Source organism: Heteronotia binoei, chromosome 2, assembly GCF_032191835.1.
Source record: "Heteronotia binoei isolate CCM8104 ecotype False Entrance Well chromosome 2, APGP_CSIRO_Hbin_v1, whole genome shotgun sequence".
Lineage (NCBI taxonomy): Eukaryota > Metazoa > Chordata > Lepidosauria > Squamata > Gekkonidae > Heteronotia > Heteronotia binoei.
Genome location: NC_083224.1, coordinates 152,021,730 through 152,130,264, shown reverse-complemented (window position 1 = coordinate 152,130,264; position 108,535 = coordinate 152,021,730). Strand labels below are relative to the sequence as shown.

Here is a 108,535-nt window from a genome sequence, read left to right as displayed (position 1 = left end):
CCCTAATCCTGGGCACCCCTCATAGATTTTTTTTATCTGCACAAAAGGGGGGTCTATTTGGCTGTTAGATTTAGGATGGCAAATTATAAATAATACTAAACAGGAAACCGAGGAAGTAGCTGTTTGTGAGAGTGGAGGGAGAAGAGGAGGGAGAAGAGGAGGGAGTGCGTTAACAATCTGTGATTCGTTCCTGGATCTCCAAACAATGATTCAGAGGATTGTTTGAATTGAGCCATATTTTTAAAAATTAAGACACATTGGAATAAGTGTAGAAGGAGTACTTACTTCTCTCCTACCTCTATATTTGTAAGAAAAAGAGCCCTGTAAAAAATGGTAATCACATTCATTTTCAAGAACATTGTTCCCATCAGTGTTGTTATCTCCTTTCTGCAGTGTTTCAATGACCGAGACACCACAGGGTAAATAAAATAACATACAACTATCCTAACCAAGAAATGGAGGTTGCACCCACAGAGGATGTTGTAGATTATGCTAATAAAATGATTAATGCAATTGCTTTCTTCTGCAGTGCTTTATTCCACTCTGCAATAAAGAGCCATGTAGAACTGGGTCTTGTGCAAGTCTGTATCAGGCGTTGAACTCCCAAGCTACTGCAAAGACCAAGTCTGATGTTCAGTAAGTTCCTTCTGCATAGTGGTTTGGATTCCAAATATATATTTTCCTTTTACTCAAAAAAAAAAATCACAACGTATCAGGGAAAACTGAGCTCTGTTACATATGGCAAGAAAGCATAGATCAGGGATGTATTAAATGACAAACAATAAATGCTGTGTGTTTAGAGAAGAATATCAGTTACCTGGGCACCAGGGCAAACACATTCTCCCTGTAGAAATATAGAACATTTAGTTGTGCCTTTGTTGTAACAAGTCTCATGAAATGGAACATTTTCCTATGACATTATATATGTAGAGAAATTTGCTTGCCCTCCTGCCAAAGATCTACAGAAAGAAACTTGAATTCCTATTCCCTTCTAGACAGCAGAGATAAGTTAACCACCACTGCACTATGTCTTAAATTTAACACCAACCACCTATTTCTTTTCATTTGTATTGCTGACATGCTAATTATATTAAATTATTTGAGTTGAAGACCAGACTTTTTCTCTTTAGTCTCTTTTAAAGTTATAAACAAAATGATTAGCAAAAAACAATTTAAAAAAATGTAATGTTGATTTCCATTTCAACACGTAGTGTTATTAAAAACAATGTTGTCAACCTTTTTGGAGGACATAGTTTTTGCACCTGTAACAATTGTATGATATAGAAAAGTGCCTTTAGAACTGGTTTATGCCATAATTCAGCTCAACATGAGAAATTCAGTAGATGAAGGTATTCCTGGCATGGAAAACCATGGAAAACTATTTGCATGTAGAAATTCTGCAGGCCATACAGCTCAATAGTAGTACCAGAAGACAGGGACCAATTTCGCACTCACCTTACCCCAATCTCACATTTGTCTTCTCAGTGTGGCTTCCTTCTGATTTCACACTATCTTCCCCGGGGCCTACAGCAACTAGTTTCTGTTTGCTGCACAAAAACGCCAACACTTGCTGCAGCCCCGGGGCAGATAGTGTGAAATCGGAAGGAAGACGTGCTGAGAAGACGAACGTGAGAGCGGCATAAGGTGAGTGCGAAATCAGTCAAAGTATAGCACAGTATACAGGATTTCTGCTATGAGTGCCATTATGTCATTGGTCTTCACAGCAATCATGTGTGGTAAAATTACTATTATTTCCACAATAAAAATGCCTGGGAATCTTCTACGGTAATAAGAAGTAATTACCACAAATGAACATTAATCGTATTAACAGCTGCTCCAAAGTGAAGAATGAGTAGAGAATCAGCACTGGTTAGCTGTATAGTTATAAGCACGTTTCCCCCCAGAATGGTTTACAGAAAGCTTGAAAATTGATTCCCATGTGTGAAATCTTAACCCATACCTGAACACATTACCCTTTCTGCTTTTGAGTTTACACATTCCACTTCTGTCACTTCAAAAACCTGCTTCCATATTCACTTGCACACTCAACTCACTCTCCCATCAGATTTTTTAATTCCTTCCACATCCTTTCCCCAGCATTCTGCTGTCACTCCGTAGTTTCCAAGAGTAGTTTTTCAGAGGAATATTTCCCCCTCCTCCTCTTAATTTGCTTCCAAGCCTTTAAAAGCAGAAATATTTCCTTTGACTTTTCCCCTCCCCTCCCCTGGCAGGCTAACTGGTCTGTTCTTATTGGTCAATTTCACACTATGCATGTCTTTTGAAATAGGAGATTAGGAAAGTAATTTGCAGGAACATCATTTGCTGATTCATTTGCAGGAACATCAAGTTAGCTTGGTTGGTTAAAATGCATGCAAGGTTTTGGAGTTCAATTCCTCTTTCAGGCAATTTTGTATTTGAAAAAAAAAGTTTCCTTTTGAACTAAGTCTGACCACAAACATTTCAAATGTGAGAATAATGCTGCAGAACCTACTTTGTGACAGCAGCAGCCTGTTTATTTTTTAAAGTCTGGTCCACCTCAACATCTAGTCTTCCCCTTTTGTCATCTCATTTCTAAATAACAATGGGGAGGGGGACTCAGGCTGCAAAGTACTGATGTCTCCCCCTCCCCCTCATGAACTGCTTCCACTCCAGCCAAGTTGTCAGCATTGACTTTCACTAAATTTTTTAAGCAATGCCTGCCAGTGTTTTTTTTCTCCAGCAAACTCTTTGGCTACTGATAAAAGAGGGGGGGACTTTAATGGCGACCCCACAGTAAATTCAACTGAAAGAATCTCCTATTTCAAAAGGCACGCCCAGTGTGAAACTAACCAATCAGAAGAAACCAACCCCACTATCCAGGTTTTCTCATTGGTATGCAGAATATATACACTACAATTCTCAATAGAAATCGGAGAGAGAGAGAAAGATGCATAATGCAAGCATAGCATTCGAAGTAAACCCCAACCAACTCGACTTCAGTGAAAATCAGAAGTAAGTTGTGTATGCAGAATGGACCAGTATCAACAGCATCATGCTGTATCTGACCTCTTTGAAATGAAAGAGAAAGGAAGTTATGTTATCAGTGTGTCAGAAAGATATTGGTTATTACTTTTAGCTCCCCAAAGAGACAAGTCAAGATGAATGAGAATTACCAAAATGGACTGCAAAAAGGATATAAAAGGGCAAGAGAGAATTCTCATGGGCAGCTAGATGCGGGAGCATGAGCTTCTGACAGGAACAGAAAATGAAGGGTTTCTGCATCCACTTTAATGCTCAGTTAACAGTAACATCAAAGGGACAATTTGCCTACCCGTCTATAGGCAGATATAAATGATCCATCCTGTAAAGAACACAGAAAGTTGAAATCAGTATCTCAGTATATAATTTATCAAAACAAATAAATGAAATGTTCATTCATTCATTCAGGCCAAGACTTCCAGTTTAAGTACCAGTGCTTGAGGAGTTTGCTAATTCTTTTTTTAATCTATGCTACTAAACTATAGGCCAGTATGTATAATACTGCTCCACAAGGAGACCGTCAGAACATAGAACTGGTAACAGTATTAAAAAGTATCGTACTATTTAAGATAATCCTTACCTCGCCATTGTTATCGCTTTGTGAAGCAGACGTTTCATTCTATAACAAAGCCAGAATGCTAGTTATATCCTTGCATGAAAAAACAGGTTAAATCAATGATACTACATAAAAGAGGAAAATCTTATTAACTGGCCTCCAAAACAGTAAAACAAACCAGCTATTTAAGAGAGACTACTGCAATTTTAGCGATAAAATGCCACAAATTTAAGCAATAGGCATGGGTCTTTCAGATGGATACTCGAGGTAAGAAGGCCTGGCTTGCACTGTGGGTGATGAAGCCCTGTCTGAAACAAGGCCCACAGCATGCCCCTTGTCAGCTGTATCGCAGGACCACATCTAGGTCAGCATTCATGCGCAACAGAAACACCACACTCATTTTAGCACAGGTTAATACAGTATCAGTGCAATATTAGCAAACTATACCTTGTAAACCCACTGAGTTCAACGGTTTTAGGAAGCTATAATTCTATTTAGAATGGCACCGTTTATAGCACAAATAATCAGGTTGTCAGATAGATAGCAAAGGTCATAATGGAGGAAAAAATTTCAGGCAGTGCTTACTTTTTCACTCCGAACTTTTCTGATTAGAGTACGGATCTGAAGAAAAACAAAGAAAGAAAATTTAATTTGCTGGTTTTGTTTAAATCCTTCATGATAGATAATATCAAGGGACTCTGGCCAGTTTGTGTAGTGCTACAATATGGGACACTAGCTCCTTAAAAACCCAACTGCACAGGTGTAATAATGAATAATAAGCTGAATGAGCTTTCCCTGGTATGAAATGTCTAATCACACATTCTCGTATGGGCATTGTAGAAGGACATGGCTGATTGGGGGTTCCAACACACATGCCAGCATAAATGTTTATTCTAGTGCTGCAAGATGGGATGGGGGGCAGGCAGAGATGGGGGGGACAGGATTCTGTCCATACAATCCAGCCACTTGTTATACAGAACTTCATGCAGGAAACTGAGAGAAGAGGGACTTATTGGAGCAAGTTCTGCAACCTACAAAAACAAAAGGAATGGGCAGATCCCACTGTGGAAGTAGTACAGCAAGACCTGCCTCAGCCAGCTCAGACATTTGGATGGATTACATAAAATCTTTGTATCTCCAGTGAAAAATGGAATGGAAGGAGAGCCAGAACTGCACATATCATAGGGTTGCCAAGTCCAACCTCAGAAATATCTGGGGACTTTGGGGGTGGAGCCAGGAGACACTGGGGTGGAGCTAGGGGGGAGGGGGTAAATGGCGCCGGGGAGCATGGCGAGCCACCCCGCAGCTGCCGCCTTTTCTCCGCTCGCCGCGGCTGCTCCTCCGAGATGGGCTCAGCCTGAGCCCATCTCGGAGGAGCAGCCACGGCGAGCAGAGAAGAGGTGGCAGCGGTGCGGCGGCCTCGCCCGCTCCGCCTCTGGGGTGGAAGCGGAGGGGGGTGGTGGAGGTGGGCCGGGGGTGTGGCGAGCCGCAAGTCCGGGTCCTAGAAGGGCCCGGATTCGCGGCTCGCCATGCTCCTGGCCTGCCTCGCCCTCCCCTGCGCTGCTGCCGCCTCTTGGCTGCTCCTCCGAGATGGACTCAGCCTGGGCCCATCTCGGAGGAGCAGCTGCGGTGGGCGGGGAAGGGGCGGCAGCAGCACGGTGGCCTCGCCCACTCCCGGATGGGGCAGCTCGCCATGCTCCCCGGCACCGTTTCCCCCCTCCCCCCGCTTCCTTTTTTGGGGAAGCAGGGGAAGAGGGTGGAAATCCTGGGGTCCCCCGCCAGGGCGGGAAGGTTGGGAAGCCTAACATATCATCATGGTGAAAAAAACTGCAAATGTATTTAAGATTAACCACTACCAAATAGTCTGGCAATTACAGAGAAGGGATTCCAGTGTAAAAGTCATGGTGAGGTGAATTCCAACTGAACTTCCAGCTGGAAAATAATGGGGAAGAATGCATCTGACATAGGCAGATACAAACAACTTCAGAGGTGGTGAAAGTGATTTATAAAAACCCATCAGTATAAGAACCAGCTAAGACACACACTCTTCCCCTTCAGTCTTTTCAAGGTGCCTCCTTTGAGAAAATCACAGGTGCTCCTTTCCTTGTAAATTTTCTAAGTTCAATTCCCTGTGTTATGTAATCCTGCCCCTGGTTAGTCCTGTGTTTGGATGGCCATGCCACCCAGCTACAGAGATGCCAGGGGATATATTTATTATAAGGAAAAGACAAAACATAAGTGCTACTGCTCAATACACAATGAGGAAATTGCTGCAATACCAAGCAGGATCTCCATTTTCACTTATGATAGCGTTAGATAATCCACTCACTATGACCAAAACAGCTACCAAGTCCACAGAAAGAAGATGGCCATCACAAGCAAAGAACTGTGTGCTCTGACTCTTTGCAATAAACTGTTGTCATAACGTTGGGTGCTTTTCTTTCAAGAAAGGTTAAAAAGAACATTGTGGGGCTCAAAATGTCAGCAATGTCACAGCCACTCAGTATCAAAAGCCAAGGAAACATGCATCAGTAGTGCTTACTTTTTCACTTTGTGCCTTTCGTACTAGGGCACGAGATGCAGCCTGTGAAAAAGTAAAGTATACCAAGTATTAATTGTACACACGCTAAGTACTAACACCTTTATGCTTGCTCTCTAGAGCAATACTTATCACAACAAGTAACAGTATCAAGGAGCGGGGACAGAGCTGTGAGCATTTTGTAGGGGAAAAGATTCAGGAGCTAAGTAGCATATCTTATTTGCATATGCCCCAGGATCTGAGTGTAGCAGGAAGACAACTCCCCACTCTATGCAGACGCTGGCTGGAGGTTCAGGAGCTGTGATCCTGTGAGCTCCTGCTGAATTCAAGCCCTGGCTGTTAGTATAACCCAGTTTTGTTAAAATTAATAGCAATTTGATCTTCAATGGGAACTGGGGTGTGTTTCATTTCTGATAGGTAAGTGTCATTCAAATAGGAGCAATTCAGAACCAATAACTATAGCATTTAGGCGATGCTTACTTTTTCACTACGAGTCTTTCGTATTAGAGCACGAGATGCAGCCTGTGAAAAAAGTAAAGGATGCTAAGTACTAATTATAGTAATTAGAAGAGGAGGAAGAAAAGATTGGCTTTATACGCTGCCCTTCACTCAGAGTCTCAGAGTGGTTTACAATCTCCTGTTCTCTCCCCACAACAGTCACCCTGTGAGGTAGGTGGGGCTGGGAGAGCTCTTTTCAGAACAGCTCTTGAGAGAACAGCTCTGAGAGAACTGTGACTGACCCAAGGTTACTCAGCAGGTACATGTGGAGGAGTGGGGAATCAAACCCAGTTCTCCCAGATTAGTGTCTGTGAACTTAACCATTACACTAAACTGGATAAGTAACCTTGATCTATTATTCTTTAAGTCAAGTTAAGTTAACCTTTATTGCCATAAAATATATAGATGTATATATCAGAGCAAATTGGTTTAAAAAAAAGATAAAATAGAACGATTGCATACATATACATCAGGAAAAGCATAAACATAAACTATTTCTATGAGATCCTCTGGTGTGCCTTTATTCTTTAAATAAGACTGTTTATGAGTGTTGCTTGCATGAAATATTCCTTTCTTTTTTTTAGTGCTGGAAAACAATCACTTAACTTTAGCTGACCAGTTGGGTTAGAACTGATAAAAGGAAGTACTTCTTCATCCAAAGGGTGATTAACTCATGGAATTCACCTCCACAGGAAGTAGTGGTGGCTACAAGCATAGACAGCTTCAAGAGGGGATTGGATAAGCATATGGAGCAGAGGTCCATCAGTGGCTATTAGCCACAGCGTATTGTTGGAACTCTGTCTGGGGCAGTGATGCTCTGTATTCTTGGTGCTTGAGGGGGCACAGTGATAGGGCTTTTAGTGTCCTGGCCTCACTGATGGACCTCCTGATGGCACCTGGGGTTTTTTGGCCACTGTGTGACACAGAGTGTTGGACTGGATGGGCCACTGGTTCATTATCCATTATCTACTATTTTGTAAACAAAAAGCCCAGTGCTGCCCTGATCTGGCAGTGATTATCTGATGTACAAATGCTCTCATTTTACTTTATTCCAGATAAGCTTTTATTGATGGTGTCCCAGGTGTCCTTTTGAATGTAGGGTTCTAATAGGAAACTTGAGCTTGGAACTGCAGCAAAACACAAAGATGAGTGTGTGTCTATGTGCTTGAGCTTGTATGAATCTTTGTTTCTGTCTGAAAATCTCCTTCTAGCTTTTGGTGTGTATCTAGCAAAAAAGTTCAGTATCCTGGTGATGCCTAAACACTTCACATCTACATTTTAAAGAGCATGAAAACAGATGCTACCACCAAAAACACTGGTAATATCACTGTCACTCAAGATCACAACTGAGAATATAGTGGGATACAGCTGGAGGTATCTCTTACTTCTTGAAGCTTTGTGATGAAGTCTTTAGATGCAGCCTGTAAAAAGAAAAAAGCATAAACCAAGATTAACTGATATTAAACCATGTTCTTTTTGGTATAAAAATGCTCTTAGAAGCATAACTGGGATTAATCCTAGAGAGAGTACTTACCTGAGCATCTACAGCCCTTCTGCCTCTACAGTTTGTTGAGCTCTGTTAAAATAAGTGGAAAGATGTAAATGAAATGAAAACAGATTTTTTTTTCCTTCTAAATTTTGGATGGGGCATTCATAGCTAGGGCTGCCCTAGTTGCCTGACACTGCTCTGAGAGGAAGCAGGAGAATTTAAACAAACAAACAAGGCAACATAAGTTGTATGGCTATGTCACTTCTAGAAAAAAACCCAGAAATGACATATGATAGCTCCAGGAATCACCAGAAACTTTGTAGTTTTATCCAGAGGTAGCAAATGTCATGCAAATGTCCTTGTCCCTAACCCTCCAATAGCTTGTCAGACTCTGCCTGGCAACCCTATTTATAACTTGTGCCCCAGCAAGCCAGACCCAGCCCAATAGCTGGGTGCTTGACAATACTTCATTTTGCAGTCCCAGGTAGGGATGTGCATTCGGTTCGGCCGAACCGTATTTACAGCTGAATCAGCACTGATTCGGCTGTATGCGGAATAGGCTGCAGCCGATCCCCATAGGCGCCCATTATACGGCAGCCTAATACGGCTCGCTGTATACTTACGAATAGCTATTCGTAAGTATACGGCTGTCAATTCAAAAGGCAGCAAAGTAGCTTCTGCAGCTTCAAAGGAGCTGCTTGCCTACTTCCGCGCCTTTAGTGGCCTCTTCCCGCCTCTCCCTGGGATCAGGGAGGAGGGGGAGGGGGAAGAGGAGCCCCAGCAGCCAATCCAAAGCATGCATTTGCAAAATGCATTGCAAATGCATGCTTTGAAGGGCTTTTTAAGGAGTCTTCCTTCCTGGCTGGACTGACTCCTCCATTGCTGCTGTGTGTGAGAGATTGTGCAAAGGGCTTGGCTTAAGCTGCTATCTGCAGCTCTCTCACTTACCAGACTTCCCCCTGGACTAGAAAAGACAAGGTAAGACACTCTTGGGGTTCTTGTTTTTATTTATTGTTGGTAAAAGGACTTTTTTTTAAGACTTAGAGTCCCTTTGCTTATCCAGATTTGGGTGGTGGTGGGGTAGCTTATTTGGGGGTTTCTGCTTGGGGAGGGGGCCTGGGGTGGGGGGGCATTTTGCCAATTTGCCCATATCTTAATTTAGTGAGAGGACTTTTAAAAGTGCAGTGTCCTTTTACTTCTCCTGATTTGGGTGGCTTGGATTTCTTGGGGTTAGGGTGAAGGGTTTTTGGGGGGGAGGGGTTGGCAAAGTTCCTGTATTGTTAAAAGTTAATTTTTTACTGTTCTAAAAGTATTCAGTGTTTGATTTGTTGCTGCTGTGTTGTGCTGCTGATGTTACTATTTTCTTTGGGTTCTTGGGGGGGGGGTGCTGTTTGGCCTAATTTCCATTGTTTAAAAGGCCACTTTTGTCCCCCTTGTCCTGGTTTTGGTTTTAGGGGGGGGGGGGTGTTGTTGACTTATTTGGCCTGAGCTTTCTTGTTGGTGAAAAGGCCACTTTTTTAACACTTAGCCTTTTGTGATTCTGCTGGTTTTGTTTTGGTTTTTTTAAATTCCCTCTGGTTGGTGTGGGGGTTGGTGAGGGTGTGTGTGGGCTGGGTCACTTTCTTGTTTTTATAGAGTAGATTGTGTGTTCTGTGGCAGGGAAGCTGGCACCTGGGTGAGAGACCCAGAACCAGCAGGTTTGTTGTGGTTGGCCAGTTCTCCCCGTGTTGTTTGGGGCAGGGCTGGAGAGCTGGCATCTGTAGATTGTGTGTTCTGTGGCAGGGAAGCTGGCACCTGGGTGAGAGACCCAGAACCAGCAGGTTTGTTGTGGTTGGCCAGCTCTCCCCGTGTTGTTTGGGGCAGGGCTGGAGAGCTGGCATCTGGGTTTGCTGCAGCCAGGTCTGCAGAGCAGACCTTGAGCAGATTGTGTTTTGTGTGGCAGTGACGTTGGCAACTGGGTTTTATATTGCTTCCAGACCTGCCCTGCAGGGTTCATAGAGTAGATAGAGGGATGTAGTGCATTTGGGTCCTATAGAGATTCTCTGATGTGGTTAGGTTTTGGCCTTGTGGGTTTTGTGTGGGACAGTGCCCTGAAGCTGCACAGCAGTTTGGGGGGCTCTCCTCAAAACCCCCTGCTCCCCAAAGACACTTTTCCCACGACAATTACAGTGAGGAAGTGGCTAATTGGGCTTTCCCCATCATTGTTAGCAATGGGCCTTTTGGGGAGCCCAAAGACAGGGACCCCCTGGCCCAATCTTTTTGGGACTTGGGGGGGTTGGAGGGGAGAGTCCCCTGCAGGTCCCCTGCAAATTTGGGGGCTCTCCCTCAAACCCCCTGCCCCCCAGTAGCCTCTAATTATGCCCTATGTTGCCATTGATTTCAATGGCCCATAGGGTATAATGATGGAATAGGGGCACCCTCTTTGGGTGCCCCTGGAATGGGATCCCCTGGCCCAATCTTTTTGGGACTTGGGGGGGTTGGAGGGGAGAGTCCCCTGCAAATTTGGAGGCTCTATCTCAAACCCCCTCCCCTCCATGCGGCTTCAAATATACCCTATTTGCCATTGATTTCAATGGCCCATAGGGTATAATAGGGCCGTATATTCGGTAATAGCCGTGCATCTACCGTATATGCGGCTATTCCGAATGCAGTATTCAGGAGTATACGGGGATTCCGAATTCCCCCCCCCCCCCGTATACTTCCGAATCCGTGTCAATCCGAATTTTTTTTTTTTTGCGCATCCCTAGTCCCAGGTGGGCAACAAAGACAGCTTTATCAAGTCCCTAGTAGGCCATTGTGCAGGCTGGCTGTAGATCTATGAAATTTTAAGTAACTACTCCACAATATTCTACTTCAGTAGTGTTGTTTACAGACCCATAAAGGAATTTCTGGGTTCTATGAAAGATGACAGCACAACAGTCTTCAAAACAACCCAAGTCTATTAGGGTATGAATTACTGCATTCGTCAGCTACCCCATATGCATTAGCCAAGTCAACATAAATGATGAATACAATTTTCAAATCTGGGAAACAGACACTGTCGTCTGACTAACTGGGTCTACAATATGTGCAATTTCAAACAAGCTACTTTAAAAATGTTATTTACCAGAGCTTTTTCACCATAACTTTTGGCATCACCCTAGGGAAAACAAACAAACAAGCTGAGCTTTTGGAGGTTTGTTGTTTTGTATAACAATACCAAAAAAGATCCAGGTGGGCAGCTGTGTTGGTCTGAAGCAACAGAACAAGGTTGGAGTCCAGTGGCAGCTTTAAGACCAATAAAGTTTTATTCAATGTGAGATTTCATGTGCATGCACACTTCCTCAGACAGGAAGTGAGGAAGTGTGTGTGCACACAAAAGCTCGCACTTTTAATAAAACTTTGTTGGTCTTAAAAGTGCCACTGGACTGCAACTTAGCACCATGCCTATTTATGGTATATAGGAAATGACTTGAATCCCCAAGCTTGATGTTAACTGAGCAATATATTGACCAACACTCTAGTCACTGTACCACACTGGCTCCCACATCACTCCAGAAGCACACGACCATTAGAGAAATCAGGGGTTAGATCCAATGATGTATAAACAAAAAGGAAAATGTATTTAGTGTGGTTCCACTTGCACAAACAATAGCACAAGGGCTGCAGCAACACATAGCATGGAATGTGCAATAGATGGTTCACATAATTTTGTTTACTTTGCTTTAGAAATTATATCCAAAGAAATACATTTTACTTTGCTGCACACACACAGAAAAGAAAGCAGGGACAGAATCACTTTCACTGAGAGCAAGCAGACAGAGCTTGCAGACAGTAGCAATCTCAGCAAATCAAGGTCTACTTTATTGCTCACATGGAAATTTTCTGTAATAACCAACCCGTATCTCAGAAATAAATGGAAGGTTAATATCTGGTGAGGACTAGTACATGACATCAGGGGTTGTTTTGTAGAAAAATAGGTGGTGGAGCTCATTGTTATGAGGTGGGGATTGTTATGCATCTGCACATATTATTCAATGGACGAGGAGGTGGAACTCTCAGAAAGGTTCAGGAGCTGTGCTCCTGTAAACTCCCGCTGAATCTGAGGCCTGCATGACATACTGAGGACAATGTAAAAAACGGGCTACAAAAAGATCACTTACAACATAGCAGTCGTTACTGCTGTAGCCTCCTCCATAAGTCTGGGAACCCTGCTGAGAGTAAAAAAATATAATCCAGTTATTTTGACAAGAAGAGCTGTTGGAATACAATGGATGGAGAGTAGAACCAGGAAAGGAGGAAAGGTCCCATGTGCAAGCACCAGTCGTTTCTGACTCTAGGGTGACGTTGTTTTCACAATGTTTTCACAGCAGACTTTTTACAGGGTGGTTTGCCATTGCCTTCCCCAGTCATCTACACTTTCCCCCCAGCAAGCTGGGTACTCATTTTACCGATCTTGGAAGGATGGACGGCTGAGTCAACCTTGGGCCAGCTACCTGAATCCAGCTTCTGCCAGAATCGAACTCAGGTCATGAGCAGAGAGCTCAGACCACAGTACTGCAGTACTGCTGTTTTACCACTCTGCACCACGGAGCTGCTATTGAGTAGAACCAACTGTCGCACAAAAAGAAAACTAAGACAATTTCAGAAAAGTGAGGTCTTATTCCGGGGAGATGGGGATGATTATTTCACAGAGCTAAATGTCTTATGTTAAAGCTGTTTGTATTCATGTTCATCTCTTCACACAAATGTGTGTGTACTGACACTCATTTCTTGTGACCCTCCATCATCTCTTGTCAAAACAGCAGAACACCTGAACATGTATATTGTATATATTGTGGATATATAGATTATGTGCCTGTAGCGTATATACATTTACCAGGGATCTTGGAGAGGCTTGTTGTTGGGGGGTTTTGCCATCTTCTGGCTTGGAGCAGGGGTCATGGGATGCATATGTAGAGGGGAAGTATTTGTGAGTTTCCTGGATGACCATGGAGGTGCCTTTCAACTCTATGATCCTATTCTGTGATCCTGATGTCTGTCATACCAGCTTCAACTACCTTTTAAAAAGATCATCTGTCTCCAGTCCACCCTCAAAAGCTTAATGCACTATGGCACTTGGTGTGATGCTAAGAGATATGTATCTATCTTTGACCTTTGATCTGGTGATGGTTCATTCAGTTACTCACTTGTCCCTGTACTTAATGTCCCTGGAGGTGCCTTCCAACTCTGTGTTTCTATTCTGTGACCCTGATGTCTGTCATACCAGCTTCAACTGTCTTTAAAAAAAGATCATCTGTCTCCAGCTCAGCCTCAGAAACTTAATGCACCATGGCACTTGGTGTGATGCTAAGAGATATGAATCTATCTTTGGCCTTTGATCTGGTGATGGTTCATTCAGTTACTTGCTTGTTCTTGTACTTATCACATGATGACTGTATGAAGGTTTCTTTCAGACCAGTTTTCATTCTTAAAACCTTCCTAATTGGAATGTATCTTCTTCAGAAAGCACACAGCGGAGGGCAGTACTGGCTAAGATTTCGGAGCACTCAGAAAGAGCAGTTCATGGGCTAAAAGTAATCATGCTTGCCTTGAAATGTTTATGTGGTCTACTATAAAACTGAAAACTTAGAAATGTCAAGAGTGCCTCTTGCCATGATTTCAGCCACAGTATTGTAAATGACTCCATGTAACCTCTCAGGGTCCTGCTTAGCTTCTTATCAGCCTGCTCTGCCTGTTGTCTCTGTACCTTACTAAGTAATTGTTTCAACCCTGGGAAAAGGAACATAATGGAACCTTTGACTCCTAGAGAATGTATACTTTTGTTTCTCTCAAGCTAAGAGACTTGGAATATTGGGGGTGGGGGTGGAGGGGGATGTAATTGGTAGATTTTGGTGCTTTGTATTTGAATGTATAATGGATGGACCCAAACTTATATCTAAGGGGACTGAGGTCTGACGTTGCAGTGTATATATTCTACATACCGATGAGAAAAGCCGGGTAGTGTTCTGGGATTGGTTTCTCCTGATTGGTTAGTTTCACACTGGGTATGTCTTTTGAAATAGGAGACTCTTCCAGCTGACTTTAGTGTGGGGTTGCTATTAGTGTTCCCCCCCCCCCCTTATCAGTAGTCAAGGAGTTTGCTGGAAGGGAAAAAAACAACACTGGTAGGCACTGCTTTAAAAATTTAGTGAGAGTCAATGCTGACCATTTGGCTAGAGAGAAGGCAGAGATGTCAGTGCTTTGCAGCCTGGGTTCTCCCCACTGTTATTTAGAAATGAGATGACAAAAGGAGATGTTGAGATGGATCAGACTTTTTAAAAAGGTGGCGGCTGCCACAAAGTAGGCTCCGCAGCCTACTTTGAAATGTTTGTGGTCAGAGTCAATTTAAAAGGAAAACTCCCCCCCTCAAAATGCAAAATAGCCCAGTATCTTAACCAAGCAAGTTAACTTGCTGTTCCTGCAAATGAGTCAGACAAAGGCAATTACTTTCCTAATTTCCTATTTCAAAAGACATGCATAGTGTGAAACTGACCAATAAGAACAGACCAATTAACCTGTCAGGGGAGGGGAGGAGGAAAGTCCAAGGAAATGTTTCTACTTTTAAAGGCTTGGAAGCGAATTAAGAGGAGGAGGGGGAAATGCTTCTCTGAAAAAACATTCTTGGAAACTACTGAGATAGTGGAGTGACAGCAGAATGCTGGGAAAAAAGATGTGGACAGAATTGAAAAATCTGATGGGAGAGTGAGGTGAGTGCGCATGTGAATATAGAAGCAGGTTTTTAAAGTGATGGAGGTGAGAGGTGAGAGCCATAGTAACCACAAAAGCAGAAAGAGCCTTAGAAGAACCATGTTTTTCCTAAATCTCTACAGAAAGTTTATGCTGATTCACTCCCTCTCAAAAATTATAGAAGTCAAGTACTTAATTGTTGGGAATGGGAACTAAATGTTGGCCAGCATAATTTATCATACTGGAAACAATGTTTTGCATGAGGGAACCATTAATTCAGTTGCTAAAATACCTGCTTGTAGGGGTCTTTATATTCATTCTAAGCATTTCTCTTTTATTATCCTATGGATTCCTATGATACCTTCTCTGACGTGAATTGACAACATTTTTGCTTCAGATTTTAAAAAGGGAAACAGAAAGCCATGGTTCCAAATGAGAAAAGAGTTAAGTTACATACCTTGTTACCATAGCTTTGTGATGATGAATAACCACCCTTAAAAAGAATAAACCACACATTTCTCAGTTGGAATTTGAAGTAACAGTGCATTCAAGTTCTACACAGATCTCTATTTCCTCAGGAGCATGGTTGTGCACAGCCTACAGACAGGGATTTTAAACTGGGAATGGTTTAGAATCTCAGTTTATGGTGAGGAATAGGGTGGCCATAATGTCTGAAGGCCAGCCAGGGACACCTTTTTTTGGGGGGGAAGGTAGGGGTGTGCACGCGTGAAGCGTGCGCGTCGCCAGAAACAGGAAGTGACGTCACTTCCGGTGATGTCACTTCCGGTGGTGGCACGCCACCGCCGGAAACAGGAAGTGAGGTCACTTCCGGCGACGTCACTTCCGGTGATGTCATGCCACCGCCGGAAACAGGAAGTGACATCACTTCCTGTGACATCATTTCCCCCCGCGCCACCTGCCGGAAACAGGAACTGCCGGCAGAGAGGCCGGGGAGGTGGCGGAGAGGCCGGGGAGGCGGCGGAGAGACCGGCGCTGGTCGCTGGAGGGCCTCCAGCGACCAGCGCCGGCCTCTCCGACGCCCTCCCCGGCCTCCGCCTGCACTGGAGGCCCGCGCGCGGGGCCCTGTGGCAGTGGCAGAGGCCGGGGAAGCGTCGGAGAGGCTGGCGCTGGTTGCTGGAGGCCCTCCAGCGACCAGCGCCGGCCTCTCCAACGCCCTCCCCGGCCTCCGCCTGCACTGGAGGCCCGCGCGCGGGGCCCGGCGGCGGTGGCGGAGGCCGGGGAAGCGGCGGAGAGGCCGGCGCTGGTCGCTGGAGGCCCTCCAGCGACCAGCGCCGGCCTCTCCGCCGCTTCCTTGGCCTCTGCCACCGCCACCGGGCCCCGCGTGCGTGCGGGGAAGGCGGCGAGTGAGGGAGGGAGCATCCCCGCGCATGCGCAGAGCCCGCCACGATCGCCCTGCGCACGTACAGGGACGCTCCCTCCCTCACTTGCCGCCTTCCCCGCCCGCACGCGCAGCCCCCGGCTCTCTGGCTGGCTAAACCGGGACCTCTAATGGTCCCGGTATAGCCAGCCCGGGAGCCGGGAATTGGGGGCCAGAACCGGGACTTTCCCGGGAGACCGGGACCGTCTGGCCACCCTAGTGAGGAAACACTCCAATTTGCTGAGCTACCTATATTTGAGCATCACAGCAGATTAGAGTTTGACCAGGAAACTCTTAATCACTATGTGTGTGTGTGTGTGTGTGCGCGTGCAAAAGGGAGAAGACGGGTGGGAGGGGGGGGAGAAGCAAAAACAAGCTGTGTTTATGTCCATTGTGGACTCATAGAAAGTTGCTGTGATATCTGAATGTGACCACTTTTTATAAAGCGTTGAAGACAACTCTTGATACTGGTAAAAGGATATTTCCAGACTATGTGCAAGGGCACATTGATCAGTTACAAGAGTACTTCCACAATAAATAAATTATTTTAAAAACCCCGAAAACTCTTTTGCAGGTCCAGAGCTCTCATCCTCAAGAGTATGCTGCCTGCTGCATGGATCTGAATCATTCTAGCAGACCCACTGCAGAGACATAGCACAATTACCTGTTCTCAGAGGAGGCATGCCCAGTATTGGAACACAGGGGCTGGGCTCTTCAGAGAGCAGGTAGCATTAACTTTTGCATGCACTAAAAGTAACAATTTTGTGTGTAAAAGTAAAGTGTCCCTAAAATTGAATTAAGAGGAAGAAGAATTCTTCAGATTTCAGAAGTTTAGAAAACACAGGGCTAACCAGCAGCTATAACCTTGGGAAATCATGATTAATGTATATGTTCTCTGCACACACAAATTTATCACTGGACTTACTTGTGCAAATATAAGACGACCCCCCCCCCCCAGTTCTTTTATGGCATATTAAGTGGGGGCAGGGGTCACTTCATAGAAAAAGAGGTGCCAGAGCTCATTAGCACAACTTATTTGCATATGCCACACACCCCTGACATCACCAGAACGTGTACTAAATTATACCAGCTCAGCACCTACCTTAAAATGCTTCTTGAATTATAATTGCCATAATCAAACCTTACTCCAATCGTACTTTTCAAATTACTTTCTCCTATGTGGCCACAGTGGCATGATGAAGATTTCCATCTGTCTGCTTTATATTATTTGGTCATTTCCCCATTTTTTTGTTGGGGAAAAATATTAGAAAGTTTGTCAAATCTTAGAATCCAGCAAAATTCTCACAGGGGGTTTGAACAATGGAGCCCAGAAAGAAGTATTTGAGGTGGGGATAAGAAAGAAAGAGCACAATAAAATGTAGAGGTTCTGGAGCTCCTGTCCAAAATGAGGCCTGAGTGGGGGCGGGGGGGGGGGGGAGAAGCAGGTCTTGCATTAAAATAAATGCTGGGCCTTACCTGGTTGCTGCCAAACTTTTGCTGGGAAGATCCACCCTGCAAGAGGAACAATCAGAAAATCAACAACTAATTATGTAAACAGAGTTGGAGCACCTGTAGTACAGCACAGTATATCACTGGAGGTTTCTGGCACTCCGTATCAGCACTGAGAAGTAAGGGAACAGAAAAGACGAAATTTTACCTGTGGGCAGTTGCTGCTGCTATACGCTGTACCAGAATAACTGCTCTGGAAGGGAAAACACATTTTTTTTTCTTTAAATAAATATATTATAAATATACATCTCTTTGAATATAACTTCTGGAGGAGTATAAGGAGTGACTTTGGATGCAAATTTAGTTTTATGACTATAGTTTCATGAATATAGTTTCAGGTGGGTAGCCATGTTGGTCTGAAGCAACAGAACAAAGTTTGAGTCCAGAGACCAACAAAGTTAAATTCTGGTTACAAACTTTCATGTGCATGCACACTTCTTCAGATACATTAAAACAGACTTCATCAACCATTACATATAGATGGGAGGGGTAGTTTCCAGGAAGGGCTAATTGGTATCCAGATGTATAAGTAGCTGAGTGATAAGTATAGCTAGGATTGGATTAAAGCAGTTGGTAAAACCTAGTGAATAGCAGCAAATTAGCATACATAAAAGAGTTAAACAGATGCAAAACAGCAATTTAGCATGTGTAGTAAGATAACCCAATATCTCTGTTAAGCCCGGGGGGGGGGGTTCCATTGTCCTGAGTATTGTAATAACTTGTAATTCAGCAACCTCCCATTCTAGTCTGTTTTTAAAATTGCCTTTGCAATAAACAGCTACTTTGAGGTCCCCCATTGATTGTCCTGGGAAGCTGAAAGGTTATCTGATAGGTTTCCTCAATTTTATGATTCTTGATGTCAGATTCTTTCCACATATCACATACCAACCATGTTTAAAAACCAGTCCTATGGGGAACACTGAGAGAAGTGAAGCTAAATTCATTCCTATGAGCAAAATCTACATGAATCTCTACCATTAGATGAATGTTACACGTCATGTGGAAAGAGTGTTTGAATGGATCCAACTTTATACTAGCTTCAGATAACCCACTGATTACCCTCCATTCACTTATGTCTTGTGCATGTACGAAAGCTCCCACCATCAGGCTATTTTTATCCAAATGTCTCAAATCATGTGAAAGAGACGTACCCCATCACAAGGATTGCGGTTTCCTTGAGAACTGGAACTGCCCTGTGAGAAATCAGGAAACAAAATATTCATTATAGTCTCTTCATTTTAAGGAATTTTTTTAATCAAGATAAATTCAATCTGGCAAGGAACCATGTATGTACAAGTGAGTTCTTTGTGTTGGACTATTGGTCACACAGTCCTTCCTGTCTGCACACCACCCTCTTGCCCTATGTGGGGCATGAGTACACCAGAAGACACCGATTGGTCAACAACCATGCCGATAATAAAATGCAGTATGACCTTTTGAAGCTGCAGTAGGGCAGGGAAAATAGGATCTCTTCTCAATGAAGCATGGCATCCCTCTCCCACTGTGCCTTTTCTGTTATAGCAAAACTGAAGACAAACCTCTCTAACTATCCTAATTTAGCTAGGAGAGCAACAGTTTTTAGAGCTCTGTTATGAACCACACACTCGCATTGTCTTGATTTTAAATTTTTTCTTTGTTTGTTTTGTGTTTGTTTTTGTTTTTTTTAAAAATCACTATATTTTTTGGCAAATGCAGACCTCCAGGAAGCAGACTGGATAAAAGAGCTGCCTACAAAAATGGCATTGCTGCACTACATGACCTTACAATGATGCAACAACCCACTCCCCACTGTCAGTATTTGAGTCTGCCTTTACACAGTCTGACAGCTCTATTGTGACAGCAGCTGATCTAGCTGGCAAGCTAGGTCACAGTGACCTTATCTACAAGCCGGTTCTAGCCGGTAGAGGTCAGGTGGAAAGGACCTGCTGAGTCAGCATGACTGTGGACTGCCAGGATTGGCTGAAGGAACTATATATGGACTGTGCTAGCAATGCACAGGTCTCTCTTCGAGGAGTCACATACTGGCGGAGCACTTTGGTCCTATAGTTGATGTATCTTTCTGCACTAGTGAGCACATTGTATATATATTGTAAATACACTGTTTTAGCACTAGCTGCAGGTGTCTGGCTCACTTCTGTACTGGGGCTCACCGTTGCACACATCACACCGCTCACTCTGCAAACACCCGCACCGACACCCACAACATAGTGTTTCTGATCACATAGAAATGGGCCCTTTCTCCTTTTCATAGCACCCCTTTGCACCCCTGCAAGATCTGCCAGGGACCACAGGACCCCTGCCCTGGACAAAAAGCAACAGGGTGAGATTTAGAAAGGTGTCTTCACCTGGCTGCTTCCATAGCCTTGCTGCCATGATGATCCACCCTAGAAAACAAACCAATGAAAATATTTATTTATAAGTCGCATTTGCCCCTCCTTTCTGCCTCAAGGGCAGCCAGAATGGCTACCAAAATTTAATGCAGCTTAACATTAAAAAGGTAAAAGTAGTCCCCTGTGCAAGCACCAGTTGTTTCCAACGCTAGGGTGACGTTGCATCACAACGTTTTCACGGCAGACTTTTTATGGGGTGGTTTGTCATTGCCTTCCCCAGTACTCCCAGCAAAATGGGTACTCATTTTACCAACCTCGGAAGGATGGAAGGCTGAGTCAACCTTGAGCTGGCTACCTGAACCTAGCTTCTGCCGGGCTTGAATTCCGGTCGTGAACAGAGCTTGGACTGCGACATGGCAGCTTACCACTCTGCGCCAGGAGGCTTAACATACAAAAGCAACAAAATTACAAAAAACAGCCTGAATAGTTATCATAGATAACTAGAGGTGTAAAAAGCAGCTAAAATAAGTTAGCGACACAATACTATTAACTATAAAAGCTAATATTTAAAAAAATACAAAAGCTGATGGCAATCAACTGCTCAGCTATAAAATTGCTTCCATAATATAAAGCAGTGAAATGAGAGATCAAAAAAAGAAACCAATAGTCAGAACACCAATTCAAATTGCAGCAAAGTAAAGTTTACATTAAAACTCCTCAAGAATTACAACATTTTTATCGATTTCCAGAAGGCCAAAACCAAAGACACTATCCATGACAACTTATTCTATGGCCTGGAGGCCACCACAAAAAGTACCCTGCCCCTCAAGCTCACCAATATGACTTCACTCTGTGCAGGCATGCAGAGCAGGGCAGAAGTAAATGACCTTAAGTTATGGGCAGGTTCATATGGATGAAAGACGGTCCCACAGACACCCTAGTCCCAGGCTGATTAGAGATTTAAAAGTCAATGCCGGATGTTTGAACTGGGCTTGGAAACAAATTGGTACAGTACAGTTGATGTAACACTAGGGAGATATGTTCATCCAGGTGAGTCCCAGCTCACAAACTTGCTGTGCCATTTTGCATTGTATGACGATTCCAAACCATTTTAGAAGACATCTGCACATGATGTGCAATATGTAACTGTGGCCAGATCCACTTTCTACAGGAATGGCCACCACAGGCAGATGAGCCTAAGCTACAACAAAGTACAACTGGCAACCTCTTCCACCTGTTTCTCAATCAGAGGAGCTGGTTCCAGCAGTATCCTGAAACTGTGAACATGACCATTCTCCGTAAACCTAATCCTGAATCAGATCTGTCTTGTTGGGGTTAAGAATGACAAGCAAAGCAACTATTTTGCAACAGGATGACTTTTATAGAAAGATCTGTTTCACCTGGTTGCTTCCATAACTTCCATCCCAGAACGCAAATAAAAATATTTTATTTTTCCAGAACCTTTAAAAATGACAAGCTAAGCAATAGTTTTAGTCTGTAGTAGTAGGAGACTTGTAGAGAGACTTGCTTTACCTGGTTGTTTCCATAACTTGGCTGGTATGATGATCCACCCTGCAAGGGAAAACATTATTTTCCTCAAATTGGGACCTTTTAAAATGGAAAAGCATGTAGTAACTGTAATAAAAGAAAATGAGAGATAGGTACTTAAAAAGCAGCGGTACCTGACTACTTCCATAATTTTGTTGGGATGATGAGCCACCCTAGAAGACAAACAATTACAAATAATTTATTATATTCCAAAACTTTTTGACTAGCTAAGATCCCTTTTTAGATGAACTGCTATGGAATGAGCTTACTAGAAAGACCTCCTTTACTGACTTGCTTACATAACTTTGTTGAGATGATGATCCACAACAAATACTTTTTTGTTAATTGATACCTTTAAATGTAGCAAAAGTATGTACGATTCTTAGTTGGGATAGAAGTGAACAAGACACAAGCCCTGATCACCTCTTCAGGTTGCATTCTTGGAGCACACAGAGTGGAGGAATAAGATTGTGCCCACTGACTTTCACCTTTGTACATTCTGTAGGAAGCATAAAACAACTGAACATTCACACACTCTTTCAAGTAACTGGATGCCTTGCAAAAAAGCAGGATCAGCGGCTACGTGTGTTGATCCTATGTACAGTTATTAGGTTCTGCTAACTGAGTGGTGGGATTGGTCCAGTGGGAACAATCCTGCTCCTTAGGTCCACATGGTTAGTGAATGCAATTTGAAGATGGAAGTAAGGCAATTTATTGTGACGTTTTCCACATTAAAATACAAAGAAACATATAATTTATTATGCATCAGAACTTATAAGAAAGACAAATTAAAAAGTAGTTCTAGAAATGTACTACACTGATATATAAAGAGAAGGGATTTCTTTACCTGGCTGCTTCCATAACTTTGTTGAGATGGGGATGATCCACCCTGCTGGAAAATGAATACAAAGCAGAATTTTAATTAAAAACATAAAATACATTTTATCCAACATATTTAAAATAGTAGATGGTAGGTGTTTTTTCTGGCCAACCAAAATAGTTTCAAAGAGATTCAGAAACAGGAATACCTGGCTTGAGTACTAGATGTGGGCGGGGATTATTTTGTAGGGAAAAAAGGTGCAGGAGCTCAGTAGCATATCTCAATTGCATATGCCCTGGGATTTGTGCGCAGCAGGGAGAGAACTCCCCACTGCATGCAGACCCTGAATGGAGGTTCAGGAGCTGCACTCCAGTGAGCTCTTGCTGAATTCAAGCCTTCAATGTGGGGTTTCCTTAGATACCACCATTTTGCATATGAAGGGACTGACTACAGAACTGTGATTCATAGACTAAAGCCTAAATCTGTGTAGGAGTTGCAATTCTGTCAGAGAACAATTCTAACTATTGGGTTGGATCCCATGATCAGTCAGCAAAAGATACAGATAAGAGTCCACGCACTTAACCGCTGCACCAAACTGTTGCCTCCTACATCTGAACTTGGAGGTTCCCTTTAGTCTCCGTGGCTAGTAGCCACTGACTGACCTACGCTCCATGAATCTGTCTTCCTAAATCTGTCCCTCCTTTTGATTCACAAATCAGCTGCTCCCCCAGGCATTAACGGTTCGAGACCCTCTTTCCCCTCTTCGCAGCAGTCCTTTCTGACTTTGGAAAAGTTTTTCCCAAGATCACAGGACTCGTGAGATCAATAGCCACGTGGGTTAGGAAATGACAATGGGGAAAGGGAAGGGAAATCACCTATTTTGTCTTCCATTAGGAAAGCTTCACTGATGGAAGAAAGAAGGAATAATTCTGCTCCCTCCCCACTGTAGCCTTCTGATCCTTGTGGCTAATAAACTTTCGTCAGAAAGGACTGTAGGGGAAGGACACAGGAAACATCCATGATTCTTGTGTCAGTGGATTGCAGGATCCAATCCATAAAAGGTGATTTAAACTTACCTGTTTGCAAGAGTTGCCATCATATGTATACCCCTGAGGAAGAAATAATCAATTAGTATTTTCTTTGAAAAACAGAAGTATAACATCGTGTCTGGGGGCTTTTATTTCATAATTTATTCCTCCTAGATGGAGAAGAGGTTTTGTTAATTAATTAAATTGCTGCTAACTAGAGATTAGTTGTCAAGGTGAGAAATAGTATTTCCTAGTACAGGAAACAAGATTCAGTAAACAGAACCCCCCCTCCCCCATCTTCCCTTACTAGAAATATGGTATGGGTTTGTCAACCAGCAGAAAAATGGGATGCAGGAAATTGATCATCATTACTTTGACAGGCAGAGCACAGAAATATACCCCAGAGATACACCAGTGTTCTGAATCAGACAGCAGGAGCTGTACTGGGAAAAATGAAGATCTGACAGGAGTTTGTAAGAAGCTGGGCTTTTAAGGTGTAGGTGGTTTCCATGTGGCAATAAGCTTGTGTGGTTTCCCTGCCCCAGTCACCCAGCAGCCATCCTTGGCCACTATGACCTTTTCAAAAAATTTTTTTTTAAAATGTCAGTTTTCTACCATTATATCAATGCACTGTTATAACAATAAATGTAACAGATTCTGTGATTTTTCTTTCTTTTAGGGTTGCCAATCCCCAGGTGGGGGCAGGGGATCCCCGGTTTGGAGACCCTCCCCCCGCTTCAGGGTCATCAGAAAGCGGGGGGAGGGGAGGGAAATGTCTGCTGGGAACTCTGTTATTCCCTATAGAGATTTATTCCCATAGAAAATAATGAAGAATTGATCCGCGGGTATCTGGGGCTCTGGGGGGGCTGTTTTTTGAGGTAGAGGCACCAAATTTTCAGTACAGCATCTAGTGCCTCTCCCCAATTCTATTAGCCCCCAAAGAAGGTGCCCCTATCCTTCATTATTTCCTATGGAAGGAAGGCATTGAAAAGGTGTGCCATCCCTTTAAATGTGATGGCCAGAACTCCCTTTGGAGTTCAATTATGCTTGTCACAGCCTTGATCTTGGCTCCACCCCAATGTCTCCTGGCTCCACCCCCAAAGTCCCCAGATATTGGACTTGGCAACCCTACTTTCTTTCTTGACTCTAGCCTATTACATTGTGAAGATATGCTTTCCCCTTCGTATCTCCACAACAGAATTTCCAAAACCTTCCTGGTTGTTTGACAAAAGCTAGGGATTCACTGAACATTTACCTTTGCCATTATAACTATATATCAATATAAGGATATGAAATCAACAAGTTTTTAAAAATACAAAAAACTCCATGGTGACAAAAGGAATAAAACGGCCACAGCAGAGTCAGAGAAAACTGCTTCCATGTAGGAGGGAAAATCCAAATTTCTCTATTCACACATCAGCTATCTGGGCTGTAGTGTGATGTTTCCCAAAGTATTGTCAGAAAGTAGGTTTGAGAAAGATTAGAGTCAACCTGGAGAAACTTCAGTAGGTTCACAACTGCACCACAATACTAACGCTGCTTTCCAAAAGCACTGAGCATGGGACAGGTAACACACATGGTAACAGAAGAACTTATGTTTTGAGGCTGTGAGAGAGGAGTTAGTCTAACAGAAGTGTGAATTAAAGATCTGAGGAGAGAGATCAGATCTTTAGGTTAAGTCGCCTTGTAAAGGAAACAGAGTGCATGCAAGTGTTACAGTAGGGAGACAGGATTTTGCTGGGCGTGGTGTATAATTTATTTGCAACAGGATGCTATCCTGATATGATATAAACCTGCCTGAGAAAGCATTTTCCTGAGGCATTACTACATGAAACCTAAAATCTGTTATGTGATTTTTCTGAAATAAACTTTGCTCCTGTTCACTTTAAAAAGTAAACGATCTCATGCCTGTCAGTTTCACCTCAGTTAACAATCCAGACTTGGGTAGGTTTATACTCAGGCCTAGATCCTATCTTCTTGAATCGCTTTTTCATTTTCTAGTGCAGTGGGGTAGGCGGGAAATTGAATTGTGACATAAGGGAAAATCCTAGTCTTTGGGAAATCCATCATAGTTACGGTAGTTATTCATTGAAAAATTATTACAATAATATAATTTTTGAAGAATTCCACTCATTAAAGCTATCAGAATGGACATAGTATTGGTATGATAACATAATTTTGTCTACATACATTAGAAAAAATAAACTCTCTTCACAATTAGGAAACATGGCACGATTTTATTACTTGTTTCTGTTATTGTTAGATTGCACTGTTCCTCAAAAACTCTCTGCATTCTACTAACCTGGCTGCAAGGCCTGCCGCCACCATAATTTGAAGATCCACTACTGCCACCAAAATTTGAGGAACCAGTACTGCCGCCATAATTTGAGGATCCACTGCCACCAAATGAAGGGGAGGATCCCCCCTGCTGAAAAACATAAAAGACTGCTCAATTAGTAATTTTTCTATCAAACAGAATTATTTTCAGGTGTCTGTGGAGAAATCATCTGCAAATGTTGACTTGAAAAAGTATCCTTAAACATAAGAACGAAGGGACCTTCTCATTAGAGGACTGAAAGTGTTCTTCGTGGGTTATTCCTCCCATCTGCTCCAAGAGGCAGGGCTTGATATTCTAAATGAGCTGCTGGCTCATACACCTCCAACCACCAATGAGAAAGCATATTTGATGTTCTTTTCTTCGTTGGTGGATAATTAACATCTTGCTGTGTGGATCATGGAACAGTAAGCTGTTGCAAGTAATACTTCTCCCCGAAAGGAGCATCAGGAGATGCACATGTCAACACAACTTGTAATGCACACAAAGGAGGAAGCAGGAGATTATGAGGCTGCTCTATGTGTTTCTTCTAACAGGATGTTAGGACAGCACATATACAGAGCTTCTGGTCAGGTGAGCCATTACACTTGTGGAGAATGACAGATGTAATGACTCCTGAACTGTATAGCTACAAGCTCTAATCCACCTGAATATAGTGGTCTTGGTCAATTTCTGGTCTTAACCAGGGTGGGACAAGAAGACCAAGAAGTTATTTTAGGGAGAAATCCTAAAAAGATCTACTAATAAGTAAAAACCATGTTTTCCAATGGAGATTACCTGTAGAAGTAATGGCTACTGGAAAGGCAATGTTTAGAAACAACGATACAAAAAAGAACAGCTGATACAAAATATTACTGATTTTTTTCGTCTCCCTTCCCCCACTTATAACTCTGATATGTCAAGGGACACATCACTTCATCTCTGCTCTTAGCATGCTCACCGCTTCCATCGATAGAGGTCAGAGTCAGGGGGCATTCAGAGAACTTTTACAATAACAGGAAAACTATGTTGCGCTCACTGGAGTTTTCTCAGCACAGTGGTTATTCCACAATGGTTATCCAATGGTGACCACTACTACCAATGGTTGGCCAATCTTGGATCCAACCCTGTGAGTATACTGTGATGTTCTCATCCTATCCAGTTAGGAACAACAGACACCAAGAAAGTGGTTGTGTGCATATATTTCTATCTACATCCAAACTAGTGCTGTGCATGTGGCTCTTCTCTCTGAAACTGTTGCCTGGCCTGTGCATTGAAAGTCCCATGAGAAAAGCAACAATCACACCTATCAGTTTTCCTCAGGAGTAGGGGATGAATTTAGTTCCTGCTATTCCTTTCTTCCTGCCAAGTATGGTATCAGCGCAATGAATGCTTTGTAAGAGGGCTGTTATGAACACAAACCCTTCAGCTGCACATGCATACATTTGGATCAAAGCTTTTGTGTAGGAGAAGATTGCTGTTATGGAGAAACTAGAACACGGGAGGAACCCACAAAGGGCTCCCTCCCATGTTAAAGGATGCCCTGCCCAGAAACCAGAGTGGCTACTGGCATGGGAAGAAGCTGCTGCATGAGCTCCTCCCATGGAAGTTCAGGTTGATGCAAACTGCCGCAGCAGCTCCCTCACCATTAAGATAACATCTATATGTGCCCTTTGTAGTCCTACTGAAATCAGTAGGTCATGCTTCAAGATATCTATATAGGTACTGACAGTTAATTTACCTGTGATCCATAAGAACTGCTGCTCTGTGATGTGGTAGACTGCATACTCTGGAAAGAAAACAGAAATTGGATGGTTTTTAGTGTGCAAAATCACAATATTTACATGGTTCCTCCCCATACATGGTGATGAAAAAAATGTGTGTGAAAATATACAACATATATCTTATATTAAGTCACACCATTGGTCCAACTATACTTTCTGCTCTGACTGGTAATAACCAGAGCTTTTTTTTTTTTTAGCAGGAACACACAGGAACACAGTTCCGGCTGCGGTGGTTTCAGGGGGTGTGGCCTAATATGCAAATGAGTTTCTGCTGGGTTTTGTCTCCCAAAATGCCCTGTGTGAAACAATAGTGATGTCAGGGAGTGTGGCCTAATATGCAAATGAGTTCCTGCTGGGCTTTTTCTACAAACCAAAAAGCCCTGGGTAACTCTCTAGAATCTCAGGCAGAGAAAGATCCTCCCCAACACATAATATCTGACATTACTTAGCTGGTCATGTCAGGGACTGAACCTGGGACCTACTGCATGCAAAATATTTGTTCTACCACCCAACCGTGGCCCTTTTCTAAACCTTTAATTGATTTATCTAGCCAGGGTCTCTTTCAGAGTTCTTTCCAGCACTTTTTACACAATATCATCTAACTGGTAATACTAGTAACTAAACCAAAGAGCTTATACATGCAAAGCCTATGGTCCACTGTAGCATGATTCCTCTCTAACATTAGAGAGTTACATGTTTCTCGTTGGACAAGCAGAGAAAGACAACTTCTCCAACCTAACATGGGTGGAAGAGAATCTAGCCCAGTGATCTCAAATATATATTTTGTGGTACACACTGATGTATTTCCTGGTGCCCATTCACTTCTGTTCAGAAGCACTATTTCCCCAAACCAAAGAGCCAGTCATATGAAGCTGCCTTATACCCTTGGTCCATCAAGGTTAATATTGTCTTCTCAGACTGACTACAACTTTCCAGGATCTCAGGAAGAGAACTTTCACATCACCTACTGCCTGGTCCTTTTCATTTTTTTAACTGGAGTTGCCAGGGATTGAACCTGGGAGCTTCTGCATGCCAAGCAAATGTTCTTCAACTGAGCTACAGTCCCCCCTTCCCAGTCATGGCTTTCCCATACTGCCTTGGAGCAGGATATGCTTCAGAAGGCTGCAAAAGGCATCATCTTTGTATCAGCAGGGAGTGCCCATTTGGCAACAATGCCCTGTCATGGCAGGGTGCTTGAATTTGAACCTACAATCAGATCTAGACATTATTTCTTAAATACTCAAGTTTTGAGAAATGAGTGACATATACCCTTCCCTATAAGAACCTGCCATTAATCTTGTGTATTTCATTAGGAGCCCTTAGTAAAATGATAATCTAGAAGACATGTTTCTTGCATTAGCCTCATAGGAGGGAAAAAGAGTCTATCAGGTTTTATTCCTAAAACCCACAATCATGCTTTGAGTGTGTTTACCTGTTTACAGGCTTGGCTGTTGTAGGAGGATGAGGTCTATAAAAGAAAAAAAAAAAGAGCCCCAAAGGTATTATTTCCTGACTAGTAAATTATTGTGTAAGTTGTTATAATATATTTAAAGCTCCATTAGCACATTTAACTAAAACAGGGAGAGTCATGATGAATTGTCTTTATGTAACCCAATATGAAAAGATGTTTCTTTAAACATTAAATAATGTAATGATCATAAGTCAAGCATTACAATTTATGCATAATACAAATTATGTGTCTTTGAGATTTATATTCTTGGGGAATTTCCTCAGTACTGATATACAACTATGGAAATGTATACACCGGGTGATATCAATGTGGAATTTTTATTTCTTACAACATGGAAGCATTTTTGGTATAGTCACCAGGGGGAGGTAATAAATATTTTGGAACACACATCAGTTGGCCACCTCTTCCCTATATAATTTATTCATATATCCTTCTGAGCACAGAAGTAAATCATCAACATGGACTGATAAACTCAAAAGGTCATATGAAAACCCAACTGTTGTTGGTTGTTGTACATGCACAAATCAGGCCCAATCATATATTTGTACCAATTCACTGCTAAATTCAGTTATCAAGAGCAAATTTACTGAGCTCAGAAGCAGCTGGTGTTTCATAACACCTCTGAGCACAACACAGAAAAATCATTCAGGCTTATCAAAATCCTTATCAACCTTAATGTGCCCAGAATTGTGTGGACATGAATTCTGAGATGCAGTCAATTACCTGATCACAAACCCGCACGTTTGGTCCACTCTGAGGAAAAATAAACCAATAGAAACCATTTTAGAAAACAAGACTGTTTAAATGTTAACACCTATAGCAATTATTCTCAAATCATGGATTGGGATTCAAAAGTGGGTCACAACCCTTTTGCAAGAGGATCAAGAGGGGATGCAAGGGGGCCACCAGGGCTATAGCAGATAATTCTGCAGAAAAATCTTAAATATTTTTAATAGGGGAACACCCAGAAATCTAACACTCATACTGGTTTGAAAAACAACATAGTCAATGATGAAGATGAACACAGAATTTAACAGAGGTAAATTGTAACCCTAGGCTCTCTTTGCTATATCAAGTAGATAAGAAATTTATTTTCTAATTACCTATAACCAATTGACACCTTTAAAACCAACAGAGTTAGCGCCACTGGGCTCAAAATTTGTTCTAATGCTTCAGACCAAGATGGCTGCCACCTGGACCTATCACAATACCACAGTCAGGGGTGAGGAATATGAGGAGCAGTGGCTAATACTATGGGATTTACCAGCAGCCAAATTTGGGGAGTAGTTGGGGGGAGCTTGACTACTTCTTTCTCAATTCCTCATCCAAGTATCCATCAAAGAAAACATCTAAATGATATTCTTCTTAGGAAAGCTGCAAATTTCACTGCAAACATGGTCAACTGTTAAATTTATTGCGTTTGAAGGTGGCAATCAAATGTGAGCCAATCACTGTTTGGTTAAATCTGTTTGGTTCATGTCAGCAGCCATGAACACCTGCTTAATTGATTCACATCGGGTTTTCTCAAAACTGCACAAAGATGCTGCCAGTTCATGTTAGGAAGCTGCGATTAGGATCACTAAGGACTACTTGGACAAACACACAAGGGTAGGATTTTATTGAAATACAATATTTATTGAAGACTGATTTATTTGATTTGTATATGATCTAATTATCTATTTAAGCAATCTTTTGGCTCACATATTGACCAAAACACTAATGCCACAAGGGATGGGGGGTAGTAGAACTCAGTTGGACTGTGTGGGAAATAGCATGTGCAAAAAGCCTGTTGTTCTGTAGTGCATTTTTAGTAAGAAATACAGTGAAATGGCCTGCCAAACATCCACAAATAGAGTGACAAACTATCAAACGGATAGCTGGCAAATCAGGTCTCTCTTTGCAAACAGGATGTGAGCCAAACCAGCTAGTGTTTGAGCATTCCTAGTTATTTCTCTATCCCTTCACTGAAATGTTCCAAGCAGTTTCATGCATTACATTGAATTTAGATTTTGTTTAAAACCACTGGCTCTTCTCATAAAGCTGGTTCAAATATGTAGGTCCAATCACTAGCTACAAGCTATTGTCCATCTATTGCTTAGAATTAAATCCAGGATTTAAAACATTCTGGCTTAGTACATTAAAATTAAGAATTATTCTTATCTAAATCAGTTAATCAGAATTTAAAGAGATGATTCAAATGTTACAAAGCAATACAGAGAGCACCTGACTAAAAAAAACCTGGGTTAAACCCTCCAATTCTCTTCTATTAAGCAAGGGCCTCCTTCCTGCAGAAGGAGTCTTGCTCCTCCAGACTACTACTGTACTCATAGCTTTTGTCATTTTTATCAGTTGGAAGGTAATGGAAACTGATTATAGCTACCTGGATGGTAATACGGATTCCACTTTGAGGTTGTGAACTCTGTAGGGGGAAAAGTAGTAGATTACCAAGCTGTAATAATTACAGGATATCCTTTCACTACTTGTACAGAGACTTCCCAAGATAAGCATTTAAAAGTTGTAATATATTACAGTGTACTCATAATCAAATAAGGAGCTGGGTATATGGGTATATCCATTTGTTAAATGGGTACATCCATTTGTTAAAGAGAATGGTAAAATTCTTCTCACCACAGGAGAAGATGCTGTAACCTTCCAATATGGGAATATGCCTACATATGGTGGAATAAGTGACAGCAATCATTTACATTTCCTCACCGTGAATAGCATTACATTTACTGAAATAAAAATAATCATTCGAGGAAAATATAATTATCATACTATGTCTGAATGGTTTTGGATTTTTGCAACTAAAAAGCAAAAAAACACAGTATTACCATAGAGAATATGTAATTAACTTGTTCACAAAATCCTAGATATACTAGCACCTTGTCCGTGATCAAAAATTCATTTGATTTCAATTGAAATTCATGTGTATGTGTGCATGTGAACTATTATCACATATAATTTGTACTGCATTTTGGGGAAGTTAATTTATAGGCCTACATTAGGCTCATTCAAAGACTTTGATCTGTGTTTGATTCATTCAAAACTAGGGTGTCAGCTCCAGGTTGGAAAATACCAGGATATTTTAGGAGTGGAGCCTGAAGAGGGCAGAGCTTGGGTATAGGAGGAATTTCAAGGGTGTATAATGCCATAGAGTCCACCCTCCAAAGTGGCCATTTTCTCCAGGTGAACTGATCTCTTGTTGCCTGGAGATCAATTGTAATAGTGGAAACTACCACCCGGAGGATAGAATTGTCTATCAAGACAATTACCATGCTCTGGGAGGTAGCTGCTGCTTCAGAAAAGCAGAATTAGTTACATGGTTCTTTAGTGATCCCCATAAAAATCCTTTCAGTTAGTTCATCTTGATTTCAGTTTTATAGGCAGGGAAACAAGGCTGAGAGATATGGATTTGCACAAAGCCACACAGTGAAACCATGGCAGAGATGACATACAGTGAAGTTCTTCCAAATCAAAATATAACTGCTATGAGAACTGATGATATTTCCAAGTAAAAAGATAACATATCTTAATTCTGAATGAGCACAGAAGCAATAGATTTTTAGTTGATGGAAGAAGATAATCTTTGTACTCCACTCCACCAAAGACATATGAATCCTTTGGTGTCACTGATCAAACACAAACTTTTATAAGCTTGGGTATAGGAGGGAAAAAAACCCCAATACATGAAACAAAGCTCAGAATGACTACTACAGCTGTTTCAAAAACAGGGTCCAGCTCAGAATGACTACTACAGCTGTTTCAAAAACAGGGTCCAAATGTTCTGAATCCACAGGCAAACAAGTTGATCTAGTCTATCGAAAAATAGAATGGTGACTGATGATAAAGCCCAGTAAACTAAACCCAATATGTATCATGATCATAGCACTGGAAAATGGGAATTTAACTCTTCATCTTCACAGTTTCCTGATCGAATTGCCCCCTCCCAGTTGCCTTTAGCCTTGGCAGGAAAACAATTGAGACTAGCATTGTGTCTGTCTTTTTCTCCTATTGATGTTAAAAGGAGTCCAGACAGTACATTCAAACAAGAAAACAGCACTAGGGAGAAGGGAACTGCCCTTCTATATATATTGTTCCCTTTTGTGTGGCTATTTTTTAGGTCCCAGAAATACCTACAGAGATTCAGCCATAGAAATGAACAATATAAAAACTTTGCCCCTGTCACAGGACAAGATCCCAAGCTTCTTTTAATGGCTCCTGAGCAGTGAGGCATTTACATTGTAATCCTATGCAGCTAATCCAGGTTAAATCCACTCATATCAATGCATTTAGACTGGAGTAATTCTGCATAGGATTGCACTGTTATTCTGTAAACTTCACTTTCCTATAATTAGGACAGATGGACTCACATTCTAGTTGTATCTGAAGAAGTGCGCAGTGACTTACTAAAGGTCATATCCTGACACAAATATAATTAGAATTTAAGGTGTTACTGGACTCTTGATCTTTTATACCAGCCATTAATTATTATGAAGGTATACATGCTAATTTTTTTTAAAAAAAAGATTAAATCATACCTGGGTCTGTACTTTGCTGCCATATTGAGTGCTCTGCAAAGGAAGCAGAAAGAAATTTGCTTGCATTAATGAAATGCTGTGAGATTATGAATACTGCATTCTTTCTCTTATTTTGCAAATTTAGCAGAGCCCCTGTTTCAACAGTTTCCTGTGATTCCATGGCAGAACCTGATCCACCAACCTGACTTATCATTTATTAGCCCTCAATAATACTAAGTAGCAAATTAATCTTGGAGTCAATTGTTCTTCAGAGATTTACACCAGCTAAACTTTTGGGGTATTACATGATCCTAAGGATTTGACAGGTGCAAGAATCTGGCATTTCATGCAAAATTAGGCATCCTGAGAATGTAAACTTTTTTTAAAACGCAATTTCACAGTTTTTATGGCTGCCTGTGCACATTAGTGAAACTTGTTGCATGCATTTACTTCTGAGCACACCAGAGGAAAAGCATGTGAATCCCCATGAACTGGAATCAGAAGAAGAGCTGGAGGTGGCACATGAAACAGCCACATGTGGCTTTCAGGCTATGGAGAGCACACCACTGGTTTGAAACAGTAAACTTGGTAATCTCTTCTCATTTAATTCCTCATTTTGCATTTTACAGAGAAGACTCTGCATCAGTGACTACTGAATCTGCTCTAAACAAAGTAGGGAAAGAATGCTTACCTGAATATGCTTATAGTGAGAGTTGGCAAGTTGCTAAAAGGAAATCAAAATTAATTTCATCCATACTGTATGTCCACATACACCATTATTATTGCCATGCCTATGGTGTTATACTGTGATTGTGCTTGGGACAGAGCAGCCAGGGCATGTTCCTTCTCAAAACAACCTGGGTAATAATAGGACAGACTGTTGACAGGAAGTGCCAGCAGGGATTTGGGCTCATTTGATATGTTTGGGTTTTCTTGGCTGACTTGCTCCCTAGACAGCTTTTTAATTTAAGGATAACTACTGGCCTTTATGCAAAAGCTACTGGTAGTGGAAAGTGCTGTCAAGTTGCCATTGACTTATGGTGTCTTCTCATGGGGTTTTCATGGCAAAAGACAAACAGAGGTGGTTTGCCATTATGGGCCTTTGCATAGCAACCCTGGGCTTCCTTGGTGGTCTCTCCTCCAAGTCCTAACCAAGGCTTATCTTTCATGATTTAATGAGATCAGGCTTCATTTGGAATAATGAGTATAATTCTAGTTGCCTTATCTGAAAAATATCTTACAGAGCTGGAAAAAAATGCAGAACAGGACAGCTGAGACCATTAAACAGCTGGAACATTTTCCTATGAGGAAATACTGAAGAGCTTTAGAGCTTCAATTTAGGAGGGAAAGGCTAAATTTGGGTGCAATAGAATTGTACTACAACTGGGTGAGGAGAACAGAGAGAACTCCTTCTTCCATAATACTAGAACAATAAGTTGATGGGCAATAAATTCATGGTATGTAAAAAGAAGTACTTCACTCAAGTAATTAAAACGGTAGAATTCACAGCCAGTAGACATAGTGATGAGTATTTGTAAAATGGTATTACTTAGATTCATGGAGGCTAGGTCAATCAGTGACTACTAGCCATGATGACGAAAGGAAACTTCCATACCTAGAGACTGTAAATCTTAGAATACCGGTGCTAGGAGGCAATACCGGTGCTAGGAGGCAATACCGGTGCTAGGAGGCCTGTTTACTGGCCCTTTGGGGCAACTGGCTGGCCTGTAAAAGCAGGTTACTACTTGATAGTCCCCCCCAGCCATTAGCAGGGGGTAGGGTTGCCAGATCCATATTGGGAAACTCCCGGAGGTTTGGAGGCAGAGCCTGGGGAGGACAAGGATCTCAGTGGGGTACAATGCCCTAGAGTCCATCCTCTCAAGCATCAGTTTTCTCCAGGAGAACTGATCTCTGTAGTCTGGAGGTGAGCTGTGATACCAGGGGATCCCCGGGTTCTACCTGGAGACTGGCATCCCTGAGTCTGGACTAGATGGACCAGTGGTCCAATCTAGGAGGATGTTGTTACCCATGTACTAGATATACTGTATGTATCATGGGTTTGCACGTGGTTTGTGTGACGGGTGTGTTGGGGTGGGGAGGTGTGAGGAATGAAATATAAGGTCTCCCCCATATCCTTAGCATGTTTAAAACTATGTAAAACGGCATATAGCAAAGGCTGATCCCCACATTTCCAAGTTTTATAATAACTCTTTAAAACATAAGGTGTGCATTTTATGCATTTAACATATTGTTCCCTATGAAACTGGACTTTTAGTAGGAGAGCAGTGTCAGAAAGCAATCGTAATGTATTCAGACATTATAGATCCACAAGTACCCAAACTTATGGCAGGCACCTGGACATAAATTTCATTATGACTAGTAATCTAACGTGTGAATAGCCATGACTAGGTTAGGGCAGAACAAGGGAAGCAAAAACATCCTTACCGATGTGATTGATGTACGCTGTAAAGAAAACACATCCCTCATAAGTTTGCCAAATAACTGGTTTTTTAAAAGAAAAGTTACGTCTGACAAGGAAACAAAGAGTCACTAGGCAACCACTTAGATTCACAGCTAGATATCATATTCATGAAAGCTTTAAGGAATACTACAGCAATGAATTAATGAATTTAGTTTTGTAAAAGAACTTACTTCAGGTGGGTAGGGCTTGCTAGGAGGATACTGAAAAGTCTGTCAAAAAACAAAACACCAAATGACATTGTTTTGAAATTAAATCACAGGAATTTTTTGTATAGCACTGATTTGTTCTGCCATGAATTATTTTTATTCAGAAAATAAGGGATGAATGGAAATAAAAATGCAATAAGGAGATATGGAAATTTCAACTAAGAAAAAAACGTCAACAAACCAACCAACCAAACAAATCATTCAGAAACTCAGATTTCTCCCTAACATGGAAAATAATCAAATAATTAAAAGGACAAATAAATCAATACACCTAAAACAAACAAATTATTATTTTTCTTTAGATTTCCAATTTTTATAAATTTTATCTCTTAGTTATTTTTAAAAACGAATGGTATTTTCCAGTTCCATTAGATAAATTATATTTATGCCATTTGAAGTCAATGAGAAGAGAATATTGCATCCTGGCAGTCAGTGGGAAGGAGGGTTTGATTCAAGGAAGCCCTGGTCCAGCTCTAGTTGGTCACAACTATTATCAGCATAACTACTTAATGAACAATTATAATAGTTAGGGTTGCCAAGTCCAATTCAAGAAATATCTGGGGACTTTGGGGGTGGAGCCAGGAGACTTTGGGGGTGGGGCCAGGAGACATGGGGGCGGAGCCAGGAGCAAGGGTGTGACAAGCATAATTGAACTCCAAGGGAGTTCCTGCCATCATATTTAAAGGGACAGCACATCTTTTAAAATGCCTTCCTTCCATAGAAAATAATGAAGGATAGGGGCACCTTCTTTTGGGGCTCATAGAATTGGACCCCCTGGTCCAATCCTTTTGAAACTTGGGAGGTATTTTGGGGAGAGGCACTAGATGCTATACTGAAAATTTGGCGCCTCTACCTCAAAAAACAGCCCCCCCAGAGCCCCCAATACCCGCAGATCAATTCCCCATCATTCCCTATGAGAATCTTTTATGGAGGTGCATAATGGCTGTGGGGGTGGGGCTTCCCCTGCCAGCCAGCTGGCTGGGGGAGGGGGGAAGCCTGTAAAACTGGGGGATCCCCCGCTGGGACCTGGGGATTGGGAAGCCTAATAATAGTGGATGATATAGCAGATGAACAACATAGATACAGGTGTGTATTCTGCATCCACATGGGTAGCATATGCGGATGGCTTCTTCTGAGAGTGGATCTCTCTTGCTGAACTGTGGGGGTGGAGAAAGAGATGGGAAAGGCAATGTGGCAATGGCTGTTGCTTCTCCAGACTTACAGTGCCAAGCTTAGCAGAGTTACACCCACTGACTTCAATGGGCTTAGAAAGGTATAACACTGCTTAGGCCAGCATTGTTCATCTAGTTTCAGCTCTTGCACCAGAGTGGGAGGTGCTGCACATTTGCATGGGATTCTAAGGCCCATATCCTATGTGCTACTGTGACTGTCAAAGTATTTAATATGAAGATTTATACATGGGTAAAATCGGATCAGTCCCCTGGATGGGCACACAATAGCATTGGACCCGGGGTGGGAGGCACTCTGGCTATAATTATAATTAATACCTATGCCTGCCCTGAACTGTTAGTGTGGAACAGAGGAACTTTCATCATACTTGTATCCCTTGAAGATTCTCCTTTGAGAATTGGTGCTCATTTCAATGGAATTTCATCAGTTACCTAGATATTTCACTTGAGAAATACCAGTATAAGAATTTTCCAGTTCAGTGTTTAATACCACAAGGAGTGTTAGGAGAAGTCTATCAAAAGATGTGTCTTAATAGGGTACACTTAATCTACATGGGCTTACAATGAAGCTTCTAAGGGAATGTCCTGAAATGCACATTTGACTGTGGCCATGGTGTGCAAGAAAAGTCAAACTGATATTACATCTCATACTGTGATGACTACTCTGCACTGGTCCTGTCACCAACCTCAGTATGGCCTGAAGACCATTAGATATGCTGGTTGTATAGAAGAAAGTCTTGTGGACAAATAGTTCACTGTTTTAGTTCAGAAAGAGTACATACCTTTTTGGTATCTGATACAGTTGAAACAGACTGTAGGGAAAACAGAAAGCAAATATTGATATTTTGGTCATTAGGAAGGCTGTAGCAGGTATGGGGAATCAAGAAGCAGTTCCTGTCTTCCCTAGGAGTCACACACACTTTTTAGGAAGTTTGCTTCATACTTGGCAAACTGTTAACCTAGAAATATCAGTCAATCAAAATAATTTATGGGTATGAGGAAAATTGTACCTTGAGGCTTAAAAGTCCCCTCCCCTTGTGCCACACTCCCACACAGCTGGGGAGTTTAAACAAATGTGGAGAGTTCTGTACAACTGTAGTTACGCCTTGAGAACCTTGGTTCTAGGAACAAGCTGAGAAGTATAAAACCCAGGGCTGTCTTAACTCATGGGCCTGATAGGCACTTGCCCAAGGGCCCCAAGAGCATAGGGGCCCCATACTAATCTGTGTATGATGCAGTACTAATAACCAGGTGTTGACAGTTTGTGAATATATGAATGGATAAGCTTTTTATTTGTGCAAGTTGAAAAAATGTTGAATGTCATCTTGTAGACCTATACAAAGATACTTTGTATAGGCTGACCATTTATCGACCATTTATATTTTTATTCTTGTGAATAGTTGTCGTAGGGGCCCAGTACACTGCTTTGCCTGAGGTCCATAATGCTGTTAAAATGGCCCTGTAAAAACCAGTAAGGAAACTCATGAGCCTGTGTAAAGTTTTCTAGTTCTGAGTACAATGTTTAATAGTTTGCATGATTAGGGCCTTAATAAACAAATTAAGAAAAACCCAAGGGTATGAGAATTGTTGTGACCTGAGGTTTGTGGACTAGGAATTACTTCATCGGATTTATGAATTACATTATCAGAGATTTATGGAGGAAAAAAATTCTCTGTGTTCAAATGTGTGTTTTAAAAAAAAATCTGTTTGCTGAGGTAGTGCTTCATGTATTTATCAGTACTTAAGTTGCCACAAGAATTACTGTTGGTTTTGATATTATAGATAAAGCATCTTTACCTGTCCATATGAGTTGCTGCTACCGTAATCTATACCTCCCTACAAAAAACAAACAAACCTTAATTTATTTTTAGTTAAAGAATTCAACAAAGTGTCATTTCTTAAGATGTATTGTCATATCGCTTAAGATTTAACAGTTTCAATGATAATTCAGGGAAAATTAATCCAGGCCTGCTCTAGAAAAAGATTCCATCTTGGGGGGAGGGGGAAATGTAGAGATCGTCACAGTGTTTCTTTACTGCCACATCTAAGCCTGTATTGCAGCTAAGGTTGTCAATGCCAGGTTGAGAAATTCCTGAAGATTTGAGTGGGGTTTGGGGAAGGGAGAGACATCAATGGGATATAATGCCATAGAATCCACCCTCCAAAGCAGCCATTTTCTCCAGGGGAACTGATTTCTGTAGTCTAAATTTCAACCACCTGGAGACTGGTAGCCCTACATACAGTATATATCTAAGTTTAAATGTGCATTTACTAGCTAGATCCAATAGCTCGGAAATTTTTTCTGATGGAAGGATCTCCATCCTCAACATGCAACTTCTTTCCCTCTTCTCTCCTAATGTATACCCAAATGTTCCTTCAAAATATTGCTCCTAAGGAACAGGGAAAATCCAGGGACAGCATGAGAGGGGAACCAGAGGTCTACAGTGAAAGAGAGAGAGATCAGCAAAAAAATCACCTTCCCTTCCCTATCCTTCATAGGATCTAGTCCAATATATTTTGATCAGTGTTCCCTCTAAGCTGAGTTAGTGTGAGCTAGCTCACAGATTTTTAGCCTCCAGCTCACACATTTTGTCTTGGCTCAGGAAGGATGACCCCAGAGCACAATAATTTATGCAGCAGCTCACAACTTTAATGCCAGTAGCTCACAACTTTAAGACCAGTAGCTCACAAAATAGAATTTTTGCTCACAAGACTCTGCAGCTTAGAGGGAACATTGATTCTGATCAATACATTATTCATTACTGAGGTCATTTAAATTCTAATTTTCTATTGTACCACTCCAAACCGTAGGGCAGGTATTACATTTGTCATATTTCACCCTAAATAATTCACAGCAAGTGGAAAACAAGGATAGTATGTGACAGGCTTTTCTAGAACTTTTATTCTGGATGTGCTGAATTTTCATTTACAGAGAGGTTTTTTTTTGGGGGGGGGGGGCGTTACAAAAGGGAGCATTAAGAATGTGTGCTGCCATCTGAACCTGAAACGGTACAGCCTAATCTACCTCTCCATTCTGCTAGATGGATAGACCAGGCCAAGGTGATGTTGGTTAGTAACATGCTTGTAAAAAATATGGTTGATCAGAAAGAACAGGACAGTAACTCAGCAGAAGGGGTTGAGCTAATGGCACTGGCCCTCCTTTGCACACCAAAACTCCCAGGAAACTTACATCACGGCAGCCATACTTGCTGTAGACACTTGAAACTCCACCCTGTGTAGAAAACAGAGGAGAAGAAGTTGGATATTTCATTTTGCTTCGCCTTTTAAAGGCAACATGTCATAATAATATTGATTGATAGAAGTATCCAAACTTAAAGATTAAAAAAAGGTATAAATAATTTGGCTTTGAATTATTTTTTATTTTTTTACAGCAAGTAGTCAGTGATCAATTTCTAAATGGAAATGAACTGGGACTCAGTTTAACATTCCCAAGAACTGCATCTGCTAACTTACAATGAAGTATTACCAAACTGAAAGGAAAACAGAAGCTTACCACATATCAGAAAATGTGCACATGATAATAGAAGCAAGTCCTTTTATTGGCATCATAGGCATAAGTCATCTACACACTGCCTCTGAATACTTTAGTACAACCAGGTATGAATGCCATTTATGGTTACATAGCGGCAGGGAAAGGCACTCTGAACAGGCTCAGTAGCCACTTCCATGTCCTGAGTTTCAAGACTGACTTATTAGCACAGCATAGGTATCAATCAGCCCAGCAATACATCATGACAGTGAGCCTTTTATTTATTTGTATATTCATTCACAAGAGAGGTTTACAAGATTATGCATAGGATAGAGAAGGTAGAGAAAGAAGTACTTTTCTCCCTTTCTCACAATACAAGAACTTGTGGGTACTTAATGAAATTGCTGAGCAGTCAGGTTAGAACAGATAAAAGGAAGTACTTCTTCACCCTAAGGGTAATTAACACATGGAATTCACTGCCACAGGAGGTGGAGGTGGCTACAAGCATAGCTAACTTCAAGAGGGGATTGGATAAACATATGATGCAGAGGTCCATCAGTGGCTATTAACCATAGCATATTGTTGGAACTCTCTGTCTGAGGCAAGTGATGCTCTGTATTCTTGGTGCTTTGGAGAGGCAACAGTGTGAAGGCTTCTAGTGTCCTGGCCCCACTGATAGACCTCCTGATGGCACCTGTTGGGGGAGGGGGGCGTTGCCACTATGTAACACAGAGTGTTGGACTGGATGGGCCACTGGTGTGATCCAACATGGCTTCTCTTATGTTCTTATTTCAGTTTCTATTCCATTCCATTCCTAGCATATTTGTGAGTGCATATACACATTAATTTAAATCACCCAACTTGTGCTGTTAAAGAAGAAAGTTTTGTAGCACTCTGGAAAGTATTCAAGTTTTGGCAAACTTTTAAGAAATGGAATTTTGGTTTTTAAGGAATGGAGTTTTACAGAAGTTGGTTAGCAACTGTTGCTACCCAGTGGTTGGGTAGCAACTGAAAACACCTTTTAACATGCTTTTTACTGTTTATGTTTAGAGACAAAATAACAGGAAGCCAGTCAAAAATAACAGAAAGCACGTCTAAAGAAGAATATGATTATTGTTATAGTTTTTATGTTGTAACCTGCTGTGAGCTTGTTCTCAGGGAAGGCAAGATAGAAATTAAATAAATTATAAAAATAAATAGGTACTGGAGTGCTGCTCCAATGCAATTTTGGTTACTTAAAAAAACCTGAGGCTATTTTGAATTAATCAAAGTAATGATTACCCAAACTCCCGCAATACCACCAAGGTCATAGTTCAATAAGGGCTTTAATAAGTCTAAAGAAGAGTATGCTTACACCAAGGCAGCCACCTTTTTTGGTACCTCCTTGGTATACTACACCGCCCTGGAAGAAAATAAAATGGGTTATTTCTTTTTGAAAAATGCTTTAATGCATGAAATAAAACCTGCAATATATAGCACTAGCCGCCTGCATCGCAATCCATCTACTTTGCAGAGAGAATACTTATTTGAGAGTAACTGTTGTCATTGGAGACAATAAATCTGTGAAGAAACCAGAATGTGTTTTTTTTGCGATTTCAAAAAGAAAAATGAATCCAAGGTAGTAATCTGCTGAGATTTTTGATTTGCATGTGTAGTAAAGAAGGAAAAGCTAGCATTTCCCTCCATCTCCCATAGGCATTTTCTTCTTCTATTTCCTCAAAGCAGTGATTCACAAGGGGTAAAAATGGCCCATGGCAACTTTCCTGCCAAAAAGGTGGTCTGGTTGTTGCAGATCATGTGACACAACATAAGAGCAGAGTAGCAAGTACATCAAGCATGACATTGATGGAAAGACACAAGACAACCAAACTCTTTTGGTAAGTATCACTTGACAGATGTTTGCTTACAACTGCCCTAAATCCACACAATAAATTACCCCATGTGGATGTGAATATTCTTTCTAAATAAATGTAATTAGGTTATGTGTAACTTCCTCATAATCAGACATCACATAAAAGAAAAGGACACCTGCTTTTCAATCAATCAATCAATTTTTATTTGTATCCCGCCCTCCCCGCCGAAGCAGGCTCAGGGCGGCTAACAACATAATCAATACATTAGTTTTACAAGGTATTTGAACATAACTAGTTAACACATTGATTAAAATTCAGCTTTTAGAGAGCTACAGAGATTTAGTACAGTGGTCTTCAAGTTTCCCAGTCCCAGGAGGACCAACTAAGAATGGGATCCACTGAGCTGTGGCATGATATCAGAATTATGTGACAGGAAGAGAAATGGCAAGCTTATGAACATGTGAAACATGAAACAACAGACCTAGCCAACAGGGGCATACCATAGGAAGGAAGGAATAAGGTATAGGAGCCTTGGAGGAATTCTTTCCACCACTGAAAGCCCTTACCTCTCTACTCTGCAGGCCATTTTATCACACATGCAAAGACAGGCTAGAAATGTGGGCCCCTTGCTCCTGACACAGCAGGTCCTTCTTGAAGGAAGCAAAAATAGCAGCTCTATGAGTTTGCAATCCAGCAGGAGGGACTCTACAAACCACCTGAACATCCTGACGCATAATGTAGTGGATGAACCACTGGTGGAGTGGCCTGGGGAGACTTCTACTGCAAACCAGCATCCACCTGAAACTATTCCAGATTATAACTATCTCAGGGCCAAACTACATGTTACAATTTGTAACAAGTCAGGTCTCGGATCTCTGGACCTCACTTGCTTTCCTCACTGCCACACAGCAGCTGTGGGGAATGGTACCTGAAAAGTCTACAGAGGCCCAATTCAGAGACTCTTGCCTTCCCCCATGCCGTATAACAGTCCTGGCAGAGAAATATTAGTCCTATTTTGGAGTGACATATGCAGAGAATACAATGTCTTAATTGAAAGGGATACCAAACTAAGCCCAGTTTGCATGTTGCAGTGACCTCATGTACATGTGTGCATCTGTTTGTAAGAAAGAGCCAACATGGGTTCACTTGACAAATGAAACCAGGGACCAGTACCTGCACAGTCCAATTTCAACCACACATTCAATTATACATGCTTTGAAAGGAACATGATAATTACTCAAGAAGATCATGCGTGCACAGTACACAAATAGTATGTGTGTTCATTGTTACATGTGAACAGAGCTCTAGTAACCTCAGATTCTTGGCAGAAGCAGTTTACCTGGAGTTGCCCGCTACCACCCTGAGAAGAAAATGTTGAACTTGGCAAAGAAATCAAATTTACAATCTGTACCTCAAACACTTGATTTTAAGGAATGCCATTTTTCACAGCCTGGATATCCTGTACCTTCTAGATAGAATGCAGGATGAAATGAGACAGTTCACCCTTCTCACATTAAGTTTTGTTTCTTTTCTTGCTGGTTACAAGCTATAGGATAAGCTAGAGGATTCAATATTATTTAATTATTGGAAATTAGAAAGTAAAAATTTGGAGGTAATTTCATAGCACAAGCCCGCACAGGTTCACATAAAATGGTGCCAAGTGGAAGTTGTTCAGCAGTGAATCCACATTTCAGTTTATTCACAAAGCAATCCACTTTTGTGCAGCTGTTTACCATCTATAACAGTTGTTGCTGAGTAGTTTGCCTCTGCACTACTTTGCAACACTCCTGTAATTGTGCAACAGTGATGTTTTCAGCTGCCAACATGGTGAGGTGCTGCACCCAAACATTTGATGCATGTAACAGCTGTCACATATACATTAATTTAAAAACCCATATTCCACTTTTAGTCCAATGTGTAGATGGAGCTCCTACCTGGCTGCTATTTTGTGCCAGCTCCTACCTGGTAGCTATTCTGTCCATGCTCATCAGCACGTCTACTCAACAAGACATTTCTCTTTCTTCTGTGAAATGTCCAACTGACAGTAGGACATTAACACTGAAATCACATGGAGAGTTATCCCTAGCCTAGCCTGTTGAAATCATTGCAGGGAGCTGGCATGCTATAGTGGTTAGAGGATTAGATCTGGAAGACCCAGATTCTCACAACTCTGCCATGAAACTTGCTGGCTGACTGTGAGCCAGTCACTCTCTGTCAGTATAATCTAACTCACAAGGTTGTTGCTCTGAGGATAAAACAGAGGAGAAGAGAATTATGTTGTGAACTGCTTTGAGTTCCCACTGGGAAGAAAAGTGCAGTGTGTGTTTCTGTGTGTGATGCAGGCTTTTGGGGGGCAGGAGCACACAGGAATGGAGCTCCGCCTGGGCTGGCCAGGGCTCGGGCTGGAACGCTGGGGAAGTTGCAGGGAGGCATCTTTAAATGCCTCCTCAATGGCTTCAGCCTTCCCCAGCGTGCCTGCTGTGGCAGGCACGCTGGGGAAGGCACAGGAGAGCTCCTGCTGGGCTTTTTCTACAAGAAAAGCACTGATGTGATGTAAAAATTATTATTATCATACGCATTGTGTGTGATATAGCCAGAAGATTCTAAGATTGTCTGGTTGCCTGAGGTACTCGCTCTTTTTAATGTTAGGCACCACTAGGTGGCAAGCTAGACTTATGGGGGTGGGGGGTGACAGAGCTCTGAGAAAACTATGACTCACCAAAGGTCACCCAGCTGGCTTCATGTGGAGAAGTGTGGAATCTAACCTGGTTCTCCAAATTAGTCTGCTGCTCATAAGCACTACACGACACTGGCTCTTTGAGTGTTATATATATATATATATATCACCCACATGGGATTTCACTGTAAGGGCTAGTACACATATCCACGGACATTACCTGGTTTGTCATCTCTTACAAGTGCAATTCCAATCTCAGGCTATTAAAATCAATAGCTTAAAGTGAAGTAACTCTGCACAGAATATTAGCTTTAAGTGAAGTAACTCTGCACTATTAATTTCTTGGTATTTATTGATGACTTGCAGCTATGTAAACTGACTCCCACGTAAAAGGGGAAAGCTATCTATGGAAGTCGATCTATGATACTTCTCTTATACATGCAAGTCACATTACAATGTTTATACTGCATAAACCAGCTAGCTGCCCAGGGCCTCCAAATAAATTGCATTGTTTGAATGTAGTACTCACTGCATTATGCAAGATCACAGACTGAGCTGAAGTATCATGTAGTTGGTGGAAACAGATGAAGGCTACATTCTAACAGCATGACTAATCAGCCTTTAAGGATTTTTGAGACAGCCACTGCAATGTCTTGTCATAAACAATGCAACTGGAACTTACCTGACTGCTGGAATATGTGCCTGATGGGGAACCCTGATATATCTGAAACAACCAGATATTATTTTTAATTAACTATTTTATAAAATACTTGGGTTTCAGGGTCAGGAGAAGGTAGAATCTGATGGAAAGCACAGGCAAACAATTTGCAATCTCAAGAAAAATAAAGATTTGTTGTGGCAGATCATCAATAAGAAATCAGAAGAGAGAGGAATTGTATGGCATGTTATTTAGTGAATTTGCTATGGAAAATAACACAGCAGTGATGAGAACATGAAATTGGGGGTCTGCAAGGAATGGGGGAGGGATGAATAATTAAAACTCCCCCTAATATAATCCCCCCCCCCAAATTCTATAAGAATGTAGGAGGTTTAGCATGCCAATTCTTCCTCACCATTTTGTTTTCCATTTGTTAACTGTTGCTCAACTGCCATCAACATTCTATGCCAGAAAGAGGCCCATGAGCATGTCAGTCCTCTTTAGGCCATTTTGGAATTTGCACTTCTTAATTTACAGGCTCATATTGAAAAGTCACAGGACCATCATGTTTGCTAGTGGAAAGACTAATTATATAAATAATACTAAGAAAGAGTCCAAAGAATGGTAAAGGAGACACTAAAGTTGTCATCAGGAGCAGGACCGGATCTACATGTTTTTTGAGGGGGGCAAAATTAAAAAATGGCACACCCTTACGGGCCATTTTATCTTATGGTCCCATAGAATATAATGGACTCCATACCAAATTTGGTGCCCCCCCTCCATCGGCACCCGGGGCAAGCACCCCCCTCTGCCCCCCCTAGATCCAGCCCTGATCAGGAGAGAAGAAAGATGGCTTGATATAGCCCAATCCTGTCAGATCTCAGAAGTTAAGCAGAGTCAGTAATTGAATAGGAGACCACCAAAAACAACTTTGCAGAGGGAGGCAATGGCAAACCACCTCAGCTTCTCGTTTGCTTTGAAAGTCCCTTGCTGGGCTCGCCATAAATTGATTGCAACTTGATGGCAATTAATGTATGTATGTAAAACTGCCCTCACATTCATGGTACAGATGGGGGGGGGGGGACAGCTTACCTTGGTACACTCACTGCTGCTTGCATAACTGCCACCCTGAAAGTAACAAAAAATATGGATACAGTAAAATTTCAGAAAGTCCACCCAAATACACATTCTTTGATTCAGCACAGTACCAGAAGACTATAACCAATCAGGTTTCTCTTTGGAGTGGCTTCAGAAAAAGGAAAGAGCCTCATGTTTCCTAATACCCATACTTCTTTGCAGGGTTCCCAGCCCCCAGGTCCCAGTGGGGGATCCCCCAGTGTCAGGGGGTTCTCCACACCATGGACCCACTGGCTGGGGGGAAGCCCCACCTCTCAACAGGGACGTGCAACATCCCCAAATCCACCCACTGGACAGATGAGGGGACCTGGCACCCCTATTTCTTTGTAATGGTGAAACAGAATATTTTAGCCTCCTTTTGTGTCTCTGGACCAGCGTTGCCAGCCTCCAGGTCAGGTCTGAAGATTTTCTGGAATTGCAGCTGATTTCCAGGCTACCGAGATCAGTTCCTCTGGAGGAAATGGCAGCTTTGGAGGGAAGAGTCTACAGCATCAGAGAGTCTATGGTTTCCCCTCCCCAGACTTCACCATCCCCTGGCACCACCCCCAAATCTCCAGGAAATTCCCAAGGTGGAGTTAGCAAGCCTACCTTAGCAAGAGGAGGAAGAAGTACAAGTTCACTTCCAAGCATGCAGAGAAGTGTGGGAAAGGGAGTGTGAATCATGTTTCAGAAAATGCCCCCCCCCCCCTTATATGTTTAAAGACTTTGGCAAAAATGTCAACATCAACTTGCACCAATTATGTTGAGGCACTTTAAATATATATCTAGCAGAAAAGTGCTTCCGTTATTTAAGAGTTATTGTCCCAGATTAACCGTACTCACAACCAGTGTTCCCTCTAAACGGAGTTAGCGTGAGCTAGCTCACAGATTTTTTAGCCTCCAGCTCAAACATTTTTGTCTTAGCTTAGGAAGAATTACCCCAGATCACAATAATTTATGCAGTAACTCACAACGTTAATGGTAGTAGCTCACAAAGTAGAATTTTTGCTCACAAGACACTGCAGCTTAGAGGGAACATTGCTCACAACACAAATAATGGGTTTAATGCAATCCAAAGCAATTCATTAGATCTTGGAAGCTACGCAGGGCCAACCCTGGCAACTAGTTGTATGGGAGACCTCCAAGGAATACTAGGGTCGGGAGGCAGAGGCAGGCTATCAAACCACTTCTCTGAATGTCCTCCATGCCCCAGCAGGAATCACTAGAGGTCTCCATGACTTTCAGACCCAGGCACACACACACAATGCAAAAAAACAAAACAAAAACCAAAAGCAACTCATTTTTTATAAAAGATATATTGAGAATTATAGTTCAAAAATCCTTACCTGGCCACAGTTTATTCTTAGAGTAATACCAGCAGACTGTAAAGAAAGCAAAATATCTGGTGTATAGCGAAAGGGACTCACGTTAGAATTTATTCATTCTGGATCAGGTCATTGACATGAAGCTAATTCAAATAAGAGTGCCACAACAAAACTCTGAATGTGGATAATGACCATGGCAGCAGAGGCAGTGGAAGGGTCAGGTGCAGAAGAAAGCAGCTATCTCTACAATTCTGGATGTTGGTATCACAGCTACCTTGTCGAACATAAAACTCAGTGTTGTGTTCTTCATGTACATAAAACACTAGAAGAATTGAAATCACATAAACCAAGCCCAGGTACAATTAAGCAGCTTTACTCCCCTGTTGAGTTTAATTAATGGAAGCACACGGTTAGCTATATCCCATTGAATTCAACATTGGAAGTGCTCAGTTTTGGCTGAAATGCATCCATAGGCCTGGAGCTAAGTTATCAGAGTGAAGCTGGAAGGGCATGATTTCTCTCTTCTCCACTTCTATTGTAGCCCTCTGAGCCCCCATTCTGCTGCTGGAGATCAAGGAATAGCATGATGCAATGAAAGAGAAAAGAGGAGGGAAATCACCCTCTCCTCCACTAACATAAAGCTGTTCTGTCTGCAATACCCTGTTAATGCCCGTGGAACAACACATTTGGTTCCAAACCAGAATATTTAAAAGGAAAAGTAATGAAGACCAAGTAATTTCAACAAACCTTCTTCCTGCTTTTGGGTGATACTTGGGCTGATTGAGATTCACCACCAGTTTTGGAATCATCTGCTGACTCACTAGAATTTCGGGGAAAGAGGACTACACTGGGAACAACAACCCAGTATGTTTCAGGATCTTGAAAAATGGTTGCTCTGAAAAGATAATAAATCACATTTTGTATTATGGCAATTATCTGGTATGGTGCAGCAAAGTATCTCTGTTAAAAAGTTGTTGTTTTATAAGGTGCCCAAGATGGGCTTCGGGTTCTGTGTTAGAGGCTCAGAGCACAAGCTTTGCATGCAGAAAGTCCTAGCAAAATCTCTGGCACCTCTAGTTTAAAGAAGATACTGGACACATGTGTTGGCAATGATCTTTCTCTGCAGGTGACCTTGGAGAGTCAGTCAGGGGAAACAATACTGAACTTAAAAGGTTGAGAAGAACTTCCTGTTTAAAGTCATGTGTGCCAGGACTTCCCAAAAAATGTCTACAACTAATATAGCACCTGGACCCTGATATTCATCCTGATGTCCTATTAAGCTAAGAAACGTCTCCATATCTGACTATGCTTGTCCATGCCAGAATTCCTTAGGTATCTGAATTTGCTTATTTGATGCCAGAGACACTTTGAAGCTTTTATTAGCACTGCTCTACAAAATGAAAACTAAACTGTCTCTCCCAGTAAGGCCACCCTCCAAATCCATGTTTTCTTTCTGCTCAGGTCCAGCCTACAGCATTTAAGGCTACAGCTTTAAGGCTCAGCTGAAATATACAGAAGAATGTCCTCAATCTGCTTTGCAGATTTTCTCAGTTTCAAATGGAAAGGTAGGGTATCAATATTTTAATAAGAATAAATAGCTAGATAAATATTTTCCCCAACTTCTCTTGTTTTCTGCTGTTCCCTTTAATGCCCCTCAGTTTCAGCAGCTCAAACACTGTTGCAAATGTCAAGTGGCAAGCCAAATGTGATAGCTTCATAGGGTTGCTAGCATCCATGTTAGGGATGCCAGGTCCCTCCGGGCAGCCAGTGGGGGATGGAGAGTGGGCTTATCAGGAGCAAGAAATCCCACCCAATGTTCTAGCAATGTGCCCACGTGACTGCCAAAGTAACCAGTGACGTAGGCATGTCAGGGCAATGCTCTGGTTTTTGGACAAAAACTCTATGATAGAATTCATTTCTACCATAGAGTTTTTGCCCCAAAAAACCAGAGCATCACCCTGATGTGCCCAATGTACCGACATCATTATATCTGGGTCATGTCACTAAAACATCGGGTGTTAGGCTTCCCAACCCTCCCGCTCTGGCGGGAGTCCCCTGGGTTTGCAGCCTCATCTCCCGGTCTTCAAGAAGTGGGAAGCGGGGGGTGGGGGGTGGAGGGGGGGAGAACATACCTGTAGGCTTCATTATAGAGCTCCTGAGCCGTTTGTAAAATGTCTGCCGCTTTAAGGCTGGGCAGGGAGCAGGAAGGGCTTGGGAGAACAGCCCCGCCCTTTCTTTTGCTTTCACTTTCACAGCAAGAGTTCTCCGGAAGAAGATCTGGTAAGTGTGTGTGTGTGTGTGTGTGTGTGAGGGAGGGGGCAGGGGATTCCCTGGTTTGGAGGCCCTCCCCCCTTTTAGAAAGCGTGGGGGGGGAGGGAAATGTCTACTGGGCATTCTATTATTCCCTATGGAGAACGATTCCCATAGGGAATAATAGGGAATTCATCCGTTGGTATTGGGGGCTCTGGGGGGGGGGGCTATTTTTGAGGTAGAGGCACCAAATTTTTAGTATAACATCTAGTGCCTCTCCCCAAAATACTCCCCAAGTTTCAAAACGATTGGACCAGAGGGTCCAATTCTATGAGCCCCAAAAGATGGTGCCCCTATACTTCATTATTTCCTATGGAAGAAAGGAATTTTAAAAGGTGTGCTGTCCCTTTAAATGTGATGGCCAGAACTCCCTTGGAGTTCAATTATGCTTGTCACATCCTTGTTCTTGGCTCCACCCCCAATGTCTCCTGGCTCCACCCCCAAAGTCTCCTGGCTCCACCCCCAAAGTCCCCAGATTTTTCTTTAATTGGACTTGGCAACCCTATCGGGTGTTCCTCCCTTTTTTGCAGCAACTCCCTCACTGGCCAGCTGATTGGCAGAGGAGAGATGGGGCCTGGTAGTGGGAGACCCCCGCCCTCACTAGGGGAGTGTCTGTGGCATCCCTACTCAATGTAATGGCTAGAGATAGTGGCTGGGATTACAGCTGATATCCAGGCAACAGAGACTAGTTCCCCTGAAGAAAATGGCTGTTTTAGAGGGTGGTATTATATCATGATGAAGATCCTCCTGTCTTCAAACCTCGGCCTCCCCAGACTCTACCCCCCAGATATCCAGGAATTTCCCAAGCCAGAACTGCAAGCCTATTGCTCTGTGTAGAAATATTCAGTAGCTGCAGGACAGCACATTAGTAAACATTATTGCTTGAATCCACAGGAAGGTTTCTGAAGACAGAAGAGATTACAATCAAACAGGGCAGGATTTCCCTGCCCTCTCCCGCTGCAGCTTCTCCAGTGCTATTTTTGAGGGACAACATGATGAAGGAGTCAGATGGCTGCCATGGGCGTGTCTGTGAAAATCACCCACTCCTGCATATGCAGAAATTTTCTGGTGAATCCAAGGCATAGACTCATACCTTTGGTCCATTTAGCTCAGTATTGTCTGTTGTCACTTGCCTAAGCTCTCTAAAATCTCAACTAGTGATCTTTCATAACCCTGCTAACTAAGACAGGCTACAGATGACTATACATTCTACCTTTTCACTGTAACATCAGACTGCTAAACAAGAAAAAAAAAAAGAGGACAGGCAATCTCTCAAAACATCTAGGGCTGTGTACAGGTGCATACAAAAAGAGGAGCAGGTATAGGCAGAGGGGTGACACATTGTTTCTCAACAAATTCACTTCTATATATAAAGAATCTGACAGAAAGATGGTAGAGGAATGACAGGCAGGCTGACTGCTTTGGTCTTGGTTATTTTTCAAATGTGCATGGTTAGCCAATTTTTGGCACTTTATTATTATTTCATTTAAGGCACCTCCACCGTCTGCACTTTGATATTAAACAAGAAAGGGTAAGGGAGAGAGCGTCATGACTGAGGGCTCCAACAGACATTATGAAGATTATACAACTCATTCTATCTATAAAATACAGGCTTGTACAGTCTTGATTTGTGCTATAGTTGCATGGGGTTTAACCCTTCAACTTTTGCTTGGTTTTGGTAACAATAACTGGCTCCACCATAAGCACTTTTAAGGAAAAAGTGTGTCTTTTAAAAACAGGTATTTTTTTCCGGTTAAATGCTAAAACCAAGGCAGGGAGCCTGATTTTGATGAGCAAAGCCAAGTGCAAAATGAAAGGTTAAACTCATTCACCCTTCCCTGCATAACCCCTGGGCAAATTAAGTAGGCAAGACCCTGCAATTTGCATTTTATATAGAGAGAGGTGTATGATCTTCCTCACACCTGATTCAAGAGGGCCAGTCAACCCAGGGCTATACACAATCCTGCTCTGAGAAGGAAGGAGTCACTTTGTGGTTGACAAAAGACTTAGCCCATTAACACTGAAAATCTACTTTTTCTTCCAACAGAAAAAAATTCCTCTAATTTCAAGCCTTTATCTTCAGATATGTTGCAAGTGCAGTGAGTGCACTTTCACAGTAGGCTGGCTACTCCTGTATGCAGCCCAGTAGTGCATGATATTCATTCACTGAAAACATTTACACCCCACCTTTACCCTTTAAAATGGGGTCAAAAGCATCTTATTAGATTGGGAGACTAATGAAATTAAATGATGCATACCAAACTTTGAGACGGAATGTATACAGAAATTATATTCCATTATCCATTGCTATGAGTATAACTCTCCATGTCACCTAGGCTTCCCAGCATCCTGGAGTGTTTGTATGCTTTGGATATGGTTGTTTAGTCATCCGGAGGCAGAGATTTCCCCCCCACCGCACACGGAGCTAGTCAGCAGGGAGATCCCTGCCCCCCAAAAGCTCCATTGTGTGTGGCATGCCTGTGCAATGACATCACTTCTGAGTGATATCACCATATGGAGCACATCATGTGGGGGATGCTCTAGCAATTTGGGTACAAACTCTATGGCACCATAGAGTTCTTACCAAATTGCTAGAGCATCTCTATGCAACGTGCTTCTGGGTGACATCATTGCACCACACACACAAGAAGATTCCTCGGCCGGTAGCCAGATAAGACCTGGCAACCCTAATGTCTCCACCAGCAAACCCTGGAGATGTTTGCTAGAATTGCCACCACTTGGTTTGAAATAAAAATTTTAAATGTCTGGATAGAGTAGAAATATTAAAAGAAAAAATTAAATCAATGGATGTTTCAGAAAGCTACAGAAATTCTAGGGTTTTTAAAAAAGTAAAAATTCAAATGAAAATCTTCAAATATCTACTTACATAAACTGAATGGTTTTAGCATCAGGTGAAACCCAATGGGCTGTTACAGTCTGTTTCTCTTCTAAGTTTGTCTGAATTAATGCTGAATTCTGAAAAATTAAAGACATGATAACATGATTTAGATGTTCATATTGTTGCTTATTTAAATACAAGCCTTTCACCGAAATGCTGGAGACCAAACATCTACTGATGAAAATGGTTATACAGGAAATACATAGTACACAGTTTTGAATTTATTTTCCATACAAAGACAAGGCATTTAAGAGCACAGTAAAGCACTCCTGCATCTTGTTGATGCAATACTTAAAAGCTGTTCATCTCTGTTATTTTATTTTTAAAATATTCCTGCTATATTTTCTGCAGAAGCTGAGGATATATTGCTTTTCATCTTTTTGCATCCAAGGCTATATCAGGCTCAAACTAAGTCTTGATCAGGGATCAGCAAGGATTCTTTTTTCTGTTCTTGGAAAGTCAGTTCAGTGATACAAACTAAGATTATGCTTCAGAACCCTTAGAGAGATTGTAAATTACTTTGAGCAAACTCTTCTTCATTTCCATGGGGAGTTGGTGATGCTAGGAATAGTATTAAGAGATGAAAAAGGCTCACAGTATGGAATGTAAAGTTTAACAAGAAAATGCCATGAAATAGGCTCCTGTTTTTGACAAATCCGGCTCTGGAAGGGGCAGTATTAACAGCAGAGCCATGAATATGGAGCCTAAGAGTGATAATGAATGCCCCACAGTCAATGGATACCAAGTCAGCTTTTTTCTATCTGTGGCAAGTGCAGCAACTGGTTCCATACCTTTCCACCCACAACAGGGCTATAGTGATCCACACAATTGTCACTTCCAGATTGGACTATTGTAACTCACTCTTCTCTTGTATCTGACCCAGAAGCTGCACTGATCACAGAATGTGGCAGCACATACACTGACTGTGATGTCTCCATGGGTCCACATTCTGCTGGTGCTGTGTCAATTGCACTGGCTGCCAGTAGAATTACCGATCGATTTCAAGGTGTTGGTTTTAACCTTCAAGGCCTTTAGTGGCCAGGGACCAAAATACCTGCAGGATCACCTCTCCCCATATGTGGCCCGATGGGCCTTGCACTCATTAGACCAACACCTACTGGCTAGGCTTGCCAATCCCCAGGTCCCAGTGGGAGTTCTTCCGCTTTCCCAAGCTCCTTCCCGCCCCAAGTCAGCTGGCCAGCAGGGGAAAGCCTCTCCCCCAGAGGACCATGTGCCTTTCCACCTCCGGAGGCTTCAGTTTCCGATTGAAAGGCTTTCTCTTGGGATGGTGTCTGTGTTACTTGGAAGAAGTTGGCAGCAACTCATGAGTATAGAGGCCATTCCCTTGCTTCAGAGTCGCCAGAAACGGCAGGGGTGGGGGCAGGGAAACGTCTGCTGAGCACTTCATTATTCCCTATGCGGAGATCGATTCTCATAGGGTATAACAGGGAATGATCTGGAGGTTTTGGGGGCTCTGGGGGAGCTATTTTTTGAGGTAGAGGCACTGAATTTTCAGTATAGTATCTAGTGCCTCTCCCCAAAGTACCCCCTAAGTTTCAAAATGATTGGACCAGGGGGTCCAATTCTATGAGCCCCAAAAGAAGGTGCCCCTATCCTTCATTATTTCCTATGGAAGGAAGACGTTTAAAAAGGTGTGCTGTCCCTTTAAATGTGATGGCCAGAACTCTCTTCAATTATGCTTGCCACACCCTTGTTCCTGGCTCTGCCCCAATGTCTCCTGGCTCCACCCCCAAAGACCCCAGATATTTCTTGAGTTGGACTTGGCAACCCTACTACTGGCAGTCCCTAGCCCAAAAGACATTCACCTAACCTCAGACTGGTGAAATAAGCTGCCAAAAGAGATTAGGGACCTAATCCTTTTTGAGTGATGCCAATACAGAGATATCTCACTGAGGGAAAAGTCAGCAGAATGTGTTTTAAAAAATATTTTTGCTATAATTTTAGTCCAATAAATTTTTATGAAATAACATTGAACATTTACAAAAATTACTCAGAGCTGGCGGCAATAGCTCAAGCAAACAGAAGGTGTTTGCAGGTGCTTAGTAGAAACATTTAAATGTAGGGTTGCCAAGTCCAATCCCAGAAATATCTGGGGACTTTGGGGGTGGAGCCAGGAGACACTGCGGTGGAGCTAGGGGGAAAGGGGAATTGGTGCCGGGGAGCGTGGCGAGCTGCCCCGTCTCGGAGCGGGAGACGCCGCTGCGCAGCTGCCGCCTCTTCTCGGCTCGCCATGGCTGGGGTGGAGCCAGGAGACACTGGAGCCAGGAGACACACTGAAGCCAGGAGACACGCGGAGCGGGTGAGGCCGCTGCGCCGCCCCCTCCCCGCCCACCGCAGCTGCTCCTCCGAGATGGGCTCAGGCTGATCCCATCTCGGAGGAGCAGCTACGGTGGGGCGGGGGGGGTGGCAGCGGCCTCGCCGGCTCCGCTCCGCCTCTGGGGTGGAATCGGAGGGGGGGTGGAGGCGGGCCAGGGGCATGGCGAGCCGCGAGTCCGGGTCCTAGAAGGGCCCGGATTCGCAGCTCGCCATGCTCCTGGCCTGCCTCCGCCCTACCCTGGTTTCGCCTGCGCTGCTGCCGCCTCTTGGCTGCTCCTCCGAGATGGGTTCAGCCTGGGCCCATCTTGGAGGAGCAGCTGCAGTGGGCGGGGAGGGGGCGGCGGTGGCGTGGCAGCCTCGCCTGCTCCGGGATGGGGCAGCTCGCCATGCTCCCCGGCGCCGTTTCCCCCCTCTCCCCCCGCTTCCGTTTTTTTGGGGAGCGGGGGAAGAGGGTGGAAATCCTGGGGTCCCCCGCCAGGGTGGGAGGGTTGAGAAGCCTATTTAAATGTACAGACACTGAGACAGTGTATATAGATAATGGCTGCCAAACTGTATGCCAGTATCCATGAATAAAAGGTTTCCTTACTATTCCACAAATCCACTATTACAAGAATGGGTGTCAGTTATATGAAGCTATTCAAGATGAAGATATTTACATTGTGGACCCTTCCGTCAGCAGAAAGTTAGCAATTAGCACTCTGTGAAACAGATAGGATATTCGGGTTCCAACAGCAAAAGCCAACCAAATGATAAAAGTTTTTGAAATGTGCAGCTATCTGGGCACGCATCTCAGCTTTTGGTTTTGTCCTAATCCACAATCTAAATATCTTTAGGTTGGACAGCTTCATATCACTGACATTCATGTACTCATAGCCCACTTTAGTCCCTCATGAACAAGGCCACAAGCCACACTTGCAGTAGATATTCAGGCCTTTTGCAAACAGACCTATGTACATGCAAAGTTCTTACTGAAGTCAGTAGAAAAGCCCTCCCTGGCAGAGCAGTTCCATTTCTCCCACAGAACCCTCATACCAAGAAGGAATTGCTGGGTCAAGATAAATACATTTCTCATACATTCAGTCACATTCTGTTTAGATCATTAGGGTTTGTAGAATCTTTCGGGATCAAGTGCCGTGTTCTACTGGAGAAAGTTTTCCTTCCAGACGTTTCGTTCACATCCTCAGTGGCGTTGCAGCCGGAGCAGGCGCTCAGACCTTCTTGGCTGCTGTGCACTGAGTGGAGCCAGGGCTGCTGGAGAGCTGCTATTTCTAGGCTGGAGGGGGTGTGATGAAAGGGCAATTGGTTTGTGGATGTGCCCATTGTTAGGTGGGGCTTCCACAGAACAATCAGCACAGTCAACAACCATCTTCCTTATCTTCAAACCCCTTCCAACCCTCCCAGCAATTAACACAGAACAATGGTCACATTCAACAGCCAGTTTCCTTATCACTACCCTTCCAGGAAGCCCCACCAAACAATGGGCACATCCACAAACCAATTGCCCTTTCATCACACCCCCTCCAGCCTAGAAATAGCAGCTCTCAAGCAGCCCTGGCTCCACTCAATGCACAGCAGCCAAGAAGGTCTGAGCGCCTGCTCCGGCTGCAACGCCACTGAGGATGTTCTCTGCAGCTGAGAACGAAACGTCTGGAAGGAAAACTTTCTCCAGTAGAACACGGCACTTGATCCCGAAAGATTCTACAAACCCTAATGATGTTACCAGCTGTGAAAACCTGAAATCTTTGATCTGTTTAGATCATTTGGATTTTTTTGTTCTGATCAAGTGTGCAATGAACTGCAAACTAACCGTCTTTTTGCAAAGCTACAGGTATTTAGCTCACAGAAAATGTGGCAGGATCCCACTTAATTGCTTACTGGACTCTTTCTAGAATTGTTCTCAATGGAATGACAAAAAAATGTGGAAGCAAAAATGAATGTATGTAATAAAAATAATGCCGTAAAAACAAATGAAGCTTTTGAAAACAAGAACAAAAAAAACCCCAAACCCCAAAAGTGTGCATTTCTCATCTGTAGTGCACAATCTGAGCTTCTGTTATCCTTAAATAACCTCCAAATACCTGAAGGGATTTGATTCTCTTGACTTTCTTTCTTAGCTTGGAACAGCTCCTGTCTTTGAGAAACTGACACCTCTGAAATGAATGTGACCATGTTGAACTTCCTGAACAACCTTCCACCTTCCTATTTGCTGAATTGGGTAGTGCTGCCATCAGCATTTCAACAATATTTACCGGTACATTTTACACCAGATCTTGGGCATTGCTCAGGATCATTATCACTTCCGAAATAGTCCATTCATTTAGATGCAAAGTACCAGCAGCCTTGTTCCACATTCCAGTTCACTAGAAATATCTGGCTTATCTGAGAACTGAATGTGTGATGGACTCCATAACCACCATGTTTCTTGTGCATGGTGGTGGAAAGTGCTGTCAAGTCACAGCTGGCTTATGGTGACCTCGTAGGGTTTTCAAGGCAAGTGACATTCAGATGTGGTTTGCCATTGCCTGCCTCCCCATCATGATCCTGGTATTTCATAGAGGCCTCCTATACAAATACTAGCCTGGGTCAACCCTATTGTGATTAATAAACCACAACTCACAAGAATTCTACAGTGAACTAACTGTAAATACTACACAATATTAAAATAGCTAATGGCTTTTAATCCAAAATACACAGACAGTGGTAGATATTCCCCACATTCTTCTCTCTCCCTGCAATCTATTTCAGTCCTTAGAAGGTTTATTCCTGTGGTGTGGGGTCATAGGACCCACTTAGACAAACTGCAATATGAATTGAAGGCCTAGAGTGAGGATGAAAACTCCCCCAGAATTCAGCTATAGCTAGAAATGTTGCTATTGCTTGAACAGAAAAATGAATTCTTTATTATGCATGTCCCTGGATATATAACTCCACTGTATTAGCAATCAAAGCTGAAGGAATAAACACATACCGAGAGGTTGAAACAGTCAAGGCCCTGTGTATTTGCATCTGTGATTTGAAATGAACCAACTGGGATGTTTTCCTCAATGTCTCGAGCCTGCAGCATAAACCATTTAAATCCAACATCCGGTGTTCCTTCTATGTTCACTGGAGAAACAGATATTGAGAATCATAAGTACCATACATTATATTCTGCATTTTAATGGTACTAAAGATACCTATTAGTACTAAAGATAGCTAATAGTTAGGAGATGTGGCAAACTTGCCATTTAGAAATGGCTCCTTCACATATGCTTGGCCTCTGTTTTCTGTGACTCAGACTTTCATGCATGACAAAAGAGAAGATAATAACTGACACTCCTTAATTGCTTGGAGGTATTACCGCTCAGCATGTATTTTGATGGCCCTGAATATTGGGGAGCGGTGTGTGGGGGGGGAGATCTATATAAAGAAGATGCAGCCTTTAGACTAGGAAAATGAGAAATACATAGGGACAATAAGGAGCCATTGTTGTGAGCACCTGTAGAGGGTGCTTAGATCTGTCTCTTTCTCTAGCTATCCAATGAAAAGTAGCTGGTACCTGTAATACTGCAAGTATTGCAAAGATACTATAGGACTCCACAATTCTCCTTCCTGCTTAGGGAACCAACTCAGGTAAATGTTAGCCCCTGGATTTTATTACCAACTCACACAATGCTATATCCCTTCATGCTTAGGACTACATTCTGCTTCACTTAGATCCCTTTTCAAGTTGCCAGCTATATTCTTTTTAAAGTGATGTGGAATCCATAATAGTCCTTTCTGAAGGGGAATATCGACTATCTAGTGTGTTTTATAAATCTCAGGTAAAATACATCATGCACAATTGCTACTCTGGTAAAAAGGCTGATAGATAAAAATCTTTATCATGCATAATCAGTTATTTAATATCAGCAGTTTGCAGAATGGCATGGACAGCCATTTAAAGCAATAATTTTAAATGCATCTCCATGCATTGCCCATTCTGTGCATAACAGCTGCAGAAAAATAAGGATCAAAATGATGGAATCAAGCTGATAAGCAATATTAATATAAACCTAGAACCTTGCATTTTCTTTATAAGTGATTGCCATGCACATTTAGTTATATATGTTTACCTTGTTTGACTTTTATCGCTGTCAGCTATCAGGAAGGCATCTTGTTTCTTAATTGTTCCTTTAATTCATTTATACCCTGCTTTTCTCCTCAATGGGGACCCAAAGCAGTTTACATCATTCTCTTGTCCTGCGTTTATCCTCACAACAACCTGTGAGGTGGGTTAGGCTGAAAGTGTGTGACTAGCCCAAGGTCACCTGGAGAGCTTCCATGACACAAGTGGGGATTCACACCTGGGTCTCCCAGATGCTTGTCTGACACTTTTAACCACTGCACCAACCTGGCTTTCTTGTTTGTATCTTGACTCATGTACCATGGGCACCATTATTAGTCAAAATATGATTACACAAACCTTCTGTATGATGTTGTGCATGAGAAAGGAGGTTGCTTATATTGTTTACCTTTTACTTCTCTTCCTGGGTCATATTCATCTGACGATACAGAAATGTGATAAGGTGATTCGGATTCCTGTGGTTCAACAGAGTGGTCTGGCAACATTGATTCACAAGCTAGTGAGATATTCCTGTGTGAAAGGCTGAGGACTTCGGGGGCGAAGACCCCACAGAGCAGAAATGTGAAGAAGAGATAGCGCTTCATCTTGGAGCAAAATAAAAACAAAACAGGACAATGGAATATGAGTGACCAAACTTTGGATGTAATAGGCAATATTCTTAGTGCACTTTATACATATGCAGCCTACCATGCTTTGGGATGATTTTACACAGTTTGCTTTAGATGAAGAACTGAAAGTTGTAAGGGGCTGGAATGGCGGGCAAGGGTGTAGGCAAGATTCTAAGCTACAAGCCAGGCCCACAAGGATATCAAAAACATCACACTTGTAACACCTGTGCTTCAGGCTGGTCATTTGCATTAATAAAACATTGTGTTGGTGCACCACATATAAGCAAAATCTATTCCTTATGGCAGTCAAGCTAGACTATCTTGATTTAAGAAGGTGAAGCATTTTCTTAAAGGAAGCTTATATTGGCTTCTCATGAAATTGCCTCTAATGCAAATACACAATTTGCATTGACTAAAATCTGTGTTGATTGCCTTGATTTCTGTTCTACAATCTGTTCCGGTTAACATTATTCATGCAAGAATGCCTTGCAATAGTCTCAGTGCACTTTTAGTTAACTGTATGAAAACTAGTCCCCTCCAATCATTAGAATTTTGGCATTTCAACTTCACAGGAAAGTGTGCTACCCCCAGTCCCTCCAACATATGTGGTCAGTATGAATAGGGCAGTCCTCATACTTTCCAGTTTTGGTATGCGCACCTGCAAAAATCTGGATTCCTGGTTGCGTATACTAAAACTGGAAAACATGTATTGCCCTGTTCACACTAAATTGTGACCATGCATATCAACTGGATCATATGTAATCCTAGAGCTTTTTTAATAGAAAAAGCCCAACAGGAACTCATTTGCATATTGGGCCACACCCCCTGACATTACCATTGTTTCACACAAGGCTTTTTGTAGAAAATGCCCATCAGGAGTCATTTGCATATCCGGCCCCACCCCTGACACCAATTGTGTTCCTGCTCAAATTAAAGCCCTGTGTAACCCAGTCTCCCCTAGCAAGCTGCTGGATTTGTAAAATTTTAATGAGTGAACTGGGCTTTATTCCATGATATATTAATGTTAAGGCACTGAACAAAACCCATGGGGAGACTCAGTGACTGGTTATTCAGAATTCCTCATTTGGGGGAGGGAGAAGAAGAAGAAGATATTGGATTTATATCCCGGCCTCCACTCCGAAGAGTCTCAGAGTGGCTCACAATCTCCTTTACCTTCCTGCCACACAACAGACACCCTGTGAGGTGGGTGGGCCTGGAGAGGGCTCTCACAGCAGCTGCCCTTTCAAGGACAAGCTCTGCCAGAGCTATGGCTAACCCAAGACCATGCCAGCAGGTGCAAGTGGAGGAGTGGGGAATCAAACCCGGTTCTCCCAGATAAGAGTCCGCACACTTAACCACTACACCAAACTGGCTCTCTGGAGTGAGAACAGAGACCACCAAACTAGTAGGTTCTGAAGTTAGCAAGGGAAATAAGGAATGAATTATTTTATTTAGTGGTTTAAATTTATTTAAAACATGTGTAAGCCTTCCTTTCTTCCTGCAACTGGGCCCGAGGAGATTAATAAGAATAAAAACAATCTCATAACAGATACATTAAAATTTATGCAAAAATAACCATAAATGTTAGAGCAAGATCTATCAAGAGACAGGAAGGGTAACTCATGATGTTCTCTTAACTGTGCAATGACCAACAAGAAACAATGATGACATTACACAAGCTCCTTAAACTAGAGGAAGGCTCCTCAGGCTCAAGTAAGGCTATCATCCTAACCAAGATTTATCTGGTTTATTAATCATTGTATTAGAAATTATTACTTCTGTGAAGTGTACTTTGGTAACTTACAGCGAGCCAACATGAAGTCCAAGAGGGCAACTGAATGCAATATTTCACCTTCAGTGAATCATGCTCATTTTTTTTTTAATGTTTAGCTATCTCTCTGGACTTACACCTACCTAGAACCTGGATTGACATGTTGATTCAGATCCCATCCACTTCCTTTAAAAGAGTCCATAATTACAACTCAGATTAAGTATAGTCTTTCCCCATCCCTTTCAATTTCACAAGCTCTGCTGAGTGGAAATACTCTGTTCAAGCCATATCTTCACTTCAAGTGTTTCAAGACATGGACAAAACAGGCTATTTTGTACAAAATCCCACAGAAATAAGGGAATTCTACTGTGTCAGCACAAGCAAGAAAAAAAAATAGAATACAAAATAACAACACGAGGAGGGGGGAGGTTTTTGATCCTATTAATCATGAGTGGGCCACAAGGGGTCTTTATTGCTCCTCCTTTCTACTGCAGCCCCTTCAGCCTCCCCCAAAGCCACCAAGGGTCTTCATGAATGGCATATGATGTGGTATGGGTAGAGCTGAAGAGTGAAGTTCCTTCTCTGTGTGAACTTGTGCTTCATTTGTGCAAACTACTTATACAAGAGTGGGGGGAGGAGGGCAATTCTGACCACTCCAGCATCCCCCCTGGTCCTGAGCATCCCTCACACCTGGAAACAGCCCTAGGGGCTCCAGTGGGAAGGGAAAGGTTGCCGAGATCCCTTTTGCAAATTCCTTCATTGACACTTCATATGACCAAATCTGTATCTTGAGTTTGCTCTTTTCCATATTCTGACTCTGCCCTAAGAAAACTATGAATCCTGTGCCGCTGCCACAAAGACTATGAGAGCAATCCTAAGTAATGCCCTGAATGCTACTCAGATCCATTCAAAGGGACTTACTCCCAGGGAAGTACTCTTAGGTCTTCAGGTCTGCATTTATTGTAGGATGAACTTGCAGAGGAAAGGGCCCACTGCATCAGATGCATGAAGTAGACAAATGAAAATGCTGTATCTGTGGTATGTATACATAAACACATGCACACATGGGTTGAGTGAAGAAGAAAAACACTTTTTGCAGGGCCAGATTAAAACCCCCCCGAATATTTAAAGTAGAAATACCATGCATGAGGCAATCAACAAAAGTAATCACGATTTGATCACAAGGGTCATCCAGCCCATGGATGGAAACAACTCCAGGAATATCTCTTGAGTTCCATTTTTGATATTATATGAGTGAGTTTGCTGTTCATTACCACAAGGGTTGCCAATCCTCAGGTGGGGGCAGGGGATCCCCTGGACTGGAGGCCCTCCCCCTGCTTCAGGGTCATCAGAAAGAGGGGGGGGAATGTCTGCTGGGCATTCCATTATTCCCTATGGAGACTGATTCCCATAGAAAATAATGGAGAATTGATCTGCAAGTATCTGGGGCTCTGGGGGGGGCTGCTTTTTGAGGTAGAGGCACCAAATTTGCAGCATAGCATCAAATGCCTCTCCCCAAAATACCCTCCAAGTTTCAAAAAGATTGGACCAGGGGGTCCAATTCCATGAACCCAAAAGACGATGCCCCTATCCTTCATTATTTCCAGTGGAGAGAAGGCATTTAAAAGGTGTGCTGTCCCTTTAAATGTGATGGCCAGAACTCCCTTTGTAGTTCAATTATGTTTGTCACAACCTTGCTCCTGGCTCCACCCTCAAAGTCTCCTGGTTCCACCTCCTAAGTCCCCAGATATTTCTTGAATTGGACTTGGCAACCCTAATAACCCCCCTCACTTTAGCATGCTTGAATTCCAAATAAACAACATTCATAGGTTGCTGAAGCTTTCCAAAACAAATTCCTGAGCTGCATTTTAGGTGCAACTGAAACCAAGCACACAGTGATCAATAAATTACAGCATCAGCAGATAAGTGAGGAGATTGTGAAACTTATGTTGAAAGAACAGAAACAGGCCACAGGAGGAGTGAAGGTTTTCCCACTGTCACAATCAATAAAAGGGAGTGAAATCAGATGCTTGTAGAGACAAACGATCACCGCTTTGAAGGACACAAATGGAAAGAGAAATAGAAACTCTCACCCTGGGCTGGCATGGTGAATGGCATTCACATGGGATTCCTCCACATATGTCTTGCATCAGTATCAGTGAGGTAGGTGTGGCTGCACACTTTCCTGTGAGTATATTGACCTACCCCGCCTCTAATTAAAATATAAGTACATAATGTGGGTGCTGTTCTATTAAGAAGTGTGATAAACAATGGTTACATGTGATTTGCTCTCTGTGTTTTTGAGCTCTTCCTCTCTGACTCACCTGCTCTGTGCAGCATTTTTATTACACATATCTTAAAATAATATCTGCTATGGCTGCTTGGATACATGGAAGGAAACCTGCCGCTGAACGTTTTGCTTTCCTGCTTCTGTCCTGACCTGGAACATAAAGCAGCATCCAAAATGATGTGCAGAAGGGCTGCTTCACATTATAAGAATTTTGCGGTATACATCTAAGATGCCTGAAGTGTAAAGTTACAAGTGGGAACATGAAAAGGATATGCATCCAGGACTGGCCCTAGACTGTCTGGCACCCTAGGCAAGGCTAACTTCTGGTCCCGCCCCCCCCCCCCGCACTGATAACATCAGCAAGTCACATGGGGTTGCCCAATTTGGTGCCCCCAAAAGGCCAGTGCCCTAGACAATCTCCTAGTTTGCCAAGGGGCAGGGCTGGCCCAGTATGCATCATACTGGTAGCCTCAGCAGGGAGCTGCAATGGCTGTTGGTGGCAAGTGCAAGTTTCTCTCAGAAGTAACCCATATATTACATGATGGATAGAGCAGATCAGAGAGTCATGTTTGTGTGCTGAGAGACATACAGGAAAAATAGCGACTTGGCAACTTAGAATTAGAGAAGGCATGCTAGGGATTTTAAATACATACAGCATGGTAGGGATTTTAAATATGTACAAACTGCAAATATAAACTATATCAAGGGGAAAAAAACCTCTTACAAAACTGGAGACTACACAAATGTATATGCCTAGCAGCTGTTTCCTAACTGCTTCATGAATTTGACTATTGGTTATAGATCGCAAGAGCTTAAACTGCAAAACATTATTGTAAGGTGCTATTGGAATCTTGCTTGTTTTTGCTACAGCTAAGCATTACCTGCTCTGTAACAGTGTCATATTATCAACTGGTAATCCTAACACAAATTCAGAACCTTAAAATTATCCTCTTTTTTTCTCACAGCAGCACCCGTAGCCACGTCACCCAGGGTGAGATGTCTGGAGCAGCCTGGCTGCCCCATTCCTTTGCAACTTCACTTTCTCATCCCAGCCAGCTTATCTACCTTTCATACCAAATTCAATTTTAAAGGATGCAACATTCCCCTTCTATATTCATCTTCCTTAATCTGTTTTTTTTTTTTTTGCAAATACCTCCCACTTTTTTTCCTCTTTACATTCTTCCTACAGCAGAAGTATGAGTGAAAGGCATAAATTACATCTGGGAAGGTAAGAAATTTCCTCTCGCCCACTGCTATAGCAGCTATTACACAAATATGAGAAGAAAGGCATATTAATTCATTTCTAGTCTATCTTTTCCTTGAAGACTGAAGGCAGGTTGCAAAAAAAAAATTAAACCAATGATAAATACCATTTACAAACATACACACAACATTCAGGGGGTTTTTTGTAGCAGGAACTCCTTTGTATATTAGGCCAGACTCCCCTGATGTAGCCAGTCCTCCAAGAGCTTACAGGGCTCTTAGTACAAGGCCTACTGTAAGCTTCAGGAGGATTGGCTACATCAGGGAGTGTGTGGCCTAATATGCAAAGGAGTTCCTGCTACAAAAAAAGCCCTGACAACATTTAAAGTACAACCACATCCCCTTCATTCAAACACCATCCTAAGAAGTTCCATTCTACACATTCTGCAGAAGTATAAAAAGTGGAGGAAATTTCCTGACTTCCTCCAGTTGGTCAACCAGGTGGGACCACCACAAAGAATACTCAGGTACAGGCAGCCACCGATTATATCCTTTATCAATACAGCATCTTCAAAAAAAACCTTATTCAAGTGCAGAAAGCTGTCACAGGGTGCATTCACACTACACTAACTAATGCATTTTACATCCAGATTTTTGCTATTCTTACACAGTAAAAATCCAGATGTAAAATGCATTTGTTAGTGTGTAGTGTGAATGCACTCACAGTGGAGCAACATGTGTGAGACCATAACTGTTCTCTGTACATCACACCACTCCTATCTGGGGCAACAGCAATAAAGTGTAGAAACCCTCCAATAAAAAGATCTACATGTCCATCTGTCCTTTTGTGGCAGGCATAACTCATCAGAACATAAAACTAGGAATCTCAAAATTGGCCACCTGCTTTGGGATGATCATGGGAGTTCCAGGGCCAAAAATTAAAGGAATGGGAATATCTTGGCCCAAGTTATTTCCAGGCCACCATCCCCCATGCTGTTTGCAATGGAAGCTAAACTTGTGTAACAGTTAAAGTGTTGGACTAGGATCTGGGAAACCCAGGTTTGAATGCCCACTCTGCCCTAGAAGCTTGTTGGGTGACCTTGGACCTGTCACACACCTTTAGATTACCTACCTCACAGGTTTGCTGTAAAGAGAAAATGGAGGAGAGAAGAATGATGTAAACTGCTTGGGGGGATTAGAAGTGGAGATAGACAAATGGCAGATCATGAAAGGAAGAGAGCAAAACAAAGGAGGGGGCAAGTGTGGGAAAGAGTTAAAAACATGTAAGAAAAGACAACAAAAGTTTGTTTGTTTTGCTACTACACACCAACAGGATTGCTCCTTTGCAAGATATGTCTGTGCAGGGGCTGGGTAAGACTAAATAAAAAAGCAAACCATAGAGATAACCTTTTCAGGAGGCTGCATCCTGGTAAGGACTGGAGCTTGTCCTCCAAAGCTGGCTGATCAGCAAACTAGGGTTGCCCCGTTGGAGGTGCAGGGTCCTCTGCTTTTGTGGGCTTTTATCGACTGGTGGCCGGCCAGCCAGCAAGGAAAAATCCCAAACCCAAACAGTGACATCATCAGAAATAGACACGATGTATTTATGTCACCTGGAAGGCCCATTGGTGAAATCAGGGATCAACACTCTAGTTTGGGGGCAAAACTGTATAGTTTGAGGCTCATTTTACCATAGAGTTTTGCCCCAAAACCAGAGTGTCACCAGCATGCCTATGTCACTTCCAGGTGATATAGGCATGTTGCACGACATCACTTCTGGTGATGTCAGCACATTATGCAAAACACATTCAGCTGCAGAAACGTCCCCTCCACCCCACCCCCGCCAGTGTTTATGTTGGACCTGGCAACCCTACAGCAAATCATTTCTCTTAGCCTCCTAGTATACTTTGCTAAAAGGCTAAGCCAGCACACTGCTTTTCACCTGCTTCTCAAGTAGCTGCAGTCAGAACTGAATTAGAAAAGGGTTTTTCAAATGCATTATGTGACTGCAGCATGGTACTGACTTCAGGAGCCCTCCAACTGACTTGGGGGGGTGTCTAAATTTTAGTCCCTCCATCTCTTCCTCTCAGTAACCCTAAATAGAAATCACAGCCACACGGGGTCCCATTTTTTCCTTCTAAAGCTAATAAGAGAAAAAGAGCGGAATATGATTGACAAAACATGCAGGTATGGAAATGTTAAACCTCACATGGATCCAGTCCAGATTGGCGCCCCAAGCAGCTGCTACTATCATGTAATAAACCCTGGGAAAACCTGATCAGAAACCCCACAGAGTATTCTCGAGTTAAACTCTCACTCTTGCTTAAGAGCACTAGATGCAGTGATATTTCTGAGTTAGCACACTGACAAAATGAATCTCAATTCCTGCATGTTTGCACAGGGCCTCATACTGTGGTCCTTTGTGTGTATTTGCATGAAAATGTATGTTAAATGCTACAATAGCAAATGAGATGGTAAAACCATTCCTCTGTTGTACCACTTGCTATTGCATGAACTAGAACAGGGGTCCCAATCTTTTTGAGTCTGTGGGGACTTTTGTAATTCTGACACAGTGTGGTGGGTGCTGCCATACAATGACTGACACAAAATGGTAGCTGCAGGAGGTGGAGCCAGTCACAAAATGAGTCCTACAGTTTACCTTCACTCACACAGTGAAGATGCTTGTGCTATGGTGGCAGTTGTTGCCAAAGCAATGTTTTAAAAAATCTGCACAGCCAATTGCATCTCCAGTGGCCAATCAGAAGCCTTACTGGGCAAAAGCCCCATCTTCTGGCCCTGTCCACTTTCTAAAAATACTTGGTGAGCACCAGTAAAGGTGTAAGGGGGTGCCATGGCACTCACAGGCACCATTCAGGCGGGGCCTGAATTAGACCATAACACAGCTGAGGAGAAGGAAGTCATGCAATTACTTTCTTCTATTTTGTAGAAGGTCACAAAGAATAATTCCAAGTGTTCCAATTACTTTCTTCTATTTTGTAGAAGGTCACAAAGAATAATTCCAAGTGTTACTAAAGGATGTTTCCAGGTAAGCATCTTTTTGATCTTGCAATCTGGTCCTGAACATAACAAATTCTATAAATGTGAGGATCATATGACAATTTGATCAAATCTCAGAAGCCTTGCCCTCAATCATGTCCTTATCAGGACATCTGCCTCAAACAGCTCCCCACTTGTGATTTAGCATGGCTTTATGATAATGTATAAGCTTAGATAGCTTGGTTCAATTGCAAAAACCAGATAATACCACATAAAAGAGAAAAATTGCATCCCTATGGGGAAAACTTCAACAAAATCATATTCATGAAAACAAAGCTTCAGTCCTGGCACTCTGATAAAGTCCAAGATTCTTTTGATTTTCAGTATTGTCCTAAAGAATTCAGGACTCAAAAACCAGCACCCGATTCATTGCCCAGCACAAAATAATTAAATCCTCAAGCAAACCAATAAAATGGGAAATGAAAGCCAGCAGATGAAATTACATTGCCTCTCCCTCTCTTCCCGCAAATTCCAGCCAACACACCTTTGTTTCTTGGGTCTTGCAACCAGGAGCAAACCTGTGGCCAGTGTAAAGCACCTACAGCCCTGGAGTGCCAGAGGATGAGCAGAAAATGACAGCAAAACAAAGCTGAGGTGGGAGGATCTTTCCAATCACAAGCAGGGTGGGGAAGGAAAATTAGCCAATCAGTGACATCAGCATCTCCTCCTCAAAAATTGGGACATCAGAATTGGAATCCTCCATCAAAATTTAGCAATAGCTGCTCACAGTGTTCATGAATCATGTATTCCCTGACCTTCAGATTACCTGAATTGAAATTGAAATGGAGGCTGCAAAACAGATTTGTTTTAAACTAACATTTCCATTTGGAATCATTTACTCAGGCAGTTCCTACAAGTATTCCAGTGAAGTAAATCGGACAATTAGAATTACAATGTGGATGAAATACATACTTATTTTCTAGCTTTTTATGAAATTGTTCAAAAGTCCTGTAGAACCAGGTTAGTTGGGAAAGAAGAAATGCTTCTAGACTTTTTAGAAATGTTGAAGGTAGTGAAGAATAAGCACAATTTTAAATTTAAAATGATCAGAGTTGATGGACATGATTCTCTAATAGGTTTCCAAGTAATGTGGTCATAGGGAGGAATTTTACAAAAAGGTTAAACACTTTAAAAATTATTACATTGTACAAACTGTTTTAAAAACATTAAACTGTAGAAAGAGACCTGTTGTATGTTGTATAACTGTTTCACAAAAAACACCCTAAGAATTTTAAAGTTTGTAAAAATATATTGGAGTAATTAAAATATGGGAGAAATATAACAGCATCAAGGAAAACATAGCTGTAATTTTCAGGATTCAAAAGGACCTACCTCTCTGCGGTTTCAAAACATATTTATCAGTACATACAAGGATGTGGCTCACAACCAGCGTGAATCTCAAATATGTGAAAATATATAGTGTTTTCCCATTTTAATTTTTTTCTTACCACTCAGATGACAAAAAATGATGTCCAGGTTGGAAAGAATCTGAGAGTTTTTGTCAGCAAAGAAAGGTTGGAAAGAATAATCAGAGATTTGCTACAAGACTTCCACCAGTGACAAACAATTGGTTAGTGAGATTTATGCATTTTTATGTGGATAAATGCATGCAGTTTGTGCCACTGTGCATGTAATATATTGGATTACATATTCTTTATATGCATATTCTTTAATGTTTCTGCAGTATATATATTAAAATATTTTTGTATTCTCATTGTGTGCATTGCTGGGGTTTTTTAATTAAAGTATTGTTGACTGCCTTCATTGCTTTAAAAAAGGTGAGCTCTGAATGAAGTTAATCTGTCCATCAAACAATGGTGGTGATGTCATCCTAGGAAATGGCGTTGGAAGGTTTTGGGTGCAGTCAGACGTACCATTAGTGGCGACACAGCTCCGTCTCGCTGACGGATTAAATGTGTTCGTTCAGACATCCACATCTGGCAATCGAGCGTCATCCAGGGTCATCCCAGCTTGCAGCGCCTCAATGCCGCATTAATTTGACAGCACAGAAAGTCCGGCCCTTTTTCAAAAAAGCAGCACAAGATCGGCTTTTTCCTGTTTGGACAGCTCACGTGCGATACTGCCCCTTGGAATGTTTACCACCCCTCTCACCTTTTTTTAAAAAAAAAAGCCCCAGCAGACATGCGCATTGCCAGATCATCCGGGAATCTGAGGTGACGCTTCTGCTTCTCCAATCAACACAGGATCGGGCGGGGGGGGGGGCGGGGGACATTATCCCACTATTCAGAACAGGGGAAAAATCTTTTTTTTCAATGTGGAGGATTTCCAGATATCATTGTCACTGCCAATTTCTAGGAAAGTAATTCCTGGCAGTTCCTTGGTTTGAATCGGCAACATTAATTCTGGAAACTTCCCCCCCTTCCCCCCTGCCCCTGAAGCAACGTTTGATTTTCCACCTCCAAACAGTATGTTCAATGGACCCCCCCCTCCCAGGAATCACCATCTGATCATGCATGCTCCAAGAAAAGAGCGTGATAGTATTGGATGTCTGATCGCTCAACAACAGAATGAGTCGCATTCTTCGATGCTCGTCTGAATGGCCCTGCATTGAATAAATATTCAGCGGTTCAAATTTGAGCGCTACACACCCACTTTTAATGTGACGCGTGACCGCACCCATTGAGAGGCTGGATGTGCATTTCTGTTTGCTGTGACATTGGTGAAGCAGTTGGGTGAGGCTTTGGGCAGTGAAATTTTGTGGCTCTGTCAGCACCTGCAACCTGAATGCTTCAATCACCTCTCTCTTCCCCTTCATCTGGCTCAGAGGAACTATTATTAACTGTTATTAAATATTTTATTGCAGGAGCAACTAAAGCCCAAATCCTTTTGCAGCAGCTCTTGTACAAATCAAAAACAATTAGATAGTTCCTGCCCTAAGAAATTCTACAGTAAGTTTTATTTCTATTATACTGGTCCTTTCCTTGCACTCTAATGGTTAGTTGTATGACAGCACTCTATAGATTATTGTTAAGCTATATTCAGTCCTGTTTATTTAAAGTTAAGCTATATTCAGTCCTGTTTATTTAAATGGAAAAAATCCTCTTCCCTGCCTGTCAGATAAGGGGAGGCATTTGCCTCAGCCTTTAAGAAATGGCATGCAGCAACATGCAGTGCCCAACTGGGCATTTAAACGGAAGTGTTCCTTGGAGTGCAGCCTGTGCAGTGTGGGCAGAGGAACACCTGAGGGGATTTTTGCCCTTTGTGCATCCTGTACCTTCTCAGACAGCCACCAAACAGAGTTTTTTCACCCACCTTTTCCTTGATCAGCCAATGTGGAGGGGAGCTAGTCACTTTGGGGGCAAGTGGGAATTAGCCTCCTATGAGACATGTCCATATTCAGAGTGACCTTATTATATAGTGGGTTTAAAGCATTACAGAGACGAGATCATAGTGACGACAGCTCTTTATTAGGGGCATCATAGTGATGGCTGCTTCCACAAAAAAGACTGACTAAGGGCCTGTGGGCTAAACCTATATACAACTCTAATCTCCTGCGCTAGTTTACCATTGGTTCATTCAAACTGGCAGAGGTCTGTGATTGGTGTAGGGTGGCAGGTCTTTGGATCCCACTACCCATTGTTATACAGTCCCCAAGCTCTGCATTCCTGGCTCCAATGAGCTGGCAGGAAGTATATACTTTAAGGCACATACATAACATCACTCCCCCCTAAGTTCGCAAGCCCTATTGTACGTTAGCCCTGTAGGTACGTTGGCTTGCGGCACTCGCGTGTTGACCTTCTGAGTTCTGGGGCTGCAGTGGGCTGGGGTCCCGATAGTGTTGGAGCCTCAGCCAGTAGTTTGGAGTCTTCCTGATGCTCTGCTCCGGCCGGATGTTCCGATTCCCCTTGCGGCACAGGTGTTTGTTGAGCTGTGGCCGCCAGGGCAGTCACTTCTTCTGCCTCCACCTCCGGACTGTCAGCCAGTGAAGCATCGGGGCTTGCTATCCTGGCCTCTGGTGCCTCATGGGGCCGTAACTGGTATATGTGTCGCCTCATTGTGAATCCCTCTTCGGAGGTGACCTCATACATTACAGCCCCCAGTACCCTGGAAACTTGGGCCGGTGTCCATGCTGCTCCCCCTCCAAAGTTTTTAGCAAACACCAGGGTGGCAGGTCTTTGGATCCCACTAACTATTGTTATACAGTCCCCAAGCTCTACTTTCCTGGCTCCAATGAGCTGGCAGGAGTACATACTTTAAGGCACATACATAACAGACCTGAAATGGACAATATCTCAGTCACTCTGCATTGCCTTTCATGCAGGTCTTGGCTGTATTTAATTACTCCTTCAAGAGAGGGGCTATTGGGATAGTGTGGTGACTTAGAATAGAACCCACAGTCTTTCCGATATAGGGGAAAGCTATAAGGCAGTTTGAGGTCTGCAGGTTTAAAAGCTCAAGAGCAGTTTTAAATACATTAGGAAGCCTGAGGGAAACTTGGTCTACTGTCATTCAGAAAGTATTCTGTCAGTTCCTGGCTAACTCTCCACACAAAACATTTAAGGAAACTGTATTTTCATATATTAGTGTCTCAATTAGTTACAGTTAGATATAGTTGTTCATGAATATTCACAACTTCCCTTCCCAGATAAATAAACTGATTTCCTGTTGTGTTAAATGCCTTTTCTCCTCCTTGGTATTAAGGCAGACAAGGCTGTAACTGGGTTTTACCCAGGCCTCGGATTCAATGGGAGCTCATAGGAATGCAGCTCCTAAACCTTTCTGAGAGTTCCACCTCCTCTGTCGCACTTTGTCCATTGAATAGTAGGTGCAGCTGCATAACAATCCCTGGATGAGCTCCACCACCTATTTTTCTACAAAACAACTCCTGGTTTTACCAAGTCAGACGAGAGGGTTCACTTGAAGGCCAATACATAAATATTTCTCTGGCTTCTCTGTATGTAGTGTTTGGTGTATGTGCTGAGGAAGTGTGTGTGTTGGTATTCCTAAAAATATTATATCAAGATTGGTTCTGTACTGAGTCAGGTTTTATCCCTGCCAAGATATATTCATGCTGGTACAGCCTGCTAGGGTTGCCAAACCCCAGTTGGGGCAGGGAATTCCCTGGTTTGGAGGCCCTCCCCCCACTTCAGCATTATCAAAAAGTGGGAGGGGGAAGAATGTCTGCAGAGCACTCTATTATACCCTATAGAGCCTGGTCCCCATAGGAAATAATGGAGAATCAATATGTCTAGATATCTGGGGCAATAGGGAGGGATATTGTTTGAGGTAGAGGCACCAGTTTTTTAGCATAGCATCTGGTGTTTCCCCTTTAAAAAACCAAGTTTCAAAAAGAGTGGACCAGGGGGGTCCAAAGACCTAAAAGAAAGTGCCCCCATCCTCCATTACTTCCAGTGGAAGGAAGGCATTTAAAAGGTTTGTGGTCCCTTTAAATGTGATGGCCAGAACTCCCAACAGAGTTAATTTGTGCTTGTCACAGCCTTGCTCCTGGCTCCACCCCCAAAGTCCCCAGATATTTCCTGAGTTGAACCTGCCAACCCTACTGTCATTATGGTCATTAGTAGGTGGCAGAATTCAAAGATGGGAGGGGAGCTAATATGAGTAACAGGTCAGACAAAATGGGTGCTTAAAGATACATTGTAAGAACAAAAGTAGGGTGGGTCATGCACCATAGGGACAACACAACATGGAGTGCACAGCTGTAGAACCATGGAGACTCAAGGCACAATGAAGGTCTCAAATTCAAACGAGACATGACACTTTTGAACAAGTTGAGTCTAGAGATACCTGCTGCCAGTCAGAGTAGGCAACACTGAGCTAAAAATCACAATAGTCAAACACAGTATAAGGAACCACATATGGCTCTATGGAGATTTGCAGGTGTACTCATCTCCCCAGTACATTCTGGGTTCTGGTTCACATGAATGGAAACTGTATCTGCATGGAAAACCCATGCATTCTCCTATTCACACAATAAAATCTTTGAAATACACTCCTAAAACACACAGCTGGTGAGCTCCATGTGAACAGAATTCCAACATAACATCTGCAGAGGGCTTCAGTTTTATAGCATTATGTGTCAGGTGTCTGTGTGGTGAGCCACTTGTATGCAGTAGTTCAGCTTGTAAGATTTCCTCCATTCTTTCACAGACCTTTTCTCCCTGTTCATGGCATTGAAAGATGAGAGAAAATTGCCCAACCTAAAGTAGATTCTGCAAACATACACAAAATATTCTGAGCCAGCATGGGGTAGTGGTTAAGAGTGGTGGACTCTAATCTGGAGAACTGGGTTTGAGTCTCCCCCCCTTCTCCACATGAACCAGCTGGGTGACTCCCTGTGCAATCACCAGTCATTTCCGACTTTGGAGTGATGTTGCTTTCACAACGTTTTCACAGCAGACTTTTTATGGGGTGGTTTGCCACTCCCTTCCCCAGTCTTTTACACTTTCCTCCCAGCAAGCTGGGTATTCATTTTACCGACCTTGGAAGGATGGAAGGCTGAGTCAACCTGAGCTGGCTACCTGAAACCAGCTTCCGCTGGGATCGAACTCAGGTCGTGAGCAGAGTTTAGGACTACAGTACTGCAGCTTTAACACTCTGTGCCATGGGGCTCCTTGGGTAGTGAAAAGTGAGGTATAAAAACCATCTCTTCTTCTTCATCATCACTATCATCATGGAATAGATGAAACAATTGTAGATCAGTAGAACAGATGAAGCCATCTGAACATAAATAAGGACCACTGGAATAGGTTTGCAACTCAGAAGCTTGGCTAAAAGTACATGTCTTAAAGCAGAGAAAGAAGATTAAGAAACATGAATGCTGCTTGAAAGAATGTGTAAAATAGTCTGCTGATGGTGGAAGTGGCTTACTATATTTAAAACACCTCAAATTGAAAGGATTGAATTTAAAGAGACCTGAGCAAATACTAGGGCAGGGGTGGCCAACAGTAGCTCTCCAGAAGTTTTTTGCCTACAACTCCCATCAGCCCCAGCCAGCATGGCCAATGGCTGAGGCTGATGGAAGTTGTAGGCAAAAAACATCTGGAGAGCTACCGTTGGCCACCCCTGTACTAGGGAATCCATTTAAGAACTCTAGCTTAGAAGAATCTTTTCAGGTTTTGACTTATTTAGTCAATAAGGAACTGGGAATGTGAAAAAGAAACATCTTTCCAATTTACTGCTTGGATTATTAGTGTCCAAAGATACAACTGACTGGTCTAGTGTAACAGGAAATTACAGGATGAGCTGAGAAAGGAACTTGGCTTTATCACGTACCAAGGTGAGTCTTTTTAGTCATGGAAATAATTATAGTAGTTATGGCTGTGATTATCAGTAATAAACTAATTGCCAGAATATTCATTTTTTAAAATTGAATCCAACATTTATAAATCTGTGAGCTGTAATTTGTATGGCTAATTGACAATGCATATTTACGATCTCCCTGGCAAGTGCAACAGACATGAGGATCATGATGCTAGCAGAGATATTTGTTCCTTCTGCTCTCATGTGTTGCAAAAACCTATTATTGTATTCCGCATACGTCTCAGCCATTTAGCTGCAACTCCTAAAATGTGATATATATATTACACAGGGCTAAGCAAAGCACTGAGCTGCTTGCCTACATCCTACCACCCCACTGAGAAAAGGTTGAAGTCTTCTTTTAATTTAAGGAGACTTCCTCCAAGCTAAGTGGCTCTTCCTCCAATGGAGGAGTCAGTGGTGCTGGAGGAAGGCTCCTCAGGCAGGAGGAACTTCCTCCAGCCTCAGATAGGATACTTCCCATTATTAATAGGCAATTTACAAGATGGAATCACCCCAGGCTGCTGTTTACACAGGTCACAAACACAGATGCTTTTTCACATGGGGATGGGCTTCTGTGGTTTCATATTGCTGCTTCCGCTGCTGACACAACACAGGGGAAATGGGGCTTCACATGACAGGTCTTCCTGAAGTTTTTCTGCCTCCGTTCTCTACAGAGGCCATTCTCTACAACTGCAAGGACAATTGGCAGCTGGAACAGAGTGCAGAGTGGTAAAGCTGCAGTACTGCAGTCTGAGCTCTCTGCTCACGACCTGAGTTCAATCTTAGTGGAAGCTGGGTTCAGATAGCTGGCTCAAGGTTGACTCAACCTTTCATCCTTCCACGGTCAGTAAAATGAGTACCCAGCTTGCTGGGGGGAAAGTGTAGATTACTGGGGAAGGCAATGGCAAACCATCCCATAAAAAGCCTGCCATGAAAACATTGTGATGTGACATCACCCCAGAGTCAGAAACAACTGGTGCTTGCACAGGGGATTACCTTTACCTTTTTAATTGGCATATTGTTACAGTGTTATTCCCAGCTTCCATTGCTTTAAAAATTAAGCCTTTGGGCCCTTTCCTTACAGGAATATTAAAGGAAAGGCATATCTCTGCAACAAAAAAGACTACTAACTGTTAAAAATGAAAGCTGGGAATTCAGAAAACCTGATAGATTGTTGTAATGTCATGATACTATAATTAATGTTTGCTGGGTTGTTTTTTTTTTTTTAAGCCCTCCAGTGGTGGGGAAAGTGGCTGCCACAGAGTACTGAGGCTGGGAAAACTGGCATTAATGTGGGCAGGACTGCTGTGGGTGGGACCTAGATGATCTGGACTTTCCCGTCCTCAGATGCCCAAAACATCTTTCCCCAAGCCATCCACCAAAGCAGATCTGGAAAAGGCTGCAGGAAAGAAGGGGAAACTGAGGATATGCACACAAGCACACTTATGCTATGGGGAAATGTGAGGGAGGGAAGCAGTTCCAAATAGCATCCAAGGTGGGGCAAACCTCCTATGCATGTGGCCATACAGAATTCAACCACAGAACAGGACTGTACCCTTGAGAAAGTATGAAAAATGTGGTGGTTCTAAGATGTCATTTATGGAACCATAGAACTGAACCTAGAATGGATCACCAGACATAATTTAATCCTGAAGTTTCCAAAGATGGGTGAATCACACTGACATCCTGAGTTACACCCTTTTAAGTCTATTGAAATAATTGTGCTTAGAAGGGTGTAACATTGCACTAAATACCATTTCCAAAATGGCTAAATTTAAAGTACCACTGAAGTATCTGAGCAACACTTTAAATTTTGCTGTTTCTGAAACATGTTCATCCAACCCTCTTTGGAATGAAGAATTTACAAGTTCTCTTTATATCTTGCCCAGCAGGGGTGGGAACTTCTTTGCATATTAGGCCACACCCCTGATGTAGTCAATCCTCCAAGAGTTTACAGAGCATTTAGTACAGGGCCTATTGTAAGCTCTTGGAGGGTGTAGCCTAATATGCAAAGGAGCTCCTGCTACAAAAAAAGCCCAGATCTTGCCTTATATATCTGAAGAACAAATTATTTTTAGCATCATAGCAATGTATGTGACACATCCTGAACAGCTGAGATATCATTCAACAGAATAATTGTATCTTCAGAATGGGCCACCTTTCCTTCAGAACTCACTGGGAAAGAAGAGTTTAACTCTTCACCACCATGCCACTGCCTTTGTTGAAAATATCTCCACAGACTGTTTAAAAATGGAGCTTCGGGTCTAGAAAAAGCAAAACTCTTCTGTTGCCCTGGGAATACCACTTCACATTATCTGACTGCACTGATACAGAACATGTGTAAAAGAAAAAAAGGGGGATGGCACATAGCAGCCTTTGCACTGATGGAACATAAATGAGGTCCTTTAGCATATCAAGTGCAAGGAGGAAAATTCTATTTGGGAAAAACTGAGGGGAAAGCAAACTTGAGAGAGCACTTCATCTGGAAATAGGGTTGCCAGGTCCAATTCAAGAAATATCTGAGGACTTTGGAAGTGGAGCCAGGAGCATGATTGTGACAAGCACAACTGAACTCCAAAGGGAGTTCTGTCCATCACATTTAAAGCGACCGCACGCCTTTTAAATGACTTCCATCCATTGGAAATAATGAAGGATAGAGGCACCTTGTTTGGGGGCTCATAGAATTGGACCCCTTGGTCCAGTCTTTTTGAAACTTGGAGGATATTTTGAGGAGAGGTACTAGATGCAATGCTGCAAATTTGGTGCTTTTACCTCAAAGAGCAACCCCCCCCCCACAGAGCCCCAGATACCCACAAATCAATTATCCATTTTACCCGATAGGAATCAGTCTCCATAGGAAATAATGGAGTGCCCAGCAGACATTTCCCATCCTTCCCCTACTTTCTGATGTCCCTGAAGGGTGGGGGGAGGGCCTCCAAACCGGGGGAATCCCCTGCCCCCAGCTGGGCATTGGCAACCCTATCTGGAACTGGGGCAACAACAGAGGAAACACAAAACAAGTGTTTTGTTCAGAAACAGTCTGAGTTGCATGTGTATGCTCCTCTACGCCAAGAGATTTTTTAGGCTAAGTACATGACTTGACCTTCCAAGTATTGGTTGATATAAAAGGCATGGAAAAATGCTCACACAATGGGAAGGCAGGAGAAACAAGCATTGTTCATTGACAAGGGAAACATCTATGATTCACAGATGATTGTCCCATGAGTAAAAAGCCCTCAAGGTAAAAGGTGAGCCACAAAAGGATATGCTGGATTTAGAAGTTTCAGTGAGCTTCAGATCACCACTCTGTAATATCCAATTAATGAGACAAGTATCATCACATGACTGGTGATGCATTATTCTGTTTCAATGGTAAACTGATTTGTACTTCCATGTCAAGCATCTTACTAAGATCTCCAAACAGACAGTAGTGCTTCAGACTCCAACTCTCATAGCACACTTGTGAAACCAGGAAGCAACTATTAGCTTCATTTTACAAGTGTGGAAACTGGACAAAAGTTATTTGGCATGTTGTTAAAGACATGTAGAAGAAAATTATGATGAATCATAATTAGAAAAAGCGAGTCTTCCTTTTCAAGGGCAGCATCTTGCCAGTGGTAACTTTGTCCTTCTACACATGGCAAAAAGGCTGGGTTACTTTAAATGTGAGAGACAAAAAGCAAGGAAACTATATTTGTGTTTCCCATTTCCTGATTTTCTCTATAGACTTTCTCTACTTTATAGGAAGATAGAAAACTATTCCTCCATCAAAAGCCCCCTTTTCAACGTGACAAATAATATTATAAAAACAATATTATTAAACCAGATTTATCCTGGTTTCATTTTGGCAGTAGGTGATGTGAAAGACCTCTGCCTGAGACCGTGGAGAGCTGCTGCCAGTCTGAGTAGATGACACGGACTTTGATGGACCAAGGGTCTGATTCAGTATAAGGCAGTTTCATGTGTTCATGTGAACATAAAATTTTCTATCCAAGTACCAATCAGTTTTAGATAAACTCAACTCCAGATGGTTGTAGTATCATGCAGACCATTCCATAAGATCTACCATTTTCATTTCTACCACTTTTGCCACAAAACAGTGTGTTTTGCAAGGCAGAATCAATTTTATTACTTTGCTCTGCCTTGCTATTCTGTGGGATTCTGTATTTTTCTCTGAACATGTAAGCTTGAAGGAATGTATGAGTTCAGAAATCTAAACATTTCTAACATTATTAGTAGTATATTATTATTTGTTGTTGTTGTTAACAATTTATATTTTCTGTCTTTCCCTGACATCCATCAATCTCTTCCCTGATACATTACCATGTTGATTTATTTGATGTGCAAAAGACTTCCTGTTAAAACATTATCAACCTAAACTGATGGAAACATTTGCATCGTGAATGAACCTAACAATTGGTGCTTGAGTATGGTAGAGCTGAATTATCTCTAGCAAATATTTCCAATGCAAAAAGAGAACCTCACATGAAGAGGACCCAAAATGGTTCCCCAAACCACCCTCAAGTGTCATTTTGTGTGTGTGTGTGCAGGTTCACTGATGTTCACTGCTCCAATCAGCACCAAATTTTATGCTTTCTGTTTTGTTTTGTTACAACCTCTCTTGAAGTTTGGAGCTCAGTCCTTTGCTTTGTAATTGTTTAAATTTATGTACAACACCTCTGTATTGTATTTTTCATTCTGTACATCATTTTGGAAGATCATTTTGTTACAAAAAAGAGGAAATAAATGAAAAGCTCCCTAAAAATAAACTGTAATAGTGGTGCTATGACATAGTCAATTAGATTTAGCTATGTGCTTATGTCACTGCACACAAACAAAGCTAATTTGGGGTGAAGGCATTGTTCTCTTTGTGCAGCACCCTTTTCCTCAGAAAAAAAGCCAAGAAGAGACCCATGAAAGATTGCTAATAAGAGTAGACAAATTTCATGTGGAGGGATTTTTTGTAAAATGTGCCCCATATTTTGTCTCATCACTGTACTTAAACAGGATTGCAAACAGTTTGTAGCATCTGCTTTTAGGCTTTTCAACTTTTACATCTATAGCAAATTTATGGATCTCAAAAATTTCTGCTTTAGCTGCAGAAAATCTGTCCAGAGTTGCTATGTATACTTTAAGACTGCCATCCCAAAGTACATGTATGGCAAATCCAAGAATATTAACACAAAATCATTTTCTTTTAGGGCTACAAGATTTAATTTTTCAGTTAGTAGATAAATTAACAAAACGTCTCATTGTTTCTTCTTCTATGAACTGAGTAGAGCAGACATTTATGTATGTCATAAGGCTGTTGGGGACGCCTCATTAACTTTTGAGAAATGAGTTGCAACTTGCAGATGATGAGTCACAGTCATAGTTTATTATTTTGGTTATGAAGATTGTTAGAGTTAGGATGACATCATAATCACCACAGCGGGTAAAATTAACCAATTAGCACTCAATGGAATTTCCTAACTATCCATCCTTTGGAAAACAGTTGAGCACAGAAATTTAGTAGGAGGATATAATGTATTGCTATTTCCTTCACCAGTCTAGTAATAACATTTTTATTGTCTTCCCTCAAGTGCTTTCTTTTATTTCCTCAGAAAGGTCAATCCATGTAGGGGCAGCCTTGTAAATTAAAGGCAGGGGGAATCAGACAGAGGGCGTACCAGTAATCTGAACTTGAGTCCACCAATCATATTTGCTTAGAAACGGCCACTCCTGAGAGAGATTTCAGAAATTTTCTGAGGTATCCCATTTACAGGTTTGAAGGTTAAAAACAGCATCTTGAATATTGCTTGGAAACAGAATGGTAACTAGCAGAGATTAGAGGGAGCTGGTGTTATATGTGGTTGATGTTTTGATTCAAATATAAGTCAGACTGCTGCATTCTGGACCAGCTGAAGTTTCCAAAGGTGTCAGTTCCTCACTGCCTGTTAAACTATGCTGAAAATGATGGACATCATGAGATCATGGCACAGACGACATTCTGGGATTACCAAAGAACCCCAGCATAGAGTTCAAGGAAAGCACTCATGGAGGAAGTAGATAAAGTAGCAACACTGCCCAAAAGGATATACCGCAGTGTGCAGAGGGGGTGCCAAAATAAGAAACTGAAAAGGGAGAGAGAGGCTAAGGGGCATGCAAAGGGAGATAAAGGGCCAATGGGAGGTGGGAAAAGGAGAGAAAGCAGTGATGCAGATGAAAAATAAGAGAGAAGGCAGAAATTATGAACATCATGAGATCATGGCACAGACTGCATTCTGGGGTTACCAAAGAACCCCAGCATAGAGTTCAAGGAAAGCACTCATGGAGGAAGTAGATAAAATAGCAACACTGACCAAAGGGATATACCACAGTGTGCGGAGGGGGTGCCCAAGGTCAGAAGCGACCAAGATCAGAAGCAGCGCCCAAGGTCAGAAGTTTGGGGGGTGCTACTGGAACCTTCACTGACAATGGAGGCCCAGATAGCAGCCACTGCTAAATCCGCCTTTTTCCATCTTAGGCGGACAAGGCAGTTGGTCCCTTTCCTTGACCGTGGCAACCTGGCAACTGTGATCCACACTACGGTCACCTCAAGATTGGACTACTGTAACGCCCTCTACATGGGGCTGCCCTTGTCTCAAATTCGGAGACTACAGCTGGTGCAGAATGCAGCAGCTAGGTTGTTATTGGGGCTCCCCATGTGGGATTTGCTACAAGGTGCTGGTTATTACCTTTAAAGCCCTATATGGCTGACCTGTCTACCTTAGGGACCATCTCTCCCCATATGTTCCCCAGAGGGTACTCAGATCTGGGACACAGAATCTGCTATCGATCCCTGGGCTGAGGGAGGCAAGATTGAAGACCACCCGTGAAAGAGCCTTCTCTATAGGGGCCCCCTATTGGTGGAACCAACTTCCAGAAGCCGTAAGAGCCTTGCGGGACCTTGTCCAGTTCTGCAAGGCTTGTAAGACGGCTTTGTTTCGACTCGCTTTTAATGGATAGCAATATATGAGGATACTCAAGAAGGCTGAAGAGACTGAAATTTAACATTAGCACCAAATTGTTTTAATAATGTTTTAACTGTTATACTATTCAAAATCTTAATTAGTTACAGTTTTGTATTGCAAATGTTTTTATTGTTGTAAGCCACCCTGAGCCTGCTTTGGCGGCGAGGGCGGGATATAAATCCAATAAAATAAATAAATAAAAATAAAATAAAAGGAAGAAAACAGAAGGAGGTGGGAAGAGGGAGAGCAAGTGATGAAATGAAAACACAAAGGAAATAGACAATACCCTTTAAGAGAGATTTTCATTACAGCATGGTTCAGTGGAAGAACACAACCTTTGCATACAGAATGTCCTAGGTTTATTCTCTGGTATCTATAGTTGAGGGATTGCCACGCTTTTCTTTAACAAGAGCAACATTTGAGTAATGAAAAATATCCCAAGCTACTAGGATGAGAGAGTGAAAGAGGGAGGGGGGTACATATATAGGGGGAGGGGGTACTTATATAGTCCACTAATATATACCTTTCCCCACACTTAAAGGCAGGTCTAGTTCTACTTCCCTTCATACTTAGAGGTATGGCAAGTCAATTGATCAAGGTCTGTCTTGCAAGATATTGTGATCTTTTCCTGGATTTTGTAGGGGCTACATGAGAACTACTCTTCAGCAGCCAGTAAGCTCCTAGTAGTTCATGAGCTGTTGGGGACTCCTGCTCTATTTAAAGGATGGCTGATATTTAAGAAGGCCTTTATTTGTTTGACAACCTAGAAAACTACTTTCAGAGTAAATACAGAGCTACATAGACCAATTGGTCAGACACAGCAGAAGGCAACATCATACATCCCTTGTATTTGTGTATATTTGACTGTAGATATTTGGAGTACTAGAGTCAGGATGGCAACATACATGACTGTATGTCTGACACATAAATAATCCTCTGGGAACCTCTCTTGGCTAATCTTTCTGGATTTTTATCCCTATAACTAGAGGAAATACTTATATGGTGCTAATCACAGCAGCTATGCCTATTGGACATCTAATGCACACATTACCTTTGCACGTCTCATGCTTACATATTCATATACATTAAATGCTTTGTTGATTCTTCCCCTGCAGTACATCATAGTTAATTGTTTCCAGACATGGCATAACAATTCAGTTTTATAGACAAATTGACACTTGCTACCTTATAGGTGGCCACATAAACATTGAGCGTTGTGGTTCTGACCATTCGTTAATTATAACCAAAGACAACTAACATTTCAATTATCAGACAAGTCACAGCTTTCATAAGACTGACCTATATCTACTGATGCTAAGTGGCATTGTCCCCAAAACAAAACATCATTTTTTAAAAAAGCCTCTTCCATCAGAATTTTTCTAACTGAAGTTACAGCCTTGGGGCTCCTCAGACACTATGCAGGGGTTCATCACTGAGAACATGTAATATCTGCCAAATTTACCTAGAACATGTTGTGCATATTGCTGCTACCTACTACCAACTTTATGTATTCCACAGAGGGTGCTGTGTGGTCTCATTCTACACTGGTCAACAGTAAGGCCCAGTATATATTAATTGAAGTTGACCTCAAATCCTCATCAGCAGACAGGGGTTATTTGCTAGGTAGTTCAATGCAGAAAAAAAGGATCCTGGCGAAAGAAAAGTCTTAAAACCTCTAAACTAGATTACACAAATCCAATGGCAGCAAAAGAGCCACCACAGCAATCCAACCAGCAATACTGCCATATAACATTCACACTTCAGTGGAACTTGCACAAGTGTTTGGTATAATGGTTTATTTATTTTAGGCCTATCAGTTTTAATTGGTTTAATCCATAAATTACAGTGGCATCCTAAACAGAGGTACACCATGGAGTTCAATGGATTTGGAAGGTTGTTTACAATAGCACAGTCAGTCAACTAAAGCTTCATATGTAGAATGAATTTTAATTAATGGGAGCAAACTTTAATTTGCACAGTTGATAATTAAGACCATAGCTGTCTGTTTTTGAGGTAACTTTGGTCCTGCTGTAAAGTTGTAATGCCATATGATTTTTTGAAAGAATCTAAATGTTTTGTTATTAAAGTCAAGTTATCTTACACTTTTTTCATAATATCATAATGCATATTTATTTAAATGCACACAATCATTATTAATATTATTATACTTGAATGTGTCAGTTGAATGTGCTGTCCTTGCTAGGCTTATGCATAGCACATCAAAAATAACAATATGTTTTGCTTCATTTTAAATGATGATGTTATTTTTAATAATACTAGGTTTTAAAAATTGTTTGTAAGCTGTCTAAAGAACCCTATGGATTAATAGGTGGGGTAAAAGCTTTTTAAATTAAAAAGTGCAACCAAAGCTTAAACATCTCCAAAGGGACCCAGTGAAAGCCATGCCTTAAAAGAAGATATTGCTACTGAGCAATTTCTTAAAGCCCAGAACCCAGTTGAGATATAAAGAACATCACTTGTAGGGAAATTAATAGGTTTCAACACTTCTACACTTCTCCATCCACAATCCATACAAAATATCTATCCCAATAAAGTATTAAGTCAAAGCAAGTGATGGAGTATTGATATACCTTTCCTCTTATTATTTTACAAAAACGCTTAATAGGCAATATACTGTTTCACATATTGTATGACATCGTATTGTATTGTAAAATAGTGTATACATGAACTGTTATGAAGAAAAATCTCTCCCCTCTCCTAAAGGTTTATACTGTGCTCATCATATCATCCCGCACATATCTGGAATGAGAAGTAAAGTCTGATGGACATTATTTTGAGTAGCTTCCATGTGTAACTTCCAGACATGCTTGAAATGGGGAGCCTTTGTTTTTGTTGTCTAATAAAACCACTAAAAACAACAGTTTTGAAGCCATTCTTCATTCAACAGGCCATTATGGGACATAGCTTTCCCCTTCCTTTCTGGAAAATCAAGCTACAGAAGTTAGTTATTCCACTTGTTACATCTTCTTATATAATCATTTTTGTGTGAGGTATGTAGTATCATACCAGAAAAAATACCAGAAAAATTTCTCAGGCAGGAAAAGAAGTATGGAGAAAAGAGGGGCACCATTTTTCAATCCAGTCAATGCATATTTATTTAAATGCACACAATCATTATTAATATTATTATAATTTTAATACTTGAATGTGTCAGTTGAATGTGCTGTCCTTGCTAGGCTTATGCATAGCACATCAAAAATAACAATATGTTTTGCTTCATTTTAAATGATGATGTTATTTTTAATAATACTAGGTTTTAAAAATTGTTTGTAAGCTGTCTAAAGAACCCTATGGATTAATAGGTGGGGTAAAAGCTTTTTAAATTAAAAAAGTGCAACCAAAGCTTAAACATCTCCAAAGGGACCCAGTGAAAGCCATGCCTTAAAAGAAGATATTGCTACTGAGCAATTTCTTAAAGCCCAGAACCCAGTTGAGATATAAAGAACATCACTTGTAGGGAAATTAATAGGTTTCAACACTTCTACACTTCTCCATCCACAATCCATACAAAATATCTATCCCAATAAAGTATTAAGTCAAAGCAAGTGATGGAGTATTGATATACCTTTCCTCTTATTATTTTACAAAAACGCTTAATAGGCAATATACTGTTTCACATATTGTATGACATCGTATTGTATTGTAAAATAGTGTATACATGAACTGTTATGAAGAAAAATCTCTCCCCTCTCCTAAAGGTTTATACTGTGCTCATCATATCATCCCGCACATATCTGGAATGAGAAGTAAAGTCTGATGGACATTATTTTGAGTAGCTTCCATGTGTAACTTCCAGACATGCTTGAAATGGGGAGCCTTTGTTTTTGTTGTCTAATAAAACCACTAAAAACAACAGTTTTGAAGCCATTCTTCATTCAACAGGCCATTATGGGACATAGCTTTCCCCTTCCTTTCTGGAAAATCAAGCTACAGAAGTTAGTTATTCCACTTGTTACATCTTCTTATATAATCATTTTTGTGTGAGGTATGTAGTATCATACCAGAAAAAATACCAGAAAAATTTCTCAGGCAGGAAAAGAAGTATGGAGAAAAGAGGGGCACCATTTTTCAATCCAGTCTTTTTAACATAAGAACATAAGAGAAGCCATGCTAGACCAGGCCAACAGCCCATCCAGTCCAACACTCTGTGTCACACAGTGGCAAAAAAAGTTTATATACACACACACACACACTGTGGCTAATAGCCACCGATTGGCCTCTGCTCCATATTTTTATCTAAACCCCTCTTGAAGGTGGCTATGCTTCTGGCTGCCACCACCTCCTGTGGCAGTGAATTCCACATGTTAATCACCCTTTGGGTGAAGAAGTACTTCCTTTTATCCGTTTTAACCTGTCTGCTCAGCAATTTTATCGAATGCCCACGAGTTCTTGTATTGTGAGAAAGGGAGAAAAGTACTTCTTTCTCTACTTTCTCCATCCCATGCATTATCTTGTAAACCTCTAACATGTCACCCCGCAGTCGACGTTTCTCCAAGCTAAAGACGTTTCTCTTTCTCTGTCGCCACCACTCCCAACATACAGTTTTCCATCTTCACCCATATCTGACCTCACCTTTCAGTTCATTGTTCTCCCCTTCCCCCCACAATAGCTGGTCCATTTCCATATTTCAGTAATGTACTTTGGCAGATATGGACTGAGAAAAACCACAGGGGAAACAAAAATAGAACTATTCAGCAGTAGCAAAATACGAATTGATGGACATGCTCTAATTACAAATGACCAGTATCAGATGCATAAATTATACCAGATTAAATGTAGGTTAAAATGTTTATGTACATTCATTTGCGGTTTGAAAATACTTGATTATAGATAATTATTGCATCTCATCAGATTCATTAATCCAGACACCCAACTTAATGGTGTCACCAGAATGTTAGCAATAGATGCCAGAAATCAGATAGTCTGAGGGTACAAAGGGGGATACAGTAGCCAGAGCCTAGCTTGGAGATGTTGCCAGTCACTTCATGAGCTCACAGGCTTTGAGAAAGACTCTTTCCATCTCCTATTGCAAGCAGAACTCTAGCAGGTGGTAGAATAAGGCAAATAAAATGTCTGTTGCAAAAGATGTTATCACTGTACATTATCTCCATGTCTTACAGCTTTTAAAGTTATCTACATATTTAGGAGGGGGAAATCAGTATTATAGCTCTACAGAGATTGTACCACTTCATCATCATTTCCCAAGTTTAAAAAACTCCACTCTGCCTGACGCACACAGAGAATCAGTACATTCAGAGAGTCCCAAACCTTCTCCTTTCTTCTTAGGATGCAGATATTCTATGCCCTGACGTGGATGGCCCAGCCTAGCCCAGACTTATCAGATGTTGGAAGCAAGTAGGGTCAGCCCTGTACTGGTTAGTATTCAGCTGGGAGACTACCAAGGAAGTCCAGAGTTGCTATGAAGAGGTAAGCAATGGCAAACTACCTCTTAATGGGGTCACCATAAGTCAGCTGCAACTTGATGGCACTTTCTACCTCCAAATATTTTGTAGAGAGAAGTTGAGGGGACTTCACTTGAAACCAGATGTAATGTCTCACCTGCGGTTTGGTGTAAAACAATCACAACAGCGATTCAACATTAAATTATTCTGAATGTCTGCATCAGGTCCTAAGGTAGTTGCCAGAGTATCAGAGATTTGTAGTCTCAAAGAGGGGCCTCTAAAGGGAGAATAGTCATTTCCCTTAAGAAAGAAAAGGGTGGTTCCCTCGGGAATCAGAGCATAAAATGGGTAACAGGATTAAAAAGGGAATGCCGGCTGTAATAGAAACATTATTATTATTATTTGCTCAGTCACCCATCCTGGCCAAGGCAAGGCTAATGTACAACAGATAAAACAATGTGCAATCAAATTCTCAGTAAAATATTTCAAAAAGTTAAATTAAGCCAAAGGAACTTTAAAACTGATGATGGCATCCTCCTTCCAAACTATCAAAGCATATGGCGAGGGAGGGAGAAAGACTGCTGAAGGGGGGTGTACAAAAAGGAAAGAAAGGTGAATCTGACTCGGTACTGAACCGGAAGCCAGTGCAGCTAGTGCAGCACAGGCTGTATATGTGCCATACATGGCATTCCCGACAGGACTTGCACTACCACATTCTGAATCCATTGGAGTTTCCGGGTCAGTCTCAAGGGCTGCATAGAGTGAGTCTGGAGGTGACTGTTACATGGATTACAGTGGCTAGGTCCGAATGGGACAGGAGGGGAGCTAATTGCTGAGCTTGGTGTAGATGAAAAAACACCACCTTAGCAATATATACAACCTGGGCCTCCATTGAGAGAAAGGCATCCAGTGTCACACCCAGGCTCTTGACAGATGGCATCAATGTCCATGGCATCCCATCTAGTGCCAGTAATCTGCGCTCTAGCTCCAGCCCCATTTCTCTCCAGCCACAGAACCTCTGTGAGTTAGAGGGAAATGCAAGGTGATGCTGTATCTGTGAACCAGAGCAGGTATAAGTTTTTGGCTGTGGAGTGAGTTCTGCTTCCTCAACCACCCACACCTTTGCTATAAAGACACTCATATAGCCTTAATAAAGACAGGCACATAGCCTGTGGATCAAATCTTGAGTGCTTCTTCCTTTTCACATTTCCCATCCCTACATGCCTCAGGCAAGTTATCTGCTTTGCTTGCTCCCCGTTATTTAAATGCTTGGCATAGTTACCTACTGAAACAACTTTTAAAAACAAAACAGCATGTTTTTGTGGACTTCAAAATTTATTCAGTAAGTGAGAGGAGTCAGCTTTGGGACTGAAACAGGGACTAGTCAGTCAGCTCTATGTACAGCACTGCTCTGATAATCGGAGATGTAGCTGTGTAACTGACATTCAGCAATCTATGTTAGATTTCTCTTGTGGGGTGTAGCCAGAGACCATTAGCAAGTTATCAGAGTGCACAAGGCTTACCAGGCAGCAGGGCTTTTTCTGAGCAGGGATGCGCAGGAGCATAGTTCTGGCTGGCTTGCTGTCAGGGACTGTGGCCTAACATGCAAATGAGTTCCTGCTGGGCTTTTTCTACAAAAAAAAGCCCTTCCAGGCAGCAAAGCTTCTCCAATCTCTCTCTGTGTGCTAACAGGTTAACAGAAATTACATAGAGCCTCTTTTACATTTGCAAATGAATGAGTTCCTTTATTTGTAGAACTCCATTCTAGACAGGATAGGGTAAAGATACCCTAATCTATCTAACTAGGATGGCTGTGTCTCCTGCATCCATGATGCCAAGAGATGCTAAATAGACTACAGAAGAAGCAATTGTACAAAATACCCCTAAAACTCTTTTTGGTTTACTTCCTACATACACATTTGGTACTTGATTGCTCTTTTTCAAATTATATTTGTCTTGCATTCTTAACATAAAGATCCCCAAAGTAGCCAGTTAATGTATATGGTGATCAATGGTTTAAATGTGAGAACCAATAACACTGAAAAGCAGATTGTACCCTAAGCAAATGAAAGTTCTGTTTATGGTCCCATTCACAGCTGCAAAACATCCCTTGAGGTGGCTGCCATTAAGTGATTATATGTAAATGTTTAAAACAGAACTGTGTTCCCTCTTATTCTGCAAAGGCAAACAGTGAGAGATATGACAAGTCAGCTTACTCCTTGCTTTAGGAAACTTATGTGGTGATCCATACTGCTTGTTAGAATAGCTTACCTGCCTTGCCTTAAGGGTAGGCTACAATAGTGGGAATCCCATTTTATCTCTCAAACAGCCCTCAGAAGTAGGTTCAGCTAGAAAATCATTATTTGCATGGAGCCACCAAGGACGTTCCATAGCTAAGAACAGGTTTAAACTACAACCCAGTGGCAAAAATGTAGCATTTTCAAGAGCTCCAACAATGTTATATCATATTGAAAGCAGATACATGTTTATACAGGAACTCCGTCAATTTTTCCTGCTATACCATCTCTACCTGCCAGATTTCACCACTGGCTGTATAATTATAACGTTAATAATAATACTTAGTATTTGAATAGCTTTGTAAAGTGTTCAATGTACTCCATGTAGTGTCTTGTAATCTTTATAACTGTCCTGGGTTTTCCCCTCTTCCAGGTCCAGGGGAAGAGGAAAGACCCTTTTTAAAACACAAAGTAGGGACATTACTTTACCAAAAATCCTGCAAGGACTCTATAACCTCTATTCAACATAACCAGTAGATTGCCACCAGACTCTTTTGACTATTCCCAAGCACTCCAGAGGAAAGAGCCGACCTATGAGCCTTCCAGGGAAAGTATTCCAAAAAGTCAACCCTGCAAGGTAGGCTTGCACCACTGAGTTTCCAAACTAAGATTTAACCATAGGCAAGCAGGCCAATGCTCCTGGATTTAGCTTTGGGGCTGTAGAGACAAGATTCACACAGGATTAACAATATTTAAATGTGAAGATATATTTATAAAGACAAGACTGTGAAGGAACAAACAATAAAACCTATTCTTTTCCAGACCAATACATAGCAGAGTTATAGTTACTAAGGTTCCAAACAAATGTGACATTCAGCATTCACAAGACAAAACCACGCCTTCCACCTCAAACTGCCTTTTGTCTAGGGTTGCCAGGTCTGACTCAAGAAATATCTGTGGACTTTGGGAGTGGAGCCAGGAGATTTTTGGGGGTGGAGCCAGGACCAAAAGTGTGATAAGCATGATTGAACTCTGAAGGGACTTCTGGCCATCACACACCTTTTAAATGCCTTCCCTCAATTTGAAAATAATGAAGGATAGGGGCTCCTTCTTTGAGCTCATAGAATTGGACCTCCCTGTCCAATCTTTTTGAAACCTGGGGGGTATTTTGAGGAGAGACACCAGATGCTATGCTGAAAATTTGGTGCCTTTACCTCAAAAAACAACCCCCAGAGCCCCAGATACCCATGGATCAATTCTCCCAAACCATTATACCCTATGGGAATCAGTCTCCATACGGTATAATGGAGTGTCCAGTAGAAATTTCCCTCCCCCCCTCCCACACTTTCTAATAAACCTGAAGCAGGGGAGGGCCTCCAAACTGGGGGATCCCCTGTCCTCAGCTGGGGGTTGACAACCCTACTTTTGTCACTAACCTGGTCAGTCAAGTTCAAGAAGCTACTCTCTAGGTAAATGTAGCTGAACTTATAGGCAGCATGTGGGAGTTGGCGAGCTAGGTGATTGCCTAAGGAGCCAGCTCCCAGCAGGGGTGAGGGCAGGCGCCCCCTCCTGACTCACACCGTCCCTGAGCCTCCAGCTCATTTTGAAGGGGGGCGGGTTCTGAAGGATCGGAGGAGCTCCCGATTCCTCAGAGCTGAGAAAGAGTGGCATTTCTCTTCCCCAGCATCCTCAGAGGGCACTGGGAAAGCAAAGGGAAGAGTGATCTGGCCCTGCTCAGCTTTTTCGCACCGCAGGAAGGTCAAGTGTGGGGAGGGAGGTTTTTCATGGAGGGCTCCTCAAGAGGAGCCCTCCATGCAAACAGGGTCCAATTTGCGCCGGCACTGGGCCCCCCCCACTGGAGGGCGGAGGCATGGCTTTACCTGGGGCGGCAAAAACCCCAGCACCAATGGTAGATCAAGAAGGAATAAAAAGAGAATTCTTTAAGTTTTATGCCAAGTTATTTAAAGGTGTTAAAATAAGGAAAGGAAAGATGGATGAGTACTTACAAAAGATAAAAATAGCACCCTTAGCAGAAAATATGTGAAAAGGTTTGAACTATCCAATTGAAAAAATAGAAATTGAAGCAGCAATTAATGCAATGAAAAATGAAAAAGCACCTGAGCCAGATGGATATACAGCTAATTTTTTTAAAACCCTCAAAGAGGAGTTAATCCGAAACTTCAGAAATTGATGAATATGATAAGAACAAAAGGGAAAATACCAAATATGTGGAAGGAAGCTGTTATTTCGTTGATTCCAAAGGAATATAGAGATGTTACGAACGTAAAAAATTATAGACCAATTTCATTATTAAATAATGACTATAAAATATATACAAGAATCTTGGCAGAACGGTTTAAACAATATTTGATAAATTTTATAAAGGAAGATCAAGCGGGGTTTCTTCCCAAAACGTCCTTGGTGGCTCCATGCAAATAATGATTTTCTAGCTGAACCTACTTCTGAGGGCTGTTTGAGAGATAAAATGGGATTCCCACTATTGTAGCCTACCCTTAAGGCAAGGCAGGTAAGCTATTCTAACAAGCAGTATGGATCACCACATAAGTTTCCTAAAGCAAGGAGTAAGCTGACTTGTCATATCTCTCACTGTTTGCCTTTGCAGAATAAGAGGGAACACAGTTCTGATTTAAACATTTACATATAATCACTTAATGGCAGCCACCTCAAGGGATGTTTTGCAGCTGTGAATGGGACCATAAACAGAACTTTCATTTGCTTAGGGTAGAATCTGCTTTTCAGTGTTATAAAGAGACAATATCAGAACTGTTGTAAATATTGTAGAATATTATGAAAGACATCCAGAAAAGGAAGTAGCATTATTCTTTGCGGACGCAGAGAAAGCATTTGACAATTTAAATTGGGATTTTATGTTTGCAGTAATGGAGAAAATGGAGCTGGGAGAAAGCTTTATAAGAATGATAAAAGCAATATATACTGAACATCGTGCAAGGCTGTGTATAAATGCTGATCTTACAGAAGACATGATAATTAGTAAGGGTACAAGACAAGGTTGTCCACTTTCCCCATTGCTGTTTATAATGACTCTTGAAATATTACTGATGCAAATTCAAGAAGATAAAGAAATAGAAGGATTAAAAGTAAAAGGATTTATTTATAAATACAGAGCATTTGCAGATGATATAATGTTTATAAATGAAAACCCCATACAAGTCACACCTTTGTTGTTAGCCAAAATACAAAAATATGGGGAGTTGGCAGGACTTTGTATTAATAAAGAAAAATCAAAACTTCTATGTAAAAATATGCAAATAAATAAGCAACAAGAATTGCAGAGACTAACGGGCTGTGAAGTTACCTCCAAGGTAAAATATTTGGGTGTGGAGATAACAATGAAGAATATTGATTTGTTCAAAAATAATTATGAGAAGCTATGGCGTAAAATGAATGAAGATATGTCAAAGTGGAATAAACTTAACTTGTCACTGTTGGGTAGAATAGCCGCAATTAAAATGAATATTCTACCAAGAATAATGTATTTGTTTCAAACTATCCCGATTGTGAAAGACAGTAAACAATTTAATAGATGGCAAAGAAAAATTTCAGAGTTTGCGTGGGTGGGGAAGAAACCAAGAATTAAAATGAAAATTTTAACAGATGCAAAAGAGAGAGGTGGATTTCAATTACCAGACTTAAAATTATATTATGAAGCAGTTTGCTTAGTATGGATAAAAGAATGGATAATGTTGTTAAACAAAAAACTCTTAGCGTTGGGAGGTCATGGAAATAAATTTGGCTGGCACGCTTATATGTATTATGGGGGGAAAAAGATAGACAGCTTTTTCTCTCACCATTATATAAGAAACAACTTGCTAAATACATGGATGAAATATAAGAAATATGATGAGAGAAAACCGTTATGGATAGTGCCAGCCGAAGTGATAAAAATAACAGCTGAGACGGGTGAAGAAAAGTGGTTGTCATTTAATCAACTATTAAAAATACAAAGTGGTAAAATAGAATTGAAAACTGCTGAAGAGCTGAATAATAAATATGATTGGTTTCAAATGCAACAAATAAAGAGTTTGGTGAAGAATGGCATTAAAACTGAAGGAATAAGAAAAGAGCAAACAGAAATGGAAAAATTCTGCTTGGAGACAACGAAAAATTAATTTCAAAATTATATAAATTACTTTCAAAATTGTCTACGGAAGATGAAGTAGTGAAATCTCAAATGATTAAGCGGGCAATTAATGTAAATAAAGAAATGCAGATGGAAACTTGGGAATATTTGTGGAAGAACTCTATGAAGCTTTCGACGTGTCATAGTATTAAAGAGAGCTGTTTTAAAATGATGTATAGATGGTATATGACTCCTAAGAAATTGGCAAAGATGAATAATAAGATGCCAGACAGATGTTGGAAATGTAAAAAACATGAAGGTTCTTTCTACCATATGTGGTGGACTTGTGTAAGAGCAAAAAAGTATTGGCAGATGATTCAACAAGAAATTTCTAGGATCTTGGGATATGAATTTAAGAAAGTTGCAGAGACTTTTCTGTTGGGATTACAAATAGAAAATTTTTCAAAAGAAGATAGAACTATAATTTGGTACTTGCTTTCAGCTGCTAGGACATTATATGCACAGTTGTGGAAGCAAGAAAAAATACCAGACAATTGGGATTGGATTGTAAAAGTTATGACATGGAGTGAAACGGACAAATTAACAAGAATTTTAAGAGACTATGATTTAGAAGTTTTTAAGATGGAATGGAAAAACTTCAGAAGATATGAAGAAAAAGAGTGGAAAATAAAAGGACATTGGACAATTTTTGATAATGATTAAGTCTTAGAAAAAAGAAGAATATTATTTTTTTGTTTTTATTAGATAAGGGTACCTTTAAACATTAGTACTTTAAGTAAATAACACCAGCGGGGGTCAAGTAACGGGGGGAGGGGTGGTTAGAAAATAATATATGGGATAGATAAAAGAAATTATTAATGATGCAAGAAATATAGTAATTTGTTACCATATGTTACCAAATAAAATTGTTTTAACCAAAAAAAACCCAGCACCGACCCTGCTTATAGGGATAAGATCTGGTTGCCCCCAGGGCCAGGGAGCCAGTCAGAGCCTACAAGATAATGTAACTTTCCACCTCATTGCCAAGGCAACCATCAAGTCATGAGCTAGCTATGTCCTTGGGTTCCCAGGCTAGAGCTGCTTGTGCTCAGCTGTAAGGAATCTTTTAATTGGAAGCCATTAAGGATGGTACAGAATCAGCTTCCACAGGTGTTGACAACTGCACTTGAAGGCCACTAGCAATTATCTCTTGTGAGAGAATGTTTTCCAGAATGTTTTCTCAGACAAGGGGCCTAGCTAGAATCTTAAGACAGGCTAACCTGACCAAGGTCTGCAAGGAACCAAAAAGCACTACTACTACAACTGGAGTAGGTTAGTAGTAATAATGATCCCCTACTGCAGATAAGATTATGAGGCTTCATGAAAGCAGCTGGCCCTCATTGCAGAATTCATGGCAGAGGCAAGCTTCTGTTTGGGGATTTCTGGGTTTATAGCAGGGCCTAACTGCATGTTACACTGGGACTAGGTGCACCCTGGGTGCTGTTCAATGAAACATGTGATAATGAGTCCCAGCAGTTTTTGAAACTCAACTCTCAGGTATGTGGGGCCTCAATTTGGATTGGGACCACAGCTTGCAGTCTCTCTCAACCTGAAATGGTTCCAGAGAGTGTCTATTTGCCACAGGGGATATTATATGTAACCAACTGCCTGAACACTGATTCCAAGTAAATGACACTGGTATACTTGGCAGTTTCAGTTTACAGACCCTGTAAAATCAATGTGGGAGGGAAGGATCAACTTCAGTTAGTCAATGTTAGTTAACTTAGCACCTTTCAACTCAAAGAACCCGAAGTTCAATGTAGCAAGGTTTTTTACTCTAAACTACATATCCTTCTGAAAAGTAATGTATTACTTATTTTCTTGTATATTACAATATGTAAAACATTTCATTCAACACAAACACTGAGGATACATTTATTGGACTCCTTATTTTATCATTTAACTTTTATTTTAAAAATCTGACTCCATGCTTATGCTATTGGTGAGGTTGAGATTGACAAAAATGATAAAATCACCCTCAAACTATAGAGTTTTGCCCAAAAGGCAGTGTCACCGCCCTAATATCACCAACATCCCTACATCACTTCTGGTTGACATTAGCACATTGTGCACAATGTCACTGTTTTGGGGGGAGGAATTTCCTCCCATCAGTCAGTTGGCTGCTGACAGGCAGGAGCTCATGAAAGCAAGGGGTTCTCCAACCCAAGGAATGTTAACCCTACTGGCAACCCTACACCGAACCCAACTCACATTTCACCTATCATTGACCAGGCCTTGATCGTCCTTACCCTGTATATCAGGCCTACACAACTCAGGACCCCCACACAAATGAGGCCCATCAGAGGTTACAGTAAGTCCAGAGGTTACTGATATGTCAGCTGCCATACAGGGGATAGTGATTTATGCTCGGCCTAGTTAGCCAATATATTGTGTTAGTGCTATAGTGGTTAGATTAGAATCTGGGAGACTTGGGTTCAGATTCTTATTCTGTCATGAAAGCTCAGTGGGTGATCTTAGACTATTCACCTACCTTACAGGGTTGTCAGAAACAAGTAGAAGAAAGAAGAACAATGTTACACACCACTTTGGAAGAAAAATGGGATATAAACATATAAACAAACAAACAAACAAACATGCAACAAAAGTTTCCTCAGGCTGGTTGAAAACATGCCAGATCAGTTGTAGCACTTAAAATCTGTGATCACATCCCCAGGCATGTATTGTGGCAGTAAAATGCAGCAACTGGATGGGCCTGATACAGACAGTGCTTGGGTTTTATTCATTCCTTCAGTGCTGTTTCCCTGACTGAAAACAATTCTTCTGGTCTGCTTCAGGTACCCTTATTTTTCCTCCCCTGTCCCCTAGTCCTTAAGGCCATCTAAAGAGGCTAATTCCAATCAGGGAAACCACACAAGGGGAAAGAATTAAACCCTGCCTTCCCTGGCATCATGCCCCCAGTTTATACCTCCCCACCTTCTGTTTTGCAGCTATAATCTACTTCTGCAAATCTAGTCTTGAGTCCCACAGCATCACGTGTGGCTTGGCCCTAACTGGCATGTATAAGAGCAGCATACAAATCTCTGTCCCTAGCAGCTTTTTCATAAGCATTTCAGACATATCTGGCATGCCAGTGATTATAGGTTGGGTTATGGCCCAGACAAGACCCAAGCCCTCTCCATCTCCAAGTAATCTAGTAGTGACCTCACTAATTTGTAGTCAAATATAGAATGTGTGCTGGTATGCTGTGCTATAAATATTTTATAGACATGAGGATGGGAGGGTTGAGGTATCCATGACAGAGATGATGCCTGCCTGTCTACCAAAACATGGCTGTGATGCAATGCTATGCAAATTAAGCAGCAACAGCAGACAAAGTTTGAGATTGTTATACATTCAGTTTTTAGGAAAAGACAGACACATTGAAATGATATGAAAAGAGCTACCTTGTTTTGTATTTTAGAATGTGGAACTCAAGCAGCAAGCACATCTTTAGTGCTGATATCCAATGGAGATACAGAATGCACATGATGAATAAATGGACTTCATGCTCTTTCACATGCAGAGGGAGTCATGAAGGCAATTTGTGAGGAAATCAGAAGTAGGTGGAGTAGACTCAAAGATGGTGTTAGATACTGAGGCCTAGGTGGAGTAGCAACAGCTGGGAGGGGTTTAAGATCAAATTAGGTGTGTTATGTAGGAAGAGTGGCAGCACACAGAAAGTTTAAAACCATGACTAAGGGTGATTCCGCACTCACGTTGGTCCAGGGCAGGCTTCCATTTTGGGGCGGAGCAAGCTGACGATTTTGCACCAATTGCTCTGTGCCAGCATTTTGCGCGGGGCAAACCCACGATTTGCCCCACCACAGTGTAAACCTGAAAAAACAGATTTACACTGTGGCGGGACAAATCGTGGGCCAGCTTGCTCTGCCCCAAAACAAAAGGCCACCCCGGACCAATGTGAGTGCAGAATCACCCTAACTTAGCACAAAAGTGCTACAATGTCTCTAACAGCTAGGATTTCTTCCTTTTTATATGTGCAAAGCCCTAAATCTTCACCTGAGTATCATGACAGCTTAATTCTCTTTTGACTCCCAGATACTCTTTTTCCTTTCACCATGAGAAACATAGCTCTTAAGAGAGAAACTACGTATAATATAGGACAGAGGAGAACAAACTTTCTGTTTCTGAGAGCTACTTAATGATTTTCAAGAGCCTTGGGAACTACAGTTACAAAACGGCAGTATGGTGGGTGAAGCCAGTTCACAAAATGGCAGCTTGTACAAAAATAATAGGATTTCAGTATGCAGTATAAAAATCCTTCATTTGCTGTTTACCTAAAGCAAGCCAGGTTGTCACTTGCCATGCAGGGAGGAATTATGTGGTTATTTCTATGGTTATTCTGGAAGAGGCAAAAAACAGCTTTAATACAGGGGGTTACAGGTTCCTTTTCGGGAGGATGGGGATTTCTTTTTCCCTATGGGGCGGTCCCTTTTGCTGCCATGCCTTTTGGAGATATGGCATTACCTTTAGGTGATCATTTGTTGCCTGCAACGAAGGATAAGATCCTAAAGGGAGAGTATGTTGATATTTTCTCTCTCCTGTTCCATGAGTTGGAGAAAAAAGATAAAGAGGATTTGGATGACAAAGAGAAAGAGAAGTTGAAGAAGTGGAAGGTGGATTGGACTTGGGCCAATTGGCTGCCGGAGTTTTTTATATATGCTGGCATGATTGCGCACACCCAGCCTTGGCGGGCGGCTGCACTTATCCAGTATATGGATATCATTTATAAAGGGTATACGATGTTTAGTGAGCCAGCTTGGATTCAATATGATGAGGAATTCAGGATGAGGTCAGCTTTGTACTCTTCCCTTCAGTGGGATCGCATCCACCAGCAGTTGTGGCTTCAAGTCATGTCCCCGGCGCAGCCTAATTTGGGTGACCGCTCTGACAGTGGTCATTTGGTTGCTAGGACATCCACTACTTCTTCTGCTTCGTCATCCTCTTCCCACAGTTCTGTGGGGCAGGCAGTTCAACCCCGCTTACTTTGCTTTGAGTTTGGCTCCCAGGGAGCAGGAAAGCTTGTCAGTTCAAGCATGAATGCCCCATGTGTGGTGGCCCGCACTTTTTTAGCAACTGCCCCAGAGCCCGGCCACATAAGGGCCAAAAGAGACAAGGCGGGGGTGGGAATACTTCTCAAGCTGGAAAAGGGGCCAAGTCCGATAAAGGTGGGACCTCTTGAGCAGTGGCTGCTTAGGTATCCGCGAAGGGTGGACAGGGTTTACTTGCTAAATTGTTTCATGTTCGGTTTTAGAATTCCTTTTCAGGGTCCCCGGGTCGCATTTCGGTCTCAGAACCTTAGTTCTGTTAAAGGTTTAGTGTAGTGTAGTGAAGGATAAGATTGCCAAGGAGTTAGCAGAGGGCAGGATTTTGGGCCAATTCCTTAATCATCCAGTGGCTAACCTTAGGGTTTCCCCTTTGGGGGTTGTGCCAAAAAAGGCACCTGGTGAATTTCGTTTGATTCATCACCTTTCCTACCCCAAGGGTTTGTCAGTTAATGATGGGATTCCTGAGCAATTATGCTCAGTTAGGTATACCAGCTTTGATCAGGCTGTGGGCATTGTTCGATGCTGTGGTAAGAGGGCAGAGTTGGCTAAATGCGATATTAAATCTGTGTTTCGCCTTCTCCCTGTTTATCCGGCTGATTTTGAGCTTTTAGGTTTTTCCTTTGAAGGGCAATTTTACATGGACAGAGCTTTGCCAATGGACTGCTCCGTCTCATGTGCAGCTTTTGAGTGTTTCAGCACGCTCTTGGAATGGGCTATTCGTGAAAAAGTTGGTTTGCAGGATGTTGTTCATTATTTGGATGACTACCTCTTTGTGGGTCCTGCAGGGACTGGGCGTTGCACACAGTTGTTGTCTGGCTTCATTAAGCTGGCTGCAGAACTGGGGATTCCATTGGCTAAAGAGAAAACAGAAGGCCTGGCCCAAAAACTTATCTTCTTGGGGATTGAACTGGACACCCTGGTGCAATTGTCCAAAATACCTTTTCAGAAAGTGGCAGACTTAAGGAATAGGATTAATGCCTTCCTTCTTAAGCGAAAGGTCACATTGCTTGAGCTCCAGCAGCCGGTTGCGCATCTTAACTTTGCTTGCAAAGTGGTTGCTCCTGGACAGGCTTTCCTTCGTAGGCTATGTGAGGCTGCGGCAGGCCTGCACTTGCCTCAGCATAGGACTAGGGTTACCAGCAGCATGCGGAAGGATCTGAGGGTATGGCAGGAATATTTGGGATCCTTTAATGGGATTTATTTTTGGAGAGAGGACATGAGGCTTGAGGCAGAACTTCAGGTCATGTCTGATGCTGCTGGGTCTTTAGGTTTTGGGGTTTATTTCCGCGGACATTAGCGCACGGATGTATGGCCAGATTCATGGGTTCAAGCAAGGGTGAACCGAGATCTCACGTTTCTCACGTTCTTTCCCATTCTGATTGCAGTTTGGCTGTGGGGGAGTTACATGGCCAATTGCACAGTTCATTTTTGGTGTGATAACATGGCTGTGGTCCATGTCATTAATTCCCTTTTATTCAAATCTCAACGGGTTATGAGACTGGTGAGGGCCTTTGCGCTGTCTGTGGCTTAACATACTGGTTTTGGCCAAGCATATTCCTGGGGTAAATAACTGGGTGGCTGATGCTCTCTCTCGCAAACAGATGGAGAGGTTCCGTCAGCTGGCCCCAGATGCCGATCGCGAGGCGGCGACAATGCCCCAGGAGCTATGGCTGAGAGCCGAGGCCTGCAGAGCGATAGGTCTTGCCATTGCGCCTAGCACCAGGAAGTCTTACGAACTGTGCTGTGCGGCAGTTTGAGGACTTTAGGGCTGAGGTAGGGTATCGCATTGTTTGGCCCTTCCCAGTGGAGCAGTTGCTCCACTACTGCGTTTCTTTAAAAGGTAAGGGATTGGCTGTGCGATCCATTAGGGGACGCCTGTCTGCTTTGGCTTTTGCTAGCAAGGCGTTGGGACATAAGGAGGAAACAACAGACTTTCGTCTTCGAAAGATCCTTCTTCCTCCATTCAGCGCCTGGGCCGTTGGCAGTCACTGGCTTATAAATCTTATGTTCGCCCGTTGCTCAGTTCTTAGCTTTGTTTGTTTGCAGTTTGAATGTTATGGTTTTGTTTCTAGTTTGACTGTTCTTTCTTTTTAGATGCTGTTGTTCCTGGCCAGAGGAGCTGAGTTCTCATCTATGGACACAGCTATGTGTTTTGGGCTGCACATCAGGCTCAGAGAACTTCGGTCAGCTCTCAGCTGGGACTCAGCCAATGTGTTACGATCGAATGATGGGGGCGCCGGGGTCTTCAGTGGCCCGGCCTGCTGTCATTGTGATTTTGTGGGAATGTGGCCCCTCCTCCTCAGGATTTAATCATTCACCTGGGGGGGAATGATCTTAGGCTGGTAAAAGGCAAGGCTTTGGTTCTCCAGGCACGAGAGGATTTTGGGCACATCAGGGAGAGATGGCCAAGGACCATTATTGAGGAATTGTTGAGGAACATCTCACCAGCTAAGGAGGAGGAGGAAACTGGATTTATATCCCGCCCTTTACTCGGAGTCTCAGAGTGCCCTACAATCTCCTTCCTTTCCTCTTCCCACAACAGACACCCTGTGTGGTAGGTGGGCTGAGAGAGCTCTTTTGAGAACTGCTCTCAAGAGAACAGCTCTGAGAGAACGTGTGACTGACCCAAAGTCACCCAGCAGCTGCATGTGGAGTAGTGGGGAATCAAACCCGGTTATCCCAGATTAGAGTCCACACTCCTAACCACTCCACCAACCTGGCTCACAAAAACATTGCAGCTGTGTTTTTGTCTCTTCCTATCACAGATACCTATAAAGCCTGGGTGTGGCCAGAGGCACAAGCCCTTGGGAAGAGCCAAAGAGCTCTTGGTCTTTTAGTTTTTTAGCCTGTGGCTCATTGCCAGTGCCTTTAGATAAGCCAGGTCTAGAATCCTAAACCAACCCAAGACATCATTTATTGTTTTGTTGTTTTATTTATAATGGTGATTTTTTTGCTGTTGTGTGCTGCTTTCGGTTCATCTAGGCAGAAGAACAAGGTACAACTATTTTAAATAAATGATAACCAAGGCTTAAAAAAAAAAAAAAAAGCAGGAACGCACAGGAACACAGTTCCAGCTGGCTTGGAATCAGGGGATGTGACCTAATATGCAAATGAGTTCCTGCTGGGCTTTTTCTACCCCAAAAAAGGCCCTGATGATAACTAACGTAATGGGCACTAGCAGCAAGAAGACTCTTCTCTACATGAGCACTAAAGGATTATGACTACAAGATACTAGGCACTACCCCAAATGAAGGGCAGCAGTGCCAGATTAAACCCTATGGAGGCCCCTAGGCAGTCAAAATCTCAGGGGCCCCTTTGCAAATTATCTCAGAGTCAGAAAGCCCGCCTGACACCTTTGGCCCCCACTGCAGACTGCTGGCACTTTCTCAAAAGCCCCTTTGACAAAGCTGCGAGCGAGAGGCAGAGCGAGGCAAACTTGACAACAAAGCCAGCAGCAGGTGCACCAGGCGAGTCAGGCAAACAGCAACCCAGTTGTTGGCTGTGTGTGCAGGCTGGGAGAGCTGCAAGCAGGAGCTGGCCTAGGGCCCCTAAAGGTGTGGGGACCCATAGGCCAGTGCCTGCTTGGCCTAAGTGTTAACCTGGTGCAGAGTGAGTGGATACAGTAGCCAGAAGACAGTTTTGAGTTCTACAGCTCACAAGAAGATGTTGTTTGCTTTTGGAGAACAATGTTGCTTTATAGACCAGCCCTCTCTGTCTCGGGATTTGCCTGTTCCCTCATGCTCAATTTAGAGGTATTACAAAAAACCCATCACATTTTACGGTGGCATTTATGGCAGAGAATGATTCAGCTCTGAACCACAGCCCCTCCCTATAGCTATTCCATGACTGGTTCAAATATGCAGTATCATCAAGTAAGTTTAATAAAAAAACAGTTTGAGTTATAAAGCTCTGAATACCCATCTAGGCCTTCTAATATGCTCCCAATATTTCATACAAGGTTGCATGGCTCTATGCTCAACTGTACAAGCACCTGAGCACCCTAGCATCACTTGCTTGAATTTCAGAGTTATTGGGCGTTTTCGCACTGACCTTAATTGGCAGCGACGCCCCTCTTCACCGCGCAGGATCTGCGCAGATTTCGCACCAATTGCCGCAGAGCACCCGGAAGAGCCGCAAAGTCCCACAGCTTTTGCGGCGCAAATGGAAACCACCAAAACCCAGTTTCCATTTGCGCCGCAAAAGCCGCGGGACTTTGCGGCTCTTCCGGGTGCTCCGCGGCAATTGGTGCGAAATCCGTGCAGATCCTGCGCGGTGAAGAGGGGCGTCGCTGCCGATTAAGGTCAGTGCGAAAACGCCACTCATTTGGGCCCTAAAGTGCTTCTGTGCCTCCACCTACATATTTGTAAATAAGGCAACTATTTTAAAAATTGCCGATAGTGATCTTTGCTCGCTTCTGCCAAGCAAACCATCTCAGGTGAGCAATAGCCCATGGAGAAGCAGAGATGTACTTAACAATATTTTATACCAGCTACATGTGTGCAGCTTTTTAAGCATACTTTATCCCATCCAGATACTTGTTATACTCACATTACAAAACAGCATACAGCATTTATTTAACCAGTGGCTCATAAATCACAATTTATAACCTGCAAAATGAAATAACTTTCCAAATCACCTACTCCCAACCTGTTTTACATACAATATCACTACAGAAATTTTAGTTGCTTGTAGACAGCAGGCAGATAAATGGGACTGAGCTGTGCTTTGTGTGGTCATGTAAATTGACCCCTAGAGATTGTTTATTTAATATTTATTTACTAAATGGATACCCTACTTTTCTCCCCAGTGGAAACCTTAAGTGGCTTACAACATTCTCCCCTTCACCAGAAGCAGACCAGACTAGAAGGCAAAAACAGTCCTGGAAAGCAAACCTCATATATTTTTGCAGGGTTTATACTTTTTGTGTGAGCACATTACACAGATCAGCAATTTGAATAAGTTTAAATAAACTAGTTAAACCCACACTGTTGTCTTGAGTTCTTATTTGAGTACTGGGACAAGTATATATTCACTGTTATCAAAAAAGGGAAAGTGCAGATTTTGCTCAATTACCACTTCTGTATATGCTCCCCGAAATCCTGATTTTTCAGGGTCTTCGCTTGCATGTATCCAAACTACAAATCCATTCATCACCTCTTTCAGAAAGCACACGTGACTGGGCATATCCATAGGACCTAAACATGGTTGTTAGCCTCTTGGTATATATGGACTACCTTCAATGTTCCCTCTAAGCTGTGGAGTCTTGCAAGCAAAAAATCTACTTTGTGAGCTGCTAGCATTAAAGTTGTGAGCTACTGGCAGTAAAGTTGTGAGCTACTGCATAAATTAGTTTGTTCTAGGGTCATTTTTCCTGAGCTAAGGCAAAAATGTGTGAGCTGGAGGCTAAAAAATTGTGAGCTAGCTCAGCTTAGAGGGAACACTGACTACTTTACCTTGCCTTATATTATGTTTTTAAAAGGCACATCTGGCTGGCCAGAGTAGCCTACTAGTTGGTGGAAATGGATTCACTATTGTACCATGCTGAGGCCCCTCCCCTCCCCAAACCCCTCCCTCTCCCAGATCTATGCCCAAGGGCTCCAGGTTTTTTCCAACACAGACCTGGCAACCATATTATGCAATTATGCATCAATACAATGGCTATAGATAGACAGTTATCAGATAAATTGCAGCTGGGTATGATGACCCCAGTAAAAGACAAATTTGCACAGCCAGTGTAAAGCTACCTTACAGTGTCATCTAGTGGCACTGACTTGTACTGACAGACACACTCAGTTCAGATAAAAGTGCTTGTGGAAAGGAGGATGTGGCCAAGAAGGAAAACTTTTGCATTTCTCCCTTTGTACATGGTAGGGGCAATTTGTCAGCATTGGGCACTTTAAGGAGAAAAGTGCTGATGCACTGTTATGTAACTCCTACTATACCTGCTAATGAAAGGCATGTGAGAATCATGTGCAGCTAGTTAAGAATTGGGTAACATGATTGGCTAGCTGCACTATATCAACAGAGAGCCTAACTCTCATTCTCTGTGGGTTGATGAATACGGAGGACGTGCAGAGGTGTGGAGAGCTATTGTGATCAGAGGCTGTTACTCTGTCGGACTGACTGATGATGATGACGACTTGGTATGTGTAAGACTACTCTCTTGGACTGTGACTGTGTACTGCTAACTTGGATGGACTGAACTTGCTGTGTATTGACTATCTGCCTGCCTATTACTACTCTCTTTGCCTTACCCCAAATACAACTGATTCAACTGGCTTGTTGGAGTTTTTGTCTTCATAGAACTTTTACTGGTGGCTGCACTTATCAGGGCACTCATACCTGCAGAACTTCCACGCACACTGACACAATTCCACTTAAGCACAGAGAACTGTTGCTGTTGAGGCCCTTGGCTCTGGTTTCCAATTATGATTGCCAGCTCTACACATAAGAGGTCTTCAGTATGGTATGGGTAAAGTCAGCCATGTGCCAAAGATTGCAGGAGCATCTTAAGCCAGAGAGATGTTACAAATGATGCGAAAGCTTGAGGAAACTGTAGGATAAAACGTTTTTTTTATTTTTGAATTTTGATTTGTACAAACAAGAAAGTTTATCTCCACTAGTCCGATGTGTCAGGGAAGCAACATAGGCAGAGAAATGTTCTCCAGTGCATTTATCCTTTGGCGTGCTCCAGTCTTCTTCCTGTGCTGAAATCTCCTTCTCTCATGCTGTATATATCTGTGTTCAGCTTCAGATACATTTTCTGTTTCCATATTCACTGCTACAAAACAAGAATATAGATATATATATCCCACAGTCTTTTTTTCAAGTTCCTATTCATTACAAAAATGCATATGGTGTCTGGGATTCTGATGTCAGTGTATGTGATCATGAAGGGACCATGGCTCAGTTACAGAGCTTCTACCAGGTTCAATCCTAGGCATATCCGGTTTTTAAAAGGTTCAAACTGAAGGTGTTGTGAAAGACCTTTACCTGAGAAGCACTGTCAGTTAGAGTAGACAATGACCTTGATAAAACAAAAGTCTAACTTGATATAAAGCAGCTTTGGGTAGGTGGGTACATACCTAAAGGTAGTCCCTGTGCAAGCGCCAGTCATTTCTGACTCTGGGGTGACGTTGCATCATGACATTTTCACGGCAGACTTTTTACAGGGTGGTTTACCATTGCCTTTCCCCGTCATCTACACTTTCCCCCCAGCAAGCTCATTTGACAAACCTCAGAAGAATGGAAGGCTGAGTCAACCTTGAGCTGGCTAGCTGAACCCAGCTTCTGCTGGGATCGAACTCAGGTCATGAGCAGAGAGCTCAGACTGCAGTACTGCAGCTTTGCCACTCTGCACCACAGGGGGTACATAAATACAGAGCATTTATTCCCTTTTAGTACAAGGTGACTAATGCAGTCCTATGCAGAGTTACTAAGCCCACTGCTTTAAGAGAACAACATATAATATGCAACAGCCAGGGCTTTTTTTGAGCAGGAACATACAGGAATGCAGTTCCAGCTGGCTTGATGATAGGGAGTGTGGCCTAATATGCAGATGAGTTCTTGTTAGGCTTTTTCTACCAAAACAAACCTGGCAACAGCTGTACATCATAAGTGAACAGCATATGCCAGGGGTGGCCAACAGTAGTTCTCCAGATGTTTTTGCCTACAACTCCCATCAGCCCCAGCCATTGGCCATGCTGGCTGAGGCTGATGGGAGTTGTAGGCAAAAAACATCTGGAGAGCTACCATTGGCCACTCCTGGCATATGCACTTAGCAGCTCCCCTGTTCTGAAACCACCTGAGAAAAGTAACCACCATGATTTTAGTTCTGCATAAATATGCACAGAGGTGCAAGTCTGGTATTTTGAAAATACCTAAGAAATTAGTACCATTTTTATCTTTGAAAACATATTTAGGGGCTATGATAGAGAAGTTGGGTTTTTTTAAAACAATGTTTCCTTGTCCAGGACAGAAAATCCTAGACTTGTCGCAGTAATATGGTCTACAGTTATAATTTTAGCTTTCAAGGCTGGTATCATAATGTTGTCCAAGTTTCTATGAATCCATCTGGACCCAAACATGTTACAGGTTGCATGACTGACTAATCACTGTAGTTGGTTGAAGTTATAATCAGGACCAGATCTACATGTTTTTTGAGGGGGGGGCAAAATTATAAAATGATGCCCCCTTTTGGGCCCATAGAATAGAATGGACTCCATACCTGATTTGGTGCCCCCCCCGGCAGTGCCCAGGGCAAGTGCCCCCTCTGCTCCCTTCTAGATCT

At 42.2% G+C, this 108,535-nt stretch overlaps 1 protein-coding gene and 3 long non-coding RNA genes across 4 annotated transcripts; all 4 read right to left on the bottom strand.

The window, feature by feature from the left end:
- Positions 1-21,557: 21,557 nt before the first annotated feature.
- LOC132567667 (uncharacterized) lies at positions 21,558-22,468 on the bottom strand. The gene is made up of 3 exons (XR_009555108.1): positions 22,421-22,468; positions 21,708-21,746; positions 21,558-21,597 (listed from the first exon to the last, which is right to left on the bottom strand). It is a non-coding gene; the product is annotated as an uncharacterized LOC132567667 (long non-coding RNA).
- Positions 22,469-23,468: 1,000 nt separating this feature from the next.
- On the bottom strand, positions 23,469-28,989 carry LOC132567666 (uncharacterized). Its single transcript, XR_009555107.1, has 4 exons — positions 28,952-28,989; positions 27,477-27,524; positions 25,724-25,846; positions 23,469-23,502 (listed from the first exon to the last, which is right to left on the bottom strand). It is a non-coding gene; the product is annotated as an uncharacterized LOC132567666 (long non-coding RNA).
- Positions 28,990-31,370: 2,381 nt separating this feature from the next.
- Positions 31,371-39,206, bottom strand: LOC132567665 (uncharacterized). Its single transcript, XR_009555106.1, has 7 exons — positions 39,186-39,206; positions 38,171-38,200; positions 36,163-36,201; positions 35,956-35,973; positions 34,202-34,234; positions 33,532-33,564; positions 31,371-31,409 (listed from the first exon to the last, which is right to left on the bottom strand). It is a non-coding gene; the product is annotated as an uncharacterized LOC132567665 (long non-coding RNA).
- A 1,252-nt stretch (positions 39,207-40,458) lies between these two features.
- LOC132567362 (putative ferric-chelate reductase 1) lies at positions 40,459-69,633 on the bottom strand. The gene is made up of 10 exons (XM_060233038.1): positions 69,569-69,633; positions 60,547-60,742; positions 59,022-59,158; positions 53,705-53,793; positions 49,255-49,402; positions 48,529-48,564; positions 47,159-47,194; positions 46,091-46,132; positions 42,233-42,280; positions 40,459-40,620 (listed from the first exon to the last, which is right to left on the bottom strand). Exons 2-10 carry the CDS (start codon positions 60,740-60,742, stop codon positions 40,459-40,461), a joined length of 894 nt encoding a protein of 297 aa, XP_060089021.1. The 5' UTR covers positions 69,569-69,633.
- Positions 69,634-108,535: the final 38,902 nt, after the last annotated feature.

What these genes read in the sequence shown, in the direction of transcription:
- LOC132567362 (XM_060233038.1), bottom strand. Translation starts at nt 60,742, where the DNA reads ATGAAGCGCTATCTCTTCTTCACATTTCTGCTCTGTGGGGTCTTCGCC. An exon ending in GCACATATTCCAGCAGTCAG is followed by an intron (nt 42,281 to 46,090) that starts GTAAGTTCCAGT and finishes ATTTTCTTCCAG; the next exon opens with GGCGGTGTAGTATACCAAGG. An exon ending in AAAAAGGTGGCTGCCTTGGT is followed by an intron (nt 40,621 to 42,232) that starts GTAAGCATACTC and finishes TTTTCTACACAG; the next exon opens with GGTGGAGTTTCAAGTGTCTA.